This window comes from Lissotriton vulgaris, chromosome 11, assembly GCF_964263255.1.
Source record: "Lissotriton vulgaris chromosome 11, aLisVul1.2, whole genome shotgun sequence".
Lineage (NCBI taxonomy): Eukaryota > Metazoa > Chordata > Amphibia > Caudata > Salamandridae > Lissotriton > Lissotriton vulgaris.
In genome coordinates, this window is record NC_141699.1 from 761,193,536 (window position 1) to 761,337,714 (window position 144,179).

The window sequence follows — 144,179 nt, forward strand, 5'->3', positions numbered from 1 at the left end:
CTGTTTGCGGGACCTATATAAATAATTGTGCAGCCTTTTTAACAGTACATAATTATGCTTCATTACGAGTATGTTTTTATAATAGCTGCACTTCTGCCAGCAGCAGTGGACAAAGTATAAAGGCGTCTTGTATTTTGTCTTGAAATTTACAGCAGAGGCGGCATGTTAAGGGATCATTCTTGGGTTTCTATGTTCCAGCAAACGGCAATGGCAACGGGTACAGCATTCTAAGCATAAAACATTCATCTTTACTTCAGCAGTAACTCTGAAGTCTATGTAACCTTGTAGCTTAATATCTTAGATTTAAATTTTATATCTTGGATTTAACTTTTATTTCATATTCGGTATGTCTGCAGCCTGCGATTTATTTTCGATGCCTTGTTTTTCTAATGATGCAAACTTCAAACAAGTTGTTACTAAAGTTTCCCAAGGCATTTCATATAAAATAAATACATTTTGGAGAAGCCTACCTTGATGGTTAGAAGGTTGGTAGCTATCCTTTGACTGTAAACTGTCCACTTTGCATTTTCAAGTGTTCTTATTCACAATGAACAATTTCTCAGACGATTTCTCAGACATATAGTGATGATCAGCTAAAGCCACTTTACTAATCTTTCCTGTTGTGAAGGCTTGTGAGAAATTCAGAACTGTCTGAGCACATTTCTGGCAATTATCTTTAAATGACTTTTTTTGTTCCAAAGAAAGTCGGAGCCCCCTAGAGTAGTCTGTTTTCACCTTATAGTTGGGAAAAGGACTATCAGCCTGATTCATGAACGGGCCGTTTTGCGAGGCTCAAATAGCGAATCATAAGGAATCGCTATTTGAGACTCGCAAAACGGCATTCATGTAGGAATCGCATAATAAAAAGCGATTCCTACTGATTCCTTATTTGCGATTAGCAAATTGCTAATCGCAAATAAGGAATAACTCGCCATTCATTCCTATGGGCCAAAAGGCCCATAGGAATGAATGGGGAGTATTCCTTATTTGCGATTAGCAATTAGCTAATCGCAAATAAGATAGCGATTTGAAGGGTGCCAGGGGTGTCCACAGGACACCCTGTAGCACCCCTCAAATGAAATTTCACACAGGTGTTGCACACACACATGTCCAAAGGACATGTGTGTGCGCAACATGCAACTTAGAAAAATGCTTTTAAAAGCATTTTTCTAAGTTTTTGCTATTTACCAAGAGGTCTGACCTCTCGGTAAATAGCGGCCCGAAATTGCGAATTAGCAATTTAAAAATGGTTGATGAATTGCATTTAAGGAATCTCAAATAGAGATTCCTTAAATGTAATTCCTCGCAATTTAGCGAATTAGCAATTACCGATTTTTGCATTTGGGATGATGAATCCCAAATGCAAAAATCGCACTCGCAAAGGGCCGGATTCTCAGAATCCGGCCCTTTGCGAGCCGATTTAGCCTTCATGAATAAGGCTGTATATATTTAGAAAATCTACCTATTCACCATGCAAGAAATGGATTTTAGAACATATATAAATGTTATTTAAATGCTTATTTTAGAACATATCTTACAAATAAAAACATAAATGCACTTTGCTAAAATATTAGTAAGTAAACTGAAAATATATTTACTAGACGAGAAGTCACTTGCAATTGTGAAATCTTTCTGAGTGAAAGTAGATATAAATATTTTCTGTTAGAAAAGAGTTAAGCAAGTAAGATGGGTCAAAATTATTGTTCAAAATAATGGAGAAAATTGTGAAGGAGGGTGGATGGTGTGAGGAGTGAGAGGTTGATGTCATAGTGTTCGCACTGTTATTGGTCGGTTGGGGTTTTGAGTAGCGCTGCATATTGGACATTGTGAGTGTGGATCACGGATCGGATAGAGCCTGCTGAAATTTAAAACTGTTATTTGATAGGTCATTGAAAAATTTACATGGATGAAACAAAATGAAAACATTTGGTTTCACAAAAATGATTGGGCCAACTGAATTGCTAAAATGAAATGTTCAAAGGATTGAAAGAAATTTGTGAGGGTAAATGTTACCATTCCTGTTTGGAAAGGTGAGAAGTCACCTCCTGAGGGTACTCGAGCTTACATAATGAGTAGTAAGCATGGATTCTATTTGTGGTTGAAACAATGGATGAGAATTACTGAGGACGAGGGTGCATTACGTTTTCCTATGTATGGAACTTTTAACACCAGGATTTTTGATCATTTGAGGGGGAAATTGTGTGAGATGAAACCACCACCTCCGCCCGTGCAAAATGAAACTTTACAGATTTGACAAATGTTGCAAGAGAGAAGGAGAAGGTAAAAAAATCAAAAGAGCAGGTAGAGCATAGAATAATTATGCAATGGCCCAAGGAGATGAAGAGCTGCATAGATGGAGGAAGGAAATTGTTGAGGTAAGTAGACTATATCCAGCTCTTACATCAGAAGTTAAGGAGAGGGGTAAAGATGCAGTTAAGCAAGAAGGGGAAGAATCAGATACTGATTCGGGAGATGAGATACTGGAAGAAATGCTGTCATCCCGGCCACCTCCTGTAACCAATGCTGATCCAGGAGAGATAAGCATTAGTGCAAGTCAGACTGTGCCTACTGCTAGAGTATTGCCAGCTTTATCTTCAATTGAACGACCCTTACAGGTTCTACAAATTGCCCCATCAATAATGAGGTGACCAATTACTGAGGTCCCTATTGACACTAACTCAGTTGTGTTACAAGTAATCCCTACTGCACCACCCTAAATTGAACGAAGTAGAGGTGCGACGACCCCAGTTGTCTAAGTACCGACTACACTGAATAGACAGCTAGTGCTGTGGAGACGTCAACAGAATTTACAAGCCCTGATAGGTGGAGGAGGAAGTTTGGTCTTTACGACCCCTTTGGGTTCGAGCGAGTTACCGGGAAGTGGAGAAGGTGAATTACCAGCTTGGATTGAGAAAATAACAAGGGAAAGAAGGGCGGAATGTACAGAGCCTCTGAAGGCTGCAGAAATTAAAAAGGCTAAATCTTGACCTTAAAAATTGTTTTGGGAGGAATTTATTAGGGGATGTTTGGATTTTGAATATTTAAATCAATACAAAAGACCTGAAGTTTCCTTTTTATGTAAAGAAATTACCTGCAGAGCAGCTACTACACACAGTTACTTAGCAGGAATATCAAAGAAATATGATGTGGATCTTACAAATATGAGAATTTGAGGATTCCAGGGATGCATGCTCATATAGTGGGATTTGATAACATGCATCCGCTGATGGAAGGATGTGGAAAAACCTAGAAATTAGGTGGGAACGAAAGTATGCAAAAAAAAAACGCAAGCAAGAGAGGATAAAGTCATAGAAGTAGCAGAATATCCATCAGAGAGGTAGTTGGGGTTACTTATGTACATGTTCCATGGAATAGCGGTGATTTGACTGCATTGACAAACAATTTCCCAAAGCTAAAGGACAAACCGGTACAGTGCTATGATCAGGTGGAGAGATTCATGAAAATTTTGAAGGTGTTGTGGAAGGACCTTGATACATTCTTTGACATTGTGGTTTCAGTTGTGGTCCGAGTGTACAATTTCTGTACAATGGCTTAAAGCTGAGCCCCAGAGAGAAAAAGGCACAGGTGTCCCATTACCTATAGTGATGGAGAAATACAAGGCAGTAATAATTTCTTGAAAGGCAAAATTCCTCCTAAAGAGATTGACTTGTTGAAAATGAAAAGAATGACTCAGGAACCCAAGGAAATTGTTCATGAATAATGTGTATGGTTGTTGCAGGTTCTCAAACAGCATAGTAGAAGTGGATATCCTGAAGAGAAGGATATGGAGATTTTCGTGTCACAGTTTGTTCTGGTATTGAAGCCTGAGCTTAGTTCACATATCGCACATAATGTAATCTGCTGGCAGTCAAAATCACCAGATGAAGTCCTGCAATATGCAAAATATTGCAGCGAAGAATTGGACATGAAGCAGAAATATATGTTGGCTCAGACTAAGTTGGCTTAGAAAGGGTTTCAAGTTCCGTCGTTGGGTGAAGGTCAGGGTATGATGCAGGGAATTGTTGCCCCACAAAACAGGATTTGCAACAAACTCAAACCGAATGTGAGTGTTTCCGGGAAGAGGTAGAGGTGTTTCTACAGGTGTGGGATCTGGGACCGACATTGCCACCTTAAAGAAAGTTAATGCCTGTCACATTTGCAATAGAATGGGTTTTGAATATGAGAATGTCAATGTAATCCTGAAAATATTGCAGGGCAAGTTGAAGATTCCCAGGGAATTGCAGGGCAAAGAATGCAGATATGCCAGTTTCAAAACCAAATGCATTGCCAGACTCAAATGACACCTGTTGTACCAGGACAAATAGGAAATCCTCAAATGCATATAAACCAGCTTCCCAAATTAAACCCTAATCAAAATGAAAATGTCATGCCACAAGTACAAAATTTGAATGAGGATGTGTTAGGGCAATTTCCTTTGTTTGAAATGGATGGGTTTGGGTTTAAAAGTTCCCAATGACGGTGCCTGAGAGAGGAAGAGGATTGTGTACTTGGCACAATCCTAGAGGTAGACCAAAGTGTCTCATATGTAGATGGCAATGTCTACGGTTACGATGTATCATTTTTAATTGATATAGGAGCCACCCGATCCACAATTAGAACAGTGGAAGTTCCAGAATTACCTGTCTTCGAAAAACAATCCAAGAAGTTGGAGATACAAATAGACAAATGTCAAATCCAATTTAGGAGAATTTCCAGTCTAAATAAGGACTTTTGAAGAAGAACACCAATTTGTGGATTGTGATTCCAGCCCATTAAATTTATTAAGAAGGGATTTGTTGTGTAAAAAAAAACTATGCCATTTGTTGCTCAGTGGATGGTGTTGCATTTGAGGTGTTGCATTTGAGACTCATAATGAAGATGTTGATTTCAAATTAATTAAACAAAATACTGAGGCAGGAATGTTTACTTTGTTGACAGTTGCCCAATTAACAGAGGATCTCAGAACCACAATGAATACTGAAGTCTAGGACTTTACAGGAAAATACATTGAACTCATAAAAGGTGTAGAACCAGTCCATGTTCAAATAAAGCTGGATGCAGTTTTCCCAGAAACACCCTCTTACCCATTGTCCACTGAAATGATTGCAGGGACACAACCTGTAATTGAAGATACGCTTCAGAAAGGAATATTGATACAATTATATAGCAGCCCATGATATTCTTTTATAATGCAAATTAAAAAACCAAACAAGAAAATCTACAAATGTACAGAATTGGTGCAAAACTAATGAGATAGTGGTACCTTATTGTCCTGTTGTGCCAAAATCTGCTTCTGTGTTTTTCCAAATTCACTGTACAGCAGAATGATTTACAGTCATTGATTGTGATAGGCTTTCTTCCCAGTATCCCTGCATGAAGATAGCCAGTTCCTATTTTCCTTTGTTTTACAACAGAGAACGATCACATGGTGTCATGCCCCTCAAGGGCATATTGAGAGCCCTGCTATATTTAATCAAATCCGAAAGAAAATTCTTGAGCTTTTGCAAATGCCCTGTGACTATACATTCATGATTTTTTGATAGCTTCAGAAACACGAGGAGCTTGCAAAAATGACATCATTGCATTAAATCACCAGGCAGAAAATGAATGCAAAGTGTCTCCAGATAAACTGCAGTACTGTAAAAACGATGTTCACTATCTGGAATGGAGTCAGAACGGTGTCACCAGAGACAGAGGAAGCCATCTTGCAGATTAATCCACCACAAACACAGAGAGAGAGCAGAATGTTTTGGGGAATGGTTGGCTACTGTAGACAATGGATATTAAGTCTTTCTTTAACAGCAAAGCCCCTTCTGAGGCTTACACATCGAGATGTGTCTGATCCAATTCATTGGGATAAGGAATGCACCAGAGCCTTCCTAGAGCTGAAAGATAAATGTTGTCACGCCTCAGCTCTAGGAATGCCAGACTACACTAAATAATTTACTTTATTTTGCAGTGAAAGAGATGGGTGCGCACTATCAGTATTAACAGAAATGCATGGAGGAGCCAGAAGACCTGTGGCTTACTTTTCAACTACCCTTGATCCTGTTGCATCAGGACTCCACAGCTGCTTGAAGGCAGTGGCCGCAGTGAGTTTAAGTCTGGAAAAGAGTAAACACATAGTGATAGGGCATCCTTTGATCATGATGGTTCCTCATTCTGGCGAGTTATTGCTTACCAGAACAAAAACACAATATGTAATGCTTAATAGACTCAGTAAATATGAGCAGAGTCTGCTTGCACCAGATAATGTCACAGTCAGGTGTTGTAATATGTTAAATGTTTTTACTCTTATGCATGAACGCCTATGAATTAACCAGAAGACAAAGATGATGATTTTGATTTGGATTACCTAAGTGTCACTGAAATATGCACAACCAGACATTAAGGATGAACTCCTGATTGAGCCTGACTATGTACTATTTGTTGATGGTTCATGGCTACATAATTAATGAAGGCACACTAAGGGTATATACTGTGTGCACTATGCCTAATGTGGTTGAAGCCTCCTGCCTCCAATCTGTTTTCTCTGCACAAGTTGCTGAACTAATTGCCCTTATCCAAGCCTGCAGTTTAACTGCACAATTGAGAGTCACCGTCTTTACAGACAGCCAGTATGGATTCGGTGTAGTTCATGACTTTGGACAATTATGGATGCAAAGAGGTTTTTTAACTTCTACAGGATCCCCTATTAGAATTAGACAGAATGTAAAGAATCTACTAGAAGCATTGCAACTGCCCAAGGAAATTTCTGTCTAGGGCATCAAACAGGCAAATTAGAAAAGATTCCTTTAAAATTCAACAATACTATTTTTAATTTAAGAGTCTGTCCTTAAGAAGGTGGTGTTAACCATTCTCATTCCACCCAAACGTGCGCCAACAACTGTTTTTCTTATTGTATTGTTTTTATTATATTGTACATTGTGGTTGTATGTCTACAAATATATGTTTTATCTGTATATGATTGGTAACTGGAATTGATGCAATAAGAAATAATATATAATCGTGTGACTTGTATCATGAAGAAATGTGTTTCGCTTAAAACTGTTATATAGATGAGTGTGACTTACATGAGAGTGGGCCAGTAAGAACCAAATTTTGCCCTCTCTTTTAATAAAATTTTATGTATCAACTTTGGTTTTTATGGTGTATATACAAAAAAATGATTCAATAAAGGAGGAGATGTTTTTTACTAAAACAAGGCCTTTAGTCTGTTTGCAGTGGATGTTTGAGAAGGCATGAATATGCATAAGCCAGGAAAACAAGATAGAACATCATAGGGAATATTTCCTTGTTATTAGGTGTTTTAACCCAGTTCCCTTTGTGCTAGAAGGGATTCTCTCTTTTTTTGTTTCTTGCTTTTATAAAAGACAGACACAAAAACGAATCAGACACATAGGCATTAGTAGTTGTGACCACACCTTTGAATTATTAGGGGGAACTTGGCAAATTTTACAAGGAGCTGAGAAACTTTTATTCCTGGGGTATATTTCATTTGTGAACAAAATGTTTACTTTTTATTATCTGCTGCCTGGGGAGAAACCTGTGATTTGGACATACTTATTCCAAAAATGTATCATGTCAATTGTGATAGAGTGGAAGTTTCGCACTGCATTTTAATACTCTGTAGGGTTGTATCATAATCATGTGTAGAGCGTACCCACATACAATTGTGTCTTGTGTAAACATGAATGTTAGAATTCTGAACTGGATGAATGTATCTACATGACATATTTTAGTTTACTGACAAGTAGTATGAGGAGTTAATCATAGGAAATAAATTTAACTAGCAGAAAACGCTAACACGAAGAAACCGTGTTGTGAAGTTTAACACTTCCCATGTACTAGATGTGTTTGATAATTATACTTTCCATAATTAGGTAATTGTCTTAGTCAAAATATAAAATAGTTATGTAACTCGTAATGCTTAAGTGATACGTTCCTATGTTAGCCAAAGCTGTAGGCTTGAAATGCAAACTCCTGATTACTCTCGCTTTAGGATTAATGTTGTAAATTTCATATGCACTGTGGAATCTGTTCCATCTCACGTTTTGCATTGCAGGTGGAGAAGCATTAGTTAGGCAAATTAATGTCTTTGTTTTGGCAGCTAGGCAAGGAGAGAAGAAGTTACAATGACATGGCTTGAAGGAGATAAGGGACAGAGTCGGTTTCACACTGGAGAAGGCACAGGAACAAAGGACAAACTGTTGCAAAGGATGTACATGGAGAACACTGTGGAAATGAATGCTCATGACTGTACCCATTGTGGAGTACATGAAAGATGTGCATAATGGGAATTCTACCTGTGGGCAACCGGTTGGAAGTAGGGAGAGTGCCCACATCTTCCTTCCCTTTGGAGAGGGAACATCTCGGAAAGCATAGTGGCTTTATGCTGCTTGACCCATCTCACCGGTGGAGAGGCTTCTGAGGAAGACTCCACGACTGACACATTTCCTCCTGATTCAAAATGCTTACTTATTAACATAGGGATGTCACCTTAGCGATAGAGTAGGGATAGATTTAAATGCTCTTCATTCATCAATCCTTGACACAGGAAAATGTGGACTCTTGCTTCATGATTGTCTGCATCCTCCTCCTCGAGCTAGTAGTTCTGTTCATTTTGCACCATCTGATTTGGGTACATAGGTTTGGCTTAATGCTGTTTCTTTTGTATTTCTATGGCCTCTTGTTGGTGTGTGTCTATGCTCAGTTATTTTTGGCTTTGTGAGAAACCTAACTAGCCTTCCTCAATTGTCCTGTGGTTATTACGTATCATGAAGCGGTATTTCTAAATTGACTGTCCAATAATGATTTTCTCCCCTTCTCAATTTTGTGCTGCTTAAAAGACCCATCGGAGGGTGTTCTAGAAAAGTTCCAGAATTAGTTGAAACAGCCCTTTCAATAGCATAGGAGCATTAACTCTAAGACCACCATACAGACTTAAGTGAAATGCAGGAAGTGGAGCCTCATTAATGAGAGATATATTTGGAGAGGTGATACCGCCAGTGGGGATAATAGTAAATGATGGGCAGATCAGGAAAGTAGCTACCGTAGTGGATAAAATGGCAACTAGTACATCTGGAGCTTTATTCCTAATTAACACAGAACTAATTGCTATACGCTCTATTGTTTTGCAAGACAGTCTTGCACTATACATCCTTCTGGCCGTGAAAAAGGGGGTCTGTTACATAAACCAGAAGAGAGTAGGAAAATAGAGGAATTTGCAAGAAATATATAAAATTTGAGACCTGAATAACAAGAATTGGAAATACCAGGTGGCCGATTATGACCTTGGTTGGAAAGCTTCTGACCTTAGGTTGGAGGCTTCCTGACCTAGACCGTCAGTTTCACTTCCGACCACCTAATTGAAATTTAGGTGGTCGGAAGTGAAACTCGTCAGTCATTCTGGCTGGATTCTGCGCCTGTCGGCTAGTCAGATTCCAGCAGGCTTTCCATGCTGGGCTTTCTGACATGGAAAGCCTGTCGGAAAGCGAGTTTGGGGGACCTTAGCAGGACCCCCTTCTCTTTGTGGCCTCTGGTTGGGGGCTGAGGTGGCATTGGTCTCTGCATGTGTGGCAGGCACCCTGAGGTGCCTGCCATGAAGTGCATGGAAGAACACAACCTCCCATTTCCCTATGGGAGCTTGTGCTATGGCCGGTTTATGGCTGTAGCACATGCTCTCATAGAGAAATGTGAGTATGCGGCTGCACCATGTGCAGTGTCATCGTAATTAGGTTGTTGGGACCGCCGACCAGAGGTCGGTCGGTCCTGTAATAAGTCCCTTTTTCTGTATAAAAATGTCAGGAAGGGTTTAATTATAAATGGCAACTGGTTCTCAACAGCTGAGAAAGGAATAATACAAGCTATACTAATGCCCATACTAATTATTGGATTATGCCTAATATTCCTATATGTCTTATATTTGACCTGTAGATATTTTCTGCGCAAAATACATGATACTTATCAGCAAAAACTGTTCTAAAAAGACATGGGTTTAGTGGGAATAATGAATGATGACTACATGAAGACATAACAACACGCAGGGGAATAACATGAAAGAGATGGGATACACTGGAAGATGAAACTGCATTTTAGATTCAGTTTTTAGAGTGAAACCAAATTATTATGATGATATACATCATCAAACAGGAGGGAGTTTTGAAAACAATACCATATATTTAGAAAATCTACTTATTCACTATGCTGGAATTGCATTTTAGAACATGTTTAAATGCTATTGAAATGCTAGTTTCAGAAAATAACTTACAAATAAAAACATAAATGCTCTTTGCTAAAACATTAGTAAGTACACTGAAATATATTGCATTATAACTAATGTAGAAGTGAAAGATGTCATTAGAAATGCTTCATCTAAATATGCATGTTTTTCAACATTTTGCATCAAGTAACTATACTTTAGTCTATGCAGTGACTAGGTAAGCTTTTCTTTTTACTGTTGTTCATAGTAAAGCATTCTGTGCAACTGCTCAGCACTGATGTCATCTTTAGAAATGTGCTGACTCTAATACAAAATTGTCTGCAAAGTCTAAACTGTCAAAATGTGATTTTCCACTCCTGATTTAATGAGAGCCTATTAAGCTCGGACAAATCTATATATATAAAAACGAAAGTATGTCTGTCTGTTTGTCCTTTATGCATTACTACACCATTCATCCGATCGGCATGAAACTTTGGGAAGTTGTTGAGTACTCCCGCGAAGGTTTCTGGCAAAAAAAAAAAGAATTCCTAAATATCGGGCCCCCGACCCCCCAGGTCCCTCAAAATCTTTCCAATATTGAACGCTTACAGTTTCCGGTGCGACTCGCTTTTGCAATGACCATCAACAAAGCACAAGGACAATCGCTGCAAGTGTGTGGACTAGATTTGGAGAATCTGTGCTTCTCATATGGACAACTGTATGTGGCCAGCTCACGCATCGGAAAACCTTCTGATTTATTCGTGTACGCACCAGACGGAAAAACAAAAAGTACTGTGTATCCTCAAGCACTCGAATAAATAAACAGAATTAAAACAACACTTTAAAATGTTTTCCATATTAAAATGAATAAGGTTCAATAAAAATGACACAATGTAAATTTAATGTTATCAGAACAAGTTTCCTAAATCTCCTTTCTTCTGAGATCGCAGCAACTCGTGACGGGTAAGCTATCTATATATAAAAACAAATGTATGTCTGTCTGTCTGTTTGTCCTTTATGCATTACTACACCATTCATTCGATCGCCATGAAACTTTGGGAAGTTGTTGAGTACACTCCCGCGAAGGTTTCTGGCAAAAAAGATTTTTAAATATCGGCCCCCCAGGGCCCTCATAATCATTTGAATACTGAAATTGTCAGTGAATTTGCGAGCATCGTCGACAGTTATGCCCCCCAAACGGAAATCGGTTGGTCGATCTACATCTGAAGCACAAAAGAAAAAGGAATTACAAGCTTCAGAAACAGACAAGCAACGGGAAGCAAGATTAGAAGCTGTCCGAACACAAACTGCTCAAGCACGTTCTTCTCAAACAAATAAGCAACGACAATCAATATTGGAAGCCGATCGAGTACGCACTGCACAAGCCCAAAGAAGCAAGTTGGATGGTGGAACCTTTCTTAACGGTGCACCTGACCACAATAGCCAAATTAATATTTCCCCTCTAAATGCCACCGAGGGAGTAGTGTGCACACTGACAACCACCCACCATCACAATGGCAGTTCTATATAGAACTTTGAGATACAAAGCGTAATTTTAAGCAAAGGTGCACCACAACAAGGACATGTATAAACTAAGGTCTTCTAGTTTGCACACAAGATATATTCAAAAAAAAATTTTCATATGAAACAGGACAATTTTTTTTCTCAAAAAAAAGATTTTTCTTTATTCACTCCAAATGTTAAAGGACACAGCCGACGCGTTTCGTCCCTGCGGGGACTTCTTCAGGGCTGTATTACAACAAGACAAAATACATATAAATACATCATTAAAATTGTAAAGTATTTGTCAACTCAGCCGAGCTACAAATTATTACATAATTAAAAACAAACGCATGTCAGTGTAAACATGTCATAGACATGTTTTCTACAAGATACTAAGTATATTTAGAACATCAGGTTAAAGTAAGTGTTGGCAATAACAAAGAAATAAACCCTAACGTAATTATATAAATTTTACATGTCCTATCATGTAATTCATCTTATGGACACTATACTATTCTAGACAAGTTGACCAATTTGGCCTATGCGTATAGACTTGGAGAGATAATATCACAATCCCAAATCCTGGATAAACTCAGGTCATAACTACCAAGTGCTCAAGCCCGTTCTTCTCAAACGGACGAGCAACGAGAATCAAGATTAGAAACAGATTGATTACGCACTGCTCAAGCCCACTCGAATGAAACAGGAGAGCAATGAGAATCAAGATTGGAAGCTGATCGAGTACGCACTGCTCAAGCCACACTTTCAAATGTTTTCCATATTAAAATGAATACGTTTCCATAAAAATGACACAATGTATATTGAAAGTTATCGTAACGAGTTTCCTTGAATTTCCTTTCTTGTGAGATCGCAGCAACGTGCGACGGGTAAGCTAGTTCACCATAAAGAACAAAAATTACAAGAGCACTAAAGTGCAGTCCTAGTTTAACCAATTAGAGGTTGCAACTCACTAATTTGATTCTTATCCAGGAATTGAGATGGAGCCCTGTGTTTCGATTAAGGAGCCACTCTTCTGTCCCTCAATCCTTTAACTTCTGTCCAAGCTTATGTCAGTCACCCAAGCCAAACACATGGCTGTGATCCACTGGAGACACGCATAACTCTGTTTTTGTTGTTTGAAAAAAAATGCTCTTCACTAGATAACATTGTGACTTTAATATTAATGGTTTCAAAGCGTGTTTGCAGTAAATGTAATACATTATGTTTGTCTACCCATTCTTGCATTTTGAGTAATAAAAAATGTACAAACTTTTTCCCTTCCTTATGCCGCAATGTGATAATTTAATGGAAATCCATATAAGCCCTTTTCATAGAATTGGTGGGTTATAGATTAAGAGCAGAAGGACAAAAGACCACCTTCTATGATTCTTCTTTAAAGAACTCTACAGGTATTCTGTTTGGTTATGGTGCTTTTGAGGGTTTACATGTACTGATAGTTAACTTTAATAAATCGGCTGAAATAATAGTGATAGATTTAGTGTCTCTAATTATCAGACATTTCTATATTAGATTTTTCTGAGGCTTATAGGGTTGAATATATCTTTTTCTAAATGCAAGAGTAATACAGTAATCAAATGCTCTCCGACTCTCTATTAGTTCCCTTTACGATGACGGTGCAAAATGCTTTACTTTTGTTTTTTTACTTGTGTAATATAGTTCAATCAATGCCTCCTCTATTCTAATTTTACATTTTAGCCTTTGGAGAAATTTGACTCTTGATATCTGATCCTTATATTACATAAGCATTCATGATTTATTCCGTTAGTCACTTTGCAAGCTTTTAAGAGAACGTGGATTTATAAGTCATACTGTTTGTTTTAACAATTGCGATTTTGTTCATATACCTGCAAGTTCACTAAAGTCTTAGGGGCTTGTTACAATGTTTGTCAGAGTTGCCTCTGGCCAACACCGTCTCGGGCTTGTTACCGGCCAAGCACCAGTTGGGGGTTCTGAATGCCTGATTACGATGCTACTGAACACTATTCAGTTCCATACTCACTTTTCTCAACGGAAGCTTGCGTTATGGCCATACACCAGCCGTAATAAAGGCTCCTGTAGAGAAATGGGTGTGTGTGGAAAACCCTGCACTCTGTGGGAAGCACCCCATAGCGCCTGCTACACAATGTAGGGTTTTACAGGGCGGAAACCTAGGTACCCGCTCGACCATCAATGACAGGCCGCGGAGGCAAGCCACTTTCCGACAGCATTTCTGTGTCAGAAAGGCCAGCACGGAAAAGTAATGGGAAACCCACATTGTAATTGTGATGGCGTAAGCGCCATCCATAGGGGGCTATGGTGCAATTTCAACTGGCCCAAAGACTCAGAGAGCCGGTCAGTATTGTGTCGGAATGACCAGCTGGTTTACGTTCTGATGGCAGACATCGTAATCAGGCGGCTGGACCGCAAACCAACCGTGCCGGTCGGAAAATCTCTGACCACGGTCGGAAAGCTTCCAATTAGGGGTTGGAGGCTTTCCGACAGACAACGTAATTGGCCTCTTAGTATTATTGCACAGTTATACATACTTTAAATGCACAGCCAGTTTGCTATCTTGTGTTTTACAGTGCACATTTTAGTTCAACCATCCTAGTAAGCATAGCCTCATTCTGAAGTTTGCACAATGAAATGAGGATTGCAGAATACTAGTGGAGTCAGCCGTTTAAAATAAATCAACTGTAACTGTCTCCTGAGGGATTCGTACATTCTTCTCATAAGAGGAGCTTTGAACCAGAGTATAAGGGTCTCCCTACAGTTTAAGTCCATCACATATTCCTGGTTTATTCATTTGCATTGAGATGAAGTGCTTAAATGTAGCACCCAAATGTATGGATTATAGAATTGTATACTCCTTCTGATTAGTGGGCAACGGTCTGGTCCCTTGATTTGGCATTTACCTGTACTAATTTTGAATGCTTGCATGCTTTTTTGTATAAAGCATGTGTATGTGCGATCTAGTGTGTTTGTTTTCTTTTACAGATTCCAGTGCATTGTGTGCCAATAAAAGCCTCACTCAGCGAGCAGGCCAGGTGCTGGCCCAGACTACACACAATGAATTCCAGAGGTAGTTGAAAGATTTCCTCAAGAGGGCTCGGATGAGGCACTGCCCAGCACTGGACTTGGTGATTCGACCTGACGGTTTTAGCATGCTGTGCTAAACTGAGGTGGCGTTTAACCATGTTTACCATATTGTGCTTGCTTCTTTTGCATGTATTGTTTTTTACTGTTTGTGATGTGTTAAAGTATGCTCAAGGTGGTGCCTTGGAAAGAGATAACAGGAAGTTAGACTGGTCTGGTAGCTAGGAATGGGAGCAGTTCTGTAGTAAAAACAATGGGGCCTATTCGCAAACTGTATTTTGTAGTACGTTTAGTCGTACTACCATAGTGCTACTTAATGTATTACAAAATTCTAATCACTAGCCAACAGCACAAGGTCTACACTTCCACCTCTTCTATCTTTTATATGAAGAGATTCTTGCCCCAACTGTAGAGATTTCTGCACATCTAGGTGTACAATTTAGTAGTAAATGCGGGATTGGCATGGGGAAGTCCCTGGAAAATGGGGAATATTTACAAATAAATGGGAGCAGTTTACAGAGGGCTAGGAGGGGATACAGAGGAACATACACCCACCCACCAAAGAGTAAGCCTATTGCTAATCACAAACTGCACTTAAATAGTTACTTAAGATAAAAAGTACCCCACACAGCTGCAAATGTACTCCAGCTCATACCTGTTTTACGTCCAGAATCACACACTGACAACCGCTGGCACTGCAACAACCACTCATAGAAAATAATGAAGGCAGGAACTTAAGCTAGCACTCCATAGGAACGGATGTTGAATTAAATTCATTAATTTGAACTTTAAAATATAAATAAATGTATTTAATGTTAAATATGATATATAGTCATTCATTATAAAATATGGTAATAAAACTTTTGAAATGCAAACATTAATGTAACTTTTATTACTAAAGCATATTTATCTTAAAATAATTCTATATATAACGTTTAATACTTTTCTACATTACTGTACAGTTTAAACTTTAGGTGGGATTTTTTTATTCAAATCTTAATAAAATGTATTTTAGTTTAATATATTAAAAATTGAATAATTAAAATTCCAAGTTACTATTGCTGTATCATTTTTTTAAAAATCAATCTACTTTATAAAAACATTTATTAAAATGGTAATTTAAATGAAATTCACATTAATATTTAAAATTAAAATAATTTAGTAAGTGTAATCAATTTTTAATCTTTTTTATATATTTTACAAAGGGGAGATCCCTGCCATGGTTTTGGAGACCTCCTACCTGTGAAATGTTACAAGTTGTAACTCCACTTGTAAATTAGGCCACACCCCCTGAATTTAGAGGATACCAACATGTACTTTTACACTTTTGAGTAACTTCACACTCATAAATGGTGAATAGCCAAAAGTAGTAAATTCACTTAAAAGTGTAAGGGTAAACTTACATGTATAGATTTACTCACGTGTAAATTACCTTTTGTCAATTTATTTAAGTTTTATAAAGCCTGAACCTGACAGAAAGGTATCAGAGCACTGTACAGGGCAGACCCCAAAACCTTTTACATGGCATATAGCATGCCCTAAATATAAGAAAAATACTCGCAAGACAGTGTTTGTGGTCTAAGAGATTGCAGTTAGAGCCTAGGTTAAAAACTTGTGTTATGTTAAGAATCTGTCTAGGAAAATCTTTTAACCTCTTTCTTGAAACCATTTGTCAATGGGTTAGACTGAACACCCGGCATGGTAGAGTTCCATATTCTCAACGTGATTCCAGAGAAAGTGTGGGCATAGGTCTTCTTTTTTTAAATCTTGGTGGTTCCAGCAAGAGAGAGTTGACACTTCATAGGGAGTGGTTGCCCACTGACCTTGTCTTTGAGGTCCTCCGTGTACCATGCTATTTTCATCAGGATCCTTGCCTCCACTGGTAGCCAGTTGAGGGACTAAAGAGCAGGCTTGAAGTGGTTGAAACATCTAATTCATATTATTAGTCTTGCCACTGCATTCAGGATTGCCTTGAGTTGTGCTGTGCTTGATTTGGTAGACCTGTTAGGGTTGCACTCCTATATTGTAGTCCGGATACAACTTAGATTGGACTGTGATCTGAAAGTCTGGTGGCGGGATGAAGGTTTCACCCTCTTTAGTATGTTCATTTGGAGAAAATTACTGCGTGTGTATTTGCAGATGTGTGCTTGCATGTTCAGCTTTTTGTCCCAGGTTATCCCAATGGATTTCTTTGCTGCTATGGTTGCAGGTGTGCATTTGAAGGCTATCAATTACTTCACCCATTCTTGTACCAGGTGGAAGCTATTGGGTTGGGAAAAAAGGAGGAATTCAGTTTTAAGTCAACTAGGTTGAAGTGGTTTTGTGACTGCCAGGTCTAGGTTTTCATAAGAGTATCATTGAGTGGTGCATTACTTTCCTTGGAGGAAACTTTCAAGTAAAGCTGAGTATCATTTAATACAGATGGTATGCCAGGTTTGCATGTTTGAAGATCTCTGCCCACGGTTATATATTAAGGTTGAAAAGTGTGGAGGAGACAATGAATCCTTGAAGAACTGACCAGACAGGCTTTAGAAAAGGACCCTTCTAATTCGACTGATTGTTAGTAGTTTTCAAGAAAAGTTGTAGACCATTTTAGTACTTTTCCCGATAGCTCAATTTTATATTCCAGTACCTCAATGAGGCAGTTGTGGATGACAGTGTTTTAATGCGGATGATAGGTCGAGTAAGGTGAGGAGACAGGAGTCGTTCTGGTCCAGTACGTTAAGAAAATTGTCCATGATGTAAAGGATGGCTGATTCAGTGCTGGGTCCTAGTCTAACCCCTAACTGGAACTTGTCTAATATACTGAACTGCTCAATCTGTTGATATAATTGGTTATGTATACATTTTGCCAACAGTTTTGCAAGGAAGGGGATGTTTGACACCGGATGGGCAGACGTTATGTAGATCAGGAGAGGTGTCACTCATCCTGTCTTCAAACATTTGGGTATGATTCCTTGAATTACTGATGATGAGTTTATTGCTTTCATCCAAAAAGAGACCAAATGAATAAAGTCTTTTATGATTGTTGAGGGGTTTGGATCATTACAGTCCATTCAGCCACACTCGTCATACAGTTGTGGATGTTGGTCCTCATAGTGGAGGTAACTTCAGAGAGTGTGAGGTTGAGCTGGGTGTAGTGTACATAGAAAATGATGTTGAGGCCAGGGGTTCCGACAAAGTCAGCTAAGGGGGTCATGTAAGTGTTGAACAGGGTGGTGCTGAAGGATGTCGCAGATGGTCAGCTTTGTTTCCGACATGAAGTGTGGCAGATGGATTCTTTGGGTTTGTCCTGTGGGGAAGGATGTGACATGTTTGAGGGTGTCTTCCTGGATCCTGATGTGGGAGAGTATTTTGATTGTGTGGTGAGATACAATTTTGAAAGCTCATTAGAGATCGAGGAGGATAGGGGCCATTGTCTCAACCCAGTCGAGGAGGGTTCTGACATCGTCGGTGGCAACAATCAAGGCGATCTCATGCTGTGGTGGGCGTGGAAACTGGATTAAGAGGCATCCAGCAGGTCTCCTACCTGGCGGCCAAGACATGGAACACCCTCCCCATCCACCTCCGGCTGACCCAGGACCACCTCTCCTTCAGGAAGCAACTGAAGACCTGGCTGTTCGAGCAGTAGCGAACCCCTACCCCAAGCGCCTTGAGACCCTCCCGGGTGAGTAGCGCATTATACAAGTGTCATGATTGATTGATTGTTTCTCTCCAGGTGTTTGGTGAGCTGGAGGTTGATGGACTTCTCTATGACTTTGGCAGGAAAGGGAAGCATCAAGATGGGGCAGTAGTTCTTGAGTTCGCTGGGGTCGGCGAAGGGTTTCCTGAGGAGGAGTCTGACCTTTTTTTTTTTTTTTTTTTTTTAAGTAAGTAAGTAAAACTTTATTGTTCAGTTAATTAAAACCATAACAAATTTTCTTTACACTTGTGTCGTAATGTTAAAATCTTTTAAATTAGTTAAGAATACTTGTTCAAAATTTACATCAAGATAAAATTCAAATACTCGTTAAAGGACAAAAGAATGAGGTTTCAGAAAATCACACTACAGTATTAGAGGTATTACTCAGTCGTCAAGCGTTTTTCAAAGGCAAGCAAAAACTTTACAATCTTACAATTGATTTGTGTATCCGTAGAGTCCAAGCAGCCTATAATGGCTGTCCTACAGGTACGTAATCCTTTAGTCAGAAAGTGATTCTTTAAAAGAAGAGATCGCTCTTGATTCAGCTTTGTACAATGACAAATAATGTGGATTATATCCTCTTTTTTATAATCACAGAGCCGACAGGCGATGGATCCCGTGTGTTTCCAGGCTGGTGCATCAGCCAGCGTTGGATATTTTCCGAATCTTAGAGCCATCAACCTTTTTTTAGTAAAAACAGAGTATGTAGAGTCCAAGTAGGGCGCCGGAGTAAGACGTTTATAGCTGTTAATTGCAACCCAAGAATGAGAGCGATGGGAAAAGATCTCCTTGTCAATAAGTAGAGAATGTAGTTTGGCGGCTTTGTTTATTACCTGTTTAAATGAGTTAACTGGCAGGTTTTTATTCCATAGCTGGGTGGTGCGTGTTAATTCCAGAGCTTTGGTCAGGAATTTGTTTGCCTCTGATTTGGTTCCCTTTTCAATTTCTTGCCACAAAAATGTGTTTAAGTTGTTATCAGTGGCTTTCATTTTAATGCAGTACCAGGTTTTAATGCACGTGTATAGTCTTCCCACTGATTCGTTCATGAGACCAAATTCTAGGCGCATTTGCGCTGGTGAAGCTGTACGGGGAAGTTGAAAAACTTTCTTATAAATTTTAGTAATCAAAGTATTTAACAAAGCACCGTCCTTGCCATGCATTGCTGCACTTGCATATGTTAAGGTGGGAAGGGCTTTAGCTGCAATTACCGTTAGTAGTGGTTTAAACGATGGGCCTTCTAGTTTATTATACAAAGAGCTAAATGCAAAGATCAAGGCTCCGGTTCGTTGCGTAAGGTAATGTTTTTGCGCTTTTAGAGTCATCTTTTCGTCAACAAAATGTCCCAAGTATTTATAATTTGAGACCCTTTCAAGCCTTTTACCATCTATGCAAATATTATAGTCTGTTGAGCGCCGATTAGAAATTAACATTGTTTTGGTTTTAGACAAGTTCAAAGTCAGTTTGTTTGCAGACAAAAAAAGCGAAAGTTCTGATAGTAGTCTGGTCATACCGACTCTTGTTAGGCTCATTAGTACAATGTCGTCCGCGTATGCAAGATGTGAGAGTTGCAGGTTACCTAATCTCGGGGGATGAGCGTTGCAGGTGTTTAGTTTGCCGGAAAGGTCCGAAAGAAATAGGTTGAACAAGTGAGGCGCCAAAACGCATCCTTGTTTTAATCCGGTTCTTGTTGACACTTTTCTTGACAATCGCGAACCGTCGCCTAGCTTTACTTGTGTCCATGTGCCGGTGTAAAATAGCAACAGGCCCCTTAGTAAGCTCTCTGGTATGTCCCATGATCTTAATTTAGCCCATAGTAGGTTCCGGTCCACACTATCGAATGCGGCTTGCAGATCAATAAAACATAAGTTCAGCTCCTGCTTGTTGCGCTGACATTTATCAGCTATCAAGCTTATTGATAGAATGTTTGAAATAGTTCCGATGCCTGCTCTGAACCCCGTTTGATTGAGTGGAATCAAGTCTCTGTCGCCTGACCAAGTAACCAGGTCTGTTAATAAGAGAGATGCGAAGTATTTTGCTTCCACGTCCTGCAGTGTTATTAGTCGATAGTTAAGTGGGTTGGTTCTATCACCTCCTTTGTATATGGGCGTTATTATGGAGCCATGCCAACTATTAGGAACTTGACTGAGTATTTGAACGTCAGCATAGAGGTTCTCTAAAAGGGGGTTCCAGTATTCAGGTGTGTGTTTATATACCGCTTGGGGAATACCGTTTGGCCCCGGGGCCCCGTTACTCTTCCCCTTACTAATTACTTTTGTAATCTCTTCCGTAGAGTAGATTCTGGATGATGTATTCGAAGTAGGCACATTGTTTAGATTGGTTGGCGACTGTTGTGTACTGTTTTTCACCTCACTTATCTTTTTAATTTGATGTTGCGCGTAGGGTTGATTCGCTGGAATGTTTAATAGGTTTCCTTTAAATTTTTGCTGAAGGAAAATTACCCATTCGGTTTCCTGCACGTTTGATGTAAGAATATTCAGCGGTCTGGTTAATTGATTTATAATTCTCCAAAATGTAATTGCGTTCGAGGTTTTAGCGCTATGGAGCAACTTAGTCCAGAATTTTTCCTTGGTAGCTTTTTTGTGCTCCCAAACGTTCTTTTTATAGCGCTTCCGTAGAGCCAAGAAGACGTCCATTTGACTAGAGTCTTTATTATATATTTGCAGATTTTTGTGTGTTTTTCTCAGTTCCTTCCTCAAGTCTCTCAAATCTTTTGGCAATGTGTTGTTTGTGTTCGTTCCTTTGTCCTTCGAAACTGGAGACTTCATTTTCGTTTTTAGGCTCTCTAAAAAGAGAGACCATGCTTCTATGGCATTCGTGGAAGTGTCACTTAAGTTGTTCATCGTGTCCACTATTGTCGTGAACCATTCAGATTTGTTTGGATTACACCAGTTAATTCGTTTCTGGTTTGATAAACTTAGGTTGCCTTCCACAGTTTGTGAAGATTGAAATCTTTCTACACACAGATTGAATTTAATGTGTTGCATTGCGTGGTCGCTCATGGGCGAGTATTCAATATAAAAGTTGTTTAATAAAGGAAATAGCGAAAGACTTGCAATTGTATAGTCCAGAGTTGATTGGGAATGCGGGCCGTAGAAGGTTTTTTTGGGGGGTCGATCCTCGTTTGTCCTGCCGTTAAGGACTCGCATGCCTAGATATTCTAACTCTGTCACCAATTTTATTCCTATTCGGTCGATTTTACTCCTGACGCCGCCTTGAGTCTGTTCTGGGACGCTCCAGTGCATGTTGTCCGCCGTTAGGATGTCGTCCTCCTCCAGGGAGTATATCAGGTTGGAGTTAAAATCTCCGGTTAGTATAATGTTCCACGCTGGCTCAGTGCTACGAAAGTCTGTTATTACCTCACATAATAGAGTATTTTTTGTATTTTTCACTCGAGTTTTTGGTTGCGTGTAGTAATTGATCATAATGGTTGTCATCTTGTCTTGGAGTCTGACCTCTACATGTTTCCATAAATCGGGGAAGGTGGCTATGGTGATGGATGCATTGAGAATGTAGGTGAGTTTCCAGCTGATTTTCCTGCTCCCCATGTTGAAGAAGCGGTGGAGGCAGGGTAAGTGTGTGCTCTGGAGTGGTAGGTGTTCATGATGGCTGTGTTGTTCTGTGCAGTGAGTTGTTCCCATGTGGTGAGCAGGTGGTTGTGGGTGGCGTCCACTGATGTAAGAAGGTTGTAGAGGTCAATGGGTTGGAATTCGCAGTTACTGTAGATAAAATATATCTTTTTGTGAAAATAGTCCACCAGGGTGTTGCAGAGTAACTGGGAAGGGAAGATTGTGTTCTCTGTGGCTGATCAGCAGGAGAACTCTCTAACGATCCTGAAGAGTTCCTTGCTGTTGTTGGAGCCTTGCTTCAATGTGGTCTGCCAGGGTGCCTTTTTTGTGTCTTTAAGGTAGTGGTGGTATTTGTTGAGGGCTGACTAAAAGGTGGCTCAGCCTGTGAAATCTCTGCTCGTGTCACAATTTCTTTCCAGATTACTTGAAGTTGCACTTCATTGTCCTCAGGTCTGATATGTACCAGCTGGCTTGTTTGGTGGATCTGCAGGTCTTGGCTGGAAGGTTGGGGTGTTTCTGTCAGTGCAGTTGATGATCCAAGCGGAGAAATGCTGGATGGCCTGTTCCAGGTTTGTTGCGGGGTCAGGCTGGTTCATGTTGGGGGAGTCCATTCATTGGGTCTTTGTCACTTTTCTCCAGGTGTGGTGGGAGGAGCTGGGGGTCCTAGTGGTGGTGCATGGGGATGCTGCAATGGTGAAGTAGTCGATGGTGTGTTCAGTCCAAGTGAGTTTGGTGGAATGACTGTACTTGACTCTGTCGCTGGCAGTGAAGATAGGGTCAAGTATGTGTTTTGTGCTGTGTGAAGGGCTGGTGACTGGTTGGGTGAGACTGATGTTGCTCATGCTTTTCAGGAGGTTGGCAGAGTTTGCATCTTTCGTTGAAGAGGAAGTTGAGGTCAATAAGGAAGAGGTAGTTCTTGGAGTCAATGGCGAGTAGGGTGATGAATTTGGTGACGGTGTTTCAGAAGTCAGGCTGTGGTCCTGGTGTTTGTAGGTGAGGGTACCTCTGATGGTGGTTTTGCTGTCAGTCTGGAGTTAGAGGTTGAGGTGATTAATGATCGGTGTGGTGTTGTCTAGGTTGCGGTGCAATGTATGGTTTCTTTGTGAATGATGGCGATGCCTCCTCTGTATTTTTTTGTGTGGCCTGGTGTATCATCTTGTTGCAATTGGGCATCACAGTGGCTATGTCATGATGGAGGAGGGGTTGAGCTAAGTCTCCAGATTTCAGTGGTGTGTTTGCAGAGCAATCAGGCACTGAGCAGGAAGCAGTGGAGTAGTTCTGGGGTGGTACTGCTTGGTGAGGTGGTTGTGGTGAGGGTTTACGTGAGGGTGGGAAGTCCTAAGTTGCAGCTGAAGTGGCAGCAGTGACAGGTGAAAGTTCTTACTGTTGATTGAGGAGATGTGATGCAACAGCTTTTGTTGTGGTGTCTGGGGACAAGGGCTTGGAGCTCCACGGTAAAGTATCTGTGTGTGGCTGGAGGGCCAGGGTTTCTGGAGCTGGGCGCTGTCCAGGCACGTACCTACACAGATGAGCTTTTCTTTGGTGTGCCTGCGGCATGTCCACTGAGTGTGTAAGCTGTGCAGTCGCGCTGATAACTCCACTAAGTAGGTTCTGGGAGGTGAGAGGCTCACTGGTAGGCTCTGGGAGGGGACGCAGGAGGAATAAAACTGTAGGAATCAATTGGGAAGCAGGGGGAAAACGAACAAATCAATAAAACCAGAATCAGGCAAAATAAGCACAAAAAACAAATCTGACAAATAGGTCGCACTAAGGGAAGGACAAAACCAAAACACCCAGAAATTAATCTAGGCAAGAGAGTGGAGGCAGCAATGAGAGCAGGACCCTGCGACCTGCCTAACACAGGCGACCCGTGTAGGTAAGAGTAGTGGGGCATATCTCGACAGATGACAATGAAGGAAAACTAAATAAATAGCACATTTTCCCTCATTATCGGCTGTTGATTCCCCCCTTTCACACAGCCTCTCCGCACTTACCTGCACGGGCTGCTCCTGTTGCGTAATGGGGTTGCACAGTGACTTCCATTAAATAGCTCCTGGGAAGGTCGCTGGGAGGCTGTGGGCAGGGCCAGCGGGAGGGAAAGGAAAGGCAGGAATGGAGTCAGCGGCGGGGGAAAATAAACAGATCAATAGAAACCACAATGAGGTAGAATAAGCACAAAAAAAACAATTTGACAAATATAGCGCACTAAGGGCTAGACAAAACCAGAACACCAAGGAACAAATCAAGGTAAGGCAAGGCAATGGAGGCAGCAAGGGGAGCAGAACACAGGGACCTGTTCAATGGAGTCACACTGCAACCTCCATGTGGGCGTGGGAGTAGGGACGACTGTGACACCAAGTAGTGGGGTTAAAGATGGTTTTATTTTTATTGGTCTAGGGGGTTTTGACATCAACGTCTTTCTGTTCCGCAGGGTCAGTCTCTCTCGGGCGAACGCACTCGGTCCGTGGCTGTGGTCTTCTCCTTCTCTGTATGGGGGTTGGTCGGTTGTTACTCCAGCTACCGCCGGCTCCGGTACATGCAAGAGACCAACAAAGAGGGAAGCCGTTAGTTCGCAGTCCTCTATGGGTGGTGCACCAAGAGGGTCCAGGGGAGGTGAGGGCAACCCCAGTGATACGTGCTCTATAAGTGTACAGTGCTCGGTGAACAGGGGGGGGTTGGAGGTGAGGTACCGGGGAGGAAAAGGGCTTATGGAAGGGAAGGGAAACTACATGGGGCATGATCCGAGAAGAGAACGAAGGCCTTTCCCTCTAAGTAGTACCGCAATTTGTCTACGGCCCAGCGGATTGCCAGGCACTCTTTTTCCACCGTGGGATACTTGCGTTCCCTCGGGTGGAGTTTCCTGCTCACGTAGAGTATAGGATGTTCGGCACCGTCATCCCCTTCCTGGGATAATACCGCTCCAATGCCAGTGTCAGAGGCATCGGTAGCCAGGGAAAAAGGTTTCTCAAAGTTTGGAGGCATGAGGACTGGGCTCGTAGTGAGAGCTGTCTTCAGAGCCTGGAAGGCAGTATAGGCCTCTTTGGAGGGAGGGTTCCGGAGGGAGTTTTTGATGTTTTTCTGTAGGAGGTCGGAAAGGGGACTAGAAAGGTCAGCGAAATTCTTAACAAAGCGCCTGTAATAACCAATGAGGCCTAGGAATGCCCTCAGTTCCCTCTTGGTCGATGGAAATGGAGTCTTGGTTATGGCTCTGATTTTCTGCTCTTGTGGGGCTATAACACCCTCCCCTAGCATGAACCCCAGGTACTTTACTTTTGGGAAAGCTGCTCTTGACTTCCTCGCATTCACATGCAGTCCTGCTTCCTGTACGGCAGTTAAGACTCTGGCTAAGTGTCCCATGTGTTCTTCCCAGGATGTACTAAAGATGACAATATCATCCAGATACACCGAACTGTATTGGGTGTGGGGAGCTAATACCGTGTTCAATAATCATTGGAAAGTGGCCGGGGCCCCGTGGAGTCCGAAAGGGAGAACATTAAACTCAAAGAGCCCATCCTCTGTTGCGAAGGCGGTTTTGTGTCGGTCCCCATCCCTTAGGGGTACCTGCCAATATCCTTTGGTCAGGTCGAGTGTAGTTATATAACGTGCCTCCCCTATCCGTTCTATTAATTCATCCACCCGGGGAAAGGGGAAAGCGTCAAAGGATGAAATAGCATTCAGGGCACGGAAGTCCATACAAAAACGGGTAGACCCGTCGGGCTTTGGAACCATGACTATGGGAGATGCCCAGTTACTCTTCGAAGGTCTTACCACTCCTAGCCTGAGCATTTCCTGTATCTCCTTCCTCACATCTGCCCTTTTGGCAGCTGGAATGCGATAGGCCCTCTGTTTAACCACCTGTCCTTCCTTTGTTTTGATTTGGTGCTCCGCCAAATGTGTACACCCTGGGGTGTCCGAGAATATTGGGGAAAAAGGGTGTAGCATCTGTAACAACTCCTTTCTTTCGGTGTCAGTCAACTCGGTATTCACTGGAAGGTGCTCCAAGGTTGAGGTGGTGCTATTGGATGGTAGCACTAGATTGGCCGAGTGAGGGGGTCGCACTATCCACCGTTTGAGGAGATTTATGTGGAAGGTCTGTTTCCGGGTAGGAGACATTTGTAACCGGTAGGTTGTTCGCCCAAAGGACTCTATAACCTTGCAGGGCCCCTTCCACTCGCTCCTGAATTTTTGGGATGAAGACGGTAGGAGCACCAGGGCCCAATCCCCTTTTTCAAGGGTCCTCCACTTCTTGCCCTTATCATAGTACTGTCTTTGGTTACTTTGTGGTAAATAAAGTAATTACCCTGTCGGAATTTCTATACATTAACAAGCATCATGCATATAATGGGAGGCAGAGTCCGTGGTGTCCGATTCAAAAGGGCTTTAATTCAGTAACTCGAGTTAAGGGAGAATCGGGTTCCATCACCACTAGGGATCAGGAAGGATCGTCATCTGAACTTTATTCACAGAGTTCATTATTTATACTTAAAACATACATTAACTTGCATAGAGAAGGCGGAGCGCTCCAGGCGGAGCAAGTGAAGGAGAGAGATAAGAGCACATGGGCGTGAAAAGGGCGTGTAAGAAGGCGTACACGTGGGTGTTCACTTGATGAGTCATAGGAGTGTCATAGGTGGGTGGATACATGAAGGGGGTCTGCATGGTCAGCAGGAACCTTTACCCTACTTGTGTGCGCAAACTTGGTCATGACGTGGAATTGACGTGTAACTGGGGGAAGATGGGGGGAGCTGACTTTCGTGCTAGTAGAGAAATCCTGGATGTCAGGACGACCTGCACTTCTGGTATTATCTGATATCTTGAGTTTGGAGGATGTATTATCTGAATTAAAGGTCGCTCGAGCAAAGGCTGCTCATCACTAAATGCTAGTGTGTGCGTATATTTCTCCGTGCATTGCGTGGGGCCATGGGCCTTCTATGGATGCGAGTTCTGTAAATCACTTGAATGGAGACAGAAAGGCTAGGCCCTATCTTCTGCAGGCGGAATATGTTTACCCTTTTCATTAAGCAGGAATTTGTTTCTGTGGAGCAGAGCAGATAACTGTAAGCAAAATACTGTCTTGGCAGGCCAGGCTGGGCACCTCTCGGCTGAGCAGGAAGTATGTGAGAGGTCAGGGATACATAACTAAACTGCAGCTTTCAGAGTGTCTGGAGGCATGGAGCCTGAATTCGGGTCCTGGCTCAGCTGAGCCACAAAACAGGTTCATCTCGACTTTTAAACGTGCACCATGTAAATGCATTGGCAACATAGGCCTCAGTGCAGAATTAACGTTTCTTTCATGGAGGCTTGGTAACTGACATGCTAACATTGGACGGAAATGCAGAGGCATTATTATTACGGGCATGAGAGAGGAATTGCATAGTGACATGGACATACACGGGGTATATGTACATACATAGGGTGCATGTAGGGGACACATTGTGTTAGGGGTGGTCGAATTAGACCCTAAACCATAGGTGTTCAAGATGAATTCCACAGGGCGTAGACTGCACGAGTATAGAAACCCTCTTGTGTTACTATCAGACTTTTTGCTCCTTTCCCTAAGGTCTATTACTGTGTCTGGTATGGAGTTTGTTGACGCTCCCTAGGCAGGTTAAAGAGGAATCCCACCCTCGAATCAGTGCTTGGCTTACTGTTTGGTTAGTGACCACGCCCCCTCTACTCAGCGTTCTGCTCCGTGAGGTTCCCGTGTTGTTCAGAGCTCCTGCTGAACTCTCTTGTTCCCGTTTGTGCTCCTTTCCAGTTCCTGACTCTTCCACCTTTTGGGGTCACGGTATTTTTCTGTGTTGGATTTGTGTCCTGTCTGTTGTTTTGCCTTCCGCCCTGTTCCTTTGCCTTTCCTCGTCTCGGCACGCCCTTCCCCGGTGCCGGGCGTCTCCTTCAGCCTGTATACCCCGCCTGCCCTGCTCTCCTCTGCAGTGACAGTGTCCTAGCGGACCAATCCCTTCACCGCGTGTTTTCTCCGCGGTCCTTTGTGTTCTAGAAGGTTTTGTGTATGTTTGTGATTTTGCGCTTCACTCCGTCTTTAGCTTACGAGTGGAGCGTATTTGGGCTATCACGTCTTTTTGTAGTTACGCCCACTCCGGTCTGATCTTTGATACCTATTCAGACGGGGTGTGTCTATTGTCCGCGTTTCATGTTGTTTGTGTCCTTTCTCCCCTCTGTCTTAAGTTTATGAGTCGGAGGAAGGAAGTGTCGGTGTTCTATGTTTGTCACTCGCTCCACGCTGTCTTAAGTTTATGCGCTGGAGTGGGAAGATCTGTATCACTTTGTCTTTAGCTTTATAAGTGATACTATTGTCATCAGCTGCACTTGTGGCGCCCAGTTCTGCTCTGTCTTGAGTTTACGAGTAGAACGGGCATTGGTGCATTCTACCTTGGAGATATCCTGGCTAGGTGTCCTCCAGATTCTCTGCTGTATATCCTGGTTCTTGCCTGGACTCCTAGCTTAAAGCCCTGATACCCATCTCTGTGGTAAGTGGAATGTTATGTTGAACACTTGTGTACCAGCCCTGTAAAGTATTGGTGAGGTTAGTATTGTCATATATTTATTTTCCAGTCTCCTTCCATCAAGACTGCAGCTACGCCACCTTGCTGGGGGAGAGTGGTATACTCCCTGGGAAAATTCCCCCCACACTTTTAGGTAGCAGCTGCCTGTCAGCGACGTTATACCTTCTCGCTGTGGTAGTTGTTGTCTGGGAGTGTGTGGGACATTCATCTTTGCTCCTGTGGACGAACTACCTCCTCTCTCGAAGGAGATCCTTGACAGAAAGCCAAGCCCAAGTATATCTAGTTCACCCGAGCAAAGATGAATGTGGACCCAAGTGTGGGTTCTACTGAACATACTCCTTCAATGGAGGAGATTAACACCGTAGTTACCAGCTTACAACAGGAAGTGGCTATGTTAAGAACAGAAAACCTGAAGTTACAGGCTGAGGTAGCCCATTTACAAGCTCAAGATACAGGGGCTGTGGGTGGGACTACTACAGGAGCGGTACCCAAGAGAAATTATATTCAACCCGCCAGGTTTTCTGTACAAGCACCCAATGTTAGTTCCCCAGTTGAAGCGGCTAACGTAAACCCTCCTGTACAAGTTACGGTGCACACACCTAGTCCTGTTCCTTTAGCCATGCCAGAGCGATTTACAGGAGATAGTGCCAAGTTTAACAGTTTTATGACTCAGTGTCATCTGCAATTCAAATGTAAGCCGGCAGCTTTTCCAGATGATGCCTCAAAAGTGGCGTTTATTCTGTCCTACTTAGGAGGAAATGCTTCGGAATGGGCTGTTCCTTTGGTTGAAACAGACGATCCCTTGTTGTATAATTACAATGACTTTCAGCTTAAGTTTAGAAGCCTGTTTGCTAAGCATGCTTATATGCAAGCCAGTGATAATGCCCTGCTTAGTCTTAAACAGGGGTCCAAAGATCTCCTCACATATATAACTCAGTTTAATAGACTACTGGCTGAAACCTATTGGCCTGAAGACAAGAGAACATCTTTATTCTATAGAGGGCTGTCAGATGAGTTAAAGGATATCCTAGCTCAAATAGTTAATCCGCCTGAAGATTGTCCCTCATTCATTGAACTCACTGTCAAACTCAATCATAGACTACAAGAGAGACGAGGAGAAAAGAATCGTATTGGATTCCCCAGGTTGGTCCTACAGAAAACAGAGAAAAAGGAAAGCAAAGATGTACCTGAACCTATGCAAATTGGAGGAGTGAGGGGACCTATATCTGACGAAGAAAAAACTAGAAGAAGAAAGAATAATTTATGTCTATACTGTGGCAAGAGCGGCCATTATGCCAGAGACTGTCCCAACCGTCCTTCTACTACTTCCAAGAAAATTGCTGGTGTTCAGGAAAACTATCAAGCTTGATGAATGAAGAGATCGATTCTTCAAGTACCAGCCTTTGTCAGATCTCTCAAAACCAAAAAACCTTGTTGAGACCGGTGAAACATTTTTTATTGAATATCACCTTAGTGGTCAGTAATCAAGATAGACATCATATGACATTTCTTTTAGATTCGGGAGCCACTGGCAATTTCCTTGACATACGACTAGCTCAGAAGATGAACATACCTTTTGTGGCAAAAGAGAAACCTGAACCTGTCAAGTCGGTAGACGGCTCGGAACTATCATCTGGATTGATCAGTCATCAAACACCTCCCCTGCTCCTGGTCTGTGGCAATGGACATTCCGAACAAATCATTTTTGATTTGATAGATACCCCTAATTTTGGTGCAATATTAGGAGTTCCTTGGCTACAAATTCATAATCCCAAGATTGATTGGGTAGACAGAACTGTGACGCTTAAATCACCCCATTGCATGATTCATTGTTACCAAGAAGCCAGTGACAGTTTACACCCCTTATGTTGCTCCGTTCAGGCAGCAGCCGGGGATTCCGAGATACCAGACAGCTATGCCGAATTCCAGTCCGTCTTTGATGAGAAAGAAGCCACTCAATTGCCCCCACATCGATCCTACGACTGCCGCATTGATTTATTACCTGGATCTGAACTTCCTAACAGTAGGATATATGCACTGACTGCGGCAGAAACCGAATATCTGAAGAACTATTTGGATGACATGTTACAAAAAGGGTTCATCCGACATTCAACGTCCCCAGTATCCTCGCCCCTCTTTTTTATACCAAAAAGGGAAGGGGGCTTGAGAGCATGCCTGGACTATAGGGCATTAAACAAGATCACGATAAAGAACAAATATCCCTTGCCGCTCATTCCTGTGTTATTGGATCAAGTAAGAGGAGCCAAGATTTTTACAAAGATTGACTTACGAGGAGCCTATCATCTCATACGGATTAAAGAAGGTGACGAATGGAAGACGGCGTTTCGCACCAAATTCGGGTTGTATGAATATTGCGTGATGCCCTTTGGGTTATGCAACGCGCCTGCCGCCTTTCAATACTTCATCAATGAAGTGCTTCGAGAATACCTTGATGTGTTTGTCATCGTATATATTGATGACATTTTAATCTTCTCTCAAACAGAAGAAGAACATGTGGTACATGTAAAAAGGGTGTTGCAGAAATTACAAGACAATAACTTGTTTGCCAAATTGGATAAAACCACCTTTCACACGGATACCATTGATTTTTTGGGGTATGTGATTTCGCCTAAAGGGATACTTATGGACCCTAAGAAGACAAAGGCGTTGATGGATTGGCCTAGCCCCACCACAGTCAAAGAAGTACAGTCCTTTCTAGGATTTTCTAACTTCTATAGGAGATTCATAGATCATTTTTCAGAAACCATTCTTCCTATAACCAAGTTACTCAAGAAAGGAAGCAAGTTTATTTGGAATGAAGAGGCAGAACAGGCGTTTTGCAATCTCAAAAAGAAATTTATGTCTGCCCCCATTATTCGGCATGCGGATAACACCTTGCCATTTTTTTTGGAAGCCGATGCTTCACAAGCAGCTGTTGGTGCGGTCTTGTCACAGAGAGATTCTGTAACTGGACAATTGCATCCGGTAGCCTACTTTTCTAAGACGCTACTCCCTGCCGAACAAAATTACACGATCGGCGAACGAGAACTCCTTGCAATTAAACTATCCTTTCAGGAATGGAGACACTATTTATTGGGATCTCCACATGTGATCACTATATTTTCTGACCATCGGAATCTACAGTTCTTTAAATCCGCTAAAGCTCTGACCCCAAGACAGATGCGTTGGGTATCCTTCTTTAGTGAATATGATTTCATAATCACATATAGACCTGCTGCCCAACATGGTAAAGCTGATGCTCTCTCTAGAATAAACAACTCTAGCATGGAAAACCCGACCAGCACACTTCCTATCATTCCAGAACATAAAATCATCTGTGCTGAAGAACATCCTGTTCATTCCTTTTTGGATATACTAAGAGAACAGTATGCCGCAATAGACAACCAAGAATGGATAAAGAACCCGTTGAATACGGTCAAAGAAGATCTACTGTTTCATGACAACCGCTTGTACATACCTGGTCCCCCTTTACATGCTCAGGTGTTAAACTGGTGTCACAATAGTGTACTCGCCGGACATCCTGGAGTAGCAAAGACAGTTAGTCTCTGTCAGAGATGGTTTTGGTGGGATACTATCATTAAAGACACAACTAATTTTGTGAAGGCCTGTTCTGTATGTGCTAGGCAAAAGTCTTCACATTGCGCCCCCACAGGGTTATTGAAGATCATACCAGCCCCTCCCAAACCATGGCATACCATTAGTATGGATTTTATCACCGAACTGCCCAATGCTAAAGGGTACAACACCATCCTAGTAGTGGTGGACATGCTGTCCAAAATGGCTCATTTTGTTCCACTTAAAAAGATTCCAACAGCACAAGATTTGGCACACATTTTTTTAGAGCAGGTAATACGCTTACATGGTACTCCAGCAGTAATCTTTTCTGATAGGGGTCCTCAATTTGTTTCCAAATTCTGGAGAGGAGTCTGTTCCGTGTTACAAATGGATCATAGATTGTCCACTGCATACCATCCTCAAACGGATGGTCAAACAGAAAGGACCAATCAAACACTGGAACAGTATCTTCGTTGCTTATTGACCAATTTACCCTCCACTTGGTTAGAAGCATTACCTTTGGCAGAATTTGCTTATAATAATTCCACACATTCAGCTATAGGAGTGTCCCCTTTTTACTTCAATCATGGTCAACATCCTGGGTTCCTTCCTATTCCCTTCCCTTCTGATCTAGACAAAATACCTGCACTAAAGGAGCATCATCAACACTTAAAAGTTGTGTGGGAAGAGGCCATTCAAGAACTGAACAAAGCCAAAGAAACTATGAAATATCAAGCAGATAAACACCGCAGGGAGGAACCTCAGTACACTGTAGGTGAAAAAGTATGGTTATCCTCCAAGAATCTCAAACTCCCCGGGTCCAGGAAATTACAGCCTCGCTTCATAGGTCCCTATCCCATTCTGAAAGTCATAACCCCTGTGACTCTTAAATTGCAGTTACCTCCACACATCAAAATTCATCCTGTGTTTCATTGTTCCCTTCTTAAGAAATATCTTCCCCCTTTGTCCCCTGAACCACCTCCTCCTCCTGTAGTGATTGAAGGCGAAGAAGAGTTTGAGGTACAACAGATCCTAGACTCTAGACGGTATAGAGGCAAACTCCAATACCTTATAGATTGGGTAGGATATCCCCCAGAAGATAGAACTTGGGAACCCGCTGAAGATGTACATGCTCCTAGATTGATCAGGAGGTTCCATAGACTACATCCAAGGAAACCTGGCCCCGGCCCCGGGAGGGGGGTTTTGAGGGGGAGAACTGTTAGGGGTGGTCGAATTAGACCCTAAACCATAGGTGTTCAAGATGAATTCCACAGGGCGTAGACTGCACGAGTATAGAAACCCTCTTGTGTTACTATCAGACTTTTTGCTCCTTTCCCTAAGGTCTATTACTGTGTCTGGTATGGAGTTTGTTGACGCTCCCTAGGCAGGTTAAAGAGGAATCCCACCCTCGAATCAGTGCTTGGCTTACTGTTTGGTTAGTGACCACGCCCCCTCTACTCAGCGTTCTGCTCCGTGAGGTTCCCGTGTTGTTCAGAGCTCCTGCTGAACTCTCTTGTTCCCGTTTGTGCTCCTTTCCAGTTCCTGACTCTTCCACCTTTTGGGGTCACGGTATTTTTCTGTGTTGGATTTGTGTCCTGTCTGTTGTTTTGCCTTCCGCCCTGTTCCTTTGCCTTTCCTCGTCTCGGCACGCCCTTCCCCGGTGCCGGGCGTCTCCTTCAGCCTGTATACCCCGCCTGCCCTGCTCTCCTCTGCAGTGACAGTGTCCTAGCGGACCAATCCCTTCACCGTGTGTTTTCTCCGCGGTCCTTTGTGTTCTAGAAGGTTTTGTGTATGTTTGTGATTTTGCGCTTCACTCCGTCTTTAGCTTACGAGTGGAGCGTATTTGGGCTATCACGTCTTTTTGTAGTTACGCCCACTCCGGTCTGATCTTTGATACCTATTCAGACGGGGTGTGTCTATTGTCCGCGTTTCATGTTGTTTGTGTCCTTTCTCCCCTCTGTCTTAAGTTTATGAGTCGGAGGAAGGAAGTGTCGGTGTTCTATGTTTGTCACTCGCTCCACGCTGTCTTAAGTTTATGCGCTGGAGTGGGAAGATCTGTATCACTTTGTCTTTAGCTTTATAAGTGATACTATTGTCATCAGCTGCACTTGTGGCGCCCAGTTCTGCTCTGTCTTGAGTTTACGAGTAGAACGGGCATTGGTGCATTCTACCTTGGAGATATCCTGGCTAGGTGTCCTCCAGATTCTCTGCTGTATATCCTGGTTCTTGCCTGGACTCCTAGCTTAAAGCCCTGATACCCATCTCTGTGGTAAGTGGAATGTTATGTTGAACACTTGTGTACCAGCCCTGTAAAGTATTGGTGAGGTTAGTATTGTCATATATTTATTTTCCAGTCTCCTTCCATCAAGACTGCAGCTACGCCACCTTGCTGGGGGAGAGTGGTATACTCCCTGGGAAAATTCCCCCCACACTTTTAGGTAGCAGCTGCCTGTCAGCGACGTTATACCTTCTCGCTGTGGTAGTTGTTGTCTGGGAGTGTGTGGGACATTCATCTTTGCTCCTGTGGACGAACTACCTCCTCTCTCGAAGGAGATCCTTGACACATTGGCCACATAAAATTTCTATTTCCTCAACTTTGGTTTTTTTCTAAGTTTGAGTATGCCAAGTCCCGTAACTTTCCCAGTCTTGATCTTAACTGCTGGGTGTATTCCAGTAGGTTTCTCTGTTTGGCTGCCTCCTCCCTCTCCCAGGCTTCCCTTGTTATCTCCAGAAGAGACCTTGGTTGCCGTCCGTACAGGAGTTCAAACGGCGAAAACCCTAAACTGCTCTGTACTTGGGCTCTCACTACATATAGGGCGAGGGGTAACATCCTGTCCCAGTCCTTATTTTCAGCGCTCAACAATTTCTTTAGGGTTGTTTTTAACGTCCTGTTGTACCTCTCTACGAGGCCATCGTTTGAGGATGGTAGGCGGACGTTCGGATGTGGCGGAGGTCCAGCAACTTACATACCTCTACCATCATCCGAAAAAAAAGGGAGTCCCCTGATCCATTAGGATCTCCCGTGGAAACCCCACCCGCGAAAACAGCTCCCCCAGTTTTTCCGCTACGTTCTTCGTAGTCGGGGCCCTGAGGGCGAAGGCCTCCGGGAACCTTGTGTTGTAATCAACCACCACTAGGACGTATGTATGTCCTGGTGAGGTGCGAGGTAGGGGACCGATTAGGTCCATCCCCGCCCTATCCCATGGGTTTCCTATTATTGGTAGTGGTTGTAGGGGTACTGCTGGGGGTCATGCCAGGTTTTTCTTTTGGCACACCTCACATTGTCGACAATATGTCTCTGCCTCCTTGTAAATACCAGGCCAAAAAAAAAGCCGCAATATGTTTTGTGTCGTTTTCTCGGTCCCACTATGCCCAGCAGTAAGGTGGGTGTGGGCGTACAAAAGTATCTGCTCCCTGAATTCTTTCGGTACTACTAGTTGGGTGGGATCCCCTGCTTTCCCTTCCCTATATAGTAAGTCATTTTCAATACTGAATCTGGGGTACCCCTGAGCAGGAGAGGTCTGTGAGAGGTGAGCCGCCTCCCACCCATTCATGAGGGATGGGTCATTGGACTGAGCAAATATAACTCCCCTATCCAAAACCCAGGGTTCGATGGACAGGTATGCACCGGCAGGGAGGTCCTTTAGTTCTCTTTTAAACAGGGATAGAAAATTAGGGTTATCTACACCTATTATTAGCTCCTCTGGTAAGGACCCCACCACTCCCACTTTCACTAAACACGGCTCCCTACCTATTGGGTGCAGGGTTATGCGGGCCATGGGGTAGGGTTTGACGTCACCGTGAACACAACTTATGTGGAAGGTGCCATCGTGACCTATCTGGGAGGGGTGCAACAAACTTTCCTGGATGACTGATTGCCTACATCCAGAATCTAATAGGGCTTTTACATGTTTACGATTTACCCGTACCCTTACATAGAACGAAGGGCCTATTTCTGAGGTGTACATCACTGCTTTAGGGATGTAGCCAACCTCCATTGGTTCCTCAGTGGGTCTTCGGTGGGGGCACATCCTGGCTATGTGTCCCCACTCTCCACACTCAAAGCATTGGGGCCCCTTCGTGGTGGGGGGTGCTTCCGGTCGATAGGGTCGGGGTTTGGGAGGTTCGGGGAGCGGTTTCTTTTTATCCGGTTTGGTAGGAGTCGGGTTGGGCTTGCCACTCCTGTCTGTGTCCCAAGGAAATGTTCTGGGAGCCGCCCTATTATAGTTAGAGGCCATCTCGATGGCTTGGGCTGCCGTTAGTCCGGGATGTTGCCTAAACCATCTCTGGGTGCCATATGGCAAGACGTCCATAAACTGTTCCAGGATGATGCTGGACATGATGTCTTCTTTACTTCATATGTCAGGTCTTAGCCATTTTTCCGCGGCCATCTTGACTCTTAGATACATTGTTTTGGGGTTCTCCCCCGTGATACCCTTCTCCTTTCTGAAGCGGAGTCTATAAGCCTCCGCATCCATTCCCAGGTGGTCCAGAATCACCGTTTTTATGCCTGAGTAGGAGGACGTTCCGGAATGGTTGGCCACTTGATATGCAGTCTGGGCTTCTCCAGTCAGTAACGGAGCTTGGAAGAAGGGCCATTTGTCCTCAGGCCATCCACATGCCCTTGCCGCTCGTTCAAAGTTTACTAAGAAAGCGTCAGGATCTTCCCCTACCATGTATTTCTGCAAGGCCACTCCCGAGGGGTGTGGACCAGCTGGTCTTGAGGTTGAGGTGCCTGGGGCCTGTACGACCTTTTGGAGATTGTCCATTTGCTGCGTCATGGAGGTTCGGAATAGTTCTCGGTCGGCATCTGTGGTGTTGATCTGCTGGCTGATCGCCCATTCTAGATTTTGTTGCCCATCTATGAGGGTCTAGATCACTTGTTCCATTGCCATGGTCATTTCCAAAGGGGTGAATCCCACTTCTGACACCAGTGTGGGCGTGGGAGTAGCGACGACCGTGACACCAAGTAGTGGGGTTAAAGATGGTTTTATTTTTATTGGTCTAGGGGGTTTTGACATCAACGTCTTTCTGTTCCGCAGGGTCAGTCTCTCTCAGGCGAATGCACTCGGGTCCGTGGCTGTGGTCTTCTCCTTCTCTGTATGGGGGTTGGTCGGTTGTTACTCCAGCTACCGGCCGGCTCCGGTACATGCAAGAGACCAACAAAGAGGGAAGCCGTTAGTTCGCAGTCCTCTATGGGTGGTGCACCAAGAGGGTTCAGGGGAGGTGAGGGTAACCCCAGTGATACGTGCTCTATCAGTGTACAGTGCTCGGTGAACAGGGGGGGTTGGAGTTGAGGTACCGGGGAGGAAAAGGGCTTATGGAAGGGAAGGGAAACTACAAAAGGTAGGAACAAACCGGGATTTGTACAATATTTACACGCGATCACTCCGTCTCCCCACCCAGGCTGCCCAACGCCGCCGTACCTGTGACAGCCACACTCCTCCCTCGGGAGTGTGGCACGGCGGTCCACGGGGTCGTTGGCCTCCTGGCTTTCCTCCGTCCTCTGTCTCTCCATCTCCTCCACAATGTTCCTTCGGGATGCCTCTTTCCTCGTCTCCTCCGCTTTCACCGCTCTCCTCCGTACCGCTTGCTTCCGCCTGTCACTCCTCCGGGGTGCTCACACAACCGGCATACATTACTTCCCGTCTTTTGACCAATCCGGTCTCTCTGACGTCCTTCGGGGGTGGGTCCTTCTCCTCCGTAGTATACACCAAATTAAAGGAGCCACTACTGTTGTCCTCGTCGTCTGGCCCGCTCCGTCCTTCCTTCCACCGTTCAGACTGTAAAGAAGGAGTCGGTGCATCGTCAGCGGGGTGAGGACTCCACCAGTCACGAGGGGTATGCATCCCTACCTTGTTACACTCCATTAAGTAGGTACTGGGAGGTGAGGGGCATGCTGGGAGGCTGTAGGCGGGGTAGCAGGAAGGAACAAATTGTAGAAATCGAGTAGGCAGCGTGGGGAAAACAAACAGATCAATAGAAACTACAATCAGGGAAAATAAGAAGACAAAAAAAAGAAATCTGATCAATAGAGCCAACTAAGAGCAAGACAAAACCAGAACAACAAGGAAAAAATCAATGCAAGGCAATGGAGACAGCAAGTGGGGCAGGACACGGGGACCAAACTTTCCTTGGGTACAACAAATCCTGCTTCTCATTGCTTGAAAAACATCACCAAACTATTTAATAATTCCTTTTTTTTATTGAGAATTCATTGATACAAAACAGATACAGCATAAGGGATTTTTTTACAATAAGTACAAAAATACTAACGGAGATACATTGCGTGGTAAAATACTTCGGTGAGCAGAGAAGCAACATAGATAAATCCATACAATAAATATACATATAAATAGGTGTTTACACATACATATAAATATACATATAAGTGGCTCCAACCAAGTACGTCTGCTTCAAGCAGGCGCAGGGTTTGAGTCACGCATCATTGTCCTAAAAGTGACTGATTGAAATCTTGTAGATTCCCCTCAGCCACTTTTAGGATGCGTTCCTGCCCAGGAATGCCCTCCCTTGCGCCGGAACGCCCCCTGATGGCGCAGGGCTTTACAACGTGATGCATCTCCCATATGCGTCACGTTGTTAATACGCCGCACCATGGCGCCTCTTTTGTTCTGCCGCTGCGTCACAAAAGTCACGCAACAATGGAGCAAAAGAGCCGCAAGGGGCTTGTAAATCTGCCCCTACAGACTCAAGTCCAGTCCTTCCTTTGTACACCGGCCAATAAGAAAAAATAGTGGTGGTGGATTGATAGTTTGAGTATTTTAATGACTGGTTAATGTAGTAGGAAACTTTTTAGTGTTGTCGCTGATCTGCAATCACGATGGAGTTTGTCTGTCACTTCGCGTGCTGCGGACTGATGCCTGCCAGTCCTAGGTGAACCTTTTTAGTAGTTTGTTTAGTGAGTTACATAACTTTCCAAGTCAACGGTCTGCAAATCAAGCAATACTAATATCGTAGTAGACCACATGAGATAGGTCAATATATCCAGTGGAATAGTTGTCTGTTTGCTATTTCGCCAACATATTTTGTTATTGTTCTTTTGAAATGTTTGATTTGGTTGACAACAATCATCCATGTTTTCGGGTCTTTCTTTCTTTCATGTTGTACATCAGCTCCCCCCAGGGGCAAGAGGACAGAGGAGGAGGGGTTATCGGCTGCTGCTGCTGTTCAAGGCCAGGATCGGTCAGGCGAGGGCTCCTTTGCTGGCCCCGGTCAGTTTTAATTTTAATATAGAGTACCTATTTTTCCCTAGCGTTCCTCATTCGATTTTTTCTAAATCGTCTTTGATCTTCTTGTAGACTGTATCTAAATTCTTATCCTGCCTCTACTATGACTCCCTGTGGTATTACTAGATTATTCTTATTAGTCTGTCTGTGTAGCTAACTAAGATCGCACATTTGGCAAAAGGTGTTAAACGAAACTCCCATTCTAGTCAGCAATAGCTCTATGCACTGAGTGCAGTCCTCTGGGATTGTCCATAATGTCTTTTCAAGTCTTCTAAATGTTTATGCTTTGACAATTACAACAATAAAAAGGTGAATGACCACCAAGAAAGAATAAGATACTACTTTACTTTTGGTTAGGATAGGAGGACAATCCATACTACTAATGTTGCAGGGACAAATCTGCACAAACAGAACTATGGACACTAAATAGTGCATTGTTTATCAATTATAATAGGCGCAGGTAGACTTTCCACATACCTCAATGATATCAAACTTTGAAGAACCCCCAATCTCCCTACTGACTAGACAGTGTGGCAGAGTCATTTAGCTCCTGAATTCATCAATGATTGATCCCCAATGATGATTATCCAATGCAGGACAAGAGTACGGAGTCAGAGTCCAGAAGTGTCAGAGGCACGGACTCATGCTTGCAAATTGCAAAACCTTTTGTTCATTCACTTTTGACCAAAAACCACAGAGGCTATATAAGTTTTAAAGCTTTATTAAAAGTAAAAATATTTATTAAAATCAAGCTTGTCATAAAACATAAACGGTTGATTAAAAATGGAAAAGTGCTTAGTGATTTATTTCACACATTTATTGTTGGCGAGCCGAGCCCTCACCTGGTTTGAACTTTAATTTTTCTTTTTGGTGCTGAATCGTTGGTCACTCTGTCCTAGTGATGATGATTTGTTCTTAAAAGTGAAGCTTCTGTCTGTTATGAGAAAAATGGTGCGTGTTAAAAAGCAAGCATTCATCAGTTGTGCCAAAAAGTGCAGCAAGACAACACCCTTCCCTGGAAAAAGGGACATTTTTACTTTAGAGTAGACAGTCACGAATTATTAGATTGGTGTCTGTATTCACATTTCTTCATTCCTAGACAAAATACTAGTGAGTGGTGTATGTCTATGACATCTAACATTCTTAAATGTACTTTGTAGGTGGAACATCTGGTGCTGGGCCCAGTGCAGAGGTGGAGGAGGACACTTCTGGGGAGGAGGCAGTGCAAGTGCCGGACGAAACTGATGTGCGGGTTGCCAAGGTAGTGGCGGGCAGTGGTAAGCTCTTATATTCCTTACTTATTGACATTGCAGACTGCATAGTCTGCTCTCTGCACGGGTGTAGTATATATGTTCTACAGTTAAGTTACTATACTGCTAAGCAGACTTTCAAATTTACAACAAAGTTTTTATCAACCATGTAGTAGCCTCCTCTAAATTTCCTTCAACTCAGCGGTGAATTTTTTTTCTTGAATCCAAATCAGATCTGAGATGAACTTGATTGATGGGATGAACGAAAAGCGAAAGAAGGGTGTAAGTAAGTGCGGAAGGACGAGCAAGTTAAAAGTAATGATGCCTGACAAAGAAGAATGATACGTGTTTGATTGGTGCCTGAGGTGGCTGGGAAGGAATATGATGCATGGCTGGGTGAAGGATAAAGCAAGGATGGGTGGAAGGAGAACAGCCTGGGTGGGTGAAACAGAAACTGTATGTGTGCACAATATATGCTTTGGTTGAAATTCAAATGCAAGTCAAGCACGGATGTATGGCTTGCGGTTTCCCCAAAAAAATGAAAAGGTTGTTTTCCCGTGGGAAAACGTAAGGTTTGTCCAGATGAGAGACATGAAGAAGAATGATTGACATATAGTTTGAATGGATGGATGCCTGGATCATGGTACTATCTGACTCTTAGATAGCATATGTGTATCTAGAGAGAGTAGACGGTCACTGGATGAACTAAGTGTTACTTTGAAGAGCATGTAACACTGCACCCACACGTCCGTCCCAGTGTAGGAATGGCAAGGAAAAGAAGTTGTAATTTTGTCCGAATACTACCATGAATAGTAGCAGTAGTTTGTATTGCAAGCACAGCATATATCTGGCTATTATGATGGCCACTCACTACCTCTGTTAATAACTTTAGTAGAACTCGGTCATTCAAGTGTGGATGTATCACTGTTCACTCAATAAAAAGCAAAGCACCTAAAGTCATCCCATATGTAAGAAAATACATACCATGTGCAGTGATAGATAATCAGATTATTTATCTTCTTCATTTTCCTTTTCTAGTATTCATTGGCACTGTAGGGTGAAAGTTAAATTAATTAACCAGTAGCCCTTGTAATAGAGTATTCTCAGTGCCACCCGTAATAGAAAAGTAAGAGCATCACCACCTGCATGTACTGGACTGGTACAGTAATGCAAGCCTGTCTCACTCATCATGGCGGGTGTCTGTTTTTCTCGGGTGCAAGTTGACTGCGCTGGCATTATGCGGGCTTGCAGATGTTAACGTACCAATTTTGCTAAACAAGAGAAAAGAAGAAGAATAAGACTCGTGTACTGTCATAGTCGACTCTAATGGAGTGAGTCTATAGTGCTCGTAGAATTGATTCCTTAAACTCCCACTAATGTTAGAGCAAGGATGAAGAAGTGGGAGGGTAGATAGATACTCGCCACAATAGTTGTGTACTGCGCTTGCAAGTTGCTAGTTCTACTGTGACACAACTTTCTGCTGAATCATTTTGTGTTAATCTTAAAGAGCATTGGTTACAGACTATGTCTTTCTTCCTTCATATAGATGCTCCTTCCAAACCAACACAGAAGGAGCTGGCTAAAAGGCCCCGGCAACGGAGGCCACTGTCGCCGAATATCGGCGGCTGGTGGCCCAGGAGGAGGAGGACATGCAGAGTACGCCCACAACATCCACGGCGACACCAGCATCCTCCTCCGTGCTCCCTGGGTCAGCCAGTCAGCGCAGCAGGTCTCCAGTGGTACGGAGCCGGGATACCGCAGCCATTCACCACCGCTAAGCAGCAAAGAAATCAGCTGCCCCCCACAGCAGGTGCAAGGCACGCGTGCACCGCCTTTCACTTAGGGTGTCCTACCTCAAGCAGGAGCTCCTTAACACCAAAACCCTGCTCGCGACCCTCCGCAAGGAGCCTGCCGACCTGGCCCGAAAAGTCAACAGCAGCCAGCAGTAGGAGGAGACTGTCACTTGCCCCTTTTTTAAAGACTTCTGGTGGGTGGGAATTGGGAGTTGGGTTTTCTACTTTTTTGGACTTAGTTTTCACGGACATTCGTTGGGGTTCGGGAGGGGGGGTGGGTTGGATCTTGCGGGAGATTATTTATGTTAGGGATATATAAATATACTTAAAACTTTATCTTAGCATGCGTGTTTTTTACTGCTTTTGAGGCTGGTGGGTGGGGGTTTAACAGTAAGTTTGTTTTCCTGAAACTTAAGTGGCATCTTGATTCAAGTTGTGTAAGTACTAATTGCCCAAATGTTTTCAAAACTAAGTGCCTCTCACAGAGCAAGTGAATTCAATAGTCCTAGGACCGTCAGTCTCTCATCTCTCCTAATACTTCATTATACAACCTCCCCCCAAACGCTTATCTTACCTGTAATTTGTGTTTGGAAATAGGGCTCGGCACAGGGCTGGCTGCACGGGAAATGGCGATTAAGGTTGGCAATCCTGGGCGGATGAAATGTCATCATTGCGGTGGTACTAGTGGTGTTACACAGTGGCAGTTGCAGCATATGAAAAAAAAGAAAATGAAACCTTGTTTGTCCTTACCGTAGCATTAGAACGGTACAATAGAGAGTATAGCAGGTGACAGTACACTAGAACAGTGCCACAATGTAGCCTAACAAATGGTAAAGTATTGAAAGCATAACTACTATTTGCGTTGAATTTCTTTGACATTGGCTACTACTACAAGAAATAGTACTGAAGGTGAAGTACACAGCAGCGTAATAATTTGCCACGTCTAGGAGGAGGATATTCTTGATGACCAATCAAGTTGATGGCGCACATGAAAATCTGCTTTCATTTGCCAATAGTGACTCAGTGTCAAGCTGAGTAAGAATATATCCTCGGATTCCTTCACCAGCTTGTTGCTATGACCTTATCATCCCCAGCAAGTGTGTGGAATTATTGCTGTCATTTAGTCACACATCAATCAAAACCACACAGCCCGGGGGAAGAGGGTTAGAGTTTGGAAAATGGATGTGAATGGGGGTTTTTGGGAAAGTTTTGTTGAGAGAAGAAAAAAAAAGCACAGCTTGGACAAACAATAATAGAAGATAAACAAATCTTTGGGTACAAAGCTACCCATAAATCTTTTAAGTGACATAAAGGAAGTGCATGCACTACTGCATGCATGGTTACTGAAAAGTAAGTAGTACTTTCGACAACCGTGAATGAAAGAATGCGACAGTACAGGGCTGCAGTAATAATTATGCGTTTTCACTTGCCTATCTCTGCACTCAGAGAAACACTTTGTACATTAAAATAGGTTTGAAAAATAGCAGAAGTAAAACCTATACAATGGGGGCATTTAGAACTTACCTGATACGAGGAGGGGGGAGGAGAGCAAGCCCTCACTCTTGCCGCCACCGCCAGGAGTCCAGTCCAGCAGCCTACAGCGCCGCCGCTCCGGGACTACACATCCCGGCGGCCCTAGCGGCGGCGCTGCAACACACGCACCAGGACAGCGCCAGGAGGCGCCTTAAGGAGAGCTCTGCTCGGCGGAGCTCGGGGGGCATTTAGAACTTACCTGATACGAGGAGGGGGGAGGAGAGCAAGCCCTCACTCTTGCCGCCACCGCCAGGAGTCCAGTCCAGCAGCCTACAGCGCCGCCGCTCCGGGACTACACATCCCGGCGGCCCTAGCGGCGGCGCTGCAACACACGCACCAGGACAGCGCCAGGAGGCGCCTTAAGGAGAGCTCTGCTCGGCGGAGCTCGGGGGGCATTTAGAACTTACCTGATACGAGGAGGAGGGAGGAGAGCAATCCCTCACTCTTGCCGCCACCGCCAGGAGTCCAGTCCAGCAGCCTACAGCGCCGCCGCTCCGGGACTACACATCCCGGCGGCCCTAGCGGCGGCGCTGCAACACACGCACCAGGACAGCGCCAGGAGGCGCCTTAAGGAGAGCTCTGCTCCGCTCCGCGGGACGCGAGCGGGACGCCGGGCTAAGCCCGGGCAAAGGGCGGGCCCTCTGTGGCCCTCAGAGGCACAAAGAGGCCGGGACGGGCCACCACCCTTACTATTCCTGTACATCAAAGAGGTACTGTGATTCCCCTTATCTTTTCTATCAGCCCACTGTTTCCTATTTTGCATCATACCATGTCTATCTGGGAGGAGCTTAATGCCATGTGTGGAACTCATTATATCCCTGACCTTGTACCCTCCATAAGCACAGACACCAATCCAGAGGTTTTTCACGCCACCCTGCAGATGTCACCTCTGTGTGCTAACAAACTCCTATCTCCACTCATAGCACTACCAGGTGGGCAGAACACCAAAAGTAAGACCGATGATGCCATCATCAACGGGAAGCCAGCCAAAACTCCAAAACTATGCCCCAGTCCCTCTCAGCACCACTCAAATGTCAGCTTTTTGGCGGGGGATATGGAGCATGGAAAAATGGAAAACTCCCCATCATTCCCACAACCAACTTTATTGGCCCAGCTCGAGCACCTATTAACCTCCCTAATTTCACCATTGGTGGAAAAAATCAACGATCTGGGGGACAGGATATCAAACATTGAACTGATAGTTAAAACACATATTCCATCAGGAACCAAACCAGCATCATCAGACCCTCCGATCCCCCTCATTGCTCTGGAAAAACCCATACTGAATTCCCGCAGGAATGCGCATTCTCAAACTATATCGTTGGTACAAACAAACCACATTGAGGCAAAAATTGAACCTATTAGAATGCCACGAATAAACCTACCCCCCGAAGCCGCCCCCTATGTGACCGTTATCTCCGGGATTCCACCACTAACTCACGGAAAAGTTGAAACACGCCAAAACTTACTACATAAGGCCATGTTTTGGTTACAGACTAACAGACCTCTGCCACCTGACCTAGATGGGGGTATCTTAAGTGTTAGGAGGGTGGGGTGGTTGGGCACCTTGCCAAAGAACATTCCAGGGGACTTGGTCCTAATTAGGTTCAAGCAAAGGAAAACAGCCCCTTACTTACGATTCTGCAAGTATAAAGAGGGGGATGGCCCAATTCGTATCTGGGACCTACATGACTTTTATCCAAGCTTTCCATCCACCCAGATATCAAGAACACAAGGGCCAACGTATAAATGCTGTCTCTTCTTGCATTAGAATTTCGTATAATATTTTTTTCTAGCTATGAAAAGTTTTTGGTTTCCCTGATCCCCTTTTCTCTTTTTTTTTTTTTAAATAATGCTGTTTTAAACTTTATTACATCAGCTTTGGTGATCAGAAATAGATATTGATGGAATTTGGTTTTAGAAAAATTTTGTAAACTTGTATTGTGATTTTATGGTTGATTAATTCCAATGTCTTTTTAAAAATTGTCTATGTTTACTTTTATGGTTTCTTCATGAAATCGAAATAAAGTTTTGAAACTGAACCTATACAATGGCTGTAGGGATGAATTTAGAAGCAGAGATCAAAGAAATGCAGTCACACTCATAGAATTTCACAGCAATAACATTACTTAAAAGATCATTAGAAAAGAATGGATACTGTATCTGTATGTTGTTGTAGTTGTCCTGTTGAATTTGGTAAGTTGCATGCATCCAACCATTCCTCTTATTAGCGGGACTCCTCCATTCCATCAGACGCTCCGTCCATCAATGTTGGTGACCAGAAGACACCCTGTCCACTGCCTGCCTGGCGGATGCTGAATTGCGGCTCGCTAATGTGAAGTCTGACTTCATCCTTTTTTTCCCATTGCACAGGCTGAAACCCGGCCTGGAATTATTGATGGAAAAACAGGAAGTGATATTAGAACACCACTGACAAATAAATATAAGGTATGTACGCTGTGTAGTGCAAAAAGTCACACTTTGAGTTTCCTAATAGACAGTACAATATTTTTGAAAGTGCGTACTCTGTCTGAGTCTCCTTTTGAAGGATGAAGAAGTATGGGCGAATACATTTAGCGGATCTTTCCCCTCAAGCTAGGTGTACTGTAAACTGTGTTTTAGAACAAAATTAGACCTTCCCAGCAGTGCTCCCAGACCCTTACTAAACCCAGTCGCAAAAATGTAGAAGACCCCCAATCAGATCTCCAAAAACGAGGCCTAGTAGAAATTGGTGACAAAACGTACTTTGAAAGTAAAGTAGGCCCAAATCCCCCCTTACCCACCACGGATTGTATTCAAACCACTTGCAAGCAAGCAAAAGTATCCATACCCAGCATTGCTCCAAGACTCGCAAACCCCCCCCACAAACAGCCCCCCGAATACGGTAGAGTGAGTGAAATCTCAGAAAATGCAAAAACTTTTTCCCCAGGGATTGTCTCCAAAACACTTTCTTTCGGGTATTTGACCTTCCCAGAAATGGCCCCAGACCTGTCAACCCGGGAGAAAACAAGTTTAACCCCCCCAACAAGCCAAAAGGCAAAACCCGGGAAAAGCCACACATCGAAAACTTTGGGCCTACCTGAAATTCAGTCCAAATGCGCTGTGCAGCTAGGCCCTAACTCCCCTTTTCCACCATGGATTTCCTGAAAAACAAATGCAATCAACATTAGACTGTGCCAGCAGTGTTCCCAGACCCCAAAACCACCCACAAACACCTGGAACACCCCCAAACAGCACCTCAGACAAGCAAGTCAGCAAAAATGCAAATACATTTCCGCCTCCGATTTTGTCCAAACCACTTTTATCTGGTATTAGACATTCCCAGTAATGGCCCCAGACCCGTCAACCCAGGCGGAAAGAAGTAGAAGACCCCCAAACAGCCAAAAAGCAAAACTACAAAAATGGGGACTTTTCCAAAATCACTCCACGCGCGCTCTGCAGCTAGGCCCTAACTCCCCTTTGCCACATTGGATTCGCTTCAAACCTCTTGCAATCAAAAGTATCCATACCCAGCAGTGCTCCCAGACCCCAAAACCCACCCTCAAACACCCGGAACCCCCCCCAAACAGCACCTCAAAGACAAGCAAGTCAGCAAAAACGCAAAAGAAATTTTGCCTCCGATTTTGTCTAAACCACTTTTATCCGGTATTAGACATTCTTCATTGGGCGTAATCCAGCCATCTGCTTTGAGGGAAATAGGAGTCTGGAGGAGGAGGATAGAGGAGCATGTTCTTGTGAACTTGTGAACCTGAGTAATGCAGACTGCGGCACCTTCAAATCAATAGGCAAATAAGTGAAGACAGTTCTGCTGATCGGCTTGTTTTTGTGATTAGGTGATTAAAGTATTTTTATATAGATTTTGCCAAACAAAGAAAGACAGACACACAGGAATAAAAGTGAATAGGGACGAAAAAGAAAGTTAGTGATTCATTGACTCATTTTCAGGGCTTGGTCTCAGGGAAGAAGAGCTCGTCCTCAAACTCTGCGAATTCACTGCGGGAGTATGTCACCTAACAGAGAAGAACTTCCCTCATCTAAGTTGGTGTTCTCTTCGTCTTCTTCCTGCGTGCATTCTTGTATTTTGTAATCTGGTGGTATGAGGTGCTGATTCATCTTGATCATTGTTAACCTCTCCACATTTTTGGGCGAGAGGCGGGTCCTTTGGCAAGTTACAATGCCATCAGCAGCACTGAAAACACGTTCAGAAGACATGCTTGCGAGTGGGCAAGACAAGTAATTTATAGCCAGGTTGGTGATCTCTGGCCACAATTGTCTTTTCCCATGCCAATACGCCAATGGGTCATCATGAACATAGACCTCTGTTGAGTCATTCAGATAGTCCTGCACCATCAACTCAAGGTTCTCCAGGCTTCCTCCACTTTGCTTACTTTTTGCTGGGACCTTTTGAGAAGCAAACCCAAGCTGAGTTAGCCAATCCTCTTCTTCACACAATGTTACTGTTGTGCCTGGTGCAGATGATACGGTTGCTGGTGTCTTTAATGGCTGAGAGGGAAAATCACTCACTACTGCCCCAGCCACAGATGCAGAAGTGGATTTTTTTTACTCCGGATGGCCTGCTGATACTGATGTACTGCCTTTTACTTCAGTTTCCTGCCGTTCTCTTTCATACCGACTGGCTGCCACAGCTAGCCAATGTTTGTACATTGTAACATCTGCGTCATCAAAAGGAAAGAATACTCTGCCTGCCAATGCCTTTTTGTACCGTGGATCCAGAATAGCAGCACAAATGTAATGCTGTTCTGTGAGGATCTTTTGAAGACGTTCATCGCAAAGTAGGCGCTGTAATAACTTCTCTGCCAACTCAAATGCTTGTTCCTTTATTTCCTCTTTTTGAAACGTAGAAGACACCGCCTTCAGTTGGTGCTCTAGCATGTGCAACAATGGGATAGCTTTTCCCAAATTACAGTCTTCCCTGCTGACTGCACGCGTGAAGACCTCAAAAGGACGAAGCATGTCTGTCAGGCTTTTAACTAGCTTCCATTGCTCCGCCTGTATCCTCGGGTCCTTCATAGCTGTATCCTGTGTAAAGAAATATTGATCGACTGCCACATACTGCTCAAACAGACGCTCAAGCATGTAGAAGGTTGAGTTCCAACATGTTACCACCTCATGGATGAGTGCTTTCACTGGCAGTTTACGTTCATGTTGCAGGCACCTCAGCTGCTTCCGGGCCTTAAAAGAATGGTTGAAATGTGTGCACATTCTTCGGCAGGTGGTCAGTAACTGGAACACTGGACTTTCTTCACTCAAGAATTTTTTAACAACCAGGTTTATACAGTGCGCCAAACACGGTACTCTGAAATAGTTACCCTTATCCATGGCCTTAACTACATTGGCGCCATTATCTGTGGAAACATAACCAATTATGCGTTTTCTTAGGGACAGCCATTGAAAGACCTTTGTGTTAAGCTCATGCAAAATGTTTTCTCCTGTATGACTTTTCTCCATGGCAAACATGCCTAGTGTTGCATGTTTCCGAGCAGCTTCAAAAATGTTGTCCGGGTCAACACCTGTGGTTAGCTTTGCATTAACCCCTGAAAAAGAGACCCAGTGTGCAGTGATGCACATGTAATCAACGGCTTGGTAACTGGTCCACATGTCTGTTGTCAGATGTATAGTGTGAACAGCACTCTTCTGCAAAGCTGCCCCAATCACCTCCAGCACATCTTCATGTAGTGCTGGAACCGCAACTCTGGCAAAATAGAACCGGCTAGGAACCTTCCATTTAGGGCAGGGAGTTGCCACTAATTCAAGAAAACCAACCCCTTCCACAAAATAAAAAGGGAGAAGGTCCAGCGCTATCATTTTAGCCAGCTTAGTGTTATACAGACGCGTCATTGGGTGGTTGCGTTCAAATGATGCATCTGAAAACAACATGCTTCTAATGGTGGGCTGGACCATTTTACGGTATGATGATGACTTCTTCGACCCAGTTGTGCTCAGTGATGATGAACTTTTTCGCATTGGTGTCTCACTCTCTCCCACACTCTTAGTGTGGCTCAAAAATCTTGCAGGGGGTGTGCTGCTGACAGGGGTACTGGGTGTAAGTGAAGAAATGTTTGATGCTTCTTCCTCCTCGTCCTCATCAGATGAAACATCAACGGATACAGTTTGTTGACTTGCAATTCGGGCTTCCTTGATCTCCTTTAGGTGCGCATGCCATTCAACAGCGTGCTGTCTCTCAAGATTACCTCTCTGGCCCCCGGTACCATAGTTGGTACCAAGCTTACCATGATTAACTCGAAGCTTACAAATGGTACAAATGGCTATGTTTTCCCTTGTTGGGCTAACACTAAAGAAGTCCCAAACTGCAGACTTCAAATGTCTGTGGGGGGCGGAGGAGGCGATACTGGGAATGCTAATACCAGATGAAGTGGAGGATGTGTGTTGCCGAACTTTACTACGTTGTGCACTTGCAGCACCACTAATTGAGGAAATGGAGGTCGAGGTGGATGGAGGTCCCTTCTGGCGAGAAAATAAAGAAGCGGTAGGTGGTGGTGTACTAGTTAACTGCTTTGGTGGTGGTCCCATTCCCACGTCACCAACATCACGCTCAGAAGCATTTCGGGCTAGGGTAAAAATGTCTGTTTGCTGCATGCCCGCTGAGCCTGGAGTGATGTTTATGATGACTGCGTCGTCGTCGTGAGAGTCTTCATCAGCAGGAGTATACGCAACTTCTTGTTCAGCGTCATCATCACACTCCATAACTATGAGACTTTTGGGCACCTTCCTTTTACGCTTAACTACCTTTGTCAGATCATGGTGTGCCTCACTCTCAGACAGCAGTGGTGGTTCCCAATTTGGATCCATATCATCAGAAGGAAGGGGGCTTGAAGAAGATGTAGACACCATCCTTGATCTTTTCCTTGCTGGGGATCTGGAAGACAATGAATCATCTGGAGGAGTGGCTTCCTCAAATGATACCTCAGCATCAACGATTTCCTGATGTGCCCCTACTTCGGCAGGAACAACTATTGTGGGCACTTGTGCCGCTCTATGCACCTCTGCCTGCGCCTCTCCTTGTGCCACCTCTCCTTCCACATGTACTTGGGCTTGTACTTGCACATGTGGTTGTTGTTGCGGCTGTGGTTGTTGAACACTCGTCAGATGAGTTACAACAACCTGTGTTGATTGAGGGATGCTGCTACTTTCTTGCGATGAGCCAACATCACTGGTCGATGGTGATTGAACAACTATAATGGCTGCCTCTGCAGCACTCAATGGCTTGGATTTAAGTTGGCGTGGTGGTGGTGGCACTGAGCCCAATGGAGCGGGAGTGCTGCTCCCAGTTTGGTCCCCAGCAGACCCCGCTGCTGCTGCAGGCGTACTTTTTTCCCCCCAAAAATGCGGCGGTCGGCACACCAGTCTCCTTGGTAAGTGGCGCCACTTGCTTCTTCTGCTCCTTACTGGCAACTTTCTTGCTAGAGGAGCTACGGGCAACTTATTTTGGGGCCATCTCCTTCAGATGTCAGAACAGCAGGCCATAGTTGCACAAGTTGCAGAGTTGTCTGTGGCCACACGTGACGATGTGCTGCACACACCGCAGCAGGACATTTTCCTGGCACTGATGAGGAACGATGAGGCTGATGATTCGTCTTTCTACACCTAAAAGTAAACGAAGCCAGAGGAACATCAGGTAAATAAATGTTGCATATGTAGAGCTTCAATTAATAGTATGCAAGTAAGCATTTTTATTATACCGACCCCCCAAAATGGAAAGACCAATAAAATGCACCACTGACAGAGTACCCCTGGGCATAATGGATGAAAGCATGGCAGACTGGGGGTCCTATGGCACAACAAAGCACACTGCCTGGCTTCAAAATGGCCCCTAGACCCCCACCACATGGCCAGGCCCTGCCTGTACCAGTCCTCAAAATGGCCCCCACCCACATGGACAGGCCCCATCAACACCCCAAAAAATCGAAAAACACACAAAAATCACCACAATCCAATGCCATCCATGCCCTCCATGATGTTTACATTTAAGAGACCCCACATAAAGACTCAGTCCATGCACCACTGAGTACCCCTGGGCAAAAGGCCCCAACAACAGCCTAAAAATCGAAAAACACACAGAAATCACCACAATCCAATGCCATCCATGCCCTCCATGATGTTTACATTAAAGAGACCCCACAGAAAGACTCAGTCCATGCACCACTGAGTACCCCTGGGCAAAAAGTCCCAACACCACCACCAAAAATCGAAAAACACACACAAATCATCACAATCCAATGCCATCTATGCCCTCAATCATGTTCAAATTCAAGACACCCCACAGAAAGACTAGGCCCATGCACCACTGAGTACCCCTGGGCATAATGGATGAAAGCATGGCAGACTGGGTGCAGGCCTATGGCACAACAAAGCACACTGCCTGGCTTCAAAATGGCCCCTTGACCCCCACCACATGGCCAGGCCCTGCCCGTACCAGTCCTCAAAATGGCCCCCACCCACATGGACAGGCCCCATCAACACCCCAACAAAAATTGAAAAACATGCAAAAATCACCACAATCCAATGCCATCCATGCCCTCCATGATGTTTACATTAAAGAGACCCCACAGAAAGACTCAGTCCATGCACCACTGAGTACCCCTGGGCAAAAGGCCCCAACAACAGCCCAAAAATCGAAACACACACAAAAATCACCACAATCCAATGCCATCCATGCCCTCCATGATGTTTACATTAAAGAGACCCCACAGAAAGACTCAGTCCATGCACCACTGAGTACCCCTGGGCAAAAGGCCCCAACAACAGCCCAAAAATCGAAACACACACAAAAATCACCACAATCCAATGCCATCCATGCCCTCCATGATGTTTACATTAAAGAGACCCCACAGAAAGACTCAGTCCATGCACCACTGAGTACCCCTGGGCAAAAGGCCCCAACACCACCCCCAAAAATCGAAAAACACACAAAAATCACCACAATCCAATGCCATACATGCCCTCAATCATGTTCAAATTCAAGACACCCCACAGAAAGACTAGGCCCATGCACCACTGAGTACCCCTGGGCATAATGGATGAAACCATGGCAGACTGGGTGCAGGCCTATGGCACAACAAAGCACACTGCCTGGCTTCAAAATGGCCCCTAGACCCCCACCACATGGCCAGGCCCTGTCTGTACCAGTCCTCAAAATGGCCCCCACCCACATGGACAGGCCCCATCAGCATCCCCAAAAAATCGAAAAACACAATCCAATGCCATCAATGCCCTCCATGATGTTTACATTAAAGAGACCCACAGAAAGACTCAGTCCATGCACCACTGAGTACCCCTGGGCAAAATGCCCCAACGACAGCCCAAAAATCGAAAAAACACACAAAAATCACAACAATCCAATGCCATCCATGCCCTCCATGATGTTTACATTAAAGAGACCCCACAGAAAGACTCAGTCCATGCACCACTGAGTACCCCTGGGCAAAAGGCCCCAACACCACCCCCAAAAATCGAAAAACACACAAAAATCACCACAATCCAATGCCATCCATGCCCTCAATCATGTTCAAATTCATGACACCCCACAGAAAGACTAGGCCCATGCACCACTGAGTACCCCTGGGCATAATGTATGAAAGCATGGCAGACTGGATGCAGGCCTATGGCACAACAAAGCACACTGCCTCACTTCAAAATGGCCCCTAGAACCCCACCACATGGCCAGGCCCTGCCTGTACCAGTCCTCAAAATGGCCCCCACCCACATGGACAGGCCCGATCAACTCCCCAAAAAATCGAAAAACACACAAAAATCACCACAATCCAATGCCATCCATGCCCTCCATGATGTTTACATTAAAGAGACCCCACAGAAAGACTCAGTCCATGCACCACTGAGAACCCCTGGGCAAAAGGCCCCAACAACAGCCCAAAAATCGAAAATTCCAAAATTGTAGTTGCAGCAACTGTAATGCCCCAAACAAACTTACTTGTGAAATTTCTAACCCAAAAGTGATCCAAAGAAAGTCAAAAAGGCCTCAAATCCAAATATCAAGCAGCATCCACAAAAAGTAATCCTTCCAGGTCAAGATCCAAATCAAAATGACCACGACATGAACAAAGCACTGGGAGGAGCCTGCTGGACAGGAAGAGGAAGGTGGAGACTGTGGGGCACTTCCTTCCTCCTCCCCCCCCCCAAATGGATTCCTTGCAAAAAAAAGTGCAGGCAAATGTCAACCTGAGGAGTTATTCTGATAAAGATCATCATTTTCAGAAGGTTTATTTATTTATTTTATTTCTTTTTTACATTTGTATGGCGCTCAGCTACCCAACAAGGGATTCCCGGCGCCTTTGACATTAGGTTGAATGAAGGAAAATACTGAGTTGGATTTTAGCACAGTTGTTTCTGGAAAAGCCAGGTTTTTACATATTTCCGGAAATTAGCGTAGCTTTCCTCTTTCCGGATATGTGGGGGGGAGTGAGTTCCATAGAATCGGCCCTCTGACAGAAAACGATCTTCCGCCAGTTCTTTGCAATTTGAATCTGGGGACAGCGAAATTCGCTGCAGTTTGGGAGCGAAGGTTTCTTGTTGGCAGGTAGGGGGAGGCTAAGGCTTGTAGATAGGAGGGTGCCGTTTTGGTTTTGATTTTGAACATGTAACTCAGGGTTTTGAAGCTGATCCGATGTTCTATCCTGAGCCAATGAAAATCATTCAGGTGTTTTGATACTCTTTCAGACTTTGGTATCCTGCACAGGAGTCTTGCGGCAGAGTTTTGGATCATTTGGAGTCGCTTGATCACTGCTAGGTTCGAGCTTAGGTAGAGGATGTTTCCGTAGTCAATACGCGATGTTATTAGTGCGTTGACGACGGTTTTTTGTGTGTTTATGCTGCTTGCTAGTGGATTTCTTGTGCAGAATTGCAAATTTTGCAATTTCGCGAGTGCGAGATTGTTGCTGCCTGCCGCATCTATGTGTTCGCAATTGTTTACTTCCGCGAGGCGTGATCACGGGCCTTCATGACGTACTCGCGTTGACAAACTCTCGCTGTGCAAGGTGGCAAGCCGCGATGATGTAATCGCAGTCGACAAACTCCCGCGGGATCCCGCAGCAAGATCCAAAATGACGCAGTACACGCAAAACATGGAGAAAAACCACTCTGCAAATGCTGAATGACAGTAAGTGAACGCCGCGCGCCGCAATATTGTATCACCAAGCAAAAAATCCGCTGCGTGCGAATTTTCGGGAAATTTGCGGGAATTCGCGGATTGCGGATTTGCCGAAAATCCGCAAATTCCGCAAGCGGAACGGATTTTACGCCCATGCTTAGCTCCAACCCCATTTAGTTATACCTGCCCATCTCTCCAGCTTTTAAGGGGGTCCCACATCTTATTGCCAAAGTTGCGCCTTTTCTTACCCTTATGGAGATATAGAGTGGACTCGATATTATGGATACCAAGAAGTCTGGTCAGCCACATTTGAAAGGTTGGGGCAATTGGATCCTTCAAGGCGGCTGAGAGTAAAATACGTAATACAGCTGCGGCCAGAAAAATAAAGGCCTCTGTTTCCTTGTTAACAAGAGACGTTTTACTATCGCTCCCAAAAATCATCACCGTTGGGGATAGGCTGATCTTTATGCCTAGCAGCACCTCCAGAAATTTCTCAATCTCAGTTTTTATCAGGCTGAGCTTCTCACAATAAAAAACATATGTAAGAGATCTCCAGGACCTTTCTGACACCTAGGGCAGTTACTATCGCTCCTCATACCCCAATCATGTAACTTAGATGGAGTGTAATACAGATTGAATAGTGTTTTGAAATGCTGGGCCTTCAGGTTTGAGGATCGTAGTAGCTGCTTATCCAACCCCAAAGCTTTATCAAGATCAGTGTCCGGGTCTTGTAGTCTGTCTGCCCAAGCAGCCTCGTGCTTCTCAAGATCGTCGGGTAATCTTTCTATAAGAGCTTGATATATGTTCCTGATCCTATTGCCTCCTCTTATCAAATATCCCAGCACAGGGCAGTATGGGTCGGGAGCGATATCCGAGATAGAAGTTTTGAGTGTTTGTGAGACCCGGAGATACTTAAAAATGTGGCCGCTGGACAAACCCTACTTCTCCTGTAGCCAGTTAAAGCTCATAATGCTGCCATTCGGCATCACATCTCCAACCGTCCGAATGCCCAGCTGTTCCCAGTATTTCCAGGCCCCATCCACACTCAAGTTTGGTAGATAACCTGAATTCCACAGCAGGTATACATATTAATCTTGGGGATATGGAGTAATTTCTGCAGATTTTTCCACAGATCCCAGGCGCTAAGCGGCCCCTTATACCGGGATTTTTAAAAATATCTACGGCTAGTTTTTCTCAACAGTGCCCCTACGGCCTCCTTTCCCATCAATAGCTCGTAGATTGAAGGTGGAACGTATAGATCAGAGGTCGGGTCACATGAATATCTTCCACTGGGTACTGATGTAAATAATATAGACATCTGCGTCACCAAACAAGCCCAGTGGTAGAGTCTTATGTTTGGGACTGCTAGACCTCCGCGTTCCTGTGGTAGAGTCATATACCTTGCTGCCCTCCTGATTTTACCATACGGCCAAAGAAAGCTGTTAAAGATGGACTCAATCTTTTTTAACATCCCTTCCTCAATTTAATAGGGTATGCATCTAAACAAATAAAGGAGTTTGGGTGGCATAGTCATCTTTAGCACGTTGATCCTCCCTATTAAAGATAGATGCAGTGAGTCCATCCGCTTCAAATCTGACTCGATTTTTTTTTAGAAGTGGAGCATAATTATCCTGAATAATAGAGCCTGTTTCTGTGTTGATTACTACCCCAAGATAAGTTGCAGAATCAACATATCTTTGATAAGCTTTAACGACCTCCTTTGAGGAAATTACCTGAGTTTTTGACTCATTCAGTCGATACCCCGAGTGTATACCAAACACCCTGGTGACTTCCACCAATATCCGCATGGCCTCAACTGGCTCTGAAGTAATAACTGCCAAATCATCGGCATACGCCAATTTTTTGCTTTCAAATCCATTAGTTAATGCTGGCTGGTTTCCCACATTCCCCAGAATTTGCATGACCAGTGGGTCAATGTACAGTGCAAACAGGATCGGAGAGCAGGGGCAACCCTGACGGGTGCCCCTGCTTATCCTAATCCTATCTGATCTCTGGCCCATCATCTGAATTTGGGTCATTGGGTCGCAGTACATGGCCTCTAAGGCCATCCGGATTTTTTGGCCAAAACCTCTCTCTATCAGGACTTTCCTCAGATATAGCCACCTGACGCGGTTGAACGCCTTTCCCCCCTCCCCCAGCAGCATAGGCCTCAAACAGTGAAATTGCTCCCCTAACGTCGTTCCCCGACCGGGGATAAACCCATGATGCCAATGACCCTCCCTAACCGTACGGCCAAGATCTTTGCGTACAACTTATTGTCTGAATTAATCAAAGATATGGGCCTGTAGGACCTAGGATTCTCCCTTGGCTTTCCCTTTTTATGAAAGACTATAATGTTGGTGTCTTTCCTTGTTTCCAGGATCTTGCCCGTACAGATGATACCATTAAATAGGTCTAGCAGAATTGGAGTCAGTTCTGCTGAGAGACACTTGTGCACCTCGAGGGGAATGCTGTCTGGCCCAGCGGCCTTTCTGGTAGCCAGGTCAGATAGCGCCCCGCAGATATCCTCCAGCATTATATCCAGCTACAATTTTGCCCTGTCCGCTGATCCCAATCTGGGCCCATTATCCGGATACCTGCCGTGTGGTCGCACCCCACCCGTTTCTTCCTTATACAGGGTTTGATAGAAGTTTGCAAAAACTGAAAGGATGCCCTGAGGTTCCACAACCTCCTGTCCATTCTCTTGGATGCTTGTTATTGAGTTTTTGATGTAGCCTTGCCTGACCCTTAGTGCTAATTCCTTCGCAGCCTGCTCTCCAGTCTCATACACTCTCCTCTTATATGTCCAATATTCCGCTGCCGCTTTCTCTGCCAGTTGTTTTTGTATTTCCGCTTTGATTAGGCAGATACTGGTTTGACTCTCTTTACAAACCCTTCCTTGTGTTAAATCTTGACAGTGCTGTTCTTCTGCCTTAGCTAAATCTGCCAAAAGCCTGTTCCTATTGGCTTGTACCTTTTTCCTGGTCTGAGTAGTGTAACTAATGACCTCCCCCCTCAATGCTACTTTAAATGAGTCCCACACACAATTCCTTGATGCGCTATAGCGATTGCATCAAAGTATTCGCGGGCCCATTTTTGCATATATTCCACAAACTGTGCATCTGTCAAGAGTTTCTGATTGAATTTCCAAGCCCTGCAGTTCCTAACTAATCCTATACCATTGTATGTGATTGCCAGTAAGCTATGGTCCGAGAGGTCCTTGGGGAGTTTCCTGATACTGATCTTGCTAATTTCCGTGGACGAAATAAGGAAATAATCCAGCTTGCTGTACCTCTGATGGGGACAGGAAAAATGCGTGTATCCTAGGTCACTTGGCTCCTTCGCCCCCCCAGACATCCGTTAGACCATGCGATAGCATCATAGACCGAAGAGCCGTAGGTACCCTTGGTTTTCTGCCAGCATACGGGCCTCCCGCTGAGAGATCTATGGAAATATTGAAGTCCCCACATACCAGGATGGGAACTGGCCATGTTGCCAATTCCTCTTCCAATATTTCAAAAACCTCTGTGTCATCCTGGTTTGAGCCATAGATGCCAAAGATTGTAAGGCCACACTCCAACTCTGCCAGGTCCCATCTACCCTGTGCATCAGATTTAGCCCGTTTCGCCCCCCCAGCATAGTTTTCCCCAGAATCGCTACCCCCCTTACTGTTGAGGTTTGGGAGGAACATGCCAAAATATTGAACCCTCCAACCCTGAGGAGCTGCTTCTTAGCCCATGGTAGGTGGGTTTCCTGCAGGCACAGAATATCAATAGGTTCATTTTTGACAAACTGTGCCAGTCTTGCTCTCTTCCTCCAATCGTTCAGCCCACCTATATTTATTGAGTATACACTAAGGCTCGCCATACCTATTGTAAGAAAAACACCCTACTTTCGTCTGCAGAAGGTAAAAAGAGGAAACTTTTTCCATAACATGTATACCATTTCCTGAAAATACAAGGACTAAAAATCACTGTATCATAAATTCTCATTTTCTTTTGCTTCCCCCCAACCCCTGCAACCCGTGACTCCCCTCAAGCTTCCCCCACTCCACCCTTCCCCCTTCCTACCCCCCTCCCACTGCAAGCACTCAGACCTTGGTCTGGGCTTATGATGGTTGAGTGCAGCAGCGTGGAGCATGGGTGCAGCTGTTAATTAGAACAAAACAATCAAGTGAACCATGTCTTACCCCCCCATTCCCCCCCCCCAAAAAAAACCCAGATAGAAAAGAGAAACCAAAGAACAGATCTAGGCTAGGAAAATATCCAGCACTGAGCTTAAATCCTTATACCAAAGGGGCATACTACTAAGCCAGACAAATCAAAAGAGTAAAACAACAATCACATTATGAGTTTTAAACCCCTCAACAGACTAAGCATTCCGCCATTCGAGCATATTTGATTCACAAAGAGTCCATGAACTCCCTTGCTTTAACTTCTGACGAGAAGTAAAGAGTCCTTCCATCTTTAACTATCTTAAGCTGCGCTGGGTTCACTTAGTAGACTTGGAGATGTTTATCTTGAAGGGGCTTAATCAGCTGGCGGAGTCTCCACCGCCTCTCGACCGTTGTGTGACAAAAGTCTGGTCTCACAAAAAAGGTCACTCCCTCGCTAGATATTTTTGCGTCGGGGCAGGCTTTTTCAGAAATAATCTGTCGAAGGACATAGTTCCCAAAGAATATCAGAACTGTCCTTGGCTTGTCACTGCTTCCAGCCCCCGGGCGAAGTCTAAACGGAGTGTAATGTATTCTTTGCATTTCCGTTACCCAGTTCCACTCAGATAGTTCGGGGAATGCCGACTTAAAGAGGTTGACCCTGATGTCTGAGCCCTCTGCCCCTTCCGGAACCCCCAGAACTAGCAGGTTGTTGCGTCTTAACCGGTTTTCCATGTCCTCCAGTTTCCACTGGATGTCAACAACCTGGGCGCTCTGGGAGTCTACCTTAGATGATGCTACAGCTGCTTCTGCCCAGTTGCCACAATCCGTTCCTCCAAGTTGGTGACCCTATCCCCCACATGTGTGTATGCCTTAGACAGTTTTCTAACGACACCCTGCATCTTACGCATTGCTGCCTGCGCCTTCCGGGTATCCTGCCTTGCTTCTTCCCTATGCGTAAGGATGGTCTGATATATGACATCTAATAATGGAGGATAGGATACTGGGGCCTCGGCATTAGAGCTTCCCTGAAGGGGTGTAGCTGAGGAATGATCCCAGGCCAAATCCCGCATAGATTGTAAATGGACACTTCCCTGGGCAACAAGTCTTTTAGCCGTGCTGGGGGGGTTCTGTTACAAATCACTGTCGGATCCCAAAATGCTTTCCTCCTGAGAGGAGCTCCTCTCCTCATCGGACCATTCTGTATCCTCTGACACCGAGAAGAAACATTCACTACTATCTTTCTCCTTCTCTTGTTCTTTATCCCTTTCATCCATAAGAGTCAGCTGAGCCAAGGGAGGGCAAAATTGTGTAATCTCTTTCTCCTTCACTCTACTCTTATCCCCTCCAAACACCAAAGCTTGCCCCGGAGCCACCTCCAGCTGGTTACTTAGCTGTGCAGACTGTGCAAGCACATTTGCTGATTGTACGGGATAAGAAGCATGTTCAATTGTCCCCCCACCATCAGATGCAGCCCCACCAGGTTGTTTGTCAGTACCTGGTAGCACCACGAGTCAATCAGCTACCACTTGCCCTCTATTTCAACCAGCCTTTCTGCCTGCACAACAGTTGGCGTCGTCGCATCCTCCAGCTCTCTACCTCGTCCGGGAGGGGGGTAGTTGCAGGATCGGTACCTGGCTCTTTAGTCTCTTTGTCCTCCTGTGTCGCTGTCTTCTGGGCTGGGGGTTGCGGCACCGCCACATCAGCGTTCTTTTGGCTCCTTCCTCCACGAACCAACAGCTCCGAGATAGAAGGGGACTGCCGTAGGCGCTGTACCACCTGCTTTCCTCTCTTGGGTAGTGCTGGTGTTTCACCAGGTTCACCTATATTCGGGACCCCTGTGGACGGAGATATCTCTGCTGACTCGTGCTGTGTTTGCTCTGTAATTGGAGCTGCAGCTTGAGCCGCCTGTGCTGTCTGCATTGTTTGTGCTGATTGTGCTGCTTGTGCTGCCTGGGTTTTCTTCTTTGCTGCTGCCGCAGCTTTTGCTGTTACTCCTGCTGCCGTTTTTGGGGCCATTATCGATATGGTATCCACTGAATGCAGCCTCCGCTGTAAGTAACTGAGCAGAACCGCTCCTCCCGCTGCTCTTCCCTCGGCTCCCCCGGCCTGCTTCGACCAGCTCCTGACACGCCCCCAGAGCCGCAGATGTCGGATCCAGAATGCCCGAACGGCAGCCAGCAGCTTCAGGATACCGTCTGTCGCCGTGACTTGCCTCGCTCCGAAGCCCGCTGCTCCGGTCCGCCAGGGATTGTAGAACATCAGCACACTTTTTCGCCCGGTCAAAAACAACCAGGTAAGTCGCTATTTCTGTTGTGGGGGATGGGGGGTTACTGCACCTCGCCCACGCTGCTGCTCCACGGCTACCTCACAGCCGTCATCTTGCTTCCGCCTGATGCAGATGCAGCATAAGGAACTATTTAATAATTCCTTATGCTGCATCTGCACATACTTGCCAGATAATGTTCTGGTGTAATGCCTTTGATCGATGTACCCATCAGCAAAGACAAAACTTGCTTTGCTCGGTCCTGCAAGACTGGTACTGCCAAAATGATGTGCTCACATCTCCTCATAGTCATTGTAGGTCCTTCAAAAAGACTACAATTGCATTGGTCTCTTCTTTACTGATGGTACTCATTTGCTTTTGGTGAAGGGGGTAGTACTGTGAGCAAAAGTGAATGTAACAACATTGAGACCATGCATTATGAAGCATACTTATATGAGCATCATCTTCCCATGGGAATTTTGTTTCAAAATTTTGACATTGAAAACACTATGCACATTTATTCTGTGGCACGAAATCCTGTCCCTCACTACCCTGAGAATGGGCTGGGGTTGTAATGCCAAATATTTGGTACGTGCTATCAGATACTCTGTGCCATTCACACTCTTTAACAGCAGTCGGTGTACCACATGATTTGCAAAACAAATTCTTCTCCATTCTATTCCCTGAATATGGTGTAGGACAAGCCATATCAGAAAATAGACACAATGCTCAGGTACTGAAAAGTATCCAGTGACACAGCCATTTCCATAGGTCTGGTATCTGATTAGTTAGATGCTCAGAAGACCATGATTCAGAAAATAGAATGGGTTTAAAAGAGGTTCTCACAGCCAAAGTAGGGGAGGTTGTATGACAGTAAGGTAAGAATGTGGCACTAACATTCCTAATAATCCCCCTTAGCATCCATTAACAGATAGATCACATTAAAGATGATGTGAAGAAATTGCACGAGATTCAAAATAGCTTTGACTTCAACCTGAGTGGCATTTAGTCTTGTTTGTCAGGGATATTTGGGAACTTGGTGAATGAAGATTTTTCAATCATGATGGAGTTTTTTTTTTTTTAGAGTGTCACAATACATTATTTTTTAATTGAGAATGTGCATCTTCCAACATACTTGCACTAATAAAGTTTTTGCCAATGCTTATCTGCTTGATGCTATTGAGAATGATTAAGGATGTGACAATGTAGAATTCAAAACTTAGGGCCAGATGTAGGTCGCCAATTACCGGTCGGTAACGGCCGATTTTGGCCGTTACCGACCGGTAATTGGTTTTTGAGATGTAGGGGGCCCGAATTTTACCGAATCTGTAAATTTACAGATTCAGTAAATTTACAGATTCGGTAAAATACCGACTCAGTATATTTACCGAATTGATAATTCCAGATGTAGGTGGAACTTAAATAGTGCCACAGGCCCTTAAGAATTTGTTATTTACCATGAAATACTATCTCATGGTAAATAACGAATTCCTGTGCACATGCACATCGGTGCATGTGCACCTGTGCCATGCGGCACACATACATGCCCAAAGGGCATGTATGTGTGTCACATTGTACACAAACCAGAATCAGAGGTGCAACAGGGTGTCAAAGTGACACCCTGTCCCCCTTGTAAATTCGGTAATTTTACCGAATCGGTATTTACCGATTCGGTAATTGACACTGATTCCTATGGGCCTCAAGGCCCATAGGAATCAATGGCAATTTACGGATTCGGTAATTACCTAATCTTACCGATTTGGTAATTGATTCGGTAAATATACCTAATTGCCAGTTCTTAAATACCGAATCGGTATGATTGGGTATTTAAGAATCGGTAATCGGAGATTACCTACATCTGGCCCTTAATGTATCTGATTGTATGCTATTGAATTGTTGTATGGGTTTCACCTCTCAGTGGAAAAGGAAACCTTGCGAATGAGGAATTAACACATGACACTGTATTATCAGTTGCTATTTTGCTTTATACCGGCTTTAAGTAAAATACACCCTTAGAATTAGTTCATAGATACACATATTTTAAATGTACTGCTGTGTTGTACACTGCACATTTTAGCTCAATCTTCCTAGTAAATGTAGACTCGTTTTGACTTTGAGACAATGAAGTGCGGAGTGCTTAAATGAGTATAGTTAGCCTTTTATTCCCAAAAATTATTACCATCTACCAAGGTCTTCTCGCATTCTTGCCATGAGAAGGGCTCGGTACCTGAGTAGTTGCATCTATCTGCAGGTTCAGTCGATCTCGTGTTCCTGCTTCATTCACTTGTTTTGAGATGAGGTGTATAAATGAAGAAGCAAAATGTATGGGTTTTTGCTTTATATAGTGCTACTGACTAGTGGGGTGAACCTCTGGTCTGTTGATTTGCTGATTTGCCTTTACTCATTTTGATGCTCACCGGCTCTTTTGTATTAACCATATGTTAGACTTCTATGCACTTTCCAGAGTCTCTGTTTTCTTTTACACTGACTGTGTAGCTTCTTCCTTAATAGGTTAGGACAATTGTGGTAAATTAATCTTTGACTTCCCACATGTCTGTTTTGAAGAAGATTCAAGATTAATTCTCGTTTTTTTTGCTTCAATGATCAATTACAGTACCTCGTTCATATCACTTAAAGCAATTGTGTTATGTGTTTAGTAAATATGCAATTTTTAACGGTCCTTGTCATGTTTTAATACACCATTATAAGTGTTTACTTTTATTTTTACTCAGTTGCATTTGATGGTGTTTTGTGATCATGCATGTTGGTGCAATCTTTAACATGAACACTTGAGGGTGATGATCACCCTCTATACAGATGTTTGATTTTTAAATCAAAATAATAATAAAATGACAAAGGGCCTAATGTACAATGCATTTTTCGGATCGAAAATCGCCCAATTTGCAGAATCGGGCCATTTGCGAAAACAAAAATGATTTTTCAAATTTGCAAAATGAGATTCAGTAACTTGTTAACAAATTGCATTTTGCTTTTGCAATTTGGTAGTTGGAAGGGGTGTGTTTAGGGTGTCGATTCCAAATACTGAATTAGTAAGGTATGTATTACTGTATTGAGACTGAATTCCGGTCGCAAAACAGTAATACTTTACCACCATTTTAAAACTGTTAGTAACCATTCACAGAGGGGAAGGTAATAATAATAATCCACATTTATAAAGCACAAGCAATCACCCGTAAGGGTCTCTAGGCGCTAGGGGCCGTCGGGAAGAATAAGCAAGCTATTGCCCAGAGTCACATGGTGCTGGGCTAACCTGCCGCCGGAGCCAGGGATCAAACCATGATCCCCAGATTCCAGCATCAGTCACCCTGGCCCCAGCACCACACCTCTCCACCAAGGTGTCCCCAAGGGATCCCTTCCGCTTTGAGAATGTATATATTCATAATTTTAAAGAGCATTCACAAAGCACTAGCATTCCAACCATCCAACATTCCACAACACAGACATTCTAGCTGAGCAGCAGGGAGACTCAAGATACAACACAGTGCTCCCACAGACCACTGCCTACTCTTAAAAAAAGAAACATCAAGGTTTCATTTTTCCCTATTTAAATGTGTTCCTTTAAAGAAAACAGGCTACATTTAAAAAACAAAACAAATTGCTTTACTAAAAAACAATCACAGACATGGTGGTCTGCTGACCTTAGCAGGCTACCATCCCTGTGATGTCTCTGACTCCTAATGGATCGCAAACTGACCCCTACCTCATTACTATTCATAAGCTAGGTCAATTTGCGACCCACAAGGAATCCCTAAAGGTAACTCAATAAATTTCATACATTAGGAATACCAATTTGATAAATGCGATTCGGAGAGAATCACAGTTTGGAAATCAGTAGTGCTAATGTTTGTACATCTGACCCATAGTCTTTGCAAACTTATGGGCATATTTCTGAATTCTGGCGCATCTCTGCAAATCAGCAGGGATGCGCCAGAACAAATGCGTCACGCAAAACTACCCTTGCGTCACGGCGGATGCGCCGCATTTACAATGCGGCGCACCGTGGCGCATGAGTAGGCAGATGCGTGACGCATCTCATGACGTAAGGGCGGTGCATCGCTGGAGTCAAGTCGCAAGCGCGAGGCGACTCCAGCAAATGCTCGGTTGTGCCCTATACTTAACGTGCTGCGTCAGTCCTTACACCTTCTTCAAGCAGGCGTAAGGAATTGACGTAGCAGCGTCGCACAAGTGCCTGCATGAAATCTTGTAGATATCACGCAGGCACTTTTGTGAGGCGCACCTGCCCCGGAACACCCTCCCTTCGCCGGAACGCCCACATGTGGCGCAGGGCTTTACAATGTGACGCATCTGCCTAGATGCGTCACGTTGTAAATGGGTCGCAGGGATGCACCACGTTTACGCCGCCGTTGCGTCACGCAAGGTGGCGTAAACATGGCGCAAGTGACTTGTAAATCTGCCTCTTATAATCCAAGAAAGAGCTGGACCACATAAGAAGTGAATTTAAATTCAGCTGTTTGTAAGCAGGCTAATGTTTATGGCACATCCACACAATAGGAGTCACAGGGGGAAAAAGAAATGAGGTTGCCCCCCACTCAAACCATTATAAAAAAAAGGACCTCACCTCTGTCACACCTACACCTAACAGGTCTGACAATCTAAGAGTTCTTAATAATTTCTGAATTCCCTTGAGTGTGTCAACTAGCACTAGTCTGATATGTCACGGTGTCTTATTCTCTACTTTAAAAACAATATCAAACAGGCTGAATTCCACTTTCATCAAAAAATTGTGAAGGTATAGAGAGAGTACCTCACGGTAGCGGCACCCAAGGGGGTTGCTGGCTAGTAATTGCCAGTATACCAACTTATCATCATCGGCTGCTCTCTCTCTTTGTGTGTGGGGAAGAAGAAGGAAAAATGTGTGTTCTCCCTTTTAAACAAAAATGTAGTGAAAAGGTAATTAGTGGGCCCAGCAACCGTGCTTGCTATTAATCTATGTGCTCATTGAACCCCTGTGAGAACCAGTGAACCTAATTCTCAACTTTAAAACCCGGTAGAGCTTGCGGTCTAACCAATTTTATTCCAAGTTGCAGGCCCTTCCGATTAAAAATGGTTACCAATACACCATCATCGCTTCAACATTGCCAACATGTTTCGTTGCTAACATTTATCACAACTTCATCAGGGCTAGTCAGGGTTCAATAGTTTCAATCTTCACTCTAAAATTCTCCCAAACCTGTGATGATATTAAAAACAGCAGTGAGTCCACATCTGCCTTCCAGAAAGGCATATTCAAAATCACAGTTTTTTGCCGCACACAGTTTTACTCAGATTTCAGCACATATGCATAACCTGACGGTCACGGAGTCACTGCATACCTGCAACTGTCAGTACAATGGACATCGTGTCTTTTGATCATACAAATGGGGGTGGGGTCGCACACTACTCACACACCGGTGGTGTCGCCCCTAAGGACTCTGGTTAATGTAGTAACGTGTTCGTGATGCATCATATTTCGATCTTCTGCTATCTTCGCTGTCTTCGCCATCCCTGGACACGTGTTTCGGGGTATCACCCCTTTTCAGCAGGGATAGGCCGTGTTCTGGGGTTGCTGATGGCTGCCAAATATCTGCCAGGTTTAGTACCACTCAGGCACGTAGGTGCGGGATCTTTTGATCACGTGTCCTCGGAAAGGCTGTTCAGTATCTAGCCCCCTGCAGGTATAAAACAGGCCAAAAAAGACATTGTGAACTGTTTGCTTCGATTACTGTCATTGCTCACCCAAAACATAACGCCCATAGCACATGAACTGTCCTCATATGAACAATTGGATCTAAAATGTCACTTATATCACTAATGTGATTATTCCATGTTGCTCTCGGTTCTTCAAACCCAAAGTACTGACCTTTTCTCATAATTCAACTTGAATTCAACTCTTTGACCAAATTAAGTATATTTTTCTTCCAAGTATGAATAAGCTTTTTTGGTAAAGTAGTAAATATCACAAGATCATCCACATACGTACTGATATTCAGTAAGGTATCCACTTAGATGATATGTGATATTTGATCCTGCATCTTGATAAAAGTCAATGGGGCCTATTTACAAAGACATTTTGGAGCTCAGGTCTTTGAAGTGTGGTGTTGTGTTCTGTCCATTGCAACGTATGGCCCTTTCCTTGGTGGGTGGTAGGTCAAGATACTTTTTCCTTGTGGTCTGTTCTTGAATTGAGGGCGCTGAAGGTGCTAGGAGTGTAGTCTTCTTGCCCGCCTTGTGGTCTGGGAATCCTGGCCTGATGTATTAAAAACTATACACAATTTGCAACCACTTTTTTCGCAACCTGTGAAGAATTTTATGAAACAACATGTGTACTAATAGGTTGGGTTGTGATATTCCGAATCAGAGTGAATTGAAATGTGTCTACCTCATGATAAGGTGAGTTGAAAAGTGTGCCTCATTGTGATTGGTGGCACATCACAGCAATGGTGGCATACGTTTTAATAAGCAAACCTTTTTTTAATGACTACTGTTTTCCTTAAATGAAACAATCCTGAGTTCAACCATTTTTTTAAATGTTGAGAGTTAGCACTGGTCTTTAAGGCCACTACCTACTCCTCAAAAACATTTTTTCACATTCACAAAGAGAAATGGCCTTTGTGAATGCCTTACCTCTTCCAAGTCCTGGCCCATTGAAAGGATTATTATGTTTATTCCTTCCAGGAGCCCCTTTTTTATACTTATGTATGGTGATTATTAGATATAGATGTTGAAATGTAGAATGTACACTAAATCTTGCATCATGATAATCAAGTCTTCTTGATAATACTAATATTATTTAAATGAATCCAATCTCTTTTTCCAATGCTTTATTTAAACGATAGACGATGTTTCGTTAACAGTGTTGTCTGTTTCTCATTTATTATTATTACTATTTCTAAACAAAAGAATTGTTTCAAAGAATGTAAGTAAGTGACATTATTGCAAATAATTTTTCAGCTACCCCTTTATTCTGAGCGATTCAACAATGACTAGACATGTTGTAAGCACTAAGAACAGAGTACGAAAAGAAAGAGGGGGCTCAGAACAGAGCCCATGCAGAATCATTATCTTCCTTTGCAGACAACTGTGGGAAAGCACACTTAACTTTCCCTTTGTGGGTTTATCAGCCTTCTTTTTAATATAGGCCAGAAAAGCAGCTGCTGTTATTTTGTTCAATATTGACTTATTGACTTAATTGCTCTGAGGTGGTATGTGGGTGTGATCCAACTTTGAAACGCTAATTAGACCCTTTCTTTGATGCTAAGATTAGTGTAGTTTACCAAAGAAGAGAGAGTGGGATCCCAGACATTGATTTTGAAAAACCTGACCATTGTGCTACTTTGTTTTTGCTGTTCACGCATCTGGTAAACATATAGCTGTTATGTTAACTTTTTTAATTAGTTACCATTCACCTTGTATGCACTAGGATAGGATTGTGATGATAAAAATAAATCTTTTAAAACATGTTGCCTATATCATAGTGCCCTTGAGTGCACTTTTCCATGATGAAACAGGGTTTGCTTTCCACTGATTTTCCGTGTGATACATTTTAGTGGGATGTATGACATCATAACGCATGCTTTTACAACGCATGCTGTTACAACGCAGGTTTTACTACGCATACCTTTACAACGCATTACACTTTGGGGTGCTGGATAGTGAATAGTTCAATTTACTATTCCAACTCCAGTCCCTGTGGACACTAGGGAAGGTGTTGGATAGTAAATTAAACTTATTCCCTATCCTAGATCACCCCCCAGTGTAATGCGTTGTAAAGGTATGCGTAGTAAAACCTGCGTTGTAATAGCTTTGCGTTGTAAAAGTTTAGTTGTAAAGGATGTTTCCCATTTTAGTGTTGATCATCACCTGAAAAGCACCTCACTCAAATATTGTTCAGTGGGTGTGGGGTGGTTGTATTCCAACTATCTTTCTAAGTCTGGTTGGCACAATGACAAGTCCTTAGTATCAGGTTTTCTAGAAAGCCTATCCCTGGCCGTGTTCTGGAATACTGATCCAGAAAACATGACACCTTCTTCAGGTACCAGCATTTAACCGGACCAGCTTGGTCTGCAGTGAGCCGTGCCTCCAGTTGTGCAGATTATATTCTGCGCATGTTGTTGATAGGAGCACACAAATCAAATGATAAAATTGTGTCAGGTTGGTTGAAAGATGTTGGTGCAAATAACCCAAAAAGCATTCAAATGCTGAATCTTTGTTTGACGACAATCAGCTAGTACCTTGATAATATGAGACCTGTACGTGCATTAGTGTTTAATTTAGAGAATCATTTCCACTTTCTCTTGCCTCAGGAAAGGGTAATTTCAAATCTAAATGTAGAATGCATCCATACGGTACATAATGCACAGATAACTTTTGAACCCTCCTGAGGCACAGCCGGGAGTAGCAAGGAAAACTGAGCATAACTTTGTTTTAAAACTGAAAATTTTCACTTTGCTTTTAAAATCACTCACCTTCCCTGTCACATCACTGCAGTGTGCAGGCACCCTTTCCTGCTGAAAAACGAGCACTGGTAAGGGCAAAATCGCCGTTTTCCCGCCAACCTCATTCCCCTCTCCCTGACTGGGACTCGCCCACTTTGAGGCCACGCCCCCCCTCTTCAAAGTTATAAAAGAAGCACTGACTACTAGCGCCTTAGATAACTTTTGAACCCTCCTGAGGCACAGCCGGGAGTGGCAAGGAAAACTGACCATAACCTGAAACACTCCTGAGGCGGAAGCCGGGAGCACGCTGAAAAACTTGATTTTAAAAACAATCACCTTTGTATTTTCTGTGTCACGTTAAAATTGTACCTTTTAAAAAGCGCACTCACCCGGCAAACAGGCTTAGCGGGCTAGAGACACGCTGAAACAGCGACTCCTTCGCTGCAACGAGCAAACCCCTGACAAACAATTTCCCGCCGCCATTTACGGCGAGGAAGCAAGGCCACGCCCACCTGAGGCCACGCCCACCCCCCTCCTTAACCCTTTAAAACAATGTGCAATCACCGGACGCGCAGCGGACGGGCGCAGCGGGCGCGCCGTCAGCGCGCCGAAGGCGCGCCAAAGGCAAGCCCGTCTGGGCCCGTCCGGACCCGGACGGCCCTTGGCCCCGTTACTCTGCCAGGCATCCTTCAGGAGCGAGTGGTGTATACAGCTGACACATTACGAGCCCTGCGTCCTAAAACCACCCTGCCCTGCCACCACACGGTTACAGAAGGTAAAATCTTTCTGACCTGTCCATACTGCAATCCGGTCCCTCCCCCCAAAAGCATTACACCGGCCCTGAAAGCCGGGCTCCTCAACTGCCGTTCCCTCCCGAAACACGCCACCGAAATAAACCTCCTAATCCAGGACCACGACTACGACCTAATGTTCCTCACAGAGACATGGCTCTCGGATTGCACTGATCCGGATGTTGTCGCAGCTCTCCCCACAGGCTATCTCTGCCAAACGTTAAATAGACCTAAAGGGAGGGGAGGCGGGATAGCCATAATCCACAGGCAACGATACGTTTGCAGGATGACGAACGCTGACATTGAAGATTGTGAGTGCGGCCAGTTTTCCATTCAAATCACTCCAGCCCTCACTGTAGCGGGACTTTTGACCTATCGCCCCCCGGGGGCCCCAGGCAATTTCCCCAACTCCTTAGTTGAAGCCATCTCTCAACTAGCCTCCTCCACTTCCAACTTCCTGTTATTAGGTGATCTCAATTTCCACTTCCTTGACCCAACGGATCGTGTGGCCGCGGACATTAGACATGACCTCACAGCCTTAGAGGTAGGTCTGATGAACAACGAGCCCACCCACGAGAAGGGCCATTTATTGGATCCTATCTTCTCCAATATTCCAACGATGACCACCGAGCCTCCGGTGACCCTTCCATGGACTGACCATTTCCTCGTCCCCTTTTTCTGGGAAACCCCCAGGTCTAATTACTCTATGCCTAAAACCCAGGTTACTGATCGCCAATGGCATAAATTGCCACTGGATATTTGGGCCCGTTCTCTGACCGAGTCCACTCCTAAGCTTTCCTCGGACCCAAATTTGGCAGATAAACAATTCAGTGACTGGATTACGTCGTCTCTGGACACTCTGCTTCCAAAAATCACCACTTTCAAGCAACCAAAAAAGATATCCCCTGCTCCGTGGTACACTCCGGAACTTAAAATCTTACGGCAAGAATGTAAAAAGACCGAACGTTCATGGAGACGTGAGAAAACAGGAGCGAATAAAAAAATCTACTCCATTTCTCTTCTCAATTATAAAACCGCTATCCGGATTACCAAAAGCGTGTTCTTCCAGGAGAGAATAGAGAGAGCAGGTGGCTCCGGGAAGGAATCATTCGCTATCCTGAAAGAACTTTCAAAACCACCAGTACAAGATCATGGACCCCCCTCTGACCCTATAGCCGATCAAGAGAGATGCCAACAACTGGCTAACTTTTTTCAGGACAAAATACAATTAATCCTGGATTCAATTCCCCCCTTGCACCCGAGGGAAGAAACCGTTTCTCCTCATTCGACTTCTCTCACCGGCCTATCCACATGGGGCCAGGTCACCTCAGATGAAGTGCAAACAACGCTTAACTCTATGAAAAGTGGCTCCCCTAGAGACCCTGCTCCTCTTCGGATGCTTAAAGAGGTAGCCCCTTCCATCATCCCCGCCCTCACCCAGTTGATTAATACGTCACTTCAACAGGGAGTTGTGCCCCAGAGTTGGAAGAAGGCAGTGGTAAAGGCCTTATTAAAGAAACCCACTCTGGACCCTGATAACCTGGCAAATTATCGGCCCATTTCCTTACTCCCAGGAGTAAGCAAAATTGCGGAAAAACTCATCAATAAGAAACTCTCAGAGTATTTAGAAGCCAACAACAAGCTAAAAAACTCCCAGACGGGCTTTCGACCAGGACAGGGCACGGACATCGCCCTCCTGGCGGCGGTAGAGGAAGCCAGAACGCTGCTAGATGGTGGAGGATCAGTGGCAGTGATCCTCCTCGACCTTAGTGCAGCGTTCGACACCGTGGACCACCAGCTCCTCATCGAAAGGCTGGCAAAAGTTGGTCTAGAAGGCACAGCCATATCCTGGCTCTCATCCTTCTTGACACAACGATCCTATCAGATCTGGGAGAAAGACGCCCGCTCCTCCGAAATGCCCCTCCAATGTGGTGTGCCTCAGGGCTCCTCCCTGAGCCCTACATTATTTAACATATATATGTCCACATTGGAGGAAGTCATTACCCCTTTCGGAGTGAGTGTCATCAACTACGCTGATGACACCCAATTAGTGGTGTCGTTGTCCCACCCTCAACAACAGAAAGCCGATCTCCTTAACTGCCTCACGCAGGTCCATCACTGGATGAATACATCAGCGCTAAAATTAAACGGGGCAAAAACCGAGGTCCTTGTACTCGGCCCAAAAGGAACCTCATTTCCGTTGGACATGTGGCCAACATGTCTAGGTCCCCCCCCAGACCCAAAGACAGAGGTAAAAAGCTTGGGTGTCTGGATCGACTCGGAGCTCTCTTTCGCCCCACAAGCAAAAAAGGTCGTAGGGACCTGTTTCGGTCTGCTTAAATCCTTGAGGAAAGTCCTGCCCCTTCTTCCTCCGAAATCGCAAAAACTTTTAGTCCAGGGTCTTATTATATCTAGACTGGACTATAGTAATGCGATCTATTTGGGTGCACCGGAAGCAACATTGACTAAATTGCAGAGGATCCAGAACACCGCTGCTCGGATCATTACCAACACCCCGGCCAGATCTTCGGCCAAGCCTGCCCTCAAACTCCTGCATTGGCTCCCCATAAGGGAGAGAATTAAATTTAAAGCCCTGTGTTTGGTGCACAAAACCCTGAATAACCAAGGCCCTCCAATTCTCCGAAACTTCATTACCCCTTACATAGCCACAAGAACCCTTCGCTCTAATGCAGAAAACCTTATCAATGCCCCAAGGTTTAGGAAAGCACGATCAGGAGGAAGACGGTTCGCGGTTCATGCGGCCCGTCTTTGGAACTCCCTCCCACGAGATCTTCGTCTGGAACCCCACTACCTCCATTTCAGGAAACGATTAAAAACACATCTTTTCCCCTAGCCCTTATGCTCCTCCCGTTAACTCAGTCCTCAGTCATGTCTCTTAGGTTCCTCAGCGCTGGGATACTTCCGGGTGACTATGCGCTTTATAAAAATAAATAATAATAATAATAATAATAATAATAATAGTAATTCCCATCTACTCAATTTAATATAACGTTTTGCTGATGTCTACAAGGTTTTGGGAGATTATAATGTTTATATCCTACAACCTAATGTTTGATGCTGGAAATCACATTATTAAACTATGAACAATAATCCCTGTGCCTTTAGCACAGCACGTTTGTCAGCTAATAACTGTTGATGTTATGCATTTGTTATGAATTTACTGGTCATTTGCAACACACTGAGGACCTCGTTTGCAAGAAAATGACACAGCGTGGCGCCGCGAACCATTTAGCAACAAACAACGCATTCCTGTGCTCTCCCTTGCACTGGCGCACAATTGACTGCCATGCGCCAGTACAGGCACCCTGCTGTAATTTTGCAAGGGGGCCGGCGCTGCGGGGATGATTGTTTTTGTGCAGGAAGGGACACCTTCCTGCACAAAAGCAATCATTCGTGGAATTTTCCTCTTTCAATGCATGCTGCAAAATGCAGCACACATAGAAAGAGGAAAAACGAGGAGAAATAAAAGTATTTCTCCTCGTTGCGCCTTCCTAACGCCACCTCTGTGGTGGCGTTAGAATCTGACACATTCCCAGGTTCACGATTCCTCGTAAATCTGGGAATGTTTCAGATTCCATGGGTGTTGCGTGGGAACGCCCACAGCAACACCCATGGAATGCCCCTTTCAAGCAGTGACCTCAGTGAAAGGGGCACATATTTACAAGGCTGTGAAAAGCCACGCAAAGTGGCTTTCTGCGGCGTTGTAAATATGCTGTGGCACATTGAGCCACCGGAGCGTCTAAAAGTGACACTCCGGCAGCGCAAAAGTGCTGCAAGGGCCTCGTAAATGAGGCCCTCATTTGCTGGGGAAAGGTACACTAAGTATTTCAACTATATGGTGAGTATTGTATGTTCTCAAACAGACACTTATCCTTCATAGTCTTTATTAACTGCAGAACTACGGCTGTAAATGTTCCTGATATATCAACCTTTTGTAAACCATGGGCTATGGTGGAGTATTCCATCCATGATCATATTTCTATGGATCACAATTCTGTTGTGGGTAAAAAAAAATCTCTGCCCATCCAATCCTGTCTGACTTTTTCCCATGGTACCCTGCTTGACTGGCCAACAATTAAGCAAAACACAAGAATGAAAGGGTCCTTTGGATTCAGGGCTCAAGTTACACGGCCTTCTACATAAAATATGTCTCACTAAGCCTCCTTGACTTTCCAAAACCAGCTATTTGGTGATGGCGATCCTGAGACAATGTACAGTGCAACACAGTTATCACAGTTGCAATAAAGGTTACACTACTCTTTGTCCTCTGAATCCAATGGCAGCAATGCACTTTTCTGTCTCTCACAACCTTCACATACACTGGGATATGACTGTTAGTTGTAGAAATGGGGAAAGGGGAATGGGATAGGAGAAAAAAACGGAGACATAGACTCTACCGCTCTGACCCATCTCTTTTGCGTATCAAGAATGTCTACAGAGATGTAGGGAACATCTACGAGACAAATAGGTATCCTAAGTAATTTGTTTCAGAAGATTTTATGCTTAACTGTAGTACTGAATGGATATACCATAACGATATCTCTGAGTAACCAACTCTTTGTAGTGTGACATGGAACTTGTTATTCCTGAAAACTAAAAACAGAAAGAGTTAGTCTCTCAAACAGATACAACAAGCCTTCAATCTATATGTTGAAAAATCACCTCAAGTTTTTACTATGCACTGTCTCATCGAAGATTAGTTATAGTATATTCCTGACTTCTGTAGAACTGCAAGGTGACTGACAATGTTGATATTCTGTTGTTCCCTAATCTTGGAAATTCGAAATGCATAGAAGAACTTTAATACCATATCCATGACATTCATATAATTGTGCAACATAATTTTTGTTGAAATTTTTGCTCTCTAGGCTTTTTTCTGGATTTGGTTCTTAAATCTATCTTTCTCCTTTCCAGGTAATTCCGTTTAACCGTCTGGTCCTTTCCTTTTAAGACTCCGAAGTTAAGTTCAAGTTGGATGTTATGTTATGTTATGTTAAAAGCATTTTTTTACTGCGCACGTTCACCAAGCGGTTTCATGGCGCTCCTGACAAAAAACGGAAACTTGGGCGGAGGATTTACTCAAATGCTGAATGAAACAGAAGGGTTTTTAACAGTCTGCGAAAACAATCATAGCTGGGACAGAGACGAAGTGCTGTTGGGAGGGAGTTCCAAGTGGTGGGGGCCATGACAGAGAAATTCAGACCTCCATGCTTTTTCCGTCTGGTTTTGGGAACGACAAGTAAGTTAAGAGATGCTGAGCGGAGATCTCTGTGGGGAACATAACGTGTCAGGCAAGAGGAGATAAAGGCAGGGGCTAGATCTGATAAGGCTTTGAAGATAGTACATCCAAGCTTGAAAGTGCAGCGTTTGGTAACAGGGAGCCAATGGAGGCTACGCAGGAGGGGGGTGACATGCTGATGTTTCGGCTGGTCGAAAATCAGGCGGGTTGCCTGATTCTGCACCAGTTGTAGCCTGTGAAGATGGAATGCTGGAATCCCGACATACAGAGTGTTAGCATAGTCGAGTCTGGAGGTAATAAGAGCTAGGATGACAAGAATCAGGGCATCTCTGGTGAGGAACCTGCTGATTTTATGGATCCTCCTTAGATGGAAAAAACAGGATGAGGTGACTGCGTTGATTTGTGGCCTCATAGAGAGGTCGCCAGAGATGACCACCCCCAGACTCTTCACAGTGCTAACAGGACTAGGTGGCGCCCCCAGTGATGAAGGCCAGAAAGTGGAATTCCATGGATTAGTGGGACCCCCCACCAGTACAAGCTCTGTTTTTGTGGGGTTCAGTTTCAATTGGCTATGAAACATCCACTCTGCGATGCCAAGCATGGTAGACTGAAAGTTGGAACGGGAGGAGGGAAGAGGATCAATGGGAAAAATTAACTGAAGATCGTCCGCATAGTTGAAGATAGTGACCGGGGTATTACGGAGGGAGGCTAAAAGGGGCTGTAGATACAGATTAAACAATAAGGGTGATAGCGCGGTGCCCTGGGGGACCCCGCAGGTTAAAGACGAGTAGGGTGCAGAGAAAGTAGACAGGTGCACCGCCTGAGTCCGGTGGTTCAGAAAGGACCTGAGCCAATCGAGGGCCACCCCCTGGATGCCGGCATTGTTGACACGGTCAATCAAAATTGTATGATCGACCGTGTCAAAGGCCGCCGACAGGTCCAGAAGGACAAGGGCCTGTGAGATGTTTTTATCAGCACCTTTCCTAAGGGCATCCATGACGGCCACTATGACCGCCTCGGTGGAGTGGAGGGGTCTAAAGCCCGCTTGTTGGGCATCCAGGAAGGAGGAATCCTCAATAAAGGTGCTCAGACAGCGGGTGACATATGTCTTCAAGATTTTTCCCAGATAGGGAAGGAGGGAGATGGGTCGGTAATTGCTTAAGGTAGTGGGATCAGCATTAGTTTTTTTAAGGATAGGTATTACAGCTGCCTGTTTGAAGGAGCACGGGACCTCCCCAGTGGCTAGAGAGTTATTGAGCAGGGCTAATGGGGGGCCGGGGCATGCCAGAAAGGCCTCCCTCAGAATCTGAGGGGGGCAGCAGTCATTAGGGGAACCTGATCTAACTTTATGAAGTAGCGAAGAGAATTCTTTTGGAGAGATTGGAGGGAACTCTACCAATCGGCTAGGGTTCATAGAAGGAAGAGGGGGAGGAAAAGGGGATGAAGGGGAAGGGATGTTATTTTTGATGGTAGTGATTTTGTCTACAAAGTAAGAATTAAGGGAATCGCACAAGATTTGGGTCGGTTGGGGTTGAGGTGTGACCCTATCAAGGAGGGAAAGCTCGTTGACAATGGAGAAAATATCTTTTGCTTTAGTGTTGGAGTCCAGTATTTTTTGGGAGAAGTAGGCTGTTTTAGCTGATAAGATGGATTTTTTGTAGATGTTCAAAGATGCTACATAAACAAGTCTAAGCTGGGGATCATAATTGCGCCTCCAACGGCGCTCTGCCTGCCGGAGAGCAAGTTTATCCACCTTAAGCTGGTCGGAAAACCACCGCTGAGCGTCATGAGGAGCCTTGGCTTTAATAGTTTTGTAAGGGGCAACTTTGTCACAGGCGGATAACAGCCATTCTTTGAGATGGACAGCCTGGTCAGCCACCGAGATCGAGGGTGTGGGGACGGTGGAGGCCAATAAGGCATGAAAATCGGTCATGTTAGCTTTCTTCCAATTACGAGCGGATAGGTTGTTAATAAGAGGAGGGGGACGGGATATAGAAAGATAAAGAGAGAAAGATATAAAGCAATGGTCAGACCAAGGACCGGGAAGTACGGAAGGAGGGGAGATATCAAGATTGGCCGTCCAGACTTGGTATAGAATGTGACCCTTACAATGAGTTGGAATATTGATGTGCTGGTGAAAATTCATACCTGCTAAAAGGTCAGTGAACTCCGCAGAGAGATGGCTTCAGTTTGGATCTCGCCATTTTCTCAAGACTTTCCTGCTGTGATTGTTTTAAAAGAGGCAGACTGTTTCCTGGTTACATCCTTATTAGTCTCTAGAACTTTATTCTTTGTGATGTAATGCTGCTGCTGTGAGTTGCTATTAAAGGATAATGCATAATGTCAGCCTCCGTGTCTTTAATGAAATCCAGATTCTCTGGTCATGTTATTAGGAGAATTGCAATTCAGTCTAAAGATCTTTCCTCTTTCGTCATAGGATAAACATTTTAAAACTTAACTACACACAGTTTTAAAGAGTTCTTATAAATGATCAAAAAATAGCTTAGGTTTTTCATCAATACCCCTTTGTGAATACTTCTCTGTATTTCCAATGGATCACTGACATAATATCGAGGGACATAATATCGACTAGCAAAAATATCGGCGATAAATATCGACAAACAGAATATCGACTTTGTATCTACAAACAGGTAAGTACAAAAATATCGAGTAAAAAATATAGTTTACAAAAATATAGTTTGTAAAAATATCGAATTTATTAAAAACAATGTTAAATTAAATTAATATTAAAAATTAATTACTATTCCCACTCCAGAGATTGCAACAGTAGGGAAAGCGTTGGATAGCGTAGGGGTAAAAATTACTATTCCCACTCCAGAGAGTGCAACAGTAGAGAAAGCGTTGGATAACGTAGGGGTAAAATTTACTATTCCCACTCCAGAGAGTGCAACAGTAAGGAAAGATTTGGATAGCGTAGGGGTAAAAATTACTATTCCCACTCCAGAGTGTGCACCAATAGGGAAAGCGTTGGATAGCGTAGGGGTAGAAATTACTATTCCCACTCCAGAGAGAGAAACAGTAGGGAAAGCGTTGGATAGCGTAGGGGTAAAAATTACTATTCCCACTCCAAAGAGTGCAACAGTAGGGAAAGTAGATACTTCATATATTATTTAAAAATATCTATATATTAATATCTATAAAAAAATTAATTAAAAGTAATTACCAATTTAATATAATATAATAATTAATTACAAATACTAATTTAATATAATCATTACAATTAGTTTAGGTCAACAGTAGGGTAAGTGTTGGATAGTGTACGGGTATAAATTACTATTCCCACTCTAGTTAGTGCAACAGTAGGGAAAGTGTTGGATAGTGTATGGGTAAAAATCACTATTCCCCTGTACCCCAAAACCCATACCCACCCTAATACTAAAAAATAATCTCCATTACTTATCTTATAATGCATTGTAATTGCATGCATTGTAATAGTATGTGTTGTAATGGCATGTGTTGTAGTGACATGCCTGTGAAGGCATGCATTGTAATGGCATGCGATGTAAATGCAGTTGCGTTGTAACAGTTGAATTGTAAAGGTAGGTCATTGTAATGACTGTGTTGTAATGGATGTTTCCGATTGAGGTGACCCTCATACCAGAGACTGTCACTGGAGTTGGAGAAATCGAAGGCTCTATCCCAGCAGGCACCAGACAGGGTAAATAATTTTCCCTTATGTACCATCCATAACATGATGTTAGGCAATCCACAAAATATATATCACAGCATGAAATACTCCATTAAGGTGCTTGGCCCCCCCAGGCATTGCATCATGGGAGTTGCAATGCACATCATTAGCATTTGGTACTGAGTGCTGATGACTACACCAAACATATGTACACAACACAAACAAGTCCCAAACATGTGTAGCAGAGTCACAGCAATATTGTGCCAAAACTTTAACCATTTAATGATAACTATATACATGTATTTCCACAGATCACAGCCCGAATGGTCTGGACCTGTGGCAGCAAAAGTGGCTATTGGTAGTGATGTTGTCTCTGAGTCCACCACACCACTATACCCTCCGCTTCCACACCAAGAGGCAGGTGAGCCACCATCTCCCCACTGCCCAATTTTGAGAACAGTGATGGCGGCCAGTCACATGGCAGGGACCTCACCACAGCAGAGTCCAGGGCAGTGCGAAAGCACACTGAGACCATGTCTGGAGTGTTGGATACCCCACTCATTTACAGTGGCCCAGAGAGATCCATCCTTTGGACACAGTGCCTGAAAAGCAAAATAATAGGCACTGTCAGTAGGCAGCTGCAGTGCATGGCAAAGTCAATTTAGAAGGAGCGCTCGCTATCAGCGATGGAGCAGGAGCACAGTGTGCAACGGATGCAGCATAGGCAGTATCTGGCCCACTTAGAAACCTTCCCAGGTCTTCCAACTGACTGACAAATGCTACAGCAAGCCAGGCAAGGTGGGCTGTAAATATACAGATACATGTCCCACAGCTGCCAGGACATCGCTCATGGGCTGGTGCAGGACAGAACTGCATTAGAAAACATACAGACACACAACCTGTGCCTCCCCAACATCCCCCAGCCCCTGAGATTGAGGATGACTCCAGCGTCAGTGGCTTGATTGTCCAGGAGCCAAGCTCAAACAAGCGTACATGCCAAAATCTCTCTGGGTCTGACACAGCGTCTGTCCCTTGACCCAGTGCTACAGAGAAAGTACCCAACTCAACGGGGTGCAAGAAGTGACTTCCTGACAACTCAGTGCGATCATTTGTCTTTGTTTTTTCTGCACATAGTTTGACCGGTATATGTATTCAGCAGCTGAAGGGGGGCAAATGGCAACATGTGTGCCATTGACACAGCCAAGGACATTGAGGAACTGTGCTACCCAGTAGAAATTACATTTTTTTTGCTACAATGAATGACTGGGGGTATTGGGAAAATACATATATTGGTTTCGCTTTCTAACCATTATGTCTAGGAACTTGTGGAAGAACCTGGAAAAGACGCCCCCCCTGCAACTGCTATGACCCGCTGGTAACTCCCCAATGCTAGGAGGTGTAGGCAACACAATACCTGCACACGGAATGGCATAGTGTTGCTCCTAAGTGTTGGAGCCTGTAGCTGGGGTCGTAATTCAGCTATCAAATAACGTATGGACAGACTGTTCAGTCTGTACCTTTCAATGATCTCCTCTGCTTGGTGAAACAGGGTGTCCATTACTCTAAGTATCCTCTCCTGTCTCCTCCTCCTTCTATCCCTCACAGGCAGAATCCTCAACCTTCTCACCAGGATGTATAATATCACCATTGTGAAAGAGCAAGATGCATTTTGGGGGCCTTTTTATAGTTTGAACATGGTTACTACCTGTTTTGAGACAATGGTAATTGCATTTTCTAAATTGCCATTTTGTGGTGAGTTTCAATTAGGAAATTCTTTTAACATGCATTTACATGGGTGTGCGATTTGTTAATAGAAATCACTATTTGCAGTTTCTTATTTTGTCAATTTCCAAAATCTAATTTCTACTGGATAGAAATCGCATTTTGCAACTACGTTTTTGGCTTTCAAACATATCGAATGCCTATTTAGCATTTCTCAAGGGACAAAATAGCGATTCCGTCCATTAAGAAATGCTAATTCGCTTTGTGCATATAGTACCAACAGCCTGATTCATCATAGTGCCGTTTTGCGAGTTTGAAATAGCAAATCATAAGGAATGGCTATTCCTGACTCGCAAAACGGCATTCATGTAGGAATCGCAAAAACAAAAGCGATTCCTACATATTCCTTATTTGCGATTAGCAGATAGCGATTTAAAGGGTGCCAGGGGTGTCCAAAGGACACCCTGTAGCACACCTTAAAAGTAAATACGAAAAAGTGTTGCGCACACACATGTCCAAAGGACATGTGTGTGTGCAACATGCAACTTAGAAAAATGCTTTTAAAAGCATTTTTCTAAGTTTTCGCTATTTACCACGAGGTTTGACCTCGCGGTAAATAGCGGGCCGAAATTGCGAATTCGCAATTTTAAAATGGATGATGAATTGCATTTAAGGAATCTCAAATTGAGATTCCTTGAATGTAATTCATCGCAAAATAGCGAAATCGCTATTACCGATTTTTGCATTTGGGATGATGAATCCCAAATGCAAAAATAGAGCTCGCAAAGGGCCAGATTCTCAGAATCTGGCCCTTTGCGAGCCCATTTCGGCTTGACGAATCAGGCCGCTAGCTTCTTTCAAGTGACCTTTATGATTAGGGATTGCAGGTATGAGAAGGCATTCATAATCCAACAAATAAACTGCTACCTCACTCTTTACAGTGCTCCTATATGCTCGGGTCATGTTCACGCTTTATAAAACTACAAATAAATTACAAAAAATAACTAAAGACAAGGAGGTAATTCACTAAGGCTCCTGGGTCATAAAAATTGAATTTGATGTTATTAAGTTTCAATCAGCATGGCTTAACCATCTTTTGAAATCAAACACATTCCAACAGACAAGCTCTAATTCCAGTTGTAGGACAAAATCAATAGGCACTCTGTTCTTCATTGACTTGTGTAGGTTGATCAAAACTGCCTGAGAGAGTCAAGTTTACACTTTTAAGTTCTGAAGGTACCCCTGTGACGACCTTGTGGGTGTGCACCCTTTGTGTGGCAGTAATGCAAGTTTTGTCCAAAGGATCAAGGCCAGGTTATGAGCATTTGGCTATGCTCCATCAGTTTTTTTGTTGGTGTAGCTCAAATATGTGAGCTACTTGAATGTAGGTTAAGTGTCCCTTAGATTGAGCCCACTCAAATGAATGATTACAGTGATCAGAGAGCCATAAAATAACATCCTATTTCTGTGCGGTTATTGAGACATCGTCATAAATCAGTTTGAAGACGAATGAGGCATAAACTCAACACCTTTGGTGGCCAGATCTTTTAACACAAGGATCTTTTTTTTTCCTTCAGTGGAACAAACCAGCAAGTTGAGACAGACCGGCAATGTGAGAGCTGCGGCTTCAACGGCAACACTGGTCTCCATTGATTCCCCAGACAAGGTTTTTAAGTCTCACCCTTTGAAGTGTGGGCAGGAGGAGTGCACTCCAACTCCAGCCAATAGTTCCAGCATCTCAGGAACAGCACTTGGAGGCCAGGACTAACCCACTAGAAGCCACCAGCAAATTCCAAGGTAGATCCATTTGAAACTGATCAGCTGGGCTCCTTCAGGAAAGAGTGCAGTTTTTGTTTGCATGTAGCTTAACAGGAGGTCAGACAACTGAACCTAGCAGTTCAATTTTTTGCCCTGGGAACAAGTGAGAGCGGGTCTGGCCCTTAGGGATCTCCTCACAGGTGTCAACAGCAGATGCTGTCCTTCTTTGCCTTCCCCAGCTCCAGTAGAGTTCTGAAGAATGTATCAAGGGGTGCCACATTAATGCTTGACACTAGCCAGTAGGTAGGGGTTACACCTGGCCCCTCCCTGACCAATATGGAAAATGTCCCCAGGGGTAACCCTTCTTGCTTTTACAGCAGTTCCTGTGTGCACTATTGCAAATAATCCCACATTGCCCCCCTATCTAAATCCAACATGGCAGAACTTTTCCTTCCTTGTTCAGAGATTTTGTGCCCACCCTAGAGGTGTCTCCATTGAAATGAACAAACCCTCCCCTGTGGTCACTCAAATCTGGTTTTGGGTGCAGCTCCTCTCCTACTGAAAATGGTGTCTGGCTGTCTAGTTAGATAAAAAAGAGAGCAGACCGAGGTGTGAGATACATCTTCCACTGACCGGTAGGTATTCTATGAATATACGTGTAAACGAGTAGGTGCAGTCATGCTGTCCGCACGCCAGAACTCTGGGTGTGCGTTAACGCGGCACCTCCATGCCACCTGATGTTGCCATATTCCTGTTTATTTTAGGATGGACCTGGAACAACACACACTGTAGGTAGCACCGAGGGGAACACACTCAATGTGGGGGAAGTTTGTCCACTATATATTTTCTGTCCTGATGAAGCGCCACGGATCCCTATGACCAGAATAGGCGCAAAACATGTCGACACACTTGTGAAGGGGTGACCAGAGTCAGGTCCCTCCTTCAAGATGATATGATAGTTCCCCTATTAAGCCTCAACACTCAGACTAACAGGGTTCCTTTAAAGCCCTGTGGTAGCACTCACCTGCCACAGGGGTTTTTATCCCGAAGGGCAATCCCCTCATTAAAGTATAGCGTATGATCTTTCTTATCAATTTTAACCTTTATTCACACCCCACCACTTCACATCACGAATCACCTTACCTGCACTCCTCATACGGCGGCCTCTAAAAAAATCTCCACCAAAGTGACCCTTCAGGGGACCCATAGGGCATTGCAACGCCCGACGAGGAGCACTGCCCTATTTTGAAGCATGACATCCTCCAGGGGATGTGTGAGGGCAACATAAACCAGTCCTGCTGACTGTCCCCATGCATAACTCTGGTCCAGGCACTCTCCACGACTTGGAAACCTTGATTCTCCTGTTTTCTGGAGGAACATCAGCCCTTTGTTGATTCTTTGATTCTTGAATAAATGCACAGGACCGGCCACATCCCCTGGACCATCCTGTCATGTGACTTCTACCCACACCAAGGCCTTTGTCTCAGCTCTGGCAGCCATGTCACACCTAATCAAGGAGCTGTTTAGCTCTTGGTTGACAGTTGGAAGCAGTGCCCCATTGCGCAGAGACCAAACAAACAGCAGAAAAATCCAGCAAAAAGTGGGTTTGACAGGGCAAAAAGAGTACGAAAGGGGCATTTTCCTACAGTTATCTGATTGAGATTCAGACAAATTTCCTCAGAAAAATAGTTCTGGCATCTGCAACTGTGATAAGAGACGATTAGGTCCAGAGATTGACTCCTTCTGCCTTTTTAATGTATACAAAGAATCAAGGAAGGTTGACCTGGGTAAAATACCATGAATACAATACTGAAGGCTTTTGAAATTTAGCTTGCTGCTAAGGGTAGCCAGTGGTGGTTGGTGAAAATAAAAGCTAGATGACCCAGCTCTTTTACTTCTGTGTGCAGACCTAAGTTTGGAAGAAGTATTGCTACACTGGGAATTAGCCATGAACCTAGGAGCCATTCTAGGATTGAGTCACATCCATCAATGTGTAAAAAAGAGCCACAGCTTGTATTGTCATTCTACTCCTCTTTTTCGAGGTACACAAGTTTTCACTTTCTGGAACAGATAAAGCAGACACTTTGTCTTTTTTCTCTGTTGTCCTTGAAAGTTAAGTACATTTTGATGATAAAGGTCTATATACTGGTTTGTGGGGCTATATCTGAGGAGCTGCTTTCAAAGACACCTATGAAAGCCAAAAGTGAAGCAGTAATGGGGAGTTCCCATTGTAAAGAAGTAGAAACTCTGCTTTTCCTGGGTTCATTTTGAATGAGAATATTGCCGTCAGGTGGGTTTCAGCATGTTTCTTTTGATTGAAGATGGATTCCAGATACGCCACTCAAGAGATGGTAGCTGTCACTTTGTAATTGTGGAAGGAACTAAGGTACTAAGAACACTAACAACTCTACCTTAGAGTGGGTAGCATTATTGAACCTTATGTTATGCAGGTTTGTAGAGTGCACTGTCACCCAGGATGGTATCCTAGCGCTGAGCAGATGTGAGTGTAGCCATACCTAGGGCCTCATGGGACTACTTGGAAAGCCAGGTCTGCAGATTCTAGCGGAATTCAAGAAGTGAGGAGGAGGTTCTTTTGAATGCCAGCAGGTCATTCCATGCTTTAGCAGTGATGTAGTGGTAGGCTTGACCACCAGAACTGGTTTTGGGTATGTGTGGGATTTGTGCTCGTAGGAGTCTGGACAAGCGGAGGTGTCTGGAAGCTTTGTGAAAGCTGATGTAATTGTTGAGGTATGCGGGGCAGTGTTGTGTAGTGCCTTGAAAGTGTGGTTGAGGAATTTGAATTGTGCTCATTTGTGAATGGGGAGACAGTGAAGCTCCTTCAGGTGTGTTGTGATGTGAGTACAGTGTGTGGGGTTAAAAATGATTCTGGCCTCTGAGTTCTGAATGGTCTGCAACCTTCTGGTGAGTTATTCGTTGATACTAGTATAGACGGTGTTGCTATATTGAAGTTTGCTTGTGACTAGGGCATGCCTGATGGTTTTCCGGGTGCTAATTGGGAGCCATTTGAAAATCTTCCTCAGCATCTTGGGCGGTCATGCCGAGTTTGCTGTTGTTGATGATCCCGAGGTTCTTGGCGTGGATGAAGGGGGTGGCTATTGGTCCTAGCTTTCTTGGCCACCAGGTGGAGTCCCACAGGGATATTCTGTTCCAGAAGCTCACAATTTCGGCATTGTCGATGTTCAGCTTTAGATAGTTGGTCTGCATCCAGTGGCTGATTTCAATCATGCAGGCATTGAACTTGATCTGGGTTACCTCGCATTTTGTCCATGAGAGACAGAATTAATTGTGAGTCATAGATGAGGACTTTGATATTAGAGCGGATTATGCTGGCTACAGGGATCAAGAATGTGTTGAAGAGGGTCGGGCTCGAGGAGGATCTGTTCAGAACCCCACCGATGAGGTTGCGGCGTCCGAGGCGTACGGTGTCAGGCTGACTGCCTGGGTCCTTGCAGTTAGGAAGGAGCAGATCCAATGGAGTATTTGTCCTTGAATTCCAATATTGTGTAGGCATTGGATGACTATGAGGTGGGAGACTGTGTCAATTGCTATAAAGGCATCCAGGAAGCTCAGAGAGGGTCTCCACCTGTATTGTGGAGTCAATCCACACTGATGGCTTTCCTTAAAAAGGATAAGCCTCCCCTGAACCCGGCGTCCTTCAGACCGATCTCCTTAATAAAGGCTGATAGCAAGGTCTTCTCCAAAATATTAGCCACCCGTATGTCAATAGTGATATCTTCTATCGTTTCGAGATGGCAACACAGGTTTATTCCTAACAGAGATACTGCGGACCATGTCCGAAGAATAATTGCTATGATAGATTGGGAACAAACTACTAACACACCCATCGGAATCACCCTGTTGGATGCAGAGAAGGCATTCGACAGGGTGGCTAGGCCTTACTTATGGGATGTATTGGCTCTGAAAGGCTTTGGGCCAAAAATTATTAGGGCTCTGAAAACGTTATATTTATCACCATCTTTGCATATTAAAATTGGGTCTTGCAACTCTAGGCCATTCTTTATCTTTCGGGGTATCCGTCAAGGGTGCCCATCATCTCCACTGCTTTTCTCTATATATATTGACATATACCTTAATAAACTTAATCAAGAGGAAGATATAAAACCTGTGGAGGTGGCAGGGATTCCTTACAGAGCATTAGCATATGCTGATGATGTGGTAGTGACTACCACTGATATCGTAAAGGCATTTCCAAAAATTGAAGAGATAGCGGAAGAGTTTGGTACTTTTTCAGGCTATAAATTAAATTCCTCAAAAACCCAAATTTTATTTGTAGGTCAAAATCCACCTACACATCTCAATATAGTATCCACTGCAACATATTTAGGAATTAATATCACAACTCCAATTTCTGACATACCCAAGCTTAACTTCACCACTATACTTAAAATGGCAAACACTACCTTGGAACGGATAAACCACTTACACCTGTCATTACATGGCAGAAATAATGTATTAAACATGTTAATAGTTCTGCGATTTTTATATCTTTTTCGAACTACACCCCTTGAGTTTCCAATAGAATTCTTTAAACAATTGGAGAGAATGGCGGGAAGATTCCTATGGGGATATAAACGTCACCGGAGAGCTTTTAAAAAGCTGACTCTCCCTAAGGACAGAGGAGGATGGAGCACACCACATTTCTTATTTTATTATTTAGCCTCAATATTGTAGTTCATCAATCCCTTAATTATTGGCATTAAAGACCCAATTCATGAAGCACATTTCCCCTCCATTTATGAATTTTCTTTAGGGACAGAAGCTTGTGGTTGCTTTTTAAAAAATATTGAACCTAGTTACTTCAAGAAAATTAAATTCAAGACTGTAATAGCAGCATACCGGGCATGGAAGATTATCAAACGACATTTAGGGATTCCAAAAATTCTGAGATATACCCCCCTGTCTTCTAAGCACTTATTGCCTGATATATTTAGAGATCAAATTATGTTAAAATGGAGTAAACAAGGAATTAATTCTATCAATGATTTATGGCACAATGATGAAATGATCTCTTTTTTGACTCTTCAGGCTAGGTTTAATATTTCGACTGGATTATTTCAAATACTTTCAATTACACAGCTATTTTAATACATTATCCCCAGAGCCGCGACTAGGGCTTCAGAAAATACCTCTGATTGAATCTCTATATATTAAAAGAAAGATAGGTTTTCTTTACAACCTATTGATTTCATCATATTCAGATGACTTAACTGTAGTTCAAGAACGCTGGGCAGAAAAACTGGGGGTGACAAATGTATTGATAGAAGAATCCATTATGATGGCTAATTCTATTTTACTTATGGGTAGATCCCGTACTCAGCATTATATGGATCTCTTTGATTTATATCATACCCCTGAAATTTTTTTTAGATGGGGAGCATCCACAGGGACTGCATGTAAGAGATGTTCCCTAGAAGCAGCGGATGCAACTCACATGTTTTTTTTCTGCCCGATGCTTTCATCAGTACTAAACCAGATACAGATCTTCATGTCTTTAATTCTTGAATGTAACATTATTCTCACAGCTGAGATTGTTTTGTTAGGTACAAATGTCTGACATAATATCGACAGACAGAATATCGAACTACAAAAATATCGGAACAAAAATATCGACATCAAAAATATCGGAATCCTATCTTCATAAAGGTAAGTACAAAAATATCGAAAAAAAAATATCGTAGTACAAAAATATCGGAATTAAAAATATCGTTTTTTTAAATGTATTAATAATAATGTAAAAATAATTTTAAAATACATATAATTTTACAAATATTAAATAAAAATATTAAAACAAAATTAAAACTAATACATATACATTTAAAATAAATAAAACACTTAATAATTTAATGTAATTTTCTTTTTTTTAATGTTATTTAATTGATTTAATGTAATATTTTTTTGTTTTTACCCTGTACGCCTGTACCCCAAATACCCAAAACTGACCCTGAACCATAAAAATATCCCTGTACCCCAAAAATCCAAAACTGACCCTGAACCCTAAAAATACCCCTTTACCCAAAAACTGAAAACTGACCCTGAACCCTAAAAATACCCCTTTACCCAAAAACTGAAAACTGACTCTGAACCCTAAAAATACCCCTTTACCCAAAAACTGAAAACTGACCCTGAACCCTAAAAATACACCTTTACCCAAAAACTGAAAACTGACCCTGAACCCTAAAAATACCCCTTTACCCAAAAACTGAAAACTGACCCTGAACCCTAAAAATACCCCTTTACCCAAAAACTGAAAACTGACCCTGAACCCTAAAAATACCCCTTTACCCAAAAACTGAAAACTGACCCAGAACCCTAAAAATACCCCTTTACCCAAGAACTGAAAACTGACCCTGAACCCTAAAAATACCCCTTTACCCAAAAACTGAAAACTGACCCTGAACCCTAAAAATACTCCTTTACCCAAAATTAATTAATATTATTTAATTACCAATTAATTATTAATTAACAATAACAATAAAGTAAATATATTAGCACATTGGCTGTAATTAATTTAATTTAATAATTAATATTATTTTTCCCAATTAATTAATTAAGAATAACAAACATATATATATGAAAAAATTACTATAATTAATGTAATTAACTAATTAATATTAATTAATTACCAACTAATTAATAATTAAAAATATGTACAAAATTATATTAATTAATTAACTAATTAATATAAATTAAATACTATTTAATTATTAATTTAAATATGTACAAACATATATTAATTAATTAATTATTATTCAATTACTTCCCACCCTATTCCCCTATAAACCCATAACCCGCTACAGAACATATTTATCAAATAATCAATTAATTAAAATTAATTAAAAATTAATTCTCAATTAATTAATTAATAATTCCTACTAATTAATAATTAATTTAACATAATTAAATTACTTCCCACCCTATTCCCCTATAAACCCACAACCCGCTACAGTAGTAAAAGACAATATTTAATTAAATTACATTAAAAATAAATAATAAAACATAATAAATACAATATAATATACACTAAATTTATTTAAAAATTGATATTAGTAACATCGAAGTGATTTATTTCGATATTGTTGACATCGATATTTACAACTTCGATATTACTGATATCATACTAATATCGATATTTAGACTGTCGATATTACTTACCTTCGATATTTTGTCCCATCGATATTTAAACTTCGATATTTTTGTATATCGATATTTAAAAATCGATATTTTGTCTGTGTACTGTTAGGTACCTCCTCTATCAACATTCCTGAAGATAAAAAAAAACGTTTATTTATATGTATGTCTGTTTGTCGTGCCTGTGTTACTCAGGAATGGATTAGTCCAGATCAGTTACAATTTCATACTTGGAGGGCTAGGCTTTTAGCAAAGTACAACATCGAACAGGCAATCTATGCTGTGAAAGGACGTGTTAAAAGACTAATGGGGGGAAAATTTGGGATCCAATTCATCAATGGATACAGGAAGAACTGGAAAATTAGCAACCTTTAGATAATATTAACTAAACAGATTTTTATCTTGTTTTTCTTAGATATGAGCATATGTTGAACTGTAATGTACTTCTTTTTCTTATGCTTCTTTTTTTTTTCTTGCTATGTTTCTGTATTCCTTTTCAATGTGAATTATGTATCTGATTTTGCTTGCAATAAAATTTAAAGCCAAAAAAAAAAAAGGAATGACTGACATCCTATTTACTCGCCTTCAACCCAGCCAGAACGCGGCAGCTAGGCTTATCTGTAAAACCACACAAAGCAGCTCAGCTTCTGCCTGCTTGAACTCACTTCATTGGCTCCCTGTACGCAAGAGGGCTACTATGTCATGTTCATAGGGCAGTTTATGCAACGGGCAGGGTTCTTATCGTAGGTATTAGTTGCGCTCTGAAATATTTTCTGAAAATGCCTGTAAGGCTCGGTCAATTATGGTGGTGGTGCTACAGGAAAAGGGGGACCCTTCACTCCTTCAGGGATGTTGTTTACACAACACCTGGAATATGAGACACAATCCTATGCACACACTAAAGTTACATATACAGATACATAAATGGTTAAATCATGCAACAATGTTCAAAAAAACTCAGTCCCAATCTTCTTGTTTATGAAGTTTTTTTCTTTTTTTTAATATTCGAGTTACACTGCACCAGCCGACACGTGTTTCATCAAAACAATTGTTGCTTTGACTCTTCAGGGCTGGAGAGTAAAACAAAAATATAAACATTCCTGAATATTCTAGCCAGAATATCCGTGCTGTTGGCCGTTTCATGATGGACTTGTATATCTTAACATTACATTAGCTCTCTTTTTCTAGTTCAAAATTGTTATTATTAATGGGAATACTATTTAACAAGTGGAAAGCTTGAGATATTTCTAATCTATCATGCAAATTTAAGCGAATAAGAGTCTATGCTCCTAACATTATAAATTACTTATAAAAATTCATCCAATGTTGGTGTGAATTCTAGTGCTCATGCAGGAAAATGAGAAAAACAATAAGAAAAAAGTGATCGTTGACATTGACAACATTCCTCCGTCATATATTCTTTTTGCATTTAATTTGAAATCAGTGATTGTAGTCATGACTAAAATCAGTGCCACAAAGATAAAGTATAGAGACCAAGACACCTACGAGTGACATAGCTGCCAAGGAAAGTGTGATTAAAAATTATAGAACTCCAACTCTGTGTAAGGCAGTGTTACATCATGCGACAAAGGTCTCTAGAAGGAGTGCAGGTACATACCTGCCTTCTAATCAAGGCTAGTGTTGTCTTTCCTGCATGTAATAAACGGAATATGTCAAAGAACTAATCAACTAAAAGGGGATTTGGGAGACTTCGATCACACAATAGATTGAAACTAGATTTAAAATTGGAGCTTACCGCTTAACCGGTGAAAATTCCAACCCGGTAAGGGTATCTGTATGAATTCCAGTTCGGACGGGGCTCGGTTACATTTATATCTGTAAAACGCAGGCCAATGCCAGAAGAATAGAGAAAGAAGAAAGGGGGAATCAATGATCTAAATATATTGTATCCAAGAATTGAGTGAAGTCAGCAGAAAATCCTATTTAAACTGCTGCCCGCTAGGATCAATGTCGTACAAGTTTAGCAAAACGCTTGGCACTTGAATTGTAAAGGGAAAAATATATTAGCCCAGGTCCCCTCCAAAATTGGAAAGGTTATTGCGAAGATTTACACTCACTATGAAAATTACTGGTCCTATTCTACCAAATAAACGCCCGATGGCAACACTTTCAATAAACAGTCCCTCACCTGAACACTAAGTTGCCAGAGTTTGGCCGTAATATAGTTGTAGATCAGAGCAGGGATCCCAGTCACTGACAAATTAAATATGCCTGTGAATAGATTCAAAGAAAACACCTCTTAGACACTTTTAGATGACGTTACTACCACCTACTCGCCGCCCCACCATGCAGGACCTACTTAGATTTTTATCACTGGCGTTTATATCGGTGTTCGGTTTTCTAGACAATAATGTATAACTGTCCTTCGCAGAACTCCTATAAAAAGCGAGATATTACATACATCTGAGCAATGTATCCCTCATATTACTATGAACGACCGGGATAGGACACTTATCTGAACATGCCCCAATTTGGGACCTATCTGGACTAGCATCACAAGAAGCCAACACACCCAAAAGAGTCCTGCTGGACGCAGGGATCATAAAGTGGGGTGATCTGCTGACGAAAGGATCAATCTTGGACTGGGATATCTTCAAGCTTAAAGTAACATCACCACTCTCCTGGATAGTATATCTACAAATAGGAAGTTGGATTCGGACTCAAATCAAGAAGAAAGGAATGATGGGACAGGAGAGTCCTTTAGAAAATATCCTAGTTGAAAGACCGGCGGGAAAAAAGGAAGTTGCACTGTTTTATTGGCATATTATAGAGGATGGAGAGCGAGACTTTAACCTCCCGGAAAAACTTTGGGGTGCGGAGGGAGAACCAGATAGGGAAGTTATTTGGGAGGAATCTTTTACCCTCCTCTATAAAATCATCAAGCCAGCATGGCTGAGGCGTAACCATTTCTTCACACTTCATAGAGTGTATTACTCTCCTAAAAGGCTGTCGAAATTTCAAACAGGGAAGTGCTGCTGTAAATGCTCTTTACCAGCAGCGTCAGACCTGCATATGTTTTGCGAGTGTCCGAGCATTGCCACCTTTTGGCATGAAGTCAGAACAACACTCGAATCTATTCTTAGTGTCACTATCCCGTGGTCATGGTCTTTAATCATTTTCGGATTAAATCACAACATCAAGGGATCAGAGAGAGATTTTTTGTTTTATGCCATCTTACTGGCTAGAAGAGAAATCTGTAAAAATTGGATTATCATAAATCCCCCAACACATGCAGAGTGGCTGTCTTCATTATATGCAACTTCAAAGCTGGACCTATCGAGAACATGCAGCCCTCGATCTCTTAAATTTTGGCACCTCTTGATCGATTGGAGGAGGGATAGTTAGCTAACCCGGGTTTTTTTTTGGGGGGGGGGAGGTTCCCCGGGTCCGATGATTAGGCCGGAAATCTCTCTGTCCAAAAGGGTGGTATCGTACAGCTACTGGACAACTGGCCGAACTGGTCCGAAGGGAGTATGTCCGTCCAAGCTCTGTTGGTAGCATGGGGGCTGACTCTCTGGGCACCTGGAGCTCAGCATTGGGCTTCTAGGTGTTACGGGGGGGGGTCGGTCCTCATGTCTGAGAGGATAAGAGCATAGTTGGATCGACTTTTTGGCTAATAAGGACAAAAAAAAAAAAAAAAAAGCGAGATATTACAATGAAAAAACGGATCCCTTCCACTGCTTCGACCTGGCCGCCCCACTGTGCAGGACTTACTTTGATTTGTGTGTATACTTCACCATCCATATCCGTATATCTAGAATGTGACCACACTTCGTAGAAACCTGTAAGAAGTTAGAGACTGCAATCAGTCAAACGCCCCCTCTTGAGTAGTCCGAATCAACAACAGCCCCCCTTTAGTCACTGTTACAGACCTGCTCTGCCTTCCTGCCATGAATCCGGTGTTCTCTCTCTCCACGATGACTGCTATTGCGGGACTTGAAGCCCCGCGCATGCGTTATAACGAATGCCCCATTTTGACCACTAGACCGTAACAACAACTTCCGCTCGATGTTGTTGTGGAATTAAGGAGAAACTAGAGCGTGTCAATGCCTTCCGCTTTATGATGTATCGTAATTATAGTAAACATTGGACCGAAAAATGACTTCCCCTTCAAGTTTATTTTCGGGATCGTGTGAAAATCACGAGTGCGGATACGATCAACTGTTAAGAGAAATATATATACTCTTGTATCTCTAAACTCGTGCTATCGATTGTCCAAAAAGGACAGTAAAAGCGGTCACTGAGTACTTAATTTGTCAGTGACTGGGATCCCTGCTCTGATCTACAACTATAGTACGGCCAAACTCTGGCAACTTAGTGTTCAGGTGAGGGACTGTTTATTGAAAGTGTTGCCATCGGGCGTTTATTTGGTAGAATAGGGCCAGTTATTTTCATAGTGAGTGTAAATCTGCGCAATAACCTTTCCAATTTTGGAGGGGACCTTGGGCTAATATATTTGGCCCTTTACAATTCATGTGCTGAGCGTTTTGCTAAACTTGTACGACATTGATCCTAGCGGGCAGCAGTTTAAATAGGATTTTCTGCTGACTTCACTCAATTCTTTGATACAATATATTCAGATCATTGATTCCCCCTTCTTTCTCTATTCTTCTAGCATTGGCCTGAGTTTTACAGGAATCAATGTAACCGAGCCCCGTCCGAACTGGAATTCATACAGATACCCTTACCGGGTTGGAATTATCACCGGTTAAGCAGTAAGCTCCATTTTTCATTCCAGTTTCAATCTATTGTGTGATCGAAGACTTCCAAATCCCCTTGCAGTTGATTAGTTCTTTATGTAATGTAATGTAAAGTAATGTAAATTGATACTTGTATAGCGCACTACTCACCCGCAAGGGTCTCAAATGTAAATTGATACTTGTATAGCGCACTACTCACCCGCAAGGGTCTCAAGGCGCTTGTACGAATACCGCTGTGGAACCCATCCTGGCTTTCCCTGTGAGGCGTCCACTCCTGGGCACCCCCAAGGTGGAGGCCAGGCATCCTTAGCGTTGTGGGGGCCATTGTGGAGATTAAGCAAGCTATTGCCCAGAGTTGCAGAGTGAGACTCCATGATTGGAATAGACACCGAGGAGAGAATTTTCAGGTCCGTGGAATTTTTGAGCCCAAGACCCGCTGAGGCGGAGAATTGAACCCTGGTCCCGGGCTAGACCTCTGCATCAGGGTCTGCCGCTCTAATCATTGAGCCACACTTCTCGACTTCTTTGACATATTCCTTTTATTACATGCAGGAAAGACAACACTAGCCTTGATTAGAAGGCAGGTATGTACCAGCACATCTTCTAGAGACCTTTGTCGCATGATGTAACACTGCCTTACACAGATTTGGAGTTCTATCATTTTTAATCGCACTTTCCTTGGCAACTATGTCACTCGTAGGTGTCTTGGTCTCTATACTTTATCTTTGTGGCACTGATTTTAGTCACGACTACAATCACTGATTTCGAATGAAATGCAATTGGAATATATGACGGAGGAATGTTGTCAATGTCACCGATCACTTTTTTCTTATTGTTTTTCTCATTTTCCTGCATGAGCACTAGAATTCACACCAACATTGGATGAATTTTTATAAGTAATTTAAAATGTTTAGAGCATAGACTCTTATTCGCTTAAATTTGCATGAGAGATTAGAAATATCTCAAGCTTTCCACTTGTTAAATAGTATTCCCATTAATAATAACAATTTTGAACTAGAAAAAGAGAGCTAATGTAATGTTAAGATATACAAGTCCATCATCAAATGGCCAACAAAACGGATATTCTGGCTAGAATATTAAGGAATGTTTATATTTTTGTTTTACTCTCCAGCCCTGAAGAGTCAAAGCAACAATTGTTTTGATGAAACACGTGTCGGCTGGCGCAGTGTAACTCGAATATTAAAAAAAAGAAAAAAACTTCATAAACAAGAAGATTGGGACCGAGTTTTTTTGAACATTGTTGCATGATTTAACCATTTATGTATCTGTATATGTAACTTTAGTGTGTGCATAGGATTGTGTCTCATGTTCATAGGGCACCCTACCATACTGGGCCTGTCACACTACGTGAGCGAGTTATCTCCTATAAATGTAAATGTGTTGTATTTGAATAGCGCGAACAGTAACCCGTAAGCATCCCAGCGCTTGTACTCCTACCACAAGGGAACCCCTCCTGGCTTTTCCTTGTAAGGTGTCCACTCCTGGGCATCCCATGGTGAAACCAGGCATCCCTTGTGTATCGGGGGCCGTTGTGAAGACTAAGCAAGCTATTGCCCAGAGTTGCAGCGTGGGGCCCATGCTTAGATTCGGCACTGAGGCGAGAATATCCGGTCAGAGGAATTTAAGCCCAATCCTGCCGAGGCGGGAATCGAACCCTGGTCCCTGGCCAGCGCTCTGCATCAAGGTCTGCCGCTCTAACCATTGAGCCACACTTCTCCACTAAGCCTACACACGCACATTGCTGCACTAATCTAGCTATGGTGAGGGTCAAGCACATTATAAATGGGTGAATGTTCTTTTAACCATCTAGCAGCAATCAATTGAAATTCGTTGCCTCTTGATCTCTGCCTTACCTCTGACCTCTTTACATTTCGAAAGAGGTTGCAGACTTGGGGGCATATTTATGAACCCTGTGCGCCACTGGAGCATCACTTTTTGTGGCGGTGCAAATCACAAAATCATATCTATGAGCCCATACAAAGCCACCATGTGTGGCTTTGAATGGCATCATAGATATGCAGTAAGGCAAGGCAGCACAAACCACTGCGTTGCCTTACTGCGGTCCATGGGCGTTGCAGGGGGTTTCCCCACACAACACCCATAGATTTTGACACTTCCCAGATTTATGAGAGCAAATAAACCCGGGGAAGTGCAAAACCTTACACCTCCTGAGGTGAGGCGTAACAAGTAGAAATAACTTCTTAGGATTGTTTCTGTCCTCGAAGGTACCCTTTCCTGCACCAAAACAATCCTGCTGACAACACAGGCACCATGCAAGGGAGCCCGCGTTGGCGTTAAGCTGCTGAAAACGCACCAGTGCAGGGGGAAAGGAGAGGAATGCACTGTATTGCATAAATTCTGTGCATTTCTGCTCATTCACTTTGGTGTACGGCAGCTGCGCTGCCCTAAGCCAAATCCCCATAAATGAGGGTCTTGGATATTCCCCGTACAATGGTTTGTGCATGGTGTCATGTAATCTTCGATCCAGCGCCAGGATATCCCATTGAGGATGATTGTCGCGCTTTATAAATACAGTAAATAAAGGCTTTTTCTGATCTGTGTTGCCAATCTCCATGAAGATCTGCGAGCTCCTATTATCCTGCTGAATAATGCACAAGGACAGGGGTTTTATGTTGACTCTAAAGAACGGTAGCAGCGCCTCCCCCTTTTACACCCCTCCCACCATCGAAATGGAAAAGTCAATCTTTTTGGCTTTCTCATCTTGTTTTTATATGGCGGTGTGGGAACCACAAGTCACTTTTAGTGCGCGCGCTTCTCCTGAGACCACCTGCTAATGATAGCCCGGTGACTGCCTGGCTGGAATTTATACAAGATGCTGCCGAGGGCGTTTGCGCGGGAAGTAAATATTGCTCAGCACTGTAAATGGTCAAAAAACAGGCAGGTTAGGAATTTAGAATGCAAATAATGAGTAACGAGAGATGAGCACTGCGAACGGAGGCGGGTGGATTTATATAAGCAATAAAAACGCTGCATGCAGTGAGGAAAAGGGCTATGCAGCAAACTGCGGTAATGTTTCTTTCAGCAACTAGAACGTGTTATGTGATTCATAACATTCTGCCCTCTACCTGTCTTTATTTTCTTGCTTTTTGCATATTCACCCGTACAATATCTGTTTGCCAGTCTGTTTGTCTACCTACCTCTCCTCTATATGTGAGTTACCTTCAACATGGTCTCTACAAGTGATTTTTAGAGGGAGTACACAGTTGGCTACAGATAAGTCTGAAAGACAGTCATGTATGTGTGCCCGGGCATGCCCTTAGAGATCTTCATTGGCTGCCTATCAAACAGAGGATTATATTTAAATCACTCTGTATTGCACATAAAGCACTACACAATAGAGGACCAAAAGCTTTACAAGACAAACTAATAAAATACACCCCTGGAAGACCCCTCCGATCAGCTACCGCAAAAGCAGCTCAGACTGACCTGTTCAAGTTTAGAAGGTCTTTGAAAACCTGGCTTTTTCCTCATGAATAGTCAGTTCGGCCCCATTAGACTTTCTTCAGTCGATTTCCTCACATAGTGGTCTAGCTAGAGCCAGGATATCATTTTTGGTCACAGTGCGCTTTACAAATCCTGAATACAATACAACACAATACATGCTTATGGGCACATATATAGCCATTAAAAAACAAAGGTTAACCCCTTCGAGGCTATTGACGAGCTGGGCTCGTCATCGCGCTTACCTGTCCTGCGCGGATGACAAGGCCAGCTCGTCACGTAACGCGGTAATTTTGAAATTGCCGCGCACAGCGGGAAAAGCCGCCGCGGCGAAGCGGTTAATAGATGTTATAATTAGGTAAAAATGTGAGTTAAAACATACTGTTTTAAAAAGAACAAAACCACTGAAATTCACCAGTTAAAGTTATCTCAAGTCATAACTTGCGCCCTCGCCATGCACAGTGTTGTCAATTATGTCATTTTAGGTGTTGCAGTAATGTTATCAATGATGTCATGAGTGACGTAATATGGTAGGTCATTAGAAGTGTATCAGGAGGGCAAGAGTTAGAGCATCCACAGTTTCTATCCTTGTAGTGGACAGTGCAGGGTGCCTCAGGACCCCATAGCCTAGTCGGCTCCATGCAAGCGCCATTCAGGAGCTCACCACAAAAAAAATTGTATTTGCCACCAGGGGCACCTCTGGCTCCTTGCAAGCAGACCCATTGTATGAGACCGTGCAGGAGCCAGGCACCTTTTATTTTCAAACACTGGGTGCCCTGGTTCCAGGGCCACTGGAATTGTGTGATTCTGCAGCTGCAGCTTCTTTGTATAATTATGGGTTTGATGAATTTGCTGCACAATCCATCTCCTGCTGCATAATTTGCAGAGTAAAAGAAAATTGTTTCTAGCTCAAATCGATGAAAAGTTAATAAAAATGGGGTGACTAAAATGGGACGACGTGTTTGAATGCTGTGGAAGGACCTTCCCAAAGGTTAACTAGTTATGTTTCAGTTGCTTATTTCTATTTTTGTTTTTTAAACTAGTACTAAAGATGTGAGATCCTTTCCCAGACAGTATTACAATATGTATACATTACAAAATAATGGAGTTATTGTATCAAAAAAGGTGCTGCATTATGCTGCATAATTTGCCTTTTCTTGACTCAGTTAGTCAGTCAAATTACTTTATTCAATACTTAAAATTATTAAGATTATAAAAGCACAGAGAACATACAAAATACATTCCAAAAATACAACTTTCATAGTTCAAATGGTAACAATGATTTGTTTAGGACAGTAGGTTTAAACCCAGGATTAAATTCAAAATTCATAGGACTAGATGGTCCAGTCGCCTAGTCTTCCATGAAAGGAGTAGATATGCGGCCACAGTAAAACATACTAATTCCTTAAATAATGATTGTAAAAGTACAATGCCGGACCACACTGAGCAAAATGGTATTTGTGCATAAGTGGCCAAATTAGTTTTTTGCGGAGCGTCTTATAAAATTTACCGAAGAAAAGGATGTGTAAATTTGATTGAGAAGAAGAACCATCACACAGACAGAGTGGAAGATCTGCTATAGAATAAATGCCAAAACCACAGTTGATGGACAGAATGCAGAACAATGTCATACATTTATTCCAGTACAGAGATCTGGGCCTAAATCCATAGTTTTTTTGCACTCCACACCACCCCAGTTCAGACATGGCCATATGCAAATCAATCTGACCCTGTGCCTAATGGGAACAGTCAATCCCGAACTGCCAAGCCATGCCTTCCCTGAACCGGAAACAAGCTTCCGAGGACCGGTTTCTGGCATTCCAGCCGTCTTCAGCCTGGCTTGCTTGAATCCAGTGGTGTGGAGAGCATGGGACTCACGTCTGAGCATATCCATACCACTCGGGGTGACAAATGCAAAAAGCACAGTTGATGGACAGAATGCAGAACAATGTCATACATTCACCCCAAATGGAATGCCAGAAACCGGTCCTCGGAAGCTTGTTTCCGGTCCAGGGAAGGCATGGCTTGGCAGTTCGGGCTGGACTGTTCCCATGAGGCACAGGGTCAGACTGATTTGCATATGGCCATGTTTAAACTGGGGTGGTGTGGAGTGCAAAAAAGCGATGGATTTAGGCCCAGGTCTCTGTACTGGGGTGAATGTATGACATTGGTGTATGACATTGGTGGTGTGGAGCTTTCTTTCGGCGGTCGCCAGTAGGTATATATAGTTAGGATTTTTTCTCTATGGGACTTTTGGAAATTCTATGTCTAATAACTTTGGCGTTTGTGGACGGAATCGGCTGAAATTTTCAGAAAAATGGCACATTTCGTTTCTGAGCAGCCCCCGGAAATTTGGGGGGGTTTCGTCAAGGGGGGGCCGAGAAAAAAGGGGGGTCCCAAAACACGTTTTTCCCATTCATTTTTCCATAGGGCGTTTGGCCTCACTTTTAGCTCGAACGGCTGAATGGATTTGCACGAAACTTGGCAAAATTGTAGGGACTGTTAGCCCGATGTGCCTTTGCTAGGTCTCAATATATGTGCTCCAGTGGATTTTGAGAAATTAACGTTTTAAAAAACAGATATATCTGTGACAGCGTCCCGGGTAGCGCTCCGGTTCGCGTACTTTTCGCGTAACGGAACTTTGAGAAGCAAAGCTGATTGGCTCTCTGGTGTCTGTCAACATTCTAAACAGTCCGGAGCGGCCGCCATCTTGTCTCTCGGTAGGATCGAGAGACAAGAGGTGGTGAAAAAAAAAGCAAAAAAAAAAAAATTTTTGATTTTTCGCCGTAAAGACGCGTCCCGGTACGCGAACCGGGCAGCTAACCGGGCAGCTAACCGGCAGCGTAACGGGAGTCTGAGGTGAAGCTGATTGGCTGTCAACATTGTAAACAGTCCGGAGAGGCTGCCATCTTGTCTCTCGGTAGGATCGAGAGACAAGAGGTGGTGAAAAACGAAGGGGGAAATGAAGGAAAGGGGGCAAGGTAGACCCCTCCTGACCCCCTAGGATTGATGAGGGGGATATTAAAGTGCCCCGCGGGGCAAAAATAAAAAGAAAAAATTTTGCGATTTTTCGCCTTAGAGGCGCGTCCCGGTACGCAAACCGGGCAGCTAACCGGGCAGCTAACCGGCAGCGTAACGGGAGTCTGAGGAGAAGCTGATTGGCTGTCAACATTGTAAACAGTCCGGAGCGGCCGCCATCTTGTCTCTCGGTAGGATCGAGAGACAAGAGGTGGAAAAAAAAAAGGTGTAAATGAAGGAAAGGGGTAAGGTAGACCCCTCCTGACCCCCTAGGATTGATGAGGGGGCTATTAAAGTTCCCCGCGGGGCAAAAGAAAAAAAAAATTGCGATTTTTCGCAGTAGAGGCGCTTCCCGGTACGCGAACCGGGCAGCTAACCGGCAGCGTAACGGGAGTCCGCCATCTTGTGTTTTTGGAGCGTCCGGTTTGCGTACCGGGTAGCGTTCCGGTAAGCGTAACAAAGGGAAAACCAAGAGAAACAGTAAAATAAAATTTAAAAGAATAGATTTCCACCAAACTTGGCAAAATTGTAAGGACTGTTTGTTTGATGTGCCTTTGCAAGGCCTCAAGATATGTGCACGTGTGGATTTTGTCTAATTAAGGTTAAAAAAATATATGAATCTGTAAGCGTGCTCCGGCGCGCTTACGTTACTGGTTTTGTTTGCGCCGCAGAGCCGATACGTCACGGTTATGCGACGCGTCATGAGGTGTCTCACGTGGCTACGTGATACGTCACGTAATAAAGAATATATTTTACAGCTATAGATATTAGCTTTTAAAAAACCAATGAAATTCACTGAAAAAACCATAGGTTATAGACCATATATAGTTAGGAATTTGCATTTACAAAACCTTGAAAATTCACTGAAAAAACCATAGGTTAGAGACCATATATAGTTAGCTGGACATTTTATTGATATAAAACCAATGAAATTCCATATATAGTTAGTTGCACTAACTATATATCGCGCACCCGCAATCCACTGCTGATGATGTCACATATTACATCATTCATGACATGGTCAGTGACATCACTGATGACATCACTGATGACAACTCAAATGACATCACTGACAACATCACTGATAATATCATTCATGTGATAATACGATAAATCTCTTCAGACTCTAATATAACTTTAGATACAATCAGTGTAAACAGACACTCACAGACTGTCACTCATCCATGGAGTTACTCATACATCTACTCAGTCATGCAAAGAATCAATCACACCTCCATTTCCGCAACTATACAGTTATACACACCTTACTAATTCAAACATATTGTAACACATATTTAATCTCCTATACGATCCCTAATACAAGTTAACAATGATCCATACAGCCACTCACACATTCACTGGCTCTTATGCACGGTTATATATGTCAACTCTCACATGCACTGTGTTTTACATATGTACTTACTTTGACATGTTGCTCTGAGATATCCATTCACTCACCAATACACTCATGCACACAGTCAACCGCCCATGCAGCTGTTTCCACATGCACTTTTGAACCCATACATGTAGTGAATCAACTTCTCACACATCTATGCACAGAGTCATACACCTCCCAGCCACTCATACACATACTCAGTCTCCCATACAAATAATTGGGCAACCAATGAATATCCCATATAGTTACTCATATAGCTACTGATTAACACATTCAGCAGTTTACAGAACAACAGACATAATGATGCACAAATTAAGACAGTTTAGTCACTAACCCATGCACTCAGTGAGACACATTTAATCACTCTCTCATACAGTCAGTCATGCACCTACTAAATTCTTCATCCAGACACTTTTACATCCACTCATTCTTCAATATGTAAGACATATTTTAACTTTACAGAAACATACAGTCATTGGATAATGTCATCAGTGATGTCATTTGAGTTGTCATCAGTGATGTCATCAGTGATGTCACTGACCATGTCATGAATGATGTAATATGTGACATCATCAGCAGTGGATTGCGGATGCGCGATATATAGTTAGTGCAACTAACTATATATGGAATTTCATTGGTTTTATATCAATAAAATGTCCAGCTAACTATATATGGTCTCTAACCTCTGGTTTTTTCAGTGAATTTTCAAGGTTTTGTAAATGCAAATTTCTAACTATATATGGTCTATACCCTATGTTTTTTTCAGTGAATATATATATATATATATATATATATATATATATATATATATATATATATATATATTCACTGAAAAAAACATAGGTTTCAGCCACGGTATAGTTAGGAATTAGCATTTAAAAAACCTTAGAAATTCACGGAAAAAACATAGGTTTCACACATGTTATAGTTAGCTGGGCATTTCACTGATACAAAACCATTGAAATTCCCACTTTATAGTTATTTCAGCTAACTATAACTTTTGCGCCCGCAATGCACTGCTGATGACATCACATATTACATCACTCGTGACATGGTCAGTGACATCACTCATGACATCACTGATGACATCTCAAATGACATCACTGATGACATCATCCAGTGAATGTGTGCCTTTCTGAAAAATAAATATTTTTTATATATGTATATCTAAAGGTCGATGGAAGAATGAATGGGTAAATAAGTCTCTTAATGGATTTTTTTTGTTGTAAAATTGATTGTATAACTGACGTATTAAGTGTATCTTAGTGAATACATGTATCAGCGAGTAATGTTTAAATATTTTAATATCTGTATCAGTGTCTCACTTTGTGTAAAAGTGGCTGCATGGTTTGGTGAGTAGCTACATGAGTGTCTATATGGGTTATTAGTTGGTTTGAGTATCAGAATGAGTGTCTGTATGGTTTGGTGGGGGTATTACTTACGCACAGATGCATGAATGACTGACTCACTGTATGTGTTTTAAAGAAAGCATGTGTGCAGGACTGTATGGATGGATGAGTGTGTGTATGGGTGTGTTAGTGAGTGAATGACTGTCTCAATAGTATCTTTATGAGTAACTACATATGTCTTAAACTAGTATATGTGAGTATTGATGTATATAAGTGAGTATATGTGAGAGTGAGAGATTGGAAGAGTTCCTGTATAAATAAGAATGTGTTTCTATAAGTGATTGTTTAAGAGAGTAAGTATGTGTTAGTTTCTATAGAAGTAAGTGTAGTGATGTATGTATAGCTGTATACGCAAGTACGTGGATGTTTGATCATTTATTTGCATGTGTGAGTAAGTGTGTGAGTAACTCTATGGATGAGTATTGGTGTGTAACAGGATGTATAGGTGTATGAGTACATATGATGAGTGAGTACATGTATGAGTGACTATATAGAACTGTTGGTGAATGAGTAGATGTGTATGTAGATGTTGAAATTACTGAATAGGTTGTTGTGACTGGTATTTGTATCTCCATTTTTTTGAAAATTTAATTTTCTATTTTTGAATGTGTGTATCAAAGGTTATATTAGGGTGACAGGAGGTCTGCCACTCTTTCACAAGGATGATGTCATCAGTGATGTCATCAGTGATGTCATTTGAGATGTCATCAGTGATGTCATGAGTGATGTCACCGACCATGTCATGAGTGATGTAATATGTGACGTCATCTGCAGTGCATTGCGGGCGTGCAAGTTATAGTTAGCTGAACTAACAATAACGGGGGAATTTCAATGGTTTTGTATGAGTGAAATATCCAGCTAACTATAACATGTGTGAAACCTATGTTTTTTTCCGTGAATTTCTAAGGTTTTTTAAATGCTAATTCCTAACTATAACGTGGCTGAAACCTATGTTTTTTTCAGTGAATTTCTAAGGGTTTTTAAATGCTAATTCCTAACTATAACGTGGCTGAAACCTATGGTTTTTTCAGTGAATTTCAAAGGTTTTATAAATGATAATTTTTAAATGTATTAATTGTTATTTTTTTATACTGATTTACTACATTGTTTTAAAGTATTTATTTTTATATATTTTATTTTTTTAATTACATTACATATTTTTAATATAAATTGGAATTTTTTTTAAAATAATTTTGAAATTGTAATATATATTTTTATATTTTATACCTTTTTTAATTTATATATATTTTATATAGCAGGCAATGATATCCTATGGAAGGAAATTCAAGTTACTGGTTAAAATTACTTTTCAGGATCAGTACTGGGCTGAAAGATGCAGCACTGAGGTCTCTTCTGATAACAGGTGAGTAAATCAGAATTCATAGTTCGGCTGATTTTAGAGGAATTTTTTAAAGTTCCAACACTCCACACACAGAAGAATTTCCAAGTGAAACCAGTCAATGTTAGCCTATGGAAGGAAATTCAAGTTACTGTACGTATGGTTAGAATTACTTTTCAGGATCAGTAGTGGGCTGAAAGATGCAGCACTGAAGTCTCTCCTGATAACAGGTGAGTAAATCGGAATTCGTATTTCAGCTGATTTTAGAGGAATTTTTTAAAGTTCCAAAACTCCGCACTTAGAAGAATTTCCAAGTGAAACCAGTCAATGTTAGCCTATGGAAGGAAATTCAAGTTACTGTAAGTATAGTTAGAATTAATTTTCAGGATCAGTAGTGGGCTGAAAGATGCAGCACTGAGGTATTTCCTGATAACAGGTGAGTAAATCGGAATTCGTAGTTCAGCTGATTTTAGAGGAATATTTGTACGTTTCAAAAATAGACAGAAACTTCTCTGGTGAAAACCACACAATAGATTCCTATGGAAGGAAATACAAGTTACTGGTAAGTACGCTTAGATTTACTTTTCAGGGTCCATACTGGGCTCAAAGATGCAGCACTGACGTCTCTCATGATAACAGGTGAGTAAATCGGAATTCGTAGTTCGGCCTATTTTAGAGGAATATTTTGCTCAATAGTGAAGGAAGTGGGCGGGCCTGAGGTGACATGTGTGCAAACACACCCTGTGGCATGTTTTAAGTTGGGGAATTAATTCCTCTTCAATCCTGAGGTCCCCTGTGGGCCAACTAGCCCACCAGGTACCTCCAGTATGCGCCACGGAGCTGCGTTACCGAGAGGTGTTCAGAGGCCACACCCCTTTTTTTACAACACTCTGCAACGCAGCTCGGTGGCACTTATTGGAGGTACCTGTTGGGCTAGTTGTCCCCCAGGGGACCTCTGGATTGAAGAGGAATTCATTCCCCAACTTAAAACGCTCCACAGGGCATGTTTGCACACATATCACCTCAAGCCCCGCCCCCTACCTTCACCACTGTGCAAACGCGCCGGCAGCGTGTTCTAAGTTGGGGGATTAAGTCCCCTTGCATACTGGGGGTCCCTGGGTGCCAACTAGCCCACCAGGAACTTCTAGTATGCGCCAGGAGGCTGCTTTGCAGAGGGTGTAAAAAGGGATGTGGCCTCATTACACCTCTCTGCAACGCAGCCCACTGGCGCGTTTTCAGAGTGGGAACTAAATCCTCTTGAATACTGGGGGTCCCTGGGGGCCAACTAGCCCACCAAGAACCTCCAATATGCACCAGGGGGCTGCATTGCAGAAAGGTGTAAAAAGGGGTGTAGCCTCATTACACCTCTCTGCAACGCAGCCCCCGGCACATTTCTAGAGGGGGAACTAAATCTCCTTGAATACTAAGGGTTCCTGGGGGCCAACTAGTCCACCAGGAACCTCCAGTATGTGCCAGGGGCTGCGTTGCAAAGAGGTGTAATGAGGCCACACCCCTTTTTACACCTCTCTGCAATGCACCCCCCTGGCCCATACCGGAAGTTCCTGGTGGGGTACTTGGCCCCAGGGACCCCCTGTATTCAAGGGGAATTACTTCTCCCCCTGCAAACGCGCCAGGGGGTGCATTTGCAGAGTGGTGCAGGGAGGGGGCGTGGCCTCCTCCCCAAATCTGTTTTTTTTGGGGGGGTTTGTTTTTAAGACGGGGGATGTGTAGCCCCCCTTCTTTTTCTTTATTTTTGGGCCCTGAGGACCCCATCCCCCAGGGCGTGACCCCCACAAATTATTATTATTATTTTTTAACAGGAAGGGTGCCACGTGGTCCCCCTCCCGTGGCTAATCCAGGCCCCGGGGACCCCATCCCCATGGGCATAAAAAAATTAAGGAGGGAGCTGCAAAGCCCCCCTCCTCAGGCCACTTTAGGCCCCGGGAAACCCACCCCCCCCGGGGTTGGCCTGCATCCTTTTTTAAAAACAATTTGGGGAGGGGGGATGCGTGGCCCACCCCCCGAGCCACTTCCGACCCGAGGACCCCATTCCCCGGGCCCTGGCCCTCTCCATTGTGGACAGTGGGGGGTTCCCAAGCCCCCCACGGTCCCTGCTGGCTCCCCGCATCCTGCGGGAGCCGGCATTGCTTTTCTGCTTGAGGAGCAGCTAACATGCTGCTCCCCATGCAGAAAAGCAATCTGCTTTGGTTTTTTTACTCTCTCTTTCAAAAAACAAAGCAGTTTGCTATGGTAGGGCGGAAGCCTCAATAGCAAACAGCAGTGTCCCGGGAGTAGGCACCCTGGGACACTGCAGGAAATGGCCATGGGGGATCGCGGTCCCCATTGCCATCAAGGGCTCCAGGAGGCCCCCCTGCTAACAGTTTAAAGCCCTGGGGGTGGTGGTCCCCGGGGCTGGGGGATCCATCACGGACCCCCCTATTTTGAATATTAGTGCCCTGGGGAGGTGGCAGTCCCCGGGGCATGTGGGGGGCTTGAGCCCCTCACACACATTTTTTTTTTAAAGAAGCCCAGGGGGGACGGTGGTCCCCAGGGCTGTCCCCCTGCTAACAGTTTAAAGCCCTGAGGGTGGTGGTCCCCGGGGCTGGGGGGTCCATCACGGACCCCCCTATTTTGAATATTAGTGCCCTGGGGAGGTGGCGGTCTCCGGGGCATGTGGGGGGCTTGAGCCCCCCCACACACATTTTTTTTTAAAGAAGCCCAGGGGGGGGCGGTCCCTGGGGCTGCAGGGGGGCCTTGAGCCCCCAACATACATTTCATGAAAGCCCCGGTGTGTGGCGGTTCCCGGGGCTGGGGGGCCCCTCTGGGCCCCCAATTATTACAAATAAAAGAAGACCCTGGGGGTGGCGGTCCCTGGGGCTGTGGGGGTCCGTGAGCCCCTGCATACATTTCATGAAAGCCCTGGGGCATGGCGGTCCCCGGTGCTGGGGGGCCCCTCTGTGCCCCCCATAATTACACATAGAAGAAGTCCCGGGGTGTGGGGGTCCCCGGGGCTGCGGGGGCCATGAGCCTCCCGCATACATAATGTGAAAGCCCCGGGGGTGGTGGTCCCCGGGGCTGGGGGGCCCCTCTGGGTCCCCATTATAATTAAGCAAATTGCCCCCAAGGATTTGGTCCCCCGGGGGCTAATAACTAATAAAGCGGCTTTGGGTATTTTTTTTGCGGGAACCGCTTACCGTACGCATATTTAAAAAAAAAAAAAAATTTTTCTTTGGGCCTTTGAGGTCCTTGTGGGACCCCTGAGCAGGCATAAGGGGTCAGGGTGTTTCTACCCTGCCCCCTTTTCGCATTTTTCGCGTTTCTTTTTCTGTTTTCTTGTGCCTCGGTTCTACCGAGGCACAAGATGGCTGCCAACACTTCCTGGTATGGAGTGTTGACAGCCAATTAGCATAAAGCTCGTGCTCGGGAGGGTACGAGTACTGTACGCGTACGGTACTTCGTCTATAGATATATCAATTTTTTTACTTTTGTTTTTCTCAGGAACTACTGAACAGATTTACACCATTGTAACGGAGAGGGCCGGAGGGGGGAAGAACTCACCCCCTCTGATGAATGGTGGGTCGCTGATCATCCCGCCCCTCCTTCCCTCCAGGGCGACTGCTCACCATGGCCTTTGCTGGCCAACACGGAGGAAAACAAAGAAGGCGGCTTTAATTGGGCGTGTGCAGACACCGAGGACGCGCCCCTACATGACGTCGGGACAACAGGAGTGGAGAACACCCAGGAAGTGCATCTGCCGGCATTTGACGAATCCCAGGAGGTAGAAGCAGGAGCGTGGCGCAGAGTTGGTGGTGTCGGGAGCGGATCGCGGAGTCAAGGAAGAGAGAAGGAAGGCGAGCCAGGAGGCCAACGACCCTGCAGAGCGCCGTGCCACACTCCCGAGGGAAGAGTGTGGCGGAGACAGGTACGGCAGCGGTTTGCAGGCTGGGTTGGGAGGAGGGGAGACTCTCCTCCTTATCGCTGCAGACAGCTACTGTCCACCCTGAATATATACTGTAAATTCTCCCTTACCCGTTCTTCCCGCATCCTTCCCCCCTACCCTGCACCTTATCTTCACCACGCGACCCTCAACACCACCTATACTGTATGTAAATGTAAACGTATTTGTAAAGCGCTCTATTACCCCGGAAAACAGTGTATCCTGGCGCTGTACTCATACCGCTAGGGAACCCATCCTGGCTTTTCCCCGTGAAATATCCACTCCTGGGCATCCCCGGGGTGCAACCAGGCGGATGTACCATGTTACAACGCATACCGTTACAACTACCTACCATTACAACGCGACCATTACAACGCATACCATTACAACGCATAGCGCTTTGAGGTGCTGGATAGTGGTAAGTATAATTTACTATTCTAACTCCAGTCCCCGTGGACACTAGGGAAGGTGTTGGATAGTAAATTATACTTATTCCCTATCCTAGAGCGCCCCCCAGCGCAATGCGTTGTAATGGTATGCGTTGTAAAAGATGCGTTGTAGTGGTAGTGCGTTGTAACAAATGCGTTGTAACAGGTGTATACCAACCAGGCATCCCCAGCGCTGTTGGGGGCCGTTGTGGAGACTAAGCAAGCTATTGCCCAGAGTTGCAGCGTGGGTCTCATGTTCAGAGTAGGCACCGAGGCGAGAAATCAGGTCCGAGGAATTATGAGCCCAAGAACCACCGAGATCAGCCGAGGTGGGAATTGAACCCTGGTCCCGGGCCAGACCTCTGCACCAGGGACTGCCGCTCTAACCAGTGAGCCACACTTCTCCACATAGCATATAGCACACTACTGTCAGCGGTGTCCTTTCACGTACCGGTTCCCCCTGGGTCCCTAGGTGAAAACCTTGAGCCCTGACTTCTTTTTTTTTTTTTGTGCAACCACCAGTGGGGAGCCAAAGCGAATACTCGACTCAGTGGAAGATGGAAGACGGACATCCCGGTCGACCCTACGAAAGGAATAAAGCCACCACAGACCCGGCAGTGTTTGCACGGGAAAAACTAACTTTGCGCACCAGAAAGACCTTAACAAAAATAAAGCCTCATCTAACAAGAAAGAGTTTCCGGCCCCTTACTGCACCCACATGAAAACCTTTAACAAAACGCATGATCTGCGAACCAAACTCTACCTTTTTGCCAAATTTGGCGTAATTCCGTTTAGCTGTTCGGGCTGTAGCCGTGTCTAAAGGTCCCTATGGAAAATTGCATGGGGAAAACACGTTTTGGGACCCCCCTTTTTTCTCACCCCCGCTTGACGAATCACCCCTTAACTTTCAGGGAAGGAGCGGAGCAGAGCGCCCCATCTTCTTTGGGAATTTCGTGAAGATTCGTCAACCGGCGCGAAGTTATTCCAAATAGAATGTTGCGGATTTTCTATTGAAACTAGGTCCTAACTATAACTATACATAGGACCTAGTTACCATAGGAAAATCAAAACATTCTATTCCCAATAACTTTGGCGCTGATTGACAAATCTTCGCAACATTTTTAAAAGGTGACATATATATATATATATATATATATATATATATATATATATATATATATATATATATATATATATATTATATCACATTCTCCGAAAAGTATGAGGTATACAGATCTAACAAACATAATAAGAAAGTGACATCAACAAAATCTCAAAAAGTACGAACAGATGAGGGAACATCGGGCACTTTACAATCAGACCTGAGCTCATCCCAGATAGTGACTCGGAGCAAGAAGGCTTGGCTAGACAGGCAATGCCCAAATGCACCCTTGATGAAGAACTGGCTTTTTGATGCGAAGAAAGGATGCAAGGCCTCCGCCCCAGAACACAAAGAACAAATTACAGTCAGGAAAAAAACTGGAAACACGAGCAGCGACGAAAGGCAAAACACAACAGGAACAACTTACAAGAAAAGAGGAGGTTGGAGGAAAGGAAAATAAACATCACCACAATACCTAACAAAACTATTGTCAACCTTTCAGATGTGACACTCAACAATAGAGAAATGGAAATACTAAGTTTGGGGTTAACATACTGCCCAACACAGGATTTCAATTATGTGAAAAGGAGACTTGATATATTTAAAAGTACACAGAAGCTAAAACTGAAAAATTCCACATGTTAAATCGCAATCCCACTAATCCAGCATCAACAATGTTGAATTCAACTCTGGAGACTTGCAATGATACACAGACAACAGCAAATCTTATAAATGACATACAGGAATTGTGGGATGCAGACACAGCAACCAATATCATGTTACCAAGGGGAGCAAACAAATACATTAAACTTACATTCTAATATATGCTTGGATTCAATGATTGGCCCATTGACAGAATTTAAACCCAAATCAACTTTTAACACAGTCATGTTGAAAGATTCGATTGACTTTTTACATGAGCAAATAACCGATCAACTTAAGGAACTCAACATTAAAACCTACAGAGGTAAAAAGAAATACAACAAGGAACAAGCTGAGTACAATATGCTGATGACTAAACTAAAGAAGAACAAAGAAGTCATTATTCATGCTTCAGACAAAGAGGGCAATATTGTATTAAAGTCCAAAGAAATGTACACCAAGGAAGCCTACAAACAATTAAATGACAGAAAGTGTTACACTAGATGTACGGTAACCAAACTTAAAACCATGTACTCGGATTTCAATAAAAAATTATCAAATTGGAGATCTGAAAACTTTATAACTGGACAAGAACTGAAATTTCTTAAAAATGACTTTCCTGTGGTTCCAACAATTTATTTTTTACCCCCGATCCACAAAGATTCGAACAATCCGCTGGGCCGGCCCATCATCTCAGCGAGGAATGGTTGCCTAGAACATACGTCCCAATATGTGGATTTCTTCTTACAAAATCATGTGAAAGCTCTCCCATCATACGTGAGTGATACAAGTGACTTTTTACGCAAGATAAAGGACATCATTTGGGAATCCAATTTTTTGTTAATAGCCCTAGATGTCAGCTCACTATATACCAGTATTGTACATATGGATGGTTTGAGAACACTTGATTTTTATTTGGAAAAGCCATTGGGTGGAATGCCGAAACATAAAGAAATGTTGTTGGAAATGGTGAAATTTTGCTTAACTAATAACATGTTTATGTTCAACAATCTTTTAAATAGGCAATTACAGGGTGTTGCCATGGGGGCCAGATTCTCCCCAGCTACGCATGTCTTCACATGGGTTGGTGGGAGGAGCTGGTCCTCATGGTTTAACACAGGGAGGCAATGACCACACAGGTCAGAACTTGGTTACGTTTCATAGACAATTTATTTATAATATGGGACAGAAGTGTAGAGACAGCTGAGAAATTTGTTCAGGCAATTAACAAGAACAATCTTAACCTACACTTCACGGCAAGAATTAGCCATACATCAGTGACCTTCCTAGACACGGAGATAACTATTGAAAATAACAACATTGAAACCAAACTTCAACGTAAAACAACGGCAGGGAACTCCATACTCCATGCCAAAAGTGCACATGTTAAACACCTAGTGAACAGCACCCCCTATGGGGAAATGCTGAGACAAAGATGCATCCATAGCAAAGACTGTGATCTCCTTTTAGCCCAAAAGAGAGCAGGATGAGATTTTTGGAAAGAGGCTACTATGACAAAGTTGTCAATGCAGCCATCTCTAAATCTATGCTTAGAAACAGAGTAGATTTATTGGGTTTGAGATCAGACTCTACCAACAGAGTTGTGGATGCTAACACTACAGAAACTAAGCTGGAGTTCAGGATCATTGTCCAATATAGTAATCAGTACAAAAAGATTGAATCCATCATTAAGAAAAATTGGTGTCTAATTTTAAGTGATCCCGTTATAGGTCATAAACTACCTAAAAGACCGTCTATTACATATAGCAGAGGACAGTCAATGAAAGATGAATTAGTTGAAACCAGTCCAGAACTTATTGAATCTTCCATCTAGCTTCAAACACATACCGGCTTTTTTAACTGTAAATCTTGTAAAGCTTGCCAACAAGGGGTAAACAAAAGTGTGTATTTCTCGCCATTTGATCAAAGGGAACACAACATTTACAGACTTTTGACATGCAAAACTGAATACGTGGTTTATGTGTTGTATTGCCCCTGCAATCTACTCTATGTAGGGAGCACTGAGCTCCAAGTGCACAAAAGAATATTACAACATCTCCGAGCCATAAACAACCAAGACAACACCTACCCTGTGGCAAAACACTTCAAATTAAAACATGAATCTAAAAGCCGTGAACTCAGATATTTTGACATTGATTGTGTCCCTGCTAGTAGACGGGGGGCAACAGAGAGGAGAAACTTCGCCGTTTAGAGACCAGATATATTCTGGAACCTAATACCAAACAACCATCAGGTCTCAACGTTACTGAAGATTTATTTATATGCCTCTGATAACATCTAAGTCTAAACTAACGGAATTATTTCTTTTAAATTGGTACATAGGTCTGGCAGGTTTTTATACAATGAATTTTATTAGGGGTTTGATTATGTTTGTATAATATTTATTGATTATGTATTCTAGTAACATGTTTTTCTTATGTATGAATTTTATATTTAATAGAATTTTATATATATAGCAATAGTTTTTAAGCGGATGTATTATTTATTCATTACATTTTTATCTTTTAGCTTAAAACTAGACTATTGTGTAACAGTCACTTGGTGTTGTCATCAGGGCATTTACAGCACCTTATGACACACTGTTGGCAAATTGAGTGAGGCAATTCTCCTTAGATAGCCTATTCTAATATGATACAATATCAACAAAAGTGATGGTCCCCCTTCACTATTACTCAGGTATTTAAACCGAAATATCAACTAAATAAGACTAAATCGGTCCCTGTAACAGACCTTCAATATATTTCTGATGGTATGCAAATCTCTGTGACCACTGTTAGTTCTCTTGAAAAACCTCTAATAAAGTTTGGAAAAACTTTATTGCACCAAGATTCGGGGCAAAAACAACATTGGGGCTCCAATGTTGCTCTGTCACATACACATCTGTTTCACCACGTGCCCCCCCAACATCAACCTGGATGTATTTATACAATGATCAACGGCACACCATCCCGATTTACCAGGTTTTTGTGGATAAAGCTCGTTATTATTTTAATTCTATTTTGCACTATATTTAATTAATGCACTTTGGCACTTTTTGCACTACTATTTATTATTGGTTTTAATGTGGATTGTTGGTTGATTTTAGCATTTCAAAGACATTGATGTGATGAAACATTAAAGAATATGTGTCTGTAGTTTTTAAACACAGTATTTCTTTCATGTCAATTGAAGTTGTATGCTATCCAAAACAATCACATACGAAAGCAGTCCAATTGTATTTATACCAATGCACTTACTTCACCATGTCATGTGATCAAGCACTCCTTGCAGCGCGAAATGCGTCATGCCGACTTTTGCACAGAAATAAATTAATCAGCAGAAATCCTGTGGTCCGTATCTGTTACTTTGCCCGTGAGACAGGGTCGACAGGAGACTGGAACTTTTTTGATATATACATATATATATATATATATATATATATATATATATATATATATATATATATATATATATATATATATATATATATATATATATATATATAACAGCAGCAGTCTCACACCACACTGCCACCGCGATAGCAGAGACCACGCAAATCCCACGTATTTTCTTCTGCAAAAATGTATTTAAAGTAGAGTCACCAAATCTGACGCGTTTCGGGAGTCCGCCCTTGCTCACAGATCGTCAGGTAATGAACCATACACCATTTAAATACGTTTTTTTCCACAGTTTTTTTCTTTCATTACGTTTTTTAAAACCATGCCATGTGATAATGGAAAGCAAGGACACACTACAAGCTATGGACATACATAGTCTGTCTACCAAAGATTAAAACCCACATCAGTGTGTTAAAATCAGATGGATAAAAAAACACAATTCATGTTAAATCCATATTATTTACAGTCTCCTGAGCATGAATATGTACAATTCATAATGTGCTGATAAATAAATATTTTATAAAAGCATAAATGCAATGATCAACCAGAGTACTGTGCGAGTTAACACTAATGTCCAATGTGCAAAACAAGCATTGTAGGTACTGGTGCAAATTTCGCAATAAAGTGCAAGTATGAAATGTGCAAATTATGCAATAGTTTGTAAACAGAGGAATAATGTGCAAATTCGCAAAGTGTAAACCTCAGTCCCTGAAAATCATAAAAGGACTTATCACAGTAAACTTAAAAAAAAGTTATATATATATAATTTTTTTGCACAGAAATTTTTTTTTACGGTTAAAGCAACGCTATAGTTAGGTGAAAATGTCAGTCATAATGTGACGTGTTAAACCCAAAAAACAGTCAAATTCACCAATTATAGTTTACTGAGGTAGCTATAACTTGCGCGCCCACCATGCACTGCTTAGGGACTCACATATTACTTCACTCATGACATGTTTATGGACATCATTGATAACTACACTACTGACATCATCCAATTAATGTAGCAGTTTGGTGTACCCTGATGATACTGGAAGGTATTCAGCAAAGTACATCTAGACCAAAAATTCTATAGCCTCTTAATTTCTGATGTGTGTAAGCTTATGAAAGATGTTTTCGCTCCTAAAGAATATAGGGTGTGTGAAGAGTGTTATGTCTCTTCCAATGGTTGTGCATAGCGCAAACACCATGCATAGCAGAGACTTGTTGATTGTCCACAAGAGGTTGGCTATCTATTAAAGCTTTATTACGGGGCAAAGACTGTACGTAGTATGTAATTACTGTCCTAGGAGCACTTGAGTGTTTGAAGGGAGGGGGCTCCTCATGAGAAAATGTGTATAGGAGTTAAAACTATCCGCACCAGGGGCCATATTATAGAAAAGTGACCAGGGGGCCCAATGGGCATGTGTGCCCGCTTTGTATGCCGCCTGTGTGCTTTGCTATTAGAGAGGGGGCCAAAGAAGCTTGTGCAGCCTCTTCTGTAATACAGTTGGCACTAGTGCACATGTAGCACCAGCACTATTGGCCTAATAAAAATGAAGGAATCTTTTTACCTCTGCACCCATGCCTTATTATGGAAAATCGACAGCAGCTCCCACGGTGATTTATATACACCGAAATTTGCACGCGAAAGGCAAGGCTGTGAGCGTGATCTATTCGACCTCTCCATACCATACACACGGCGCTTCACTACGGAGATCCCTCGTTTAAGGCTCCATTGACAGTGCCCACATGTGACATCAATCAATTGCTTCATTTCCACACTCGTCGGATTGATTACTGAGACTCCTCTTCACTAGGAGTTATGAGGTCCTGATGAGAACTCCCAACCCATCAGGAGTTCGAAACGCGTAGACCGCCAGTTTATACTCCAATAGATCTCAAATATTTTAAAATTTTTGTTGAAAGCACAACATTTCAAAAAGTATTGTTTATGGTGTTTTGTATGCTTTATGTAAATAGACAATCTTTTTCTATGTTTGTTAGAATGACTGAGTGAATGTGTAATGTATGGACTGATTGGGAAATAATGAATGTGTTGTAAATGCCTTGGAATATGTACATTTGCATTTATTGTTTATTGTATATAATGTTTTTTGATTAGAGGGATCGAAAAAATTGTTCAAAGTTGCATTAAGTAATTTACAGATGTGTTTAAAATGAAAACAATAAAACAATGGTTTATTCAGACTGAATCACTAGTCTTAGAACTCACATTTGGTTTGATTCCAATGTGTTGTGAGGAATAACCAGTATTTAGCATAACAGTATTGGCGTTTGTTCTGTTTATTTTTAGGTCAGTGGCTTGGCCTTACTGTTGGGAGCCCATACCCAGTAGTGTTTTTTGAGTTATTATGGATTCAGGCGCAAAGAAAAGCAGGTGTCAGGAGATGCACTGGCAGTGTGTCACCGAAAAGGTGGCACACTGCCAGTGGGCCCCCTGATGACAGCCCTCTGGAGGAGTCACAGGGATCCTATGGATGGCCCAGACATTCCCTTGGAGGTGGGTGAAGTCACTCAATGCACTCATTTGCAAGGGGATCTCTCTACCCTCCTAAAAGTGCAAGCTTTTGGGGGCGTGGCCAAGAAAGATGGAGGAGCAGTTGTGAACTCGCTCAGCTCCGCACCCGACCGATCGTTGGATGGCCTTACCTGGTATCTAGGGATGACGCTTTTGACCTCCTGGGTGTCCGATGCCGCCTGGGTGCTGTCTGGCCAGCGTGCGATGCTTGTAGAGCCGGGAGACAGTTGTAGCGGATGACTGAATGGCAAGCCGGAGGAGATCGCTGACCCCGGGCACCATTTTTCTGCTGCCTGTCCCGGGAGTCCCGCGCTGGAATTGGAGCTCCGGACCGGCTCGAGAGGCCCCAGGCTGATATCCAGGGGGGGCCCTCGCTGAGGCACTGAGGAGAAGAGCAGCTGCTACATGGTTTAGCGCTGCTGATGCAGAGCGGCATAGACGGCGGGGACCGATCCGGTAATTGCGTCACATCGGCCGTGACGTTCTGCAGCGACTCTGTCGGGGCAAGACAACAGTGGGGGATGTCGCTTGGACCCCGGGGCCGGTGCAGTTGTGGCCCTTCGCTCCCCCATTGTTTCTCGGTCGGCGCAGCATGGTGCCTTTTCCCCGTGCGCTTGAGATCTTTCTCTCCCATGCCTGACTTCAAGATGGCGGCAATTGGAGTCCCGATGATGGTGGCAGCTGTGTGGGGAGCACGGCACAAATGAAGCAGCACCTGCAGTAGTGTGGTGAGGTGGCCAGATAATGAGCATTGTCGAGAGTTTTGCACTTTGGCCTGAAGGGGGTCCCAGGCTTCAGAGTAGGCTCCAGCGGGGCTTGCCTTCTTCGTGGGGGTCCCCAGCACGATACTCGCTTGGGGGGCTGCCGGGGAGGCGTTCCGTACCTTGGACATTGAGAGAACTCCTCGGGGGACGGTCCTAGAATCATCTCGTACTTTGTCAGGCTTGGGCACTCACCGGGCATCACGCAGATCTGAGTAGGGGACCTTATGCCTCCCAAGAAGCACTCCCAAAAAGTTTTTCAATACTTCAAGGCCTCCTAGAGGACGACTTCCCGGGGGGACACCACACACTCGCTCGAAATGGCGATCATGCGTGAAGACCTGGTGGCTACCCTCCGAGACATTAAAGTGGAGCTCTGTCAAGAATTTAAACAGGACTTGTGAACCTCTGTTGACCAATTGAAGGCCGATCTCACTGAAAAGCTTACAACTCTGCGGCAGGATGTGAATGCAGTGGTATCCCGAATTCTGGAGGTGGAGGAGCAAACACAGAGTCTGACGGCAACTCAGGCCACAATGCAAGATAAACAACAGACCCTTCAAGCCCAGCTCCAACAGGTTTTGCTCAAGGCAGTGGACTTGGAGAACAGGACCCAGAGGGAAAATATTCGGCTCTGGAATCTGGAGGAAGGGGCGGAGGGGCCAGACCTGGTAGCTTTTGTATCTGGTCTCTTTGCTGAGATTCTTGCGCCTCAGCAGCTCAAGATCAAGTTAGACAGAGTACATCGAGCAGAGCACTTCAGACGTGAAGTCGCAGGGGCCCGTGGGATGTCCTGGTCAAGCTACAGTCCTTCAGGGTGAAAGAAGCCATCCTCTCGGCCTCCAGAAAACTGAAGGAGGTGTTCTTTCAGGGCCTTGGGTGTTCCCTTTATCAGGACTTGGCATCTGAGACCTTGGCATTCTGACAGGTGTTGTGTCCTATCACCACTAAACTGCAGGAGGATAAGATTCGCTACAGGTGGTCCTTCCCCTTCGGGCTAATCTTTGAACATGGCAACAAAACTCACCACATCTCTGACCTAGCGGAGGGGCTGCAGGTTCTGGGTCTTCCACTTCCAGAGGAGTCCTCCGACACGGGGTCTACAGCGGCAGCGGTAACACAGCGGAGTGGCCCCAACCCTTGGCACACCGTCACAAGACATCGTTCAAGTTTCTTTGTCTGTTTCTGGCCTCAGGGAAGTCGGCTGTGTGTTCAATGAGTCTTCCAGTCGGACTCTGATGTTGACAGCTTCTTAGTTGGTTGGGTCCTCAGGAGGGGCTCGGTAATGTTGGGAGCTGCTGGTCCTGATCATCATGGCCTTGTAGTTCTTCTTTCCATATTTGGGACTGTCTTGGCCACTGGCGATTCCCGCTAAGTTGTCGTCAACTGAGACTCAAGAAGATTCCCGGCTTCTGACACACGTCTGCGGAGCCGCCTGGTATCCTCTCATCCTCTGTGGGGGTATGTTTTCTCCTATCTGCTCATCATGTGGCTCAGAGGCTTTTTCGCGGCGCCATGGCCACTGGAGAGCTGATGTTCACCTGTACTGACATACTGAGGACAATGAGGTTTTTATTTTCTTGGCTAATTGCCATTTTACTGTTCCCTAGTTTTCTTAGCTTTACGATCGAGAGGCGCGGGCCTTGTCCGTGGCACCCAGTATTCCTTCCTTTGAGTTGGGGGGGTCTGAGCCAGGGACCTTCGGGTCCTATGGCTTTGGGGTTTTGGGGCTGTTGGGGGGAGGTCTGGGGGGGAGGGATTCCGGTGGTGACTGTTGGGGTGGTTTTTTGCATCTGGTTTGATCTTTTTTGTGAGACAGGTTTACAACTTTTTAGTGGTGGGAGGGGTGGGCGGAGGGCCGGGTGGTGGAAGGGGCCATGGAGGGGGTACTATTTTCTGATGGTTAACATTGCTTTGTGGAACGTTAAGGGACTGAACACGCCACAGAAACGCCAAAAAATTTGGAAGTATTTTAATGATCACAAATTTGAAGTGGTAGCACTGCAAGAAACTCATCTTAAGAGGGCAGAGGTCTCTAGGTTGCATCACAGGAGCTACCCGATGATCTATACCTCCTCTGCCACCACAAAACACAATGGGGAGGCCTTGCTTTTCCATGTCTCTGCAAATTTCCAACTCGAGTCTCTTAAATCTGATAGGGAGGGGAGGCTGCTGTTAGTCAAGGGACATTTAAGGGGCAAGCTCTGCACCTTTGTCTCATTATACGCACCAAACTCAGGGCAATCTGCCTTCCTTTCACAGGCTCTTGACCATATAGGGGTTTTTGACGAAGGTACCATTGTGCTTTTGGGGGATTTTAATCTCACATGGCAGGGGTCTCTGGATAGTTCTAGCTCCAACAGGGCTGCTACTAGTACTTTCCCACGCAGAGTGCGACAGAAAATCACTGATCTGGGGTTAATTGATACCTGGCGTTCTCTTCATCCCACTACCAAAGATTATACACATTTTTCCCATGTCCATAGGACGTACTCCAGAATTGATTATATCTTTGTAAGTCAATCCTTGTTGGGGGCTCTTCAGGCTGGTCAGATTTTCCAGATATCAGTGTCAGACCATAGCTTGATTACTCTGGAACTTCACTGGACTGGGACCTCTCCTAGAACTCCTCAGTGGTATTTCTCGCTAGCTCTGACCCAAGATCCAGTGGCCAGAAAGGACCTACGAGCGGCCATTGCCGACTTTTTTCTGCATAATGATCCGCAGGACACAACCCCCAGAACACCTGGGATGCCTTTAAAGCCGTGATTCTGGGGAAGTGTATCCAACTTAATTTGAACCTAAACAAACAAAGGACGAGGGAAAGGGAGGCTCTAGAGAAAGAATTGGAGGTCGCAGAGCAAGCTCACAAAGCCAACTCAACCTGTGTTCTTCAGAGACAACTTACTGCTCTCAGGGGCAAATTAAGATCTATATATTCTAATCGGGCGGAGTTCACCCTGCTAAAGATTCGTCAGTCTTCATTCACACAGGGCAATAGGGTGGGCTCACATTTAGCACGCCAGCTTAGGGTACAAAGGGAAATGGACTTTATTGGGGGATTTTAGATCATCAAGGAAATCTCACACATTCCGACACCTCCAAAGTAAACATATTCGGGGAGTTCTACAGTGAGATTTATCAGGGCAGCACTCCGGATACGGGGCGGCAACAACAATTTTTAGACAAGCTTGCTCTCCCACGGTTATCGAGGGCATCGGCTGCAGAGTTGGATTCCCCCATCACTCAGGAGGAGGTTGGAAGGCTATCTCGAGACTCAAATTGCATAAAGCCCCGGGTCCTGATGGCCTTACGGCTCATTTTTACAGATGTTTATCAACAGAGCTTATTCCTCACCTTACGGCTTTATTTCAGGCCATTGCCTCCGATGAGCGGGTCCCTGGTTCGATGGCATAAGCTCCTACAGACCCATTGCACTTCTCAATCTAGATGCCAAGCTTTATTCCGTGGTTTTAGCAGCGCGTTTGGAAACGCTGATGCCTACATTAATCCATCCCGACCAGTCAGGTTTTATAAAAGGCAGGCAAACACATGATAACATCAGGTGCACAGTCCATCTGATCAAGAAGGCTACGAGATTTCGGATCCTCGCGGTATTAGTGGGCCTTGACGTGGAAAAGGCCTTTGATCAGGTGGATTCGGGTTCGTGGACACTTTTATTAACATGGTGAAGGCCAACTATCACCATTCCTCCTCTCGTGTGACGGTTAACGGCTGTTCCTCCTCCCCCTTTGCTCTGAGCAGAGGCACTCCTCAGCAGTGCCCCCTCTCACCCCTTTTGTTTGCCCTAAGTATCTAGCCCCTGGCGTTTAGGTTTCGAGCCAACAATGAGATCCCGGGCATCTCTTTTGGCGGGGTTGAACAAAAAAGCCTCCTTGTTCGCCGATGACATCCTCCTTTTGCTTGTAAATCCGGCACAATCGTTGCAAGCGGTGCAAAGAAAAATACAAACCTTTGAGCAAGCAGCTGGCTTCAAGATAAATTACACGAAATCCTTTATACTTAATCTTACCCTCTCCCCTGCTGAGGTGCTTCGCTTGAAACTCCTGACACCTTTCCAATGGGCTAAGCATTCCTTACTCTATCTGGGGGTGCGCCTCACGGCTAAACTGGGCGATCTATAGAAAGTGAATTTATTTTATTTAGGAGCTGCCCATAATCCTCACTCTTCCCAGGTGGGAGAGTAGGAACACCCCCCAGGATCACTACATACAAGGTGGGTTCAGGTGGAAGATCAATAGTAGGAAGAGTCGTCACCTGAGGATACCTATCTTCTTGTCTCTTGTCCCTCTGCGACATGAGGGGCCCTGTTCTTGTAGCTGTCTGCTGTCCGGAAACTGAAATATCTGTACTTGGAGGCCTCAGACTGGTGGAACAGTTCTTATCTGGCCCGTACTATTAGGTAATAGCCTCACACTGGACGCTCCCCCTTCTCCGACCCACCCAGCTCTTCCACATTCAATAGTTACATGGGCTTTAGGCTTGAGTGAACTTACTGTTACATTATCAAGGGGGCATGCACCATCAGCCTTTCTAATTTATACAGCCTATCTTCAACTAAACTTATTTTCTGGAATATTGGGTCTATTAGGGGAGTCAACATAGTTTCTAACCTACCCCAAAAGTCCCCCTCCAGTGTCTTACCAGATGATGGCCCTGCTCTGTTCTGATTCAAGATAATAGGGTTTCCCTCACTGCTACCACCTGTAGAGGGAACAACCACCCCAGTCCTCCCCGTTGAGCCATTTACGTTTTTCTTTGGCTTCAATGCTCCCCGGTTCTTCCTTATTGCAACAGGGGAGTTATTGGGGCGGTTAGTTTTCGTTTTTGCTTTCTGCCCTCTAGATCTCAAATTAGATTTACCTGGGCTGGATTCCTGCTACAAAGATATAGAGGAAACTGAGATATTTGGTGTTACTGGATCAACAAGTAGAGATTGACTCAACCGGTCTAGCGGCATATCCCGGTTTTGAACCAGCAGAGCTTCGGATAGAGCAGGAGTAAGAGAAAGCCTGCCATGCGAGTTAAAAGGCTCCAAAGATAACCTGCACTCTGTTAAGATAATTTCATTACTGAGAACAGATTCAACCCTCGTTAGAAAGGCGTATAAAGTTCCTACCACGCTTTTCCCGGGGATTAATTTCCGCCTACTCATTTTTTTTGCTGAATTATGAGCGTTTTAGGGATTATTTAGTCAGCTCCCTATTACAGTGCAAATTCGCCAATGAAAGTAAGGCGACTAGTGCAGTATTATATCATGTACTGTAAAAATGAAAAGAAAATTACATTAATCAATACAATTCACAATTTTAAAATATTCCTCAAGACTGTATTCGAAATCTTATACTGTTATGAGTGGCATCACAACTGTGCAATTGATCACAACAAGGACTTTAAAGCGCGCTATGCAAGTAAAGAAGCTCTATCTCCACTAACAATATTGCCCTCAATTTAAAAGTTTGTATAGTCAATATGGGCCACAAGTACTAAAGTATACGAGTAGTCAGTCACTCCTTGGCCTTACCACTATCTCAAGATGAAAACAAGTAGTTCCCAGAGCTGACAGTACCTGCGCACGGATCCCCACAAGCCGATGAAAGGGGGGTGGCCCTGCCCTGCCTCTTCCTGGCGATGACGGGCACAGGACGGGCACTCCCTTGGTCTGGGCTGCATCCCGCGCAGCGGGGGGAGAGGCTGCGCTATGATTGCATTGGCCCCGCCTCTCCCTCACTCACTCGCGGCAGCTGCGGGGTCCTGTGGTGCACTCTGGGGATTGTTTTTTCAGTTAATTCCTGGAAAGTTTTGATGATATTCAGCCTGTGTACCCATAGGCACAACCAAAGGCTTGTCCAGTGGGGGGTTTGGCCAGAGGGCCTGGACCCTGGCCTGGCCTTGCACCCAACCCCTCCGAGGCTGGCCAGCTCCTGCTGCAGCCAGCCAACCCGCACTGTACACAGGCTTGGACCATGTGCCATGGGGTAAGTTGGCTGCAGGGCCTGTCGTCTTGCCAGATCTTGCAGCCACCCCGCAGATGTCCAAACCACATGCATTTTTCATAGGTACCAACCATGTAAGCTTCCACCCCATGGTACAACTGCACCATGCAGGCTTACTTGGTGAATGTTCAACAGTACGGCGGTACCTTAGTAGTAAAGCTGGTGCAGTGGCTTAATTTGTGGCACAGGCAGTCCTTCTGGGTACCCCCCATAAGGGCTTGCGTCAGGGTGTCCCAACCATGCCTAGTTATACCTTATCTATAAAACTTTTCAGTACACTGGGACCGAGTCCTTTACACTAGTAATGGCAGCCACAGCATTTTGTTCAGAGTTGCAGCCTTCCAATCAGACTACTCTGTCCCTTGGGTTAGGTCCTGTCTTGCAGTACCAAAATGCCCAACAAGAAAAAAGTTCCCTTGACCAATCAGAAGGCTCTATCTTTTTTATTTTTAACACCGTGGGATTTCCACAGGACCAACCATCCAGATATACTTAACTTTTTACCACTTCAAGCCCAACCTACATACCACTTTAAATGCCATGTTCACCAAATTGCAAGAAGCACATTTTATGTGGAAAGCTCTAACTTACTATCAAACTTTGTATAACCCTGTTTGCCTTTTTCTCTGTATCACAGAGCAAAGTTTCCTGTGGAAATGAAAATGATACATAGTGCTTTTGAGACCCCCCTTTTTCTTGGCCCCCACTTGACACAGTGGCTTGACACGCTAACGTGGACCAACTTTTTTTGGAAAGTTTTGTACAGATTTATCAGACGGCACCAAAGTTATGAGCAAAACAAAAAATGTCTTTCCTATACCAACACAGCCTAACTACACAGTGGCAACTGATAGATTTATTCACCTAGACAATATAGGTCCTGTATTGCTTCCCCTTCCATGCCACATGTTCCTCTTCTGTCTGCCAGCCTTACTATGACATCACTGTATCAGCCTCCGGCTCACATTTAAACTATGGATGTAGAAGGTTTGTGCAGAATTTTGCCCTGCCCAACTTGGTTTGCACAAATATGTCCTGATCCATAGAATTTAAGTGGTAATATGCAGATTTAGCTGCAGAATAACCTTTCAGAATCATAAGTTCCAGCCTCCCAGTATCTCCACCTCTAAATCTGCCCCACTCGTAATTGGATTCATTGTGGTAGTTGCTATTCTGAGGTCGATATTGTTGTATCTCGATATTCTTAAATACTGCCATTGCCAGAGGCTCCAATGGAGTACACTTTGGGATTAGCTTCTGCGTAATGTTAACGAATAGTCGTTTTTTTATCATTATTCCTTCATCGACAACACAAGGATTGAACCTCCACGCAAACTTATCATCATTCGCTCAGCATCACAGATAGCTTTACTTGTTTTCCGATCACTCCTGACGGTTTTCAATTGCTGTCCGTTCAGGATGTATCTCTGCACATACACTAGTGGCAGAGGTTAAAACCCTCATCTAGCCACCTCACAATGTGGAAAGAAGTGGGTAAATACATGTTTAAAGGTTTGTGTTGCCACAAGATTCATGTTTAAAACCACCAAAAGTGCCCAAAACAATTGTAACTTTGTTCGCATTGACTGTACACAATTTTGGGCCAGATGTAGGTGACCCAATACCAGTCGGTAATGGTCGAAATTACCGAATTTCGGCCGTTACCTACTGGGCATTTGGGATGTAGGTGGCTTAAATTGCAAATTTGGTAATTTACTGATTCGGTATTTTAAGGAATCGGTAAATTACCGAATTTGCAACGTAGGGAGCACTCAAATGAGTGCTTTTCCCATTTTAGAATTCGTTATTTACCACCAACTATACGTTGGTGGTAAATAAGGAATACCTTTGAAAATGCAAATCAGTGCATTTTCAACTGTGCCATGTGGCAGACATACATGCCCTTAGGGCATGTATGTGTGCCACATCTGCATGCAAGCACGATTCAGGGGTGCACAGGGTGTCGAAGTGACACCCTGGCACCCTTGAATGTGTGCCCCATTTTACCGAATCGGTATTTACCGATTCGGTAAATGCCATTCATTGCTATGGGCCCATAGGAATGAATGGCAATTACCGAATCGGTAAATACCGATTCGGTAAATACCGAATCTTACTGATTCAGTAATTTTTACCGGTTTTTTTTGCTACATAGCATTTACCGATTCTAAAATACCGAATCTGTAAAATTCAGTATTTTAGAATCGGTAAATACTATTTACCTACATCTGACCCTTTGTTTGCAAAATATATTCACCATATTTGTAAAAATTCTAATTGAATAAGTGTCCTGCAATAAATCTTTAGTTCTGACTGAGGCTGACATCAAAATTAAATCCTTTTCAATATCATGAAGCACGTTTGGCCCCACAAGGAAGACAGGGAGTGTTTAAGTTTAAAATCCTAAAATCTTATTGAAAGATTTGTAAAGTTACAATCTCAAATCAACAGGATTCATTGTAATTCAATAGCCAATTCATACATGCATTTGACAATTTACACAAAGTTATTCAAAATCATATGAGCAAAGAAAAACTGTCAAACAGTTGTCTCGAATAGAATGGAGCAAATCCGTTCACCCATAAAAGGGAACTCCCTACACTGCCAAACTAGACAAAAGTCATAAAAATCTGAAGGGAAGCCAGGATATCAGAATTCTGCCTGAAAGGCAAGCATCTTCTCTAAAGAGGAAAAATTGAATTTGCATCTAAAGACAAGTGAAAAGGCATCTGCATTTCTAGTGTGACAGAGTCTGAAGGGAATCTAAATGCTTGAAAACACATTCCTAAAACTACAGAATTCTAGCATTATCAGTAACAAGTAATTTCCCAAACAGCCAACCAATCAACTGAAGTAAGAAAAGATATAGGGCCAGATGTAGGTAAAATAGATTTACCGATTCTTAATTACCGAAAATTTCCGAATTTTACAGATTCGGTAATTAAGAATCGGTAAATCTGAGGGGTGGATATGTAGGTATTCCAGATGTGCTGGAATAACGAATTGGAAAAAATCAGTATTTAACGATCCGGTAAATACCGAATCGGTAATGCCCATTCATTCCTATGGGCTTTGAAGCCCATAGGAATGAATGGGCATTACCGATTCGGTCTTTACCGATTCGGTAATTACCAATTTACACAAGGGTGCAGGGGGTGTCACTTTGACACCCTCTGGCACCCCCAAAACAGGCTCGGGTGCCATGTGGCAGGCAGACATGTCCTAAGGGCAGGTCTGCCTGTCACATGGCATAGGTGTGCATGCACACCGGAATCGGTATTTTACCATCAAATTGGATTTGATGGTAAAATACCGATTCGGTAAGGCCTCTGGGACTCAGTAGAGTCCCACCTACATCTGGGTGCCTCAGAATCTGTAAATTTACTGAATTTTTATTTTAGCGAGTCGGTAAAATTACTGAATCGGTAATTTTACCGAATCGGTAAAAAAATGCCCCCTACATACCTGTCACCCATTTACCGATCGGTAACGGCCAAAATCGGCCGGTAAATGGCCTGAAACGGCCACCTACATCTGGCCCATAGTTGTCTCATTAAAATATAAAGAACTCTCTCACAAGCAAGTTCAGACTGTGACCTTCAAACTAGCAGATAATGTAATGTAATGTATGTGTTCTTGTAAAGCGTGCTTCTGCCCTGAAGCGTCATGGCGCTGTAGACCGCTGGGGAACCCATCCTGGCTATCCCTGTGAGATGGTCCCTACTGGGTATCTCCAAGGTGAAACCAGGCATCCCCGGGGAAATTGGGGGGCCATTGTAGAGATGAGGCAAGCTAATGCCCAGAGTTGCCAAGCGTGATCCCAGGTTAGAGTAGGCACTGAGGTGAGAATTATCGAGTCCGCTGACCCTGGTCCACGACCCTGCCGCGTCGGGAATTGAACCCTGGTCCCGGGCTGTTCTCTGCTTCCGGGTCTGCCGCCTCTAACCAGTGAGCCACACAACTCCACTCCAAGACATAGGGGCTGCTTGCTCTTATAGACAGCGGTGGCCAGCACAGTAGTCGACAGAAGATGGAATAGGTATTATTTATTGAATTATATCTATTCCGTCATCTGTCGACTTGTAACCCCCTTCCACCCCGTCCTGCCCCTGGTCCACCCCACCGCGCTTACCTGTGCTGGCCACTGCTGCATCCAGGTACAGCTAAAAGGTTTCCATTCAACTAAGAAATTTCACCACAATCTCGAAGGGAAAAACTGTTTTTTTTTCACGAGAAACTAGAAAAATATTACGTTTTCAAGTTACTTCAGCTTTTCAGCTAGAAAATGATGTACACTTTTCACACTGCAATTTTGCAACTAACGTGAGCCATTTTAAAATACAGGCCTAAATTTGCTAGATGCAGTTTAAACGTGGAAAAATGCACTCTCAATACATTTGTGTGTTGCATTTTAATGTTAATATATGTGCAAAGTTTTTAGTTATGAAACGGGATTCATCATTTGTTGTTGGTCAGTATTATGGAGCCAATATAAGCTTTGATCTATATACTTGCCTTCAGTATTTTGATACAACTAGCTGATTGCTACGGAATAGCATTTATTGCGGTCATTTTACAAACTGAGTGGACTTTTGCATGCAGTACCAGGGCTCATATATTGTTGGCTACTGCACTGCCCTAACAGGCTGCTGAACCACATAGCTGATGGCAGGGACAATATAGCTGCCATGAAATCTGAACCTTTGCCATGATATTCTCTGCCGCCACTTGTCCTGTGAATCTTATCAACCTCCTTCTTCAAAAAAAGAATGGAAAACTCTTCTAATGAACAATTTTATGCCCTAAGATAATTACCTTACGTTCTATTGATAACACATATGTTTTATTGACTATATACCTGCCTACCTCTCCGGTTCGATGTATGGCTACTACATTGATGATCCTCCATAGATTTCAGTCTTACTATGCTACGTTCATATATGTGAATAGTTTTGTTCTTACAACAATATCCTGCCTTCCTCTAATGTAAAGTGCTCCAATATCCTCTAGGGTCATGTTTGCGCTAAACAAAACGTTATCAATAAAAATTAAAAATAATAAAATATCTGCTGCTCGATGGTTCTGCCATGGTATTCAAGGGCATGTACAGTGAAGTCTGAGCTCCATCTTCACTGTTGATGGAGAAACTTGCTTGGATGCAATCCTCCCAAATAACATGTTCTAAAGTAACCAACATGTTTGTAAATACTAATAATTGCATTACACATGTTTTACATTAAAGCTAGGGGAAGCTTGTCTATGTGTTTTACTATTAAGTAACCCGAGTGTCTAAATATGGCTGCAGAAAACACGGGAAGTTTCTGCGCATGCGTCTACTGCATATATGTAGTATGACGTCTATCGCTTTGGTGGGAAATCTTTGCAGCTGCGCAATAGCTAATAAAATGGCCGCTTGGAACTCACATGCTAATGCACATGCTAGGCTTTAACTAAATCTTGCACGTTTTACTAAACTGCTAATGTAATAGTTAAAATAAGTTAAAGGGATTAGAGTAGGAATAAGTGGTATACAGTGCATTAATTCATTTTCGTATTCTAACATGTTTTTCTCGAACTTTATTATTAGTTCGATTTTGGGCCTGGAGGGTGACTGAAATCTCCATCCCGCACGGTTTAAGCGCAAGCGCAACAAACTTTGTCAGAATCCGTGATGTGACATTGAAACCCAGCCAAGTATGCTCTAGCAAAGAAGCGCTTCGGAACCTGACCTCTCGACCCGAAGAAAGGAAGGAGAAGAAGTCAAATTTTGTATACATTGTGAATGAAATTAATATGAAATGTGGTTGGGAATAAAGCATGGGAAGTAAAATTAAGGGGCGGGAATATGAACAATGAACTAAAGAAAAGACATTACATTAGTATGGTGTGACCTCTTCTCATCCCGCTGTCCAATCAGAGGTAGGGGTTTCATGAACATTGAAACATTGGGGGGTAGTACATACACTCAGTCAGTTAGATGTCAGACTTGTCACTGACCTGCCACAGACTCATCACTGATGCAGAAGACAGTGGATGCCATGGAGGTCAGAGACTCTGCTCGAGGATTCTGAAGAAGAATCGAAAGAGAGAGACAGAGAGAGAGAAGAGTTGGAGATGTTGCTGAAGAAGAATCTGTTCATCCAGAAGGGGGAAGAATCATAGAGAGTAGTACCAGAGAGGAGTGTGACGCTGGTGTTGCACTTAGAAGAGATCACCTATCCTGTCCTGAACCTGACTTGAAATGTCGGCTCCTGACTACTCTGGAGCCCCTTTCCAGCTCCTTGCCCAGGGGTTGGTCCTCACACCATTCTAGGTAAATATAATTCTGTGTGGTATGTCCTTGTACCATTTCTCTTTTCCATCCTTTCCAAGCTACCAACGTCATGAGATTTTAACTAAGTCTTTGTGTTTTTAGAATTAATCATTTCTCTCAAAGAAGTTGGTATATGACATTTATTGGTATCTGATTCACAAAATTATTGCATAGATAAAGTTTTTAAAGCTCTCTCGAGTCTGTGGTCATTAACAGGAATAAAGGTAAATGTAATTTCTACCTATTCTGCTAATAACCTGACCTATTGACAAGAGGAAATTAAGATCCAAAGTTATAGGGTTGGTAAGAATTGGTGTAAAGGTAAATGCAACATCAAGGGAATATAAATCCTGGTCACAGCGGTGATTATCGGCTTATGTAAAAATGTTTTTATGGGCCCTGGTGAGTATGGTCGTTTTATGAATAACCCAAGCTGGTAATCTTGCTGCATCAGCTTTTCTTGATAGCAGATCTATGGTTAGGTTTTAGTTAAGTTAGGTAGAAAACATTGTGTATTGAAATTGATTTATGTATTAAGAAAAACCCGTAAGTATTGTTTTATGTTGTCTGGAAATTCCCGGTAATATTGAATAGCGGGTGGTAAATGGAAGCCACACTGCAGTGAGGTTACTTGCCTTGATAAAGAAAGTCCGAAAAGTTATGTAGAACTTGAAACACTGCTTTAGGGATTATTCTTTTTATAAAAGTGAGAGTGATTGGTAGCAAAGGAGTTCGCTGGTGAAACTTTGGTTTTATATCACATAGAAAGGGTAATACTGAAGGAGTAGCAGGTTCTTTGATGCTTGAGTGGAGAGTAAGCGGAAGAGGTTTTACTCATAGCGTGTGAAGAGAAAGCGGAAAAGTTTTACTCGCAGTGGAAGAAATGGACTTTTATTTGAATTTAGTAAATCAGGCACAGTAGCGAATGATTCTACGTTGTTAATTAATGAAAAATATTTTGTAAAATGTAAGAAATTAAGTTTTGCATTACCTTGCAAAGGAGGGGTCAGTTGCGGGTGCTGCACTGACGTCACTGAGGGCCACGCTGGGATTGGTTGAGACAGCGGGCATGTAACTGAGGTAAAATTGTGAAGGAGGGGTGAGTATAGAGGAGCAAAACTGACGTCCCTGAAAAGCCGCGCAAGCATTGGTTAAGGTAAATAAGCAAAGCAGAAGTTGATTGGATACCAGAATAAAAGACGCCCTGGTATTGGAGAAGCATTAAAGTAAAAGTGAACATTCTGGGGTCGATTCTGATCGTGGTAAAAAACCGTCCGTACGATTCGTATCCGGAGCCCTTTCCGTACGAATCGTACCCGTCCGTCCGAGTCGCGTAGTACGATCGTCATTCCGTGAATCCGTCTGAATCATCGCGATCCGTACGTATTGCAAGGCTGAAACCGTGAACCGTACGACTCGTACACACACCGTACAACCCGACGAGTACGATCCGGACCGGGGAATCATGACGCGATTCGTACGGTCCATGTCAGGTAAGGGCGATTCGCACGGAAAAGCGCACAATCACATACACACCGTACGGCGCGTACCCCCCATGATCGCAGGGGTACGGCGCGTACCCCTGCGATCATGGGGGATACGCGCCGTACTCCGCGATCGCAGGGTGTACGCACCGTACACCCAGCGAACATGGGGTATGGTGCGTACACCACGAGATCGCGGGGTACAGCGCGTACCCACCATGATTGCAGGGGTACGCGCCGTACCCGGAGGAGCATTCCGTACCTGTTTCGGGGCGAACTCCACTTTTACGGCTGTTTGCAGCTCTCACAGGAAAAGGAACATATACACATTCCTGTTGAAGACCCGCCATTGATGCATTAAATCACCGCATCGCTCCCCAGGGTCGAAACGTCGACGCAATCACTTCTGACACGAACCTACTATTCAAAATCTTTTAGGATCCCAGATTAAATTGATGTACCTACAAGATTATTGTATATATAGTTGTCACTGCCAATAAGTATATGAATTAACAATTTTACTTGTTGTTTTAATTGTGTATTATATTTTTTTGCACAAAATCTATGTGTCATGTACGTTTTAAGTATGTTTTAGAGACAGCAATTGGAATATTTTGTGTTTCAAATTCAAGAGATGAAAGTTTATGAGTAAAAATGTACTTTCATTCTTTACTTTGTGGTCAGTATGTTTGTTTGTATTGGTATAAGTACATTTATCTTTGTATCCTGATTAGGAACGAAGTATACAAAAAATATCATTGAAATACTAAAACACTGTGTATTTCCGTCTGACAGAACCAGTATTATTTTCTTTATTACCCACCCAGGTTCTGATGGTTACAGGGTCACCCTATTACATGTAATGGGCTCATAGGAAAAGGGTCGTACAGTGCGTACCCGACACGAATCGTACTTGCCGGGTCGGAAAAAGCAGCTGCGATCCGTACAGATGTCGCATACAGCGGGTTCCGAGGGAGAATCATGCGGAGAATTGAGTCGTACGGTCTTTGTACGATTCGTACGGAGTCATACTAGGGACTGAGAATGTAACGATAGTCAGATGTACTGTCCTAAACCCAGCTACCTTGTTGCCAGACTCATATCATGAAGAGGTAAAAGATGAAGTCAATCATGAATGTCTTGACGTCACTGAACTAAGCACCAAACCCCGTCCAGACATACAAGAAGCACCCTTAAAGAATGCAGAATGTGAGCTTTTTGTAGATGGCTCGTGTATGCGCCATGGGGAAGGAGGATTGAGTGCTGCTTACTCTGTGTACATTGGCTGGAATAATCGAAGCATCCTAATTACCAGGGATCAAGTGTGCACAAGTAGCTGAATTGATAGCTTTAATTAAAGCTAGTAAAATTGGAAAAATTGGAGAGTAACCATTTACACTGAAGGTAAGGTTACGCGGTTGTGCATGACGTTGGCCAGCTCTGGATGCAGAAGGATTTCATGACTTCTTCAGGAACCCCTATTAAAAATGGAAATTTTCTGAAAGAATTAATTGAAACATTTCAACTGCCAAAAGAAGTGTCCTTGGTCAAATGTGCTGCTCACCAGTCAGGAAATGATAAAGTGACAGCTGGTAACCGTTATGCTGACCAAGTTGCCCAACATTGTGCTAAATACAAAATAGCAGTAAACAAGAACATTGAAACATGTGGAATCAGCTGCCAACTTATGATACTTGGGGGCATTGGAACATGGGAAGAAGTAAAAGACTTACAAGATGAAGCAGACATAAAAGAAAAAGAGGAATGGGAGAAAATGGGTTGTCAGAGAAGGGCTGAAGATGGTGTGTGGATTTACCTGGATGGAAGACCAGTGTTGCCCGACTGTATGCTTGCACCCGTGGCTAAAAGGTATCATGGAGACACCCACATAGGCAGAGATGCTATGATTGGACTTTTCAGACAAGATTGGTTCAATGCAATGTTCAGGAATGTCACAGAGAGTCTTTGCCAGAGGTGCTTAACATGTCAACAAATAAACCCAGGTAGGAAAACAGTAGTTAGCACAGGAAGAATTGGGAAAGCAGAGGATCCATTTATAAGACTTCAAATTGATTTTATTCAGTTACCTGTTTGTCGAGGACTGAAATATGTACTTGTCATAGTTTGTTTATTTTCAAAGTGGGTGGAAGCATACCCAACCAGAAGGAATGACAGCTTGACAGTGGCCAAACTCCTTTTGAAGGAACTCATTCCTCGATTTGGTTTTCCAGTAACTATTGAACCAGATTGAGGGTCTCATTTTAATAATGAAATAATTCGATTGATTTGTGAAGCATTTAAAACATGAACAAAAGCTGCACTGTGCTTACTGCCCAGAGGTTTCTGAAGTGGTAGAAAAATTAAATGGCACAATAAAGTCAAGACTGGGAAAGGTTTGTGCATCTACCCCTTTGGAGTGGCCTGATACTTTACCTCTTGTCCTGATGGGACTCAGAAGTATCCCAGATAGAAATACTGGTCTGAGTCCCCATGAAAAACTCATGGTAAGGGCAATGAGTCAAGCATGTATACCAGGACACAATCTGTTGAATATATCTGATGATTTGGTACTGGAGTATTGCAAAGAGTTGGCTGACCAAGTGTGTTCTATCTCTCACCAGGTTGGGGAAGACGCTGTTGCAGGCAGCTCAACCAAGCCCATGATTTGAATCCCGGTGACTGGGTGGTTGTGCAAAATCACTCTCGAGAATCATACCTAGGTGGGAAAAACCACATTAGGTTATATTGGTTACATCAACAGCTGTAAAATGTGCAGGCTTGCCTAACTGGATGTACAATAGTAAATATCGAAAGGCTATGTCATCCCTGCTCAATGCTATGAAAGACAATGATAAGCAGGCGATAAAGGAGAACAGGCTATTATATGAACATGCGATTAAGGAAGGCAAAAAGGAGTGGGAAGAAAAGTGGGAGATCCTAAGAGAGGCTCTAAAAAGGAGGGATATGAGGGCCTTTTGGAAATTAATCAGTACAGAATCAAAGGAGGACAAACAGGCATTCAAACCTAATTTGGGAGCTGAGGTCTGGAGGACCCACTGTCAGTCACTTTACTCTAGGGAAGAGGGCACTATTGCTCAAGCTAAAATCTACATTCCACTCCCACACCCACTTGCCCCAGATACTCCTGCAATTTCTCTCAAAGAGGTAACAGCTGCAATTGCTCGAGTATTACCGGCAAAGGCTTCAGACCTTGATAAGATCCCTGGAGACCTTCACAGCAGCAAACCCATTGTTTGGGCACCATATTTTTGGAGTATTTTTAACAATATTCTACAGGGAATGGAGATCCCCAATACATGGCTAGGGGTGGAAATCATCCCCATTTTTAAGAAGGGCTCACCCCTCAATGCTGCGAACTACCGGCCCATTAGCCTCATCAATGTCGCACAAAAAATATTTTCCGGAGTGCTTCTGGATCGATTGCAGAACTGGATGGAGGAGTCTTCCATTCTTAGCCCTTACCAGGCTGGCTTTTAAACTAAAACGTCCACAATCGATAACGTTTTCCGGTTACAATTATTGCACTGGAAAATGGTAATCTTGGAGGGTGGCAGTCTCTACATGATTTTTGGGGACTAAAAATCGGCCTTCGATTTAGTACCCAGGGAAATCCTATGGGCCACCTATCTGATTTGGGGGCGCCTCCGTATTTATGCGAGATCTTGGAAAGATTGCATGTGAACAACAATGCCAAAATCAGATATTTGGGAAGAATGGAGACCTCACCGACCGTATACCCATAGAGAGAGTTGTGAGACAGGGGTGTGTCCTGGCCCCAACCCTCTTTAGTATCTTTATCAATGGCTTGGTGGGAGCCTTGACAGCGGGAGGGGTTATAGACGCTCCAAAACTAACGGGCCACAAGGTACCTGCCTTGATGTTCGCAGACAATACCCTCCTGCTGTCGAGATCACCGATTGGTATCCAAAGGGTTCTGGACATCTTCCATCTATTTTGTAAGAATTGGGGTCTGGAAATTAACACCCAGAAAATGAAATATATTGTCTTCAATGCAGGACATTCAACACAACCCATTCCACAATTAACAGGAGAATTCTAAGAGAAAGTACCTGTATGTGACTATTTGTGGTGTACAGTCAAAATATCGAGTTTTGTATATCGAATTACACTAATATTGATTCAAAAATATAGAATGGACACAATATTGACTGGACAGAATATAGACTACAAAAATATCGACTAGAATAGCAATAATATTGATTCCAAAATTTAGAATGGACAAAATATCGAATGGACCGAATATACACAACAAAAATATCGAATTAGAGGTAAGTAAGTTAATATCAATTTTTTAAAGTGTTTTTTATTTTACTATATGTGTGAAAAGTGCATATTTAATTTATAATTTATTTTAATTAATTAATTTTATGGTATTTTATTTTTGCGTAATATAAATCAGTAGCGGGTTGTGGGTTTATAGGGGAATAGGGTGGGAAGTAATTTAATTTTAATTAATTAAATATGTTAATTTATTTATTGGTATTTATTTTGAATTAATTGTTAATTATTTATTAATTGGTAATTATTAAAATTTAATTGTTAATTCATTTTACTTAACGGATTAATTGATAATTATGTTAATTATAATAATTTTTTTTCTGTAGCGGGTTGTGGGTTTATAGGGGAATAGGGTGGGAAGTAATTTAATTATAATTAACTAAATATGTTATTTTATTTATTGGTATTAATTTTTAATTCATTGATAATTAATTATTAATTGGTAAATAAATAAATTAAATTAAATTGGTAATTATATTTAATTAATTGATTAATTGGTAATTAATTAAAATAAAATTGGTAATTCATTGTTAATTAATTAATAATTGATATGTAATTAAAATATAATTGGAAATAAATTTTAATTAATTGATTACATGTTAATCTTGTTATTTGTATTCATTTCTTTTTAGTAGTCGGTTGTGTGTTTATAGGGGAATAGGGCGGGAAATAATTTAATTATAAATAATTACATTTTTTTATTTCATTATTGGTTATTTTTGTTGAAATTAATTAATTTATTAAAAAAAACTAATAATTATTTTTAAAAAAATTGGTATTCATATTTAATAAATTTTCATTCATATATGAAGTATTTATGTTCCCTACTGTTGCACTCTCAGGAGTGGGAATAGTAATTTTTACCCCTACGCTATCCAACGCTTTTCCTACTGTTGCACTCATTGGAGCGGGAATAGTAATTTTTACCCCTACGCTATCCAATGCTTTCCCTGCTGTTGCACTCTCTGGAGTGGGAATAGTCATTTTAACCCCTAGGCTATGCAGCGCTTTCCCTACTGTTGCATTTACTGGAGTGGGAATAGTAATTTTTACCTCTACGCTATCCAACGTTTTCCCTACTGTTGCACTCTCTGGAGTGGGAATAGTAATTTTAACCTCTACGCTATCCAATGCTTTCCCTACTGTTGCACTCACTGGAATGGGAATAGTAATTTTTACCCTCCTGCTATCCAACGCTTTCCCTACTGTTACACTCACTGGAGTGGGAATAGTAATTTGTGCCCTTCCACTATCCAACGCTTTCCCTACTGTTGTACTCTCTGGCGTGGGAATAGTAATTTTTAACCTCCCGCTATCCAACATTTTCCCTACTGTTGCACTCACTGGAGTGGGAATAGTCATTTTTATGCCTACGCTATCCAACGTTTTCTCTACTGTTGCACTCACTGGAGTGGGAATAGTAATTGGTGTTATCCCTACGCTATCCAACGCTTTCCCTACTGTTGCACTCTCTGGAGTGGGAATAGTAATTTTTACCCCTACGCTATCCAACGCTTTCCCTACTGTTGCACTACTGGAGTGGGAATAGTAATTTTTACCCTCCCGCTATCCAACGCTTTCCGTACTGTTGTACTCTCTGGAGTGGGAATAGTAATTTTTATCCTCTCGCTATCCAACGTTTTCCCTACTGTTGCACTCCCTGGAGTGGGAATAGTAATTTTTATGCCTATGCTATCCAACGTTTTCCCTACTGTTGCACTCTGTGGAGTGGGAATAGTAATTGTTATTCCTAAGCTATCTAACGTTTTCCCTACTGTTGCACTCTCTGGAGTGGGAATAGTAATTTTTACCCCTACGCTATCCAACGCTTTCCCTACTGTTGTACTCTCTTGAGTGGGAATAGTAATTTTTACCCCTACGCTATCCAACGCTTTCCCTACGGTTGCACTCTCTGGAGTGGGAATAGTAATTCTTACCCTCCCGCTATCCAACGCTTTCCCTACTGTTGCACTCACTGGAGTGGAAATAGTAATGTTTACTGCTACGCTATCTATTGTTTTTTCTACTGTTGCACTTACTGGACTGGTAATAGTAAATTTAACCCTCTCGCTCTCCTATGGTAAATATATTGAATATTTTATTATTAATACTATGTATATATATATATATATATATTGAAATACAATTGCCCGAAAGCTTCAAAGAAAGCACTCGCAGCAGCTGAAAGCAAACGCTTTATTGTTGGGAGAAAACCAGCATCTTCATTTTGATAAAAAGTTCGTGCCGACGCGTTTCGAGGACAAGCCTCTTCTTCATGGGCAGCTTTCAGCAAACACACAGATGGCTCCAATCAGTCAATTTATGCGGTGCAGTCCATCGTTTAGTACCTTGCATGCTGGGACATGGAGTCCCTGTTGGAGTTCATTAATACTCACAGTGAGTTCCATGTGCTGCTGATATTAAAAAGCATTGTTCTTCCTCTAGTAGGCTCCAAAATGCCACGCTGGTTGTTAATAATCCCTCAGCTGCTGCACTGACCGTGGCTTCTGTACAGTGACACTCGCCACGCAGCCTCTCCTTGCAGTCCCTGGAAACGGTGCATTCTTTCACGGCAGGGCAGCCGTGGTCTTTATTGAAATACAATTGCCCGAAAGCTTCAAAGAAAGCACTCACAGCAGCTGAAAGCAAAAAGCTTTATTGTTGGGAGAAAACCAGCATCTTCATTTTGATAAAAAGTTCGTGCCAACGCGTTTCGAGGACAAGCCTCTTCTTCATGGGCAGCTTTCAGCAAACACACAGATGGCTCCAATCAGTCAATTTATGCAGTGCAGTCCATCGTTTAGTACCTTGCATGCTGGGACATGGAGTCCCTGTTGGAGTTCATTAATACTCACAGTGAGTTCCATGTGCTGCTGATATTAAAAAGCATTTTTCTTCCTCTAGTAGGCTCCAAAATGCCACGCTGGTTGTTAATAATCCCTCAGCTGCTGCACTGACCGTGGCTTCTGTACAGTGACACTCGCCATGCAGCCTCTCCTTGCAGTCCCTGGAAACGGTGCATTCTTTCACGGCAGGGCAGCCGTGGTCTTTATTGAAATACAATTGCCCGAAAGCTTCAAAGAAAGCACTCGCAGCAGCTGAAAGCAAACGCTTTATTGTTGGGAGAAAACCAGCATCTTCATTTTGATAAAAAGTTCGTGCCGACGCGTTTCGAGGACAAGCCTCTTCTTCATGGGCAGCTTTTGGAGCCTACTAGAGGAAGAACAATGCTTTTTAATATCAGCAGCACATGGAACTCACTGTGAGTATTAATGAACTCCAACAGGGACTCCATGTCCCAGCATGCAAGGTACTAAACGATGGACTGCACCGCATAAATTGACTGATTGGAGCCATCTGTGTGTTTGCTGAAAGCTGCCCATGAAGAAGAGGCTTGTCCTCGAACAGCGTCGGCACGAACTTTTTATCAAAATGAAGATGCTGGTTTTCTCCCAACAATAAAGCGTTTGCTTTCAGCTGCTGCGAGTGCTTTCTTTGAAGCTTTCGGGCAATTGTATTTCAATAAAGACCACGGCTGCCCTGCCGTGAAAGAATGCACCGTTTCCAGGGACTGCAAGGAGAGGCTGCGTGGCGAGTGTCACTGTACAGAAGCCATGGTCAGTGCAGCAGCTGAGGGATTATTAACAACCAGCGTGGCATTTTGGAGCCTACTAGAGGAAGAACAATGCTTTTTAATATCAGCAGCACATGGAACTCACTGTGAGTATTAATGAACTCCAACAGGGACTCCATGTCCCAGCATGCAAGGTACTAAACGATGGACTGCACCGCATAAATTGACTGATTGGAGCCATCTGTGTGTTTGCTGAAAGCTGCCCATGAAGAAGAGGCTTGTCCTCGAACAGCGTCGGCACGAACTTTTTATCAAAATGAAGATGCTGGTTTTCTCCCAACAATAAAGCGTTTGCTTTCAGCTGCTGCGAGTGCTTTCTTTGAAGCTTTCGGGCAATTGTATTTCAATAAAGACCACGGCTGCCCTGCCGTGAAAGAATGCACCGTTTCCAGGGACTGCAAGGAGAGGCTGCGTGGCGAGTGTCACTGTACAGAAGCCATGGTCAGTGCAGCAGCTGAGGGATTATTAACAACCAGCGTGGCATTTTGGAGCCTACTAGAGGAAGAACAATGCTTTTTAATATCAGCAGCACATGGAACTCACTGTGAGTATTAATGAACTCCAACAGGGACTCCATGTCCCAGCATGCAAGGTACTAAACGATGGACTGCACCGCATAAATTGACTGATTGGAGCCATCTGTGTGTTTGCTGAAAGCTGCCCATGAAGAAGAGGCTTGTCCTCGAAACGCGTCGGCACAAACTTTTTATCAAAATGAAGATGCTGGTTTTCTCCCAACAATAAAGCGTTTGCTTTCAGCTGCTGCGAGTGCTTTCTTTGAAGCTTTCGGGCAATTGTATTTCAATAAAGACCACGGCTGCCCTGCCGTGAAAGAATGCACCATTTCCAGGGACTGCATGGAGAGGCTGCGTGGCGAGTGTCACTGTACAGAAGCCACGGTCAGTGCAGCAGCTGAGGGAATATTAACAACCAGCGTGGCATTTTGGAGCCTACTAGAGGAAGAACAATGCTTTTTAATATCAGCAGCACATGGAACTCACTGTGAGTATTAATGAACTCCAACAGGGACTCCATGTCCCAGCATGCAAGGTACTAAACGATGGACTGCACCGCATAAATTGACTGATTGGAGCCATCTGTGTGTTTGCTGAAAGCTGCCCATGAAGAAGAGGCTTGTCCTCGAAACGCGTCGGCACGAACTTTTTATCAAAATGAAGATGCTGGTTTTCTCCCAACAATAAAGCGTTTGCTTTCAGCTGCTGCGAGTGCTTTCTTTGAAGCTTTCGGGCAATTGTATTTCAATAAAGACCACAGCTGCCCTGCCGTGAAAGAATGCACCGTTTCCAGGGACTGCAAGGAGAGGCTGCGTGGCGAGTGTCACTGTACAGAAGCCATGGTCAGTGCAGCAGCTGAGGGATTATTAACAACCAGCGTGGCATTTTGGAGCCTACTAGAGGAAGAACAATGCTTTTTAATATCAGCAGCACATGGAACTCACTGTGAGTATTAATGAACTCCAACAGGGACTCCATGTCCCAGCATGCAAGGTACTAAACGATGGACTGCACCGCATAAATTGACTGATTGGAGCCATCTGTGTGTTTGCTGAAAGCTGCCTATGAAGAAGAGGCTTGTCCTCGAAACGCGTCGGCACGAACTTTTTATCAAAATGAAGATGCTGGTTTTCTCCCAACAATAAAGCGTTTGCTTTCAGCTGCTGCGAGTGCTTTCTTTGAAGCTTTCGGGCAATTGTATTTCAATAAAGACCACGGCTGCCCTGCCGTGAAAGAATGCACCGTTTCCAGGGACTGCAAGGAGAGGCTGCGTGGCGAGTGTCACTGTACAGAAGCCATGGTCAGTGCAGCAGCTGAGGGATTATTAACAACCAGCGTGGCATTTTGGAGCCTACTAGAGGAAGAACAATGCTTTTTAATATCAGCAGCACATGGAACTCACTGTGAGTATTAATGAACTCCAACAGGGACTCCATGTCCCAGCATGCAAGGTACTAAACGATGGACTGCACCGCATAAATTGACTGATTGGAGCCATCTGTGTGTTTGCTGAAAGCTGCCCATGAAGAAGAGGCTTGTCCTCGAACAGCGTCGGCACGAACTTTTTATCAAAATGAAGATGCTGGTTTTCTCCCAACAATAAAGCGTTTGCTTTCAGCTGCTGCGAGTGCTTTCTTTGAAGCTTTCGGGCAATTGTATTTCAATAAAGACCACGGCTGCCCTGCCGTGAAAGAATGCACCGTTTCCAGGGACTGCAAGGAGAGGCTGCGTGGCGAGTGTCACTGTACAGAAGCCATGGTCAGTGCAGCAGCTGAGGGATTATTAACAACCAGCGTGGCATTTTGGAGCCTACTAGAGGAAGAACAATGCTTTTTAATATCAGCAGCACATGGAACTCACTGTGAGTATTAATGAACTCCAACAGGGACTCCATGTCCCAGCATGCAAGGTACTAAACGATGGACTGCACCGCATAAATTGACTGATTGGAGCCATCTGTGTGTTTGCTGAAAGCTGCCCATGAAGAAGAGGCTTGTCCTCGAAACGCGTCGGCACAAACTTTTTATCAAAATGAAGATGCTGGTTTTCTCCCAACAATAAAGCGTTTGCTTTCAGCTGCTGCGAGTGCTTTCTTTGAAGCTTTCGGGCAATTGTATTTCAATAAAGACCACGGCTGCCCTGCCGTGAAAGAATGCACCATTTCCAGGGACTGCATGGAGAGGCTGCGTGGCGAGTGTCACTGTACAGAAGCCACGGTCAGTGCAGCAGCTGAGGGAATATTAACAACCAGCGTGGCATTTTGGAGCCTACTAGAGGAAGAACAATGCTTTTTAATATCAGCAGCACATGGAACTCACTGTGAGTATTAATGAACTCCAACAGGGACTCCATGTCCCAGCATGCAAGGTACTAAACGATGGACTGCACCGCATAAATTGACTGATTGGAGCCATCTGTGTGTTTGCTGAAAGCTGCCCATGAAGAAGAGGCTTGTCCTCGAAACGCGTCGGCACGAACTTTTTATCAAAATGAAGATGCTGGTTTTCTCCCAACAATAAAGCGTTTGCTTTCAGCTGCTGCGAGTGCTTTCTTTGAAGCTTTCGGGCAATTGTATTTCAATAAAGACCACGGCTGCCCTGCCGTGAAAGAATGCACCGTTTCCAGGGACTGCAAGGAGAGGCTGCGTGGCGAGTGTCACTGTACAGAAGCCACGGTCAGTGCAGCAGCTGAGGGATTATTAACAACCAGCGTGGCATTTTGGAGCCTACTAGAGGAAGAACAATGCTTTTTAATATCAGCAGCACATGGAACTCACTGTGAGTATTAATGAACTCCAACAGGGACTCCATGTCCCAGCATGCAAGGTACTAAACGATGGACTGCACCGCATAAATTGACTGATTGGAGCCATCTGTGTGTTTGCTGAAAGCTGCCCATGAAGAAGAGGCTTGTCCTCGAAACGCGTCGGCACAAACTTTTTATCAAAATGAAGATGCTGGTTTTCTCCCAACAATAAAGCGTTTGCTTTCAGCTGCTGCAAAGGCTTTCTTTGAAGCTTTCGGGCAATTGTATTTCAATAAAGACCACGGCTGCCCTGCCGTGAAAGAATGCACCGTTTCCAGGGACTGCAAGGAGAGGCTGCGTGGCGAGTGTCACTGTACAGAAGCCACGGTCAGTGCAGCAGCTGAGGGATTATTAACAACCAGCGTGGCATTTTGAGCCTACTAGAGGAAGAACAATGCTTTTTAATATCAGCAGCACATGGAACTCACTGTGAGCATTAATGAACTCCAACAGGGACTCCATGTCCCAGCATGCAAGGTACTAAACGATGGATTGCACTGCATAAATTGACTGATTGGAGCCATCTGTGTGTTTGCTGAAAGCTGCCCATGAAGAAGAGGCTTGTCCTCGAAA